This window comes from Magnolia sinica, chromosome 1, assembly GCF_029962835.1.
Source record: "Magnolia sinica isolate HGM2019 chromosome 1, MsV1, whole genome shotgun sequence".
Lineage (NCBI taxonomy): Eukaryota > Viridiplantae > Streptophyta > Magnoliopsida > Magnoliales > Magnoliaceae > Magnolia > Magnolia sinica.
Window position 1 is genome coordinate 18,068,388 of NC_080573.1, and position 127,777 is coordinate 18,196,164.

Consider the following 127,777-nt stretch of genomic DNA (forward strand, 5'->3'; position numbering starts at 1 on the left):
AGATGGTGGCCTCAACTTAGTGGTTTCAATTTCCAAGGTCGTAGCGAGCAACTTGTCCTTCTCCCGAATCACATCATCATTTAATTTAGAGGAGTAGTCCAAACATGTTTCACAAGAGTTAAAAGGGTCGATTGTAAGGGGCTCATCCTCCACCTTAAAATCAGACATGTCAGGTGAGGGGAGTGGCTCATTATGACCGACCACTTCGTGTACGTCTTGATCATTGACCTGGACCAAACTTGAGATTGATTCTAGGGGACTTTGGGCTGTATATTCATGATCGTCATCCCAATACTCATCATATTCTAGTTCAGTGCAGTGCACATTTGGGGTGAGTTCACTTTCCTCGCATTCTATTCCCAGATTGGGTTGAGGTTCACATAAACCAACATCTCCCTCATCATTGAAATCTAGTGTATCCTGTGAGTGAAGTATATCATCATCATTATATTCGAAAGACACCCATGTATCTCCACCATTCTTTTGAACAATCATTGAGATCGACTCATCGGGGAATTGAACCGTATGCTCATTAATGGAATCCAACTCCTCATTCCAAATTTCAGATTTCTTCAAAAGCGAGTGAGGATCATTTTCCTCGCATTGTATTTCTAGGTTGGATTGTAGTTGGGATGAGCGAGCTTCCTCTATCCTATCGAGGCGCGAATTGAGTGCTTCCATTGCTTTTCTAATACACTCCATGTTATGCTGAAATGAATTCTCTTGGATCGTTTCTGGTTGGTTCTCAAAGGTAGGGTATCCAAGAGAATAATCATTACAACATGTTCTTGGTTCATCTTCCCAGTTTTGATGGTTCCACTGGTTATAGTCATACTGATCATACATGGGAGAACATGATGGTTGATAATAATCCTCATTCCCATAATTATGATCGTATACATACCTATTAGCCGATGGAGCAAAACGCTCTAGTCGGTTTTCAATGTCGGTTCTCGATAGAGAAAAATCTTGATGTATATGTTGAATTCCAAAACCCTCAGGCATTTCTCAAAACTGCTTATCCATCTCAGCATAGACACGTACCCAAGCTTCCATAGTAGAACCCTAACTCTGAGTCTAATTCTAAGAAAAATAGAAAAAAAATCCTACAGAAGTATGGAAAGTAAGAGGAGGAGAAGTTAGAAAGAAGGTACCAAATGAGAAGTTCTTATGTTAAGATCCTGTAAAAGAAAACAATAGAAAGTTAGTTTCTAAAAAAGAAAGTTCCCTAAACTTAGAAGCTAAGTTAGTTTCTAAAAAGAAGACCTAGAATTAGAAAGTTTCTAAAATAGAAAATCGAAGCCTAAAAATAAAATAAATGAAAGATGAGTTAGTTTCTAAAATTAGAAAGAATTTCTAAAAAAGGCAATAATTAACCTAGTTTCTAAAAACAAAAGATGAAAGTTTTAAAAATAAACTAGTTCCTAAAAATAGAAAAATACTAGAAAATAGAAATTTTTCAAAACTCAAATCCTAATTCAAAAAATAGAAAAAGTAGAGGAATTAGAAAAGGATTACCAGTTTAGAAGTTATTTCAGGATCCTACAAAACAGGAAAATAGTTTAGTTTCTAAAAATAAAATAATAGTTTCTAAAAAATAAAATAAAATAAAAACCTTTAACCTAAAGTTAGTAAAATCCTAATCCTAACCTAATTCTAAAACTAATTAATTTCAGAAAAATGTAACCGTCAGTCCCCGGCAACGGCGCCAAAAACTTGTTCACACCCCAAGTGCAGGGTTGTGATGTAGTAATAAACTCGGTAAGACCGAGGTCGAATCCACAAGGACTGAAACCTGTACGTTATCTGAAAATAACCAGATCTAGAACTAGACTAAGATGCGATCTAAATCAAATAGAATTTAAGGAATAATTATGGAATAATTATCTAAAACTTAAGGAATTCGGAGGAAGAAAACTAGGGATTCAGAGGATCCACTTGTAGAGATCAGGGAGATCTTATGCCTGCTTCAAAAATCATGAAAATTAAACTGAACTTCTTCTGATATAATTTTAAAGAGATGAAAGGTATATGAATTAGAATAGATTCCATCACCAAACCATGCCCAGGAGACAAAGTCAACAACAGAATTAAATTAATTACCAACCAATCAGATGATTATGAAGGTTAGGAAGGGTACCGACATCCGACCATGCCCAGGAGACGATGGCGAACAACAGGGCTTCCTGACGTCATAATCAAAATAAGGAAAAAGAAATACTCAAAGCCATTGCAGACCCATTGTAATTTCAGTCACAACAGACCATTAAAGACTAAGAAAAACATTCCTTTAATAATCAACTAAAATCAACATCAGTTCAGTCTAAATAAAAGGCACAAGCAAAAAGGTCCCCCATCACACTGCAAGCTTCACCTCTTAGCCCTAGCTAAGAGGTTCAGCCGGACATGGATGGGCTGGATCTCTTAAAAACAAAATAAACAAATTAAAATAAAAATAAAAGGAAAAAGGAAAAAAAACAAAACTCTCTTCACGCGTCAAAGGATGTCTCCAAATTTCCCTCTAAAAAGCTCTCCTCCTCCTTTCACTTTTTCTTTCTTTTATAAGCTAAAAGGACGTGGGCCGGGAGAGAGCCGAAGCTCCTTACGCACGTTGCTGGAGTTGGAGCCGTCCTCTCTTCGCAGTTCGAATCGTAGCAGGAATGGATTTCTTACGGTGTTTTTCTGGTGGGGCCCATTCTCGGTTTCAGACAGGAGATCCACTCCGTTCACCAGATTCTCCTCGAAATTTCGACCGGAGATGGTCGGTTCTAGTCGTCCGTTGATGCGGCCCACTGAGATAATCAGGCTGCAACGGCAGTTAAACGGTCTTCTTGCGATCACTATAACAATCATGTGAATGTACATGGCCGCCAAATATCAGCATGACTTCGATTGATTTTGGAATTCCTACAATATGAACCGGTCGGATCTTCCTCTTGGCCAGCCATGGTGGCCCACCTGGGTCGACAGATCCAGCCGCAAAACAGAGCTTACGCAGCTCTGTTCGCGCTGGTGGGATGGTGAGGCCCATTATTGATGTCATCGGAGAAATCCACCACGTTCATTACGTTCTACTCGAAAAACCGGTTGGAAAAGACTAGTTTTGGACGTCCTCTGATGTGGTCCACTGGATTTCTTATTGCACCGCTCGTCCTACTTTTGAAAGGCAGGGAACCCATTCTCGCTGTCTTTTGCAATTCTGTCCTCTAGGCTATGATAAGAGGAAGCGTGGTCTTCTGATGGACGGTCTAGATCAGACCTTTGGAGCATGTTGGTGGCCCACAAGATCGGACCGCGATCTCTGTTTCATAACAGAAACAGAACTTCGTTTTTGAAGAGGAGACGTCCAGAGGACGGTTTGCCATGCAAGTCTTAGTGCAAAAAGTGTACTATGTACACTGTATAATGATTATGAAAAATCCACACCATCCATCTTGTTGTCCATTTCATTTGAGCCGTGGGGGCCGAAGTTAAAGAGTATCTGGACAGCGGGTGGGCCCCAAATCAGGGTTTTATGGACTGATCTGTTAGTTCAGCCACTTTCACGAGGATCCAATGGGTGAAATTTGACGTGTACGGTTAGTTTTTGGTCCTCGAGCTACGTATAAAGTTTCGAGCTAAACGGATGGTGGGAACCCTGTGATCTTGCATTCTGGACCAATTTTCGGGCCACTTGAGCTTCAGTTTCCCGATTTCCGCGGATCCCCGGCGTGTAGTTCCGTCGATCTTGGTTCCCTGAAGTCCGTCCCTTGCCTTTGTACATTCTGAACGTTAAATCCGTGCTTTTAGCATCCCGATCCAGTCTCAGCTCGCAATTCCACCTTGCAACACAAACATGATTAAAATGGGTCATTCAATGGTACCATGTTCATAAATCCAGGCAATAACTAGGTCTGATATGTAATATTTAACCCTCAACAATGCCCACGAGGGCGGATGTGGTTCTACTGTTCGATTATGATTCCGATAAGTTAATTACTGGAAGGAAGGATGGAACAATCAAAATGTGGGAAACAAAAACCATGACATTGAGCAACACTCTTTTTGCTTGCTGTGGTTCTATTAACGATCTTGCAATAACCCATGATAATCATTCTGTTATTGCAGCAAGCGGCTCGAACTTGTATTGGTTTGGTGTAGGCTCTGGTAGGATCCTTCATACACTAAAGGGACACACAGATAAGTTCTGCACCGTTTATGCTTCAAGGCAGTATGTGGTCAGTGCCGGTCAGGATTGAAGACTAAAAATCTGGGACATACAGGGTGGTTACTACAATTGCAATGCGCTTTGCAGTTGCAATGATGGAAGGATACTTTCGTCGGGTCATGCCAGCAGGAAGCTTTGTTTGTGGGGTTCAAAGACAGCATGGTGTATCCGTGAAATTGCCGCTCATCACAGCTCCATCACATCAATCTCTCAGTCTGGATGTGGACGCATTTTGTTGACGAGTGGAAGGGACAATGTAAACAAGTTATTCGACATTCGAACCTTTAAAGTCTGTGGCAAGTTTAGAGTGAAAGGACATAGCTTGGCATCAAATCAGAGTCGTTCATGCATGAGTCCAGATGACAATTATGTTGCAGTGGGGTACGCTGATGGGTCTATTTATGTCTGGTCGAGATTAAAAGGGGCGAGAGTGGGTACCTTAACGGGCCACACAGCTCCTGTTCTTTCATGTTCATGGAGTGGGCTGGGAATGCCCCTTGCTTCTACTGATGAGAATGGAACATCATGCATATGGACATGATGGTTTTCATTTTTCTTGATTTTCCACGTGGTAATAACTGTAATAAGACATTTATGTCTTATGTGTTTCCCATTATGCCCTTTGTCAGTGGCATTATTTTATTATATTATAACTTCAACACTATGTAGTAATCAGATGAAGGGAAGATCTGTTTTATTGAGTAATGTCTTCTTCCTCTTCTTTCTGATGCATGAATGGGGTTTCCTGTATTTACATTTTATACAATGGTGAACCCATAAAGGACTATAGTATGCTTGTGTTTTCAATTAATGCAGCTTGGGCTCATGGTTTTGAGATGGAATCATTGATATATGGGCCCCAACATGGATGGCTACTGTTGCATTTCCTTTCAGTTGAATGTGGACCATTGCTGTATTTTCTATCTTAACAGGTTATTTGCTGGCGACCAATTGAAGGGTTGGGATTTTCACACATAGGAGAATTTTGGTGCATGGGCAGTCCACTGTGGCCCATCGTATTAATGTTTGGATCACTGAAACATGGCCCCCGCTTGTACGACCCGAAAACCTGGAGCATACTGTAGATATTCTCAGATCGAGTTTGTATCAAATTTCCATTTTTCCGTGAATCTACTTTATTAGCAGTTATTCCAATGGTCAAGCATATAGAGACATTGATGCGCTATGAACTCGAATACTGGGATCTGTCACAATGGCATTCACGCCATACATCATCCGAGAGAATTATCAATGCTGCTGATTTGGCTCTATATTCAATATGAAATGTTGGACTCAAAGCGTCGACGCCATGATTTCAGTTTGAAATGACGACTTCCAGAAAATGGTTTGGATTCTGAAAGAATTTTTCACATTCCATCAACGGATTTTAGGAGCATGTACAACATTTTTTCAACTGTTAGTAGGATCTACAGAGGTGCGGGTATGCATACTACCCTGAAGCTTTAAGTTTGTACAAGTTGAGCATAGATCTTGGTGATCCAACTGTTCATCCGATGGTTCCCCATCATGGATAGGGATTTGCCAAAAATATCCCTGATAGGAAGATCCTAACCTTCCATTCTTTTGGCCTTTTCCCATTGAATGTGGGAGACTATGATGGAAGCAATTCAAGTAAGAGGAATCATCAACTTTCTTTCTTGTCATCTAATCGATTTCCATTTCTAATCGAAGAACCTGGATAAAGCTTACCCATAAAAATGCAGGTTCTTAATCTTGGTTGAGAAGACCTCATAACGTCGAGTAATTGGTGTGGTAAGAGAAGACGTCGGCGTCTATTTTTGGAGAAGATTCATACAAGAACAGATCATGACAATAGGACTATGATCATTGCGCAAAATATAAAACCCAACTAACATATCAAAGCTGCAGCATCCATAGATATACAAGCTTGAATGAAAAGAAGCCCTTTAGAAGCTCTTATTTTTTATATCAATCTAACTAAAAAGCTGTGTTTGCTTATCCTTCTTTTAAACACAATTGCCTCCCAATGGAACTGAAAAGGCAGCAACTACTGCAAACATTAAAATTATGGCTGGGAAATTATAGGATCCCTCTCTTCGGCAAATGTACAGTTTGTTGAACTGCAAACTTCTGTACATGTGGGCAATGGTTCTGTGATCCAAACCATTAATCTGATAAGACATTCAGCTAGTGTGGAATGCCTTGAAAACCTTCCAGATTGGAAGATCATAACCTTTTGAAAACAATGACCCCACAAAAATAAAGCTAAGAGACATCCCGTGTTCGATGGATTAGATTTCGATGATCAAAGGAATGGAATTCGAAATGGGAGACTTTTCAGTTGTCCCCCATCCAAGGTGAAGCTAATCATATAAACAGTTTGGCTCATTGAAAATTGTCACCACATGTATGGAATCCTGCATGTCAGTAAACAGTACATTTGTTGATGATCAGGGCCCTATAATTCCTCATTGATTTAAATGGAAAGTGAAAAAAGAAAAATTAAAAAACAGCAGATGGACTAGACAACTGTATGCATTTGCTACCCTTATCTTGATTAATGGTGATTCATCCACCTTACACATGACATAAATGGACTATGGAAATCAATCCAGATTGTCCAAATCATGGGCCCTTTTAGGATGGAGCATAGCCAAAAGAAACCACACTGATTGGATTACCAGACCTTCTGATATTATCCATTGAATGCTGAAGCTGACCATTTACTTTTAACCGTCCAATTGACAGCCACCAATTTAGACAGATCTTTAGATCGGTGTGAACTCTGGCAATGTATGCTCTCTGAAGTGGATGAGTCACCACCAAGGAATGGTGGATACACTCTTGGTAATCTATATAACCCTTCTATCAGTGTAAGTTAAGTTACTGTCTCATTGTCTACAAGATTTTGAAGAAATCTCGGAATCGGCGGCACACTTACCTCTAATACTCCCTCCAGAATTTGAACTACCTGACCCATTGACGGTCGAGATGCCTCGTTCTCTTGAATACACCAACAAGCAACTCTGCAAGCTCTGTTGAGTTCTTCCATATCAGCATTACCCTCTAATCTGTGATCTAATAAGCAGAGGACATTACCTTCTTTGATCTTGCCTGCTGCCCAAACAGGGAAATAAGAAGCCCCAGAAATTCCAGAATGCTTGCTGTTTCTATTTCCCCATACAAGTTCGAAAATCATCATTCCGTAACTGTAAACATCAGCTTTTGCTGTTATAGCTACCCCATGAATCCATTCCGGTGCAAGATACCCTATGGTTCCTCTCATGGTCGTCAGTACTCGGCTGAAATCCCTGCCGACAAGCTTCGCCAAGCCGAAATCCGCCACTTTGGGACAAAACACAGCATCCAAAAGTATGTTCTCAGGCTTTATGTCGCAATGTATTATGCATTCTCTGCATTCCTCATGGAGATAAGCTAATCCTTTAGCAGTTCCAAGTGCAATTTGATACCGCGTCTTCCAGTCTAAGACATCGGAATCCTTCCTAAACAGATGAGAATCTAAAGACCCGTTTGGCATGAAATCATAAACCAGCAACCTTTTACTGCCTTCAGAGCAGAACCCATGAAGGCGAACCAGATTAATGTGTTGGATCATCCCAATCGTGCTCACTTCTGACCGGAACTGCTTCTCCCCTTGTCTAAGGCCTTCCAGTTTATTCACAGCTACAACAGAAGAATCAGGCAAAGTCCCTTTGAAAACAGAACCGAAGCTTCCTCCTCCTAACTTCTCTGCGAAATCATTGGTTGCGCTTCGTAAATCTGTATACCTGAATGCAACCAAAGAACCAGTAACTGCTGTTGATGCACGATTCAGTAATTTCCTTCGGCATCTCCTAATTATCACCAAAACAATGACAAAAAATGCTACCATCCCAATGCTACTGCCTACAATAACCCCAGCAGCCACTCTCTTACTAGTTCTATGAGATGCTGCAACACGGAGATAAAGATATCTTCCTTTAACATCAGTGTCGGATAGTTGCCGAAGATTCAACAGATCTCCATTCCATATAAAACACCCACTACTGTTGTAGGCATAAGCAGTACAAGAACAGTCATCGAAGCAAGCTAGTTCACATTCTTCAGCTCTCCCTGCTGTTGAGGATTGTGGATTTACAGGCAATCGCATGTTGGGTATTGGAAGAAACACATCGTTTTCTCCACCAATGGAGCTGTTATCACTGCACTGCAAATGGGTCTCCCTTACACACCCACCACTCCAGTCCTCCATTCCCCAATCTTTCGAAGAGCGTGGGCGAAAACCCTGCAAACATTGACAGGAGGGCAAGCTGTTTGCATTACACATACCGAAAGATCCGCAGGCACCATAAACCTTACATTGATCTTGCGGAAGGATCCAAAACGAAGTCCACTTCCCGTTGTCCTTAGACCATATTGATTGCTTCAACTGCCCTGACGTGCTCATCACTGTTCTTGCAACGATGGAAGCATTACTATAGAGGAAGGTGAAGTAGTTCTCGTTTCTGTTTGTGATGTAACTGAGGCTGATCCAGTCGTTAATTTGACGGTAGCCTTGTAATCGAACTGAAGGGAAGTTATTACCGTTCCATATACCACTACTCCAGTACCTATAAGAATCATTCTGCAGCATAAAATACTGATTGGTTCCATCTTGTTCTATCTGAAGAGAGAAGGCACCTGGAGCGGGATCTTCTGAATTACTCCAAGAAATAAGGCGCTGGCGTAGTCCAGTGATTTTGTTCAATCCAAATCGTTGACCAGGTAGCCATGTATCAGTTGGGTGATCAAAGCTCTGCCAAATCACAGAAGACGAATTGGACACTTCTCTCAGAACAAGATTTCCAGTGTCGAGAAGGACAGCAACAGTGGGATTTGAGATTTTAGAGGTCGAATTCGACGAGCAAGTTGGGATTTTGGTGCGGTTGATGAGGACTAGATTTCCATCTTGTTCTGATATTTTTAGCTGCGACGAAGCATCGGGCAGGGGTGTTTCTCTGTTGGCCACCCAAACGACGGTTTGTTGGGAGACTTTCTTGAACCAGATGCCTATGTAGTATTTTTTGGAGTGGCCTGGTGTGAAGAAACCCAGTTCAAATTTTCCACCTTTGGAGGTTATGGTGAAATTTCCTGAGAGAGGTTGGGTTAGAGAGATGGTATCAGCTGCCATGGAGAAATGGATCTTGAAAGTGAAGAAGAGAAAAACAGCAAGAAAGAACCATGGCCTGCTTGTGGTTTCCATCTTTTCATGAAGAGGAGAAAAGAACAGACAAGGAAGATATATGAGCAAGAAGAAGAGGAAGTCTTAATTGGATTTATGGATGATATTTCCCGAGCGGAGAAAATTAATTTTGGTGATTTTGATTTAAAAATGATTGTGGATGGTAACCGCTTTTGCCTCTTGGCTCAAGGGAGGAAAACGACAATTAATGAATTAAATAACGCGTTTTCAAACTGTTTGGGTATTTCCAACGAAATTTCGGAGAGAGACAAACGCCGCCTTCGAATTATGGTAGTTCATAGGAAGTGTTAAATCCGTAGACACGCATATCAAAAGGTGAGCTACGGCCTACGAGTGCCATCATTTTGGATCCATGCATCCCTTTATCCACTGGAAGAAATGGTCTTGATTCCTGCATTGATGCGATGCATATAACTACAACAGATATCGATCGTGAATTTGTGACGCTTTATGCAGGAGGAGCACGAAAAGCTGTCCATCCCCGTTTCTGAGTCTTGATGCCATTTATAAATTATTTAAAAATAAATAAATAAATAATAAGTCAATACAAGAAATTTCAGTCTCAATCTAAACACCCAGCATTTATGGTTGAGTGACTCCAAATTTCAAACTTAAGACTTTAATTTTCAAACTTGCCTAATCATTAGGTAACAATTACGGCCCAATCCTTGGGGCGCGGATTCGCTACTTACATGTTGAGCGGCCATACTTGCTACTAAAGTGACGTCACCAATCCCATCATGATGTATTTTATGTATCCACACAGTCCATCCATTTTGAGAGGCCATTTTGGGGCATGATCCAAGGAATGATTTAGATTTAAAGCTCGAGTGGACCCCACTGCTAAAAAAAAAAAAAAAGCAGAGAGAGTGACGTCCACCGTTAAAAACTTGCAAGGGTCACAAAAGTTTTAGATGAAGCTGATATTTGTGTCTTACCTTCTTTAATGTTGGTGTTAACTTATAAATAGATTGGATCTCAAATAAACATAACGGTGGACCTTACTAAGGTTTCAATGGTGGGCGTCACGCTTTCCAATTTTATTTTATTTTTTTCTCCGTGGTATGTGCTATCTGCCCCATTTTTTGAATCAAACCCTAAAATGATATCTTCAAACGGATGGACGGTGTGGATACATCACATACATCATGACTGGACAAGAAAACTTGGTGACGTCACTTCAGCAGTACGGAGTCTGCTTAACCTGCCCATAGCTAATCCGTGTTCCGGCTGCATCATGGTAAGGTAATGATGCAGGTAGCAGACGTTTGTTCTTCCACTGATTGAATTTCGACGGTCAATTTGAGAGCCTGTTTTAGGGATGCGGATTGCGTCCTATCTCCGCCGGGACGGTAATCCGTCCGGGCAAGGCTCTGTAGGGGCTCACCGTGACGTAAGTATTTTATCCAAGCTCGCTTTTCTCATATTATTTTAAGATTTTAAGGTATGAGCCCAATACTAAGAAAGGTATGGGGCTTAATTGGACCACAAAGTAGGGATTTAATGTCCACCATTAAAAACTTCTTGGGAGCTGGAGAAGTTTTGGATCAAGCTAATATTTGTGTTTTCACTTCATCCATGCCTACATTACCTTATTGATAGGTCGGATGATTAAAAAAACATCATGGTGGCCCTTAGAAAGGTTTCATCTGTGGGTGTCATTATCACTGTAGCTTGCTCTGGTGTGGTCCAGTGGAGCTGTTGACCTATTTCAATTTTACATAAATACTTTAAAATGATTTGAGAAAAGCGATGAAATGTGTGGATAAAACACTTACATCACGGTGGGCCCTTGATAGGTTGGATGGTAAAAAAAACATCGGTGGCCCTTAGAAAGCTTTCAACGGTAGTGCCATTATCACTGCAGCTTCCTTTGGTGTGGTCCACTAGAGTTATGTACATGTTTTATTTTTAAGATCATTACCTTAAAATGATCTGATAAAAGCGATGAATGGCGTGGATACCCTTTTTTCAATTTTTTTTAAAAGGAAGGTGTGCAATCAAGCATTGTGGGCCTACACGGGAAGAGAGAGAGAGAGAGAGAGAGAGAGAGAGAGAGAGAGATCTAACCAGTCCGACACGCGTAGTAGTCAAATTCATTTAAGAGCATGATCTAAAAAATAAGGCAGATCCAAATCACACCCTGATCCATAGCTCAAGTGGTAGACTGAGTGAAAGATACCTCATTTCAACACTAAGGTCTAGGTATAGATTCCGTAGTGAGGGTGGCTGTCTTGGTATAAATTCCCTAGTGGGGGTGGCTAACAGTGATGTGTGAACTGACAGTGGGGTGTACTAACAAGCTAACCAAAAAAAATAAAAAAGGCAGTTTCAAATCTTAAGTAGACTACGCAACAGAAAAACAGTAGTGATTAAACGCCCACCATAAAAACTTATTAGGGGACACTGTAGTGTTCCACCCCGTCCATCCATTTTAACAGTTAATTTTAGGTCGTGATCCCAAAAATGAAGCATATTCAAATCTCAAGTGGACTACACTATAGGAAATAGAGTGAATTGAGTGTCTGCTGTTGAAAAATTGTTAGGGGCCACAAAAGTTTTGGATCAAGCTGATATCTTTATTTTCCCTTCATTTAGGTCTTTGTGATCTTATGAACAAGTTGGATGACAAATAAAGATCATTGTGGGCTCTAGAAAGGTTTCAACGGTCGAAATCATTATTCCCACTGTTTCCTGTGGTAGGATCTACTTGAACTTTGGATATGCTTCAATTTTTGGCTCAACGCTTAAAATGAGCCGAAAAAATGGATAGACAAAGTGGATAAACTACATACATTCATAGTAGGCCCAACTGAGTTTACTCAGTACGCAATCTCATTTCCATATAAACACATACATTGAGGTGAGCCCCACAGACAGGGCCTCACCCACTAAGCTGCTACCCTGCCTCACTTAATCAGTCATTTGCACCAGTTGGACGCGCTGGGTGTTATATATGCACCACATGATTCCACCTCTGTTTAGCAAAAACAGAGTATTTTGGTTAAAGAAAAACCTGTTTATGGAATATCTGAGTTCTTTCTTTTCTCACTTAACTGGTTGAGATCTTTATTAAAGCTATTTAAAATTTCAGAGTTTAAGAGAAAACCGTGTTTTACTGATTTAATTAATTTAGAATATGAGGCCTCAGTTCACCATGAACAGAGAACTTCTCTGTTTGGTACCTAATATGTGCATAACGGGTCATGTTTGGTTTATCAAATCCATTGAGCTGATGGTCCCCATCATGGATGAACCATGCCCAAAAAACATCTTCATTTGGTCAACTCTAACCTTTCCCTAGTTAGCATGTAAATAAATGGTTAAGAAGAAATGTACTAACTGTCCATATTCAATGAAGAAAAAACATGATTGGATGCTTAGGACTTCCAATTTGGTAGATTTTTTTTGTCATGGTTCATCCATGATGGGGACATTAAATCAATGTATCGGACAAACAAACCGTTGGGCCCTACATGCACCCATTTGGTACCAAATAGGGAACTTTCAGCCTCTTACAGTACATGTGATGACTTCAAATTCTGAGAATAGTTATTATAAAGAAGATAAATAACTATTGCAGTGAGGTGAATATATTTTTACATGTAGATAAATCAATAATAGAAAATGATTACTGGTAAATGACTTGAAGAAGAATCAAACCTTTTCACTTTTGTTTTTCTAATCTGCAAAAATTTTGAGAAGTTAAACCATATAATAAAATTGATTGAAATAATCTCAAAATAAGGCTTTCAGTTTTATTTTCCATATCAATTAAACTGCAAAAGCTTTCCAACACACAAATGTACCAAAATTAAAAATTTAAAAAAAAAAAAAAAAAAAGAACAAAGAGAGCATAGCCAAAAGAAACCACACTTATTTAGATTACTAAACCATCTGGTACTATCGATTGAATGTGAAAGCTGACCATTTTCCTTTTAAGATAATTGGATTACTAAACCATCAGTATGATCTGGTAATCTAGTCCTGCTCACAGTGTAAGAGGTTATCGTCTCCTCATTGTCTACAAGATTTTGAAGAAATCTTGGAATCGGTGGCATGCTCACCTCTAAAACACCCTCCAGAATTTGAACAACCTGACCCATCGACGGTCGAGACTCCTCATTCTCTTGAATACACCAACAAGCAACTCTGCAAGCTCTGTTGAGTTCTTCCATGTCAGTAATACCCTCCAATCTGTGGTCTAATAAGCAGAGGACATCACCTTCTTTGATCTTGCCTGCTGCCCAAACAGGGAAATACCCAGCCTCAGAAATTTTAGATTGCATCGTGTTTCTATTGCCTGATACAAGTTCGAAAATCATCATTCCGTAGCTGTAAACATCAGCTTTTGCTGTAATAGCTACCCCGTGAAGCCATTCTGGTGCAAGATACCCTATGGTTCCTCTCATGCTTGTAAGTACTCGGCTGAAATCCCTGCCCACAAGCTTCGCCATGCCAAAATCCGCCACCTTGGGACAAAATGCAGCATCCAAAAGTATGTTTTCAGGCTTTATGTCGCAATGTATTATGCATTCTCTGCATTTTTCATGGAGATAAGCTAATCCTTTGGCAGTTCCAAGTGCAATTTGATACCGCGTCTTCCAGTCTAAGATGTCAGATTTCTTCCCAAACAGGAGAGAATCTAAAGACCCGTTCGGCATGAAATCATAAACCAGCAACCTTTTACTCCCTTCAGAGCAGAACCCATGAAGGCGAACCAGATTAACGTGTTGGATCATCCCAATCGTGCTCACTTCCGACCGGAACTGCTTCTCCCCTTGTCTTAGGCCTTCCAGTTTCTTCACAGCTACAACAGAAGAATCAGGCAAAGTCCCTTTGAAAACAGAGCCGAAGCTTCCTCCTCCTAACTTCTCTGCGAAATCATTGGTTGCGCTTCGTAAATCTGTATACCTGAATGCAACCAAAGAACCAGTAACTTCTGTTGATGCACGATTTGGTAATTTCCTTCGGCATCTCCAAATTATCACCAAAACAATGACAAAAAATGCTACCATCCCAATGCTACTGCCTACAATAACCCCAGCAGCCACTCCCTTACTAGTTCTACGAGATGCCGCAACACGGAGATAAAGATCTCTTCCTTTAACGTCAGTGTGGGATGGTTGTCGAAGATTCAACAGATCACCATTCCATATAAAACACCCACTACTGTTATAGGCATAAGAAGTACAAGAACAGTTATTGAAGCAAGCTAGTTCGCATTCTTCAGCTCGCCGGACTGCTAAGAATTGTGGATTTACAGGAAATAGAATGTTGAGCATCTTAAGAAAAATGTCTTTTTCTCCACCAATGGATCTGTTATCACTGCATTGCAAATTGGTCTCCCTTAAACACCCGCTGCTCCGGTCACCCAACTCCCAATCTTTCTTAGAGAGTGGGTGGAAACCTTGCAAACATGTACAGAAGGGTGAGCTGCTTCCATTACACACACCATAAGACCCACAAAGACCATAAACATCGCATTGATCTCCCGGAAATGAAGTAAACAAATTCCACTTCTCGGAGTCCTTAGACCATACCCATGACTGGAACTGCCCTGATATGCTCACCGCAGCTTTTACGATGATGGAAGCATCTTTATAGGAATAGGTGAAGTAGTTCTCATTTTTGTTTGTGACATAACTCATATTGATCAGGCCACTCAGGCCACTCCTCTGACCGATGTAGCTTGAAGTCATTTCAGGGATTAAGCTGAAGTAATAGCCGTTCCAGACGCCAGAACTCCAGTATCTATCAGAGTTGTTGTGCAGCATAAAATATTGATTGGTTCCATCTTCTTCTATCTGAAGAGAAAAGGCTCCGGGAGCGGGATCCTCCGAATTCCGCCATGAAATAAGGCGCTGGCGTAGTCCAGTGATCTTGTTCAATCCAATCCGGTTACCAGGCAGCCATGTATCAGTTGGGTAATCAAAGCTTTGCCAAATCACGGAGGAGGAATTCGACACTTCTCTCAGAACAAGATTTCCAGTGTCGAGAAGGACTGCAAAAGTGGGATTTGAGGTTTTAGAGGTTGAATTGCATGACCAAGTTGGGATTTTGGTGTGGTTGATGAGGACTAGATTTCCATCTTGTTCTGATATTTTTAGCTGCGACGAAGCATCAGGGAGGGGTGTTTCTCTGTTGGCTACCCAAACGACGGTTTGTTGGGAGACTTTCTTGAACCAGATGCCAATATAGTAGTTTTGGGAGAGGCCTGGTGTGAAGAAACCCAATTCAAAGTTGCCATCTTTGGAGGTTATGGTGAGGTTTCCAGATAGAGGTTGGGCTAGAGAGATGGTGTCAGCTGCCATGGAGACATGGGTCTTGAAAGTGAAGAAGAGGATAATAAGAAAAAAAGGAAGAAAGAAGAAAGGCCTGCTTGTGGTAACCATCGCTGCATGAAGGAAAAGCTCAGAGGCAAGGTATATGAACAAGAAGCAGAGATATTTTGCTTAGATTTAAATTCCGTTTTTCAGCTCCGAGGCGAGGAAAATTGACTTTTGTGATTTAATATCTTTCTGGCAGGCGTTATTTCGTTGTTACGTAACGAATTTCTGGTTTTTTGTCGGATGCGGATTGCGTGTTCTCGATGGCGCTGGGAGGTACCGGGATTGTGCCGCTACAAGAGATGAGTACCGTCCAGTACGTGCTCGACTTGCCGACTTTCAAACTGATGTGGATTACATGCTCATACTGTCCTACTGGACGTTGCTACGTGAGCTCGAACATGATCTACATATATCATCTATGCCTTCTATTTTATTTTTTAAGGTCATTCTACAGTAGAGCCCAAAAATGAGGCAGATCTAGATCTCAAGATGCCCACATGAAACAGTGTTTGATTGAATGCTCACCATTAAAAATTTCCTAAAGGCTGTGAAAGTTTTTAGATCAAGCTCGTATTTGTGTTTTCTCTTTATCTAGGCCTGTGTGACTTAATTAGCAGGTTGGATGGACCTAGGAAGTTTTTAATGATGGCACTCAATCACCACTATTTTCCTATGGTGTGGTCAAACTGATATTTGAATCTGCTTCAATTTTGGGCTCATATACAAAAATAATTATCCAAAATGGATTGATAGTGTGGATAAAACAAATACATCATGGTGAGGCCCACATAGCTCTGTCCTTTGCTGATTGACAGTGTCAAAATGCAATCCGCATCACATTCAAACATGCTTTATCAGGCCTCATTTCTGATAGTGCCACCAGGCCCAATCAAATCCCACCATGTCCTAATACGACTATATTAGGTGGTGGTGGGGTGGGGTGACCTGTCAAACTTTGAAATCTGATAATAAGTTAAATCCAACCCTGATCTCTATCCAAGGACATGAATCTTATTAATTGAAATCTGATAATAAGTAAAATTCAACCCTGATCTGGTATCCAAGGACATGAATTGTATGCTGTACGTTTATATTCAATAATCATACATATATTTTATAATGCTGATTAAATTATATATGACTTGTCAAAGAAAATATATCAAATCTATAAACTAATCCAAATAACCTTAATTAAGAGAAGAATAAAGAATCCATACCCCATTAATCGTAATTGAAAATAGAAATAAATATTCAAATCCAAGATCACCATCAATCTTTTACTTATAATCTATTAATGTTATAATAACTTTAAGAAAACTCCAAAAAGGGAAACATTCTTAAATATGAAATAAAAATTAATTACTAATATACTTCTAACCGAGGTTATCTTCACTTATGCACTCGGGAGGCGGATTCTAAGTGTACTGAGTAAACTCTGTGGGGTTCGCTGTGATTTTTTTATATTATCCAGTCCGTCCATCCACTTTACCAGATAATTTTATGGCCTTAGCTTAAAACCAAAGTGTATAAAAGGTTAAAATAGACCACACCACAGGAAACAATGAGAATTGAATTTGTATTGTTGAAAAATTCTTGGGGGCCACATAAGTTTTGGATCAAGATTATATTTGTATTTTCCCTTCATCCATGTTTTTGTTTATCATATGAAAATTTTATATGACAAATAAACATCACTGTGGGGCCTAACAAAAGTAATCCTAAACATAAAATTTTATATTTCCAAAAGGGTAACAGCAAAGCCTAATAAATAATTCTCATCAAAAGTTTTAAAAAGTCACCATAAACATTTTAAATAAAATGAATTTATTCAAAACATGATAGCTTTTTATGAAAAGATGGAAAAGTAAAGACCAAAAAAAATGAGATACTAATGCTAATGCGGATAGAATGAATTATGAATGAAAGTAGGATATGCAATGATTGACAATAATCAATACGGTTCAATCTTTTGAATGCTAAGGCCACTTTATATTAGTTGGTCAACACTACGGCCAAATATAATATCTAGCCTCACAGTGGTCTTTTGTAAGCCTGATATGCTCATCTACTTGGCCTCAAATAAGGGATCAATTCATAACTGGTTAAGCTACTATCCTATCTAGCTTCACCATGTATTTTGCAATCTCAATTATGCTCACCTATTTTGCCTTACAATAGGACTTTCAAAAGATACTAATCAGGCTTTAGAGACTTTCAATCTAAGGATCTAGATCATCACATCTATTTATACTTTTAGGGATTTTTAACTTAGAGGACTATTGCTCCACCTATTTTTCGATGTTCTAAATATAATTCCAATGATACATGATTCCAATAATATATTTAAAAGATATTCCCAAAATATCTCATGGTTGCTTTTTTCTAATTGAATTCATAATATATGCTATGTACATAAATCATCAAACTTAAAAGTTGTTTTTAAAAAAATCTAATAATCAACAATGGTCTGCACATAATCAAAGTTTCACACTAATATGTAATATAGCTTGTGAAATATAGAAAATTACATCTAAAACACTAAAATTCTCAGATTTTTTGAATATTTCTAATTTAACACGGAAAATTCTAAAAATAAACCTAAATCTTAATTTTCTTAAAATCACTTTATTAATAAAAAAAACAATTGTGCAATTAATAAAAATCATCTAAGAGTCCAATTAAAGGATTTTAATTAAAAGGAAAACATATAAAGCATTAATTAAAAAGAAATAATTAAAAAACATGCTAATTAAAGACAATGAATAAATAAAATAATCAAATAAATAAACAACTTAAAATAATAATAATAAATGGGTAAGAGTACTGATCACTTTAATAAAAATATTACTCTCTCTCTCTCTCTCTCTCTCTCTCTCTCTCTCTCATAATATATTTAAAAGATATTACCAAAATATCTCCAATTGCTATTTTCTCGTTGAATTCATAATATATGTGATGAACATAAATAATCAAATTAAAAAGTTTTAAAAAAATTCTAATCATCATAAACAATCCACACATGATCAACGTTTCTCGCTAATATGTAATATAGTTTATGAAATCTAGAAAATTACATTTTAAACCCTACAACTCTTAGAATTTTATAATAATTCTAATTTAAAATTGAAAATTCTAAAAATAAAGCTAAATCTTAATTTTCATAATATCACTTAATTTATTAAATTAAAAAAAATCAATTGTGCAATTAATAACAGTCGAAATTTAAAAGTCCAACTAAAGCATTTTAATTGAAAGGAAAACACATAAAGCATTAATTACAAAATGCATTAAAAAGAAATAATTAAAAACATGGCAATTAAATAAATAAATAAACAAAAAAATAAAAACATGGGTGAGAGTACTCACTTTAATAAAAACAAGGTTGAAAAGGGTTCTAAGGCCTCAATTTGAGATCGCCACTTGGTGGAATCTTATCAGTTGGATTAGGTGGCATGGATTGTAATTTGGGCAAAAAGGAAGACTCAACTAGTCTTTTCCTTTGCCACACGCTTATGGGTGAACCAGAGCAACCCCACATGCTATGCACCTTCTCCTACCAAAGTAGGAGAGCCGTTCATGTGGCGGATGACACCCTGGGCTCCGCCCACCATGTGGAAGCATGCCAAAATTTGCAGGGGTGACGTTGTCACCCCACTTAACCTCCCTGTGATATTTAGAGAGATTCTATGTGGCGGGCAACTCCCTAAGTACCACGAAGATCATGAATTGGCCCCAAATTTTGGGGGGGTGCTTTTGGGGTGGTATTTACTCGCTGATTGACTCGGATTTATTTTATTGTGGTCCTAACTATTAACGGATCCTGGTTTGGGCTTGAATTGGGCTTTGATTAGGAATGGACTTGGGCTTAGTTTTAGCCTGAATGAGTTGGCTGAGTTGACTAGGTTGACTAGGTTAATTGGATTTACTGGGCTTGAGTGAGTTTGACTGAGTTAATAGGGTAAACTAGGTTGGCCGAATTCGATTGGGTTGCTTGGATCAACTTATCGGCCCTATTTGAGGTGTCTACAATTTATCGCTATGGGTCCCACACGAAAGATGCCCAACTTATTTTTCACTGGCACTAGACTGGGTGGGTCCCACGCTCCATTGGACGACGCATTTCACGTCAATTTTTACCAGTTACCTTGTTACTTTCCATCGGATGCAATTTGGCTGGTAACCCCAACACCTGACAGCTAGCTGATGTACTCACTTAATGCATGTGTTTTTATCATCCATTCATTTTGCTAACTCGTTTTAGCATGAGCCCAAAAATAGACCAATCCAATGCTCAAGTGGACCACACCACAGAAACAGTGGGGATTGAACGGTTACCATTGAAAACTTTATGGAGACCACAAAATTAGGCCCCCAAGAAGTTTAGGATCAAGCTTTTCTTTGTGTCTTTCCTCCATCAAGGACTGTGTAACTCATGAACAGATTTACATGACCGATAAACATTACTATGGGCCTAAGGAAGGTTTCAACAGTGGACGTCATTATCAGCACTGTTTTTTATGGTATGGTGCACTTGAGCTTTAAATATGCCCCGATTTTGAGCTCATGCTTGAAAATGAACTAGAAAAATGAATAGACAGTGTGGATGAAACAAATACATCATGGTCTTTTAATGTGGTGAAGTTATATGGGCGTCACTCTCACGTATGTTTTATATCCACGTTATCTATCTTTTTGGTGAGACATTTTCAGGGCATGAGCCCATCAAAGGAGGCATATCCGAAGCTAGTTAACCACACTAGTGGGATTGAAGGCGTATAAGCTTTGTATTTTCATTTGATCCATATCTTTGTGACATTATTAACATGTTGGATGACAGCCTTAGGAAGGCTTCAGTGGTGGCATCATTGTTGTAACTGTTTTCTGTGGTGTGGTCCACTTGAGTTTTGGATCTGCTTCATTTTTTGGGTCATACCTTAAAATGATCTTGTAAAATGAGTGAACGGTATAGATATAACACGTACATCATGATAGCCACAACTTTGCTACGTCAACGAACGATGGAGGTCGGAGAAGTCCGCCCCCAACACGCAGTCCGCGTCAACCGTCACGTTTTTAGCTTATCCCGCATTTTCTCCCCCAAGATATTTTGCGCGCCTTATTTCCAGAAGACTTTCGTGTGCTGACTGCTGTAAGATTGATGAGCCTTGATGCCACATCTGCAAAATGATCACACGTACAACAAATTCTGCAGAATTTGTGAATCGGGCCCACCCTAAGCATTTAGTGGGCCAGATGATTAGTTTGGTCCACCCATCAATAGCGCCATACTTTATTGAAAAATTGTAACCAACGGCTCATATTTAACGTGAGTATGTGGCTTTATTTGATGCGCAGACTAGCCTTATGTTCAAGACATAGCATGTTGATGTGTCCTGCCAGATTAATGGCCCAGATTTTGTTTTCTTTTTTCATATTTTGGGCGAAGCCCCGTGTCTGTCTCATGCGAGCGAGTAGAGTTAACGTTCCAATAACTGAGGCCTGTTGAATTTCTACGTAAAACATTTCCTTTGACGTTCATGACAATGTGAACCTTCGGCCGAGGATATGTAAGATGTCCTCGCCCATGAGTACCCACCAACAGGACCCATCCTTTGGTGTTCAAGACCGTTGATTGGATGAGACGAAGTATGGATAGATCATGCCCGAAAATTCTCAGTTGATTGGATGAGACGAAGTATGGATAGATCATGCCCGAAAATTCTCAGGAAAATTCTCAGGCGCAGTCGGGTGCTACCCACCAGGACCGAGCTAGAGACCGACGGTACTATCAACATCAAGTGGGCCTCACATGAGTTCAATAGAAAAGGTGGGACCCACATGATAGATGATGGACATTAAAGGTGGGCCTGCATGATGAACGGCCTGTATTGAAGGTGCCCACTACATAATGAATGGTCCACATCAAGGTGGGCCCACATAATGCACGACTCACATCAAAGGTGGGCCCCACTGATGGATGACCTACATCAAATTGTGGCCTAACATGATGGACTATCCAAGTTAAGTGGGCCTCACTTGATTGATGGTCCACATCAAAGGTGGGATCCATATAATGGATAATGGACATCAAAGACGGGCCCACGTGATGGGTGATTGACATGAAAGGTGGGCCAACATGATGAACGATTTGCATTGAAGGGGGCCCTACATAATGAATGCTCAACATAAAGGTGGCCCATATAATTAATGGGAGTAGGGGCCACGCATGATGAATGACCTACATTGTGGCCCCTCGTTATGGATATTCAACGTTAAGTGTGCCACACCCAATGGACGGCCCACATCTAAGGTCTCGCATTATGGAGGACTCATATGTAAAGTGGCCCAACATAATGGATGATCCACATAGGTGCACCTCACATGATGGATGGTGGACATCAAAAGTGGGCCCCACATGATGGGCAACCCACTTCAAATGTGGGGCCTATACGGTGAACACATCAAATGTGGATTCCACACAGTGGGTAGTGGACATTGAGGAGGGCCACATGAAGTACAATTAGCATTAGTGGTGGTCGGCACATGATTGTTGACCTACATCATGGTGGTCCCCACATAATGGATGGTCCATGTTAAAGGTCAACCCCTAATGATGAATGATTGACATCCAAGACAAGCCTTGCATAATAGATGACCCAATTTGAAGGTTTGCATCACACAATGAATGATCCATATCAAAGGTAAGCTTCATATGACGGAGGATCCATATCACTTGTTTACATAATGCATTGCCTAAATGTCTTAAGACATGAAGGTTGTACCAATACATTTTTATTTTTTATTTTTGTCATTTAGGCTACGGTCAAGCTATAAGAAGATTCACCAAAACAACAATTGTATTGCTCTTATAACGAAGTTATTATAACTTTACAAATGACATTAATTGGCCTTAGAAAAAGATATTATTTGAATGTTTTATCAAGCATGTTTATTTTGTATAAGAGTGTTTTTTTTTTTTTTTTGGAAACTTAATTTTACCAAACCAGCTTATTTAAAACAATAGCTAGAATATAAAGAGCTTATTACAATAACTCTTATTTGAAAAGCTCTTATTAAATTAGAGTTGAGATGCCAAACGGGCCCTAAGTTAAATATATATACATCGTGCTACTGATTAAAGTCTAAGAACATTGGTTTTTTAAAGACAACCCCAACAATCACACCATTCATCTTCAATATGGATCCAATTGAACCATGGTCGTCAACATTTTGGCCAAATCACAAAATTCATCTTCAATATCTATCCAAACAGATTGTTAATCATCAACAGTGGCCTACTCATATCGTTCATCTTCAATATCAGGATAATCAGATCATTCATCTTTGTATTAGTCCATTCAAAGCTATGATCATCAATATTGCAGTATTCACAACATCCGGCTTCGTTATCTAGCCAATTAGACCGTTGATCATTAACATGAACCTAATCACATTATTCATCTTCAATACCAAATCAAAGTGATTAATGATATCTTTAATATCAAGCTAATAGATGGACTAGACAGGCTAAAACGGGTGTAAACAAATGTTAATGGACTAAAACAAAAGACATACAGATTTTAATAGACAAATAGATGTAGATAGACAAACACTAACAGCTCTAAATGGACTTAGATGGACACAAACAAATTAAAACAAAAACAGACTTAGACCTACCACTGAAGAAAGACTTGTGTGCACGAGATTCACACTGTCCATCATATGCATCGCCCAATGTCTGTCCCTGACCCTAAAAACCAAAGTGATGGAAGCTTAACCATTGAATCCAAAAATCATAATCATACAAAACTTATACAGCCACACCATAAAAAACAGTTGAGATAGAGTGTCCAACATTTGTTTTGTTTAGGACCTGTTGTGGTGTTTATTTGCTTTCCAATCCATTAATTTAATCAGCCTTGTTAGGATGAAAGAATTACCATAATTTTAAAACTCAGGGGAGCCATTCCACATGAATTTAGAAGCCTTAGCTGTTAATTTTTTGTAGTCCACAAGGGATGTGTACGTGCTAGAGGGGAGCGGATTAGGTGCGTCCAAGTCTTGCCCAACATGGTACGGCCATTACTGTGGGGCTCACATTTACGTATGTGATATATATCTGCCTCAACCATCTGTTTTGCCAGCTCCTTTTAGGTAACAAGACTAAAAATAAAGCACATAGAAATCTCAAGTGGACCATGCCATAGGAAACAGTGGTGATTTTAAACGCCCACCATTACAAAAAATTTAGGGCTATTTTAATGCTGATCGTAATGTTTATTTGCCATTCAACTTGTTCATAAGGTCATAAAGACTTCGGTGAAGGGAACAAAGAATAAATATAAGTTGATTTGAAAAATTTGTGGCCCACAAGAAGCTTTTAATAGTCAATCACCATTGTTCTCCACTGCATACATTTTCCAACCAAGAATTGGATCTTCTCTAGTTTTGGGCTCATACCCTAAAAGAAATTGTCAAAACAAATAGACAACATGGATAGTAATTCATACATCAAGATGGGATCCACTGTTAGGACCGCACCTAGGGGTGTACACAAACCAAGTTAGCTCGGTTAGCTCGTTCGACTCGGCTCGAAAAAGTTCAATTCGACTCAATTTGAAGTTGAGTTTGAGCTGAGTTGAGTTGATTTTTTTAAGCTCAAAATAATTTCGAACCGAATTCGAGCTTGCCCAAGCTCGACTCGACTCGAACTAGTTCGGTGACTTGGTTACTTTGATATTGATGTTGCTCACCAAGCGTTTGTTGGAATGACTAAACGAAGTGTTGGCTAGTGGCAAGGAATATGTGTGTGTGTGTGTGTGTGTGTGTGTGAAACAAATATCATTTTTTCTTGATTTTAATATTGTCTAAAGGTGTTTGATGAAAATACTTGTAAACATCTGCTACTATTTTACATACAATGAAAAATTGAAAGTGCACTGCATGTGTTTGTGAAAACGCCATAAAGGCTCGATTTTGGCTTGAACTCAACTTAAGTTGGCTCGAGTTGGCCAGTCAGGCTCAAAGACCGAGCCAAGCCGAGTTCAATATAGGGTTAGATAGTGGCCGAGCCGAGTCAAGCTGAGGCCAGCTTGACTCAGTTGGACCTGGTGTACACCCATAACCGCACCTTGTTGGGTGAGGCCGGGTGCACCTATAATCCGCTCACATGCTGGACGACGTGAACTTAATGCATGTTGCCAAGTCACATCCAATTTAAAATGAGAAATGTATAATTCTAATATCTCTCTATCATTACTGCAGCATGGATCCCTGTGGGGCCCAGTTTGGTGTATGTGCATTACAGCCACGGTGTCCATCTATTTCGAAAGCTCATTTTAGAGAATGATCAAAAAAAAAAAAAAAACTGAAGCAGATACAAATATCAGGAGTGCCAAAACAGGAAACAGTGATGATTGAATACCCACCATTAAAATCTTCTTGGGGCCACTAGAATGTTTATTTGTCATCCAACTTGTTGATAAGGTAATAAAAATCATCTTGATCCAAAACTTTTATGGCCCACTAGAAAATTTTAATGGTCAATCACCACTCTTTCCTGTTGTCCCAACTGAGATTTAGATCTGCATGAGCTTTCAGAATGGATGGACGTCGTGGATGTAAAGCACATACCTCAAGGTGGACCGCACAGTCTCGACCAACCACGGTCGATTCGGGATCCACGGAAGCCGTGCCTGCCAAATATGAGTTATTGGGAAGCGGATTGGCTGGTGTATTTAGTGTATTGATGTCAACAAATTTTGTAGGTCTCATTATTAGGTATGCTTTATATCCAAACCGTCCATCCATTTGGTGAGCTCGTCTTAAGGTTTGAGACGGAAAATAAGACAGATCTAATCATCAAGTGGACCACATTGCAAAAAGTAGAGGGGGATTGAACGTCTACCATTGAAACCATTTTAGGAGTCAAGTTTTGGATCAATATGAATAAAAAAAAATTTCCTACTCATCAAGGTCTTTGTGACCTTATAAACAGATTGGATGGAAAATAAACATTATGATGGGCCCTATGAATTTTTTAACGGTGAAAATCATTTTCTCTGCTGCTATTTGTGTTGGGGTCCAGTTGATATTTGGACATGATTCATTCTCTGGATAATGCTCTATAATGATAATGATCTCAAAAAATTGATGGTGTGGATATAATAAATACATCACTGTGGGGCACATGTAATTTTGATCTCCTTTGAATCGTTCGTACAACTCGAGCACGAGGAGCGTCAGCGCTCGTCTTCGCACGACACGTACCTACCCAGCTATATAGCTGATGTGTGGTACACCAGCCAATCCGCTTCCGAATTCTTGACCGGTTACCTCGCACTTTCGTACATCCTTCGGCGCTGGCCGTTCATTCAGTTCATTGCTTTCGCTCTCTCTCATTTTCAAGAAAGCCTTGCCCAATTACTCGCGTGCTTTCCTGCGTCCTTCGTTGTGGACCCTTCGTTCAGCTCGTCGCCTTCTCTCTCTCATTTTCTACCCTACGAAATTTTGCACGCTTGATTTTCCACGCACGACTACTCTGGTTATACGTGTGCCGGCTGGTGTGAGATTGGTGGGCCTTGATGCCACGTACAAAATCTGTAAAACTTGTGAAGTGGGCCCAGCGTAAACATTTAGTGCCTGTTTGGACAGTGGTGTTAAGTTTTATTAAATGGGATTGCATTACTAATACTATTTTGAAATTCGGAATGACATGTGTTGGAAGGAGTGTGAGATGATATTAAAATTAACTTTGTAGGCTTTGGAAAATGAGCTTGTGTTGGATGATGGATTTTTGCTTTGTCCAGGTTCATCCAAATGCAATTTGAAAGTAAATTCTAAGATTTACTTTTTAATATATACATTCTAAACATAGTGTTAGAAAACATGAGATACACCCTATCCAGGGATAATACATTACACATGCATTTATTATAACTTTTACAATTCCATCTACCTTAATCCTACCTAATACAGCTGGCCAAACAAGCCCTTATTGGCCAAAGATCATTTGGAACAAAACCATGGGCTCCATTATTTTCATTTAGAGGTTGTTTGGATGCATGGAATTTATAGCATTTTTCTTATGCATTCTCTCAATGGATCGATCCATTGGTTTATAGCACATTTGTGGATTATATTTTGCAATTTTAATCTCACGACTTTGAAGCCAGCAAGCAAAGGCTGCAGAAAAACCATTGCATGCTAGTGCATTTAATTTTTCAGGCGATAAAACATAGATTTTATAGATTTTTATCAATAGCATCGGCATACCTGTTGTTTGCAAATTTATAACATCACAACAAGACATGTAATTGGTGGACTATGAAATTATAATCAACAGCTTAAATTTCACAATTAATGCCGGTGACCTGGATGTATATGTAAGGCCCACATTTTCATGGATTTCCAAATAAACTAGAAATCCAACCGTATCTTCTGTTGGGACTAAGTGATATGATAGTTGGATTATCCTTACCATCCCTTCCAAAGGTCGGGTGGATTTTATATGGGACTAAATGCAATTCCATACCACCAAATGTAAGAATTAGGTGGGCCTTATTGATCAATGGTTTGGATTTTCCTAAAAGTTGGATGATGTGATCGGGTAAACTAGTGGGCCCTACTATATTATGATTTATCCATATATATCTAGAAATCCGCATAAGGGTAGAATGCTATAATTGTGATAAGTACACAGTTATTTAAGTGGAACTAGTATTCCAATTCGTGTGGAGCGTTGGAGAGAAGAGTTTTGATGGGTTTCAAACTCTTCAACGGCTGAAACCCAATCCCACACTCAAACGGCTACCCAGCGCTGGCTCCATTTCAGGAAGACTTTTCTGCTTCAAACGTGGAAATTGTTACATGAGTTGGAAGCAACCCAGCACTAGTATGTATAGACTAATATTACTTTACGAAGACCCTTCTGCCCACAACTATGGATGGCAATGGGCCGGACCCAAGGTAGGTCAGGCTAATCTCATGGTCCTGATATTAGTCCTCAAGATCTTCCAATATCGGAGCCGTTGGGCGGCTGGACCCACTGATGGAATATACAGATTAAAGATCGGATCATTGGCCCTGCTTGTCAAAATTGAAAACTTGCACGATGTGATTCAAAATCCAACCATGTATAGTCTTCTTGGCCCATTAATAATATTTTGTTTTGGTTTGACTTGCTTGATCTAAACGCCGTGTAAGAGAGGAGAAGAAATCCCTCGCCATCTCCCTACTAGATTTCTCTCCCTCACCCTTTTAAAGTGGAGGACATTTCACTAAACTGCATTCAATCCAACCATCGAAGAGGGGCCAACAAAAAAAAAGAAGATATGATCTTGTTCATTTTGATTCACGTATTATGCCTAACACCAGCCTCAGCATCTGATCCAAAGAATCCAATTTGCCAGCCGAGGTGTGGAAACGTTAGCATTCCCTACCCTTTTGGCCTTGACCATCCATCCTGTTACAAAGATGACTGGTTCAAGATCACTTGCAATGACTCGTTTAGCCCTCCGAAACCATTCTTAAGCAATATGATCGATGTTGAGGTTCTAGAAATACAGTCCATAGGCCAAGTGACTGTCACTGGTAAGATTGCTTGGGACTGTTACAATGGACATGACAACGGACCCCATCAAAGCCCCGGCTCGATCGACTTGACAGAAAGCCCATACACATTCTCGAACAGTCGCAACAAATTCACAGCCATTGGTTGTGACACACTTGCATACATTTGGGAACCCAAGGTTGGCATGTTCACAAGTGGGTGTGTCTCCCGTTGCGACTTCAATGCGAGCCGAATCGACGAGTCTTGCTCAGGGATCGGATGTTGCCAATCGTCGATATCGAAAGGGCTCAAGAAGTATGACGTGCAGCTTCGAAGCTATCATAACCACACGCGATTTTGGAATCATAGTAAGTGCAGCTACTCATTTCTGGTCGACCAAGATTGGTTCAAGTTCAACGTATCATATCTCCCCGATTTTGATTTTATTGACATGAACAAGCGTGTTCCGGTAGTCCTTGATTGGGCGATTGGGAACAATACATGCGAACAAGTTGAGAAATTGGATATGATGATATGCAGCAGAAATGGCTATTGCTATGATGCGCCGAATGGTCTTGGGTACAGGTGCAATTGCTCTCAAGGGTACGCTGGGAACCCTTATCTTAGGGATGGTTGCCAAGGTATATTCTCACATCAAAACTTCCATTTGTTTGAAGTAGTTGTAGATATGGATCATAAGTTTAAGTTAGCTTACAACCAGATGTGTGTGACTAGTATATATCTTCTTCCTCTTCTTCTTCGTCTTCTTCTTCTTCTTTTTATTCATTTTTCTTCTTACATTTAAAAAAACAAAAAATCTCGGATATCCTGCAACTGGATGAATGATCCTAATTACCCATCTTACGGTGTTACACTCCCAGCAGTTTAAAGACTTTAGCTTGATGCGTTCTATTAGTTCTTGGGCTGTTGGTGTACTGGTTAGGTTGAGTCATATGGGGTGCTATCTTAGGATGGATAAGGGCTCAGATCTTTTCTTTTCGGGATTTTGACAATAAAACTTTGATGATTATGATTTTCTTAAAATGGGCATTTAAAAAAAAAAAAAAAAAAGTATTTCATTTCATCAAGAGAAACTATACACTGAATATCTGGACATTTCGGGCACCCCACCAGAAAAACAGAGGGCCGCCTATCGTATCCTAGGCATTTACAAAGGACCTAACCCAGGCTTCCTAAATATTTTTTTATGGGTACCTAGGCCTGTTTTATCCAGACTAAAAGACCCTTAATATGGGTCGGGAGCTCAGCCGAGCACTTGAACGTGGAGGAATTAAACTAGTAACCTCCTTCCCAAGGTGAAATGAACAAAATGCCCTTTATTTGTTCTTTTAAGAAGGGGTGGAATCGAGCATTGTGGGGCCGATGTGCGGTGTGTATGACATCTAACCAGTTCAATAGGTGAAATAACCCGTGAATTTGAACTATTTGGGATGTCACACACTCTTTTATATGGTGGTGGGTCGCCTGACACTTGGATCAGCCTAATTTTTGGATATCAAATCATCATGGTCAGGTGCATCAGTTGGACGTGTTGGGTGTTGTATACATACCACTTCGGTCCACCACTGTTTAGCGCCAAAAAAGAAGAAGAAGAAGAAGAAGAAGAAGAAGTTTTTGGAAGATCAGAATTCTTGAGGATTTTTTGCAGTAAAGAAGGCTCTCTTTTGTCACGTAATTGGTTGAGAGATTTATTGAAGCCACTTAAATTTTCAGAGTTTAAGAAGACATTTTTTTGCTATTTTAACTAATTTAGAATACAAACGAGTTCCCAGTTTGCTACAAACAAGGAACTTCTCTGTTTGGTATCTAATATGTACATCGGGGGCCATGTTTGGTTTATCCAATCCATTGATCTGATGGTCCTCATCATGGAGGAATCACCCTCAGAAAATATCTTCATTTGATTAGGCCTTACCTTTTCCTTGCTGGCACAAAAATACATGGTAAAGAAGAAATGTACCATCAGATCAATGGATTGGATAAACCAAACATGATCCATGTTTGGTTTATCCAATCCATTGATCTGATGGTCCTGATCATCGGGGGCCATGTTTGGTTTATCCAATCGATTGATCTGATGGTCCTGATCATGGAGGTTTCCTGAAATCTTCCATTGCTCCAATGTCTGGGAGGTTTCATCCCAATTTTTCCTCTGCTGATACAATGCTAATGAAGTCTGCACAAGTAAGCTACTGGACATTAACACCGCTGCCCATCTGCAAATATTCACCCCTAGCTATCCCCTTTTTCACACTTTGCATAGACCACCTATATTGCTACTTATCATTGACTTCAACTTGAATTTTGAGCCATGAAAAGGGTGGGCCATAACATGAGGATCACCTGGAGAAAAAATTGGAACAAGCCACTCATCAGGTTAGCTACATTCAGATATTGAATCAGACCATCAGTTGGGCATCGATTTCTATGGTGTATCCTGCCTGATGAGGACAGTATCTTGGTTTTCGTCCCAGATGATCTTTATGATGCAGCCCAACATTTCAACGGCTTGGATGTAATTCATAAATTACCCATCAGCGATGTGTGTTAACCTACAACATTTTATACAATCATTTTTTTTCATGTCATCGCTTACACTAAAATACTTCTGTAACAGTACTAGAAGAAGTATGACTAAAAAAAAAAAATAACTTTCAGGAAGAAGGAAAAAGTCCAAAGTTACGAACATGAAATTCCATGATAATTACAATATTTTGATGAGATGTTCTGATCTAGCTATAATGGTTCATTAGACATTGATGAGTGTGCGGACTCAAGCTACAATCCTTGCAAGGGGATTTGCATTAATACACAAGGGAGTTATAACTGTTCATGCCCAACTGGCACCCATGGCGATGGTAGAAAGGATGGAGATGGTTGTGTTGCCTCTCTTCCGAACACCGGATCTTCTGCAGCAAACAACAAAGAATTTCCATTGATGAAGGTTGTCTTAGGTAATCCCTTCTTAATCACCAACATTATATGTTCCAAGGTGTTTGAATTATATCAAGATTTTTTATAAATGTTGCTTACACTTTGGAATTGAACCATTCAAATAATGGAAACCACTGTAAATGGCTTATGAACCGAATATCACATTAAAAGTATGATCGTAACTGGCTTATTGGTTGAAATCTAATGGATTGTATAACAAAGGTAGTAAATCATTGAAATTGAATAAAAGATGTCCATTAATCAAAGGCAAGGACATTTTGGGTCCTGCTATTTTGATCATTTGTATTGGACTTATATGCTGCGCAAACAGTAAAAGAGCTGCCTGCTGGATATTTGTGGTATAAAGCCCAACATTATCATTCTTCGATTTTGTTTAGATTCTTATCAGGGTGAGGCTATATTGTATTGGATAGGTTACGGGACCACCCAATATAGTATAATAATAATAATATATTTGAATTGGCTGTGTTATACCATGAAGAAGATGGGTTATGGTCTATTGGTCTTCCTCTCCCTTTTCTCTATTTATAATAATAAAATATTGTAAAATATCTAGTAGTCGGTATTAAATATTACCCAATACAGTATACCCTCACCCTAACAATTCTTTAATTTTATTAAGACTTCCTTAGAATCACTGAAACATTCTAAAGGAAATGCCTTTTTCATGAATACATAATTTCTGTTGCTTGTTTTGAAAACTTTCTTAAAATATAGATTAGCGACATTCCATATTTTCTGTGAAAATCTTCCTCCCCTTCCCCTCGCCAATAGCTAAGAAATGCTCTTTATGTTGAAGGAAAATCAATTTCTAGTCATCTGACAAAGGTCATCATCAGTCAATCCTAACCTCTAAATTCATGCAGGGCCATTGTTAGATGATCTTAACCATGTGCAGCCCATTGTTAGATTATATAAAACATGTGGGGCCCACTTTTAGTCGATTCTAATCATGCATATTTGCATGTGGGGGCCATCATTGGATGACCTTAACCATTGTGGGCTCACTGTTACTCATCTTAACTTTTTTTTGTATTTTTGCATGGGTCCATCATTAGATTATCTTAACCATCTGGGGATCATTGCTAGTCAATCCTAACCATGCATATTTCCACATGGGGCCCATTTTAGATGATATTAACCATGCAGGCCATCTCTAGTCAATCCTAACCATGTGTATATCCACAGGGAGCCCTTCATCAGATGATCTTAACCATTTGGTGCTTATCTTTAGTCGACCCCTAACCATGTATTTTCATGTGAGCCCGTAGTTAGTTGATCCTAACCATGTGGGGCACATTAATTGCTCTTGATACTTGGCAAACAACAAAAAGTCATTATTTTTCCATGGAAAATCTCTCTGCCAAACAAGAACAGTAGAAATAAAAGGGAGAGTATTTCACAAACAAAAATAGTGTTTCGAAACTCTGTTTCTCAGAATGATGTTTCCTCGCTATAACTTTTCTTTTCTATTTTTTTCCCCCTTCGAATCTGAAAAGGCCCAAAAGACCTTGTTCCACCCTTCAACTTCAGCCTTTTCAAAAAACTTGACATTTACGAATCTTGATTATACAGGTATTGGCCTTGGCCTCTTGTTTCTACTCATGAGTAGTTCTTGGATATACTGGGGACTCAAGAAAAGAAGGCTCATCAAACTCAAAGAGAAATTCTTTCAAAAAAATGGAGGTTTGTTGTTGCAACAACAAATTACTTCACTCGAAGGTGCCTCTGAAACAACAAAGATTTTTACAGCAGAAGAACTAGAAAAGGCAACCGACAACTACAATGAGACCCGAATTCTCGGCCGTGGAGGTTATGGCACCGTTTATAAAGGAATTCTACCGAATGGGAAAATTGTGGCCATAAAGAAGTCCAGAATAGTGGATGAGAGCCAGATCGAGCAGTTCATAAATGAGGTTGTTATTCTCTCCCAAATCAACCACAGGAATGTGGTAAAGCTCTTGGGGTGTTGCCTAGAAACCCAAGTTCCATTGCTCGTCTATGAATTCATATCTAATGATACATTATTCCACCATATCCATGATGATGACCGAGTATCATCGATTTCTTAGGTAGATCGTTTAAAAATTGCTAGTGAGACAGCAGGAGCGCTTGCGTATCTCCACTCTGCATCTTCGATACCTGTCATACATAGAGATGTCAAATCTGCTAACATACTATTAGATGATAATTACACAGCGAAAGTATCTGACTTCGGAGCTTCGAGGTCAGTTCTCTTCGATCAGACTCATGTAACTACACTGGTGCAGGGGACCTTAGGCTACTTGGATCCAGAATACTTTCATACAGGGCAATTAACAGAGAAGAGTGATGTATATAGCTTTGGGGTAGTTCTTGTAGAGCTCATAACTGGTGCCAAGCCAATTTCATCGACTAGGCCTGAAGAGAAAAGAAACTTAGCCACTCATTTCATTCTGTTGGCGAATGAGAACCATCTGTTTCAAGTCCTTGAGGCTCGAGTTGTAGATGAGGGAACAACTGAGCAACTCCAAGTAGTAATTGAGCTTGCCAAAAGATGCTTGAGACTTAAGGGAGAAGAAAGGCCCAAGATGAAGGAAGTGGCTGCAGAGCTAGATGGGTTAAGGAGGTTCTCAAACCGGCCATTGGCCCCACAAAACAAGTGCTTGCGAGATGAACTGTCCCGATGTCTGACTGAAGATTCTATTAGGGAATACAGTCTGGAGGAGAGCTCCATGTTATCATTGAACATCTCGCGATGATTATTTGAAGTGTACATCTTCTCTGAGAAAGGGGCAGAGGATGAGTGCACCCATAAGCCTGCCTTAGCTTTTTAGTCCTGCTGCCCCGCCATGTACTGATCCAGATGGTTCATCCATAAGGTCCCACCGTAGATGGGTTATGTGGAAAAGATTGGTCATCCATGATGTCATCGTCTGTACAAAGTTGAGTTAGAAAGGATGGTTGAAAATATCAGTTTTTAACTTGCCTTTTTATGGGCTTTCTAGATGAATTGACATCATATCTCATTGTATATATTTGCTTGCTTTATCAGCATTTTGCTTCTGTAATTTGTACTTAGTGAAATCATCTCGTTGGGCTTAGGCCAAAACAGATACTGTGAAAATCCAACACATGCTCTGCCATAGATTACATACAGTCTTCTTAGATTACTTGTTCATGTTTAACTTGGTAATGGATTGAGAAACTGAGACTGACTCTTTACTGAGATCCTCATACAATGGCCACATGCTCTCTTGTACTTTCAAATCAATGTGTGGCATTACTCAATCTGTTGAAGATATTGAGAAATGCTAATAGGCATCTCGACAGCTCACCCCAGATGCAGCAGTTTTTCCTTTGGGGATTGTAGTAGTTCTCTTTTCAAAATAAGCAGTTTTTCCTCTGGGAGTTGATTTTCTGGTGTCCATTTTCAATGAGTTATCTTACTAGTCTACCATTTCATCTCTGCAAGTTGATACAGATGAGTTCTAAAATCATTCCTCCGATGTACATGTGTATATTTCTTACATCAATATCAAAACACCAGTCAGCATGTGATGTATGTACGGATTGATGAGCCATCATGCTTGAAAGAATCAAATCACAGCCCACTTGGCCCCACCATGAATTGAACCAGCTCTTGTGCCCATAACTATTTGTTTTCTTCACCCTACTGAGGATTAACGTGGTGATGAGGTCAAATTTATTGATCTATGCCCAAGGATTCGATGGTTAAAAACAGATTATGATGCAGGGATGGACGTGATGAGGTCGATCACCGTCTTCCTCAAGGGGATAATTACTCCGAATCCACGGAACTTCTCTGGACTCCTCACAGAAATACCTTGAATCCATGAAGGAAAATAGGAAAATAGAAATAAATACAATCCTTTAAATAGTAAAATCAAACCTAGAAAGAAGTTTAAGAATCAAACTCCAACTCAAACTCCCTAAAAGATGTGACTTACTATTTATATATGATCATGATTTCTACTACATTGTTTTCAGCAAAAATAATAAGTGTCCAATTTGGCCTAACCACTTTATTCTCGTAATTTTTCTAAGCCATTTTTATGTTTGGCACAACTCCTAAAGCTCAAAGGATCCAAAGTTATGATCGAACTAAAACTTAATATAAATAGTAAAAATGAAATTAAAATGGACTTTCGATCATCTGACGGAATCTTGCAAATTCGGCATAGGCAAACCGGCATAGCAAGGTTGGTTGGGTGGCTAAAGTAGCTTCTCCTACCCAAAATCATATATTGGACGTCGAATAACTCATTCCGGTTTCTGCCTCGCCATGTACTGATCCAGATGGTCCATCCTTAAGGTCACACCATAGATGGGCCATGAGAAAAATATCACTCATCCATGGGGTCACTGAGTGTACAAAGTAGAGTTAGAAACAGCTGTCAGAAATATCAGTTTTTAACTTGCCTTTTTATAGGCCGTAAGAATCTCTGATCAGTGAGATTATTTCCATTTGGTCCATATGCAGTGGAACTTTCTACAGGAATAGACATAGTATCTCATTCTAGATATTTGCTTGCTTTAGCGAAGTTCTTCTTCTGTGATTTGTAATCGGTGAAATCATCTCTGGTTGGGCTAAGGCCAAAACAGATACTCTGAAAATCCAACACATGCTCTGCCATAGATTACAGACAGTCTTCTTAGCTTGCTTTTTTCATGTTTAACTTGGTAGTAGATTGAGAAACTGAGACTGGCTCTTTACCGAGATCCTCATACAATGCCCGCATGTTCGGCTAAAAAGGTACTCCACTTGTACTTCTGTGTGGCATTACTCAAATCTGTTGAAGACATTGAGAAATGCTAATAGGCATCTGGACAGCTGACCCACATGTAGCAGTTTTTTCATTGGGGATTGTAGCAGTTCTCTTTTCAAACTAAGCAGTTTTTCTTTTAGATTTTCTACCGTCCATTTTCAATGAATTATCTTACAAATCTATCACTTTATCTCTGCAAGCTGATACTGATGAGTTTTAAAGTCGTCTCTCTGATATACATGTGTATATCCTTATTTGAATTCATTGCTGTTGCTGTCATCAATATCAAAACACCAGTCAGCGTGCAATGTATGATGAGGGATCATGCTTGAAAGAATCAAAGCACGGCCCACTTGGGCCCACCATACATTGAACCCACTCTTTTGCCGGTAACTATTCATTTTCTCCACCCTAATGAGGATTGGACATGGTGATAAGATTGTTGGGGGACCACGGACACAGATAGAGATGAATCAAGTAGAGAATTCCAATAGCACAATCAAGCACAATCATGGCACAAAGGGACGCAAATCACTATGAAATCAAAAATTACAAGAGATAGAGATTACCCGATTCGAAGAAGCCTCGGATCTCCCCTCACAAGCCCTTGAATACCCTAAGAACGAAATGAAAAACCTAGAGATGTATGCCCTAATCCCAATTACACACATATTTATAGCCTTTAGGAGAATCACAATTGGAATCGGCAAGAAATCCTACAAAAAATCCCGCAGAAATCCCGCATTTATGCAATTTTGTGTATTTTCTACGCGATCATTCAATGGCACCTTCAATGGGACTTCGATGGCATCAACAGACCGTCGATGCCATCGAACTAATACCAAAACGTTCCAGTTAGAGGTGGGCATGTTGGACCTGATCTGATGGATCCGACCCGACTCTGTACCATTCCGAACAGAACCGATAGCCTAGATCGGCCCTAATCGAGTCTGTCCATCCAGATCCGATCATTTTTCGAGTCGGGTTCAGATAGTGGTGTATCCAGACAGAACCAATCCGAAAACCCAAACTGAAGGGGTCCGAAACAACCCGACCCGAGATGTAAATATCCCTCTATTTTGCATAATTCTCTTTCTCAATAAAGTTTTACCGTCCATGCATATTTGGCTTTTCGTTTGGCACCAAAAAACCTCGCTCAATGTACACACGAGCAAGAAGAAGGCAAGAAGAAGGCTAGCTAGATGTCTTGCGGTAGATCAAATCCCTATCTTTCTGCCGTTGGGTTTTAGAGTTTTATGGGATTTCTCCGTTACAGATATATATACATTGAGAAATGGTGTACGGTTGTGTTCAGAAGAAGGAGAAAGAGAGAGAGTCATAGCAGGCATTGAATGGTTGGCATACAGCTATTTACAGGCTGTTGTCTTGACAGTCAGACCAAGTTGACAGAGCGTACAAAGCGAATTGGCTGGTGTAACGTTAGCTAGTTCTGTGGGTCTGATCACGAGGTATGTGTTATATCCAAACTGTCCATCTATTTGGCAATATCGTATTAAGGCTTCAGACAAAAAATAAGACAGATCTAACTATTATGTGGACCACACTATGGAAAGCAGTGGGAGATTGAACGTCTACCATTGAAACCCTTTTTGGGTTCACAGAAGCTTTGGATCAATATGAAATTTGTTTTTCCTCTTCATTAAGGTCTTTGTGACCTTATGAACAGATTGGATGGAAAATAAACATTATGGTGGACCCTACAAATTGTTTAACGGTGAAAATCATTATCTCCGTTCCTATTTATGGTGTGGTTCAGATGATCTTTGGATATGATTCATTTTTTGGATGATGCTCTAAAATGATCTCTAAAAATAGATGAATGGTATAGATATAACAAATACATCACTGTGGGGCCATGTAACTTTGATCTCCTTTGAACCGTTCATACAACTTGGAGCTCGAGGAGCGTCAGTGCTCGTCTTCGCACGACACGTACCTAGAGCCGCGTGAGTGACAGTGTAAGTCTCCCAATGGACAAGGAGAAGCATGTGAACTCTCACATACAACTCCATCTTTTCTGCCAACGTGTCATATTTATAGAAAATCCGAGCCGTTCAAAAGATGGATCACAATATGAAGATTTTCTACTTAGAAATTTGGCTGATCCACTCATTATGTGTGGCACACATGAATGTTGAATCAGATAAGTAGGTTTCATTGATTTTAGTGGTGTGGCTTGTGTGATCAGTGGACTAGATTTATCCTTGCGATGGATGATCTTTGTATTATATTGTGCCCCACCTTCTTCACGGCTCAGATTTTCCATATTTGGACGCATTGGCGGGAAATGCTGGGATGTAGCGTGCTCGTATGTGATCAGTATGAGTTCATGTACAAACGACATGGCAACCCATGTCTCCAATGAGGAATGCAGGCTAGAGCAACTGTATAGCTGGTGTGAGCTATAGATAGTAGTACAAAGCTTCTTTAGGAAGCAGATTTTGTACTGAGTTATTTTCTCCCACTGAGTAAACTATGTGGGGCCCGTCTTGAATTTTTTATTAGTTTATCCACACCGTCCATCAGTTTTTTCATATCATTATAGGGATTGATGCTAAATTTTAAGTATATTTAATTATCAAGTAGATCGCACCATAAGAAATAGTGGGAATAATGAAATGGATGATCCAAACCTTACCCAATCCGATCCGACTCGGTTTTCCTGACCGAGTCGGACTCGAATCGGTTCAGGCCAGTAAGGATTCAGATCGGTTCGAGTCAGATGACCCAAACACGGTCCCGGATCGGATCGAGTTCAGGTCAGGCCTTGCAGATTTCGAAGCGAGTTGAGTTGGACCCAATCCGATCCAACTCGGTCCGATGCCCAACTCTAGTTCCAATGACTAAACATGAAAATCTCGGATTTTATCGATGCCATCGATCAGGCCTTCGATGGCATTGAGCAACCTTCAATGGCATCAAACAAGGCACTTAAAGTGTCTAGCAATCAAATCGATAAATTCCGAATTCTTCCGATGGCAGCAAAAGTCTGCTCGATGGCATCGAATTGTCATCGACAGACATTCTGATTTGCAGATTTAAGACATCAATCAACAGATATCACACTTATTGATCGTGGGCCAATGAATCGATGGTTAAAAATAGATTATTGAACCTATGTATTTGAAGTGTTAGGAGAAGGGTGGCACACAAACCGGACCATTTTCTTTACGAGGAATTGTACTCTAGCCTTATTGTTAGAAATCGAAAATGCTAACACGCCTCCCATGAGTTTGTGCTTCATCTTTAGACCGTAAACATGCAACATGTTTATGATGATCAGAAACATTTATCTGATGGGTGGGCCATAGCCCAAAAATGGCGATGATTTAACATATCCTTCATTACAACTATCGAATGTGGACCATGGAAGGACATCCATCTTCACATGAATGAATGGACATGTGTGGCAGTTTGATTACAATGATCTAATTTGGCTTATGGTTCATCTACTTAGTAGATGTAGGCCAAATGGAGGATGGAGATCATAGAAGAGATCGGTGCCCCAGGTTTTAATGGCCCTCTAATCAACTAACAACCAAAGCCATTCAACATACAATCAATCATACCAAGAACTGTTGGAAACTGTGAAAATACCCAGGGACGAATCAAGCAAAGTACACGCAACTGCACAACCAAGTCTAAACAAGAACAATTCGAATTTTACATGGAAAAATCCCTACGGGGAAAAAACCATATCACAAAGCGACGGGTAATGCACTATGAAAGCAAAACTTGCAAGATATAGTAGCTTACCGATTCGAACAAGCCTCAAATCTCTTATACCCTTGAACCCTTAGGAACGATTTAGAAATCCCTAATACCTCTCTCTCTCTCAAATATAGTGTTACAACCGGACTAGGAAATAACTTACGCCCTTACGCTATTTTGCGTACATCTTCGATGGGACCTTCAATGGCATCGACACCCTATTGAGGATCTGTCAATGGTATCGAACTTCCTTCAATGCCATTGAGTACCAACATCAAAACATTCGAGCAACCAACATGGATTTTTCGATTTTTCTCAATGGAATTGAGCATTTGTCGATAGTATCAAGATCTGTCGAAGGCATCAAGTGGTCTGTCGATGGCATCGATAGACCCTGTAACTTACAAATTTAAGACATCAACACCAAGAACTGCTTTATATATCCTTGCCAACATTCACCACAAACACATAAAAGCTCATTGTCTTTTCAACTTTCAGAGAATTATTCTTTCTAAAGTCTCACATGATTTGGGGAATTGCATAAACATCTACAAAACTCCATTTTCACATGGAGCAAGTTCCCGACTATGATAAAACCATAATGCTTCTCCAAATTGATGGCAATGGTGGCAAATCATTAGCACATCTTTCTCTTTATCTGATGCATAAGGGATCTTGAAAATATATTAAGATCTAACACTTGGTATTAAGGCCATACATGAAGGATTGATTGCCATTCAATTTGGAGAATTGCATAAATATCTAACAATTGGTATCAAATCCATACACAAGGACTCTAAGATTTAGGCCTTACACTGGAGCCAATGTTATACATGAGAACTTAGGATTTAGACCCTACACAAGAACTTATTCGAGTTTGGGTCACAAACTCTTACTCTTTATCTTACATAAGGAAAGAGAGTATACAGATTCTTACACTTAACAACTTAACTACCAGCTCGAGCTCATTTTTTAGCGCTGTCTCAAGTTGCTTGATCGATGCTCTCTTATGCTTAAATCAATTCTCATTTCCTCTCCTGATCATGATGTCAATGCTTTGTTAAGGCTCCAACTTCAAGATTAAACGCCTTGCATATAGTGCTCGTTCGAGATAACCAAGGCGATAGGAGGTTGGTTAAATCTCCTACAATTACTGAAAATTTATGTTTATTATGGGATTCACCTAGATGGGTCTTCTAAAGGATTTAGACAATTGTATGTATATGAAAGTTGAGTCTAATTTCCAAAAAATGGAGGCATTTAAACACATCTTCGAGGTACGTGGAAGTTGGAATCCTCATTAGAGTATTAATCTTAAGGGAGATGAATTAGAATTCATTGATTTAGAGGCCTGGGATAAGAAATATGATCATTGATTCACCTAAGTTTTTATTGCACTAAAAATATATCCCAATGCCTAAGAATAGAATGTCTTTTATAAGAAGTTTGAGTTTCAACGGTTAGAAAATGGATAAATAACGGCTCTATCGATACTATCAAATGCAATCGAGGTGACATTCAATGCCATTGAAAAACACTTAGATGCCATCGAGAAAATTAGATATATGATTTGTTTTTGCTGGACATATATGGGTTACCTATTTAATGTCATCAAGTGGTCTTCAATGCCATTGAATGAGACCTCGATGTCATCAAGAAAATTAGATGAAATGATCAATTATTGCTGGACATATCTAACTTTCTATTCGATACCATTGAGGGGGTCTTTCATGTCATCGAAGACCCCTTGAGGTCTGCTCAATGAAATTAAGTACCACTCGAAATTTGTTGTTTTGGGCATATGTTTTTACTGTAGTTTCGTATCTCTTTTAGCCTTACTTATCATGTTCTAATTGGGTTTGCAAGGCTAAGGGATGATCAACAAATTTTACCTATTATGTTAAGATCATCTAAAGGTTTAAGACTTATTTTGGGTCAAGGGTTAAGGTTACCAAAGCCTTTCGTTTACTTATTCTTTGCTCATTGATGTTCTTATTCTCTTATATTTTAAATTTTTATCTTCCGCTCAAATAACTACGCAACACAAGTATTTATGTGATTGACAAATAGAATATACAAATTAGTGTACAAACTTGTGTGAAATTCTACTAAGGTGTGAGTGTGTGGTGGGGTGTGTGCGTGTGTTTTTTTTTTTTTTAATTAAAAAAAATAATTTAAAAATACTGTACTAGCAATAACTTTACATAAATATAGATGAAGGGTAAAAACAAATATTAGCTTGATTCAAAACTTTTGTAGAAACAAACATTAGCTTCATCCAAAACTTTTGTACTTTATTAATGGTTAATTAACACGGTTTCCTTTGGTACGGTGAGAGTAGGATTGCTGTATTTTTGAGCTCATTCCCTGAATAATAAATTAAAAAAAAAAGACCTCACGGACAGCATTGACATAAAATGCGTATGGGCTCCATGGCTGCACGCCCTTTGGGTGAGGCCGGGGCCGCACTAGGGATGGGGATTTGTGCTACCCTGGCCCAAGCTCGGCACAGGCAGGGGATTTGAGGGGTCACTATAATGTATGGGGTTTATCTACACCGTCCATCTATTTTTCTCTAATATTTTAAAGCTTAGGACCAAAAATGAGACAAATCCAACCCTCAAGTGCGGCACACAGTGGTGATTAATTAAATAGGTACAGTTGAAAACCACTCGAGGCCACAAAAGTTTTGGATCAAGTTGATATTTGTGCTTTCCCTTCGTCCGAAGTCCACATGACCTAATCAACAGATTATATGGCAATTAACCATCAATGTGGGCCCTAGTAAGGTTTCAACAGTGTGTGCCATTATCACCGCAGCTTCCTGTGGTGTGGTCCACTTGACGCGGTTTCAAGGGGGCACGGTTTGGGTGTATCGTTGGATTCACCCAGGTAGGTTGATCTCTAACTGTGGGGTCCACTGTGATGTATGTGCCATACATCCACACTGTCTATCCATTTTGACAGCTCGTTTTAGCGCGTGATCGAAAAATCAATGCAGATCCAAATCTTAGGTGGACCATACCACAGCAAACAGTCATGATGGAATTCCCACCATTAAAAAATTCATGAGGGCCAAAGAAATGTTTATTTACCATCCAAACCTGTTGATAAGGTCATAAAGACCTGGATTAAGAGACCACATAAATATCACCTTCATCCAAAACTTTTGTCACCCACGACAAGTTTTTAATTGTAGATTACCACTGTTTCTTGCATTATGGTCCACCTGAGAGTTGAATCTGCTTCATTTTTGGAATCATACTCTAAAATGATTCTTCAAAACGGATGGACCGTGTGGATATAAGTAATATACATCAAGGTGGGCCCCACGGTCGGAGACCCCACCCACCTCGGTGGATCTCCTAACGGTTTCAACGCGGCGGTGAGCGCTGACTAGAAGTCTTGAAGTGTAGCCCACTCCACATGGTAGCACACGCAAGAAGAAGAAGGCTCGTTCGTCAATACATGTTTGGATTGCAACCTTTGCCATTTCCAATATCCTTCAGACTCCAGCTGATCGCAAAAGCCATCTTCCTTCTCTCTTTTGCTATCCCTCCATTCACGGTAAGCTTCTTTTCATCCCATTTTATTAGAAGGAACTCCTCACCAGACATTAGCTGCCTTTGGGCCCCACCTTTATGAGTATGTGGAAATCCAACCCGTTCACAAGGATTATCTTTCCATGAATAAGACGATGCCCCTAAATTCAAGCCCATCCTGTCATCAGATGTGCCACGCCAAAGAAAACAATGGACGACCAAAAATTTCACGTGTGGCCCACTTGATGATTGGGTGGGATTGATTACTTGGGTTTTCCATTTTTCTGTTGGGGCAATTGCCCCACACGCAGCTAGTTGCACGATTTCTGAGACATTCCCTCATCCAACTAGTTGTATTGCAAGCTTACGGTACAACTAATTGCTTTGTACACTTGCGACCATCCAAACATGGACTTGGACAGTTGATTCGTTTGAGTCCAATATTGGTAGGCTACTAAACAAGAATCGCAACAATCAGATGATCCTGCCCCTTTGAATGCTGAAATTTTGTTATAACCGTTCATTTTACAAGTCATATATTGAATGGCTAGCATCATCTGACCAAACTGTTTCTTTATAATCATACGAAATCCAAGGTGGGTCCTGTCTAGTAGATGCCCCAAGTTGATGATTGGAGCTAATTTCCTTTGCTTGATCTTGACCCTTAAATGTTGGGATCATTGATTGGCCTGATTCTTGCATCTTCAGCTGATGTTGGTTGATTTTGGACGGTCGCTTATGTCCAAAGTTACTACTTACTAGCTGTATTGTAAATCTACGTAGCTGTATATCGAAATCCAGTGATGCCCAATTCAGCAATTTCCTCAACATCTTTCAGTTTCTTGTGCTTTTGTAAATTTATTTCTATTTGGAATTATAAAGGAATTTTAGGTCCTACCCATCCTGTACAAATGGGCTGGTGATCCGAGATCTATACCATTGATATTATGGAACCTCCTATGAATGGGGAGATCAAATTGTGAAGAAAAAGGCTTCAAAAAGAGGCTCAGTAGAAATGCTGGCTGAAACTATTTCTTAAGTAACTTTCTTGTAAGGGGTCGTCTGGATGCCTGTAAATGGTTTAAGTTGTAAATGATTTATGATTAACACTTGTAAGTTGTAAATCATTGGCTTATCAAATTCTCTATCGAGCCGTGAAAAAGATTTAACAAAAGACAGAAACAAATCCACTATCTGTTTTATGTCTGGCAATACGTGGAGTAACTCCCGATATAGCAGTAAAAGCAAGACGTGTAGGTGGATCGACTCATTAAGTTCCCATCGAAATAGGATCTAAACAGCCTGTCTTGTTTGGCTTTAAGCTGTAAATGATTTAGAGGGAAATGATTGTCTGTGTTTGGATAGCCTATAAATTGTATAAGTCCTATAAATGGAGAGTCATCTTTCCATTTATAGTTGTTAGGGTGAAAATGGAGAGCCTGTAAATTGTTTAAGTCCTGTAAATGGAGAGCCATCTTTCCATTTATAGTTGTTAGGGTGAAAATGGAGAGCCTGTAAATGAAATCCGAACTTTTTGCCAGTAAATGAGATGGTGTAAATGCTGTAAATCATTCACAGCCTGTAAATGATTTACAGGCAAAAAAGGCCATTCAAACACAGTGTAAATGATTTAAACTTGACCCATTTACAGGCATTCAAACAACCCCTAAGAGATCATGGTTGTAACTTAGGATAGTTTTCACTCCTCAAAGGTGCTTAGATTAACAGTTGAAATGCCCGAGGAACCAACCATTGACAAGTATCAGATCAGTAGGATGAAAAGAGAATGTTTGTTGGAGATCAAAAAGAAGCAGTCGAGAAGAGTATTTTTTTCTCATACCTTACAACAGCTAAAGATGCTGTATAAATAGAGGGAATTTTTTTTGAATGGTTTTCAACTTTGATTTAATCTTTGAATTCAAATTTTGATTTGAAATTTAAACAAGAGAAACCAATACATGATGGGGGGAAAAAAAAAAAAAAACAGAAAATTGGTTTCATACATAGGGACAAACACACCTGCGGCACGAATGCGTGAAAAATTGCACGGGGCACACCTACCCCTGCTCCATAGTGCATAGCTTGTTAAAGGGGCACAAGGCCCTTCACAACAATCTCTTCTTATAAAGTGTCTAGAATGTTTGTCCCTTATCAATGTGGGACAAAGGAAAAACTCACAGTAAAGCTACACCATTTACACAATTTTTAAAGTTCCTATGGGAATTTTGAAACACAAACTCAACACAAATAAAGGAGGAAAAAACACAGATCATAATATCTTAGCATTTTTTCTCTTAACCATCTATGTCTAAGTGAAGATCATCCAATCTGGGAAAGTTTGGGGCATTTCCTATTCCATGGTGGGGCCCACCAGCTCAACGTTTGTATTCCTGAATCTTAGGACTCTTTTGTTTTCCTCCTCTTCCTTCAAATGCTTGTAGCACCAAGAAAGTAGCCATACAAATAGTCAAATTTTAACTTGGACCATTGATTGTTGAATTCTGATTTCTAACATTGAACCCAAATTTACTTAGCAAATTATGCATGATTTTTCAAGTTGTGACATGTTGTTGCCGTAATAGTGTAAACTTTTTGCCAGTACTATCAGCATTACTTTAGGCATCTATTTGATTGTTCTTTTTTCTTTTGTGCTTTGAGGCATCATTGCAGCTGTATATGTACCGTAGCGTAGGCGAGGTACACAAACTGTTTGACACAATGCCCGACTTAACTTGAGCGAAGGATTTTAACTAGCACTGGAGCTTTCTTTTTTCCATTCATCTTTTTTTTTCCCTCCCTTTCTAGGTCTTTGTTATCAGTCATGGGTGTATTTCAATTTGTGCAATGTTGCACATGTGTCATGCCATTGTCGGTGTAGTCCCCCTCTCAAGTCTCAACTATTGTGAGTGTAGCCTACTCACTTGTTGTGCAGTCTTCCACGTGTATCTTTGGATGGATTTTGCAAGTTAATGACGGTTTGGTGGCCCGATGGTTATCAAGTTTGGCTATAGCTTTCTATTTTGAAATGAGAATTCAACAAACCATGAAAGCCAATCTACAAACAAGTAGCAATTGAAGATCTTATATCCCACCTTATTATGTTTGCGGGGAAGCAGTGGCCTATACTGATCGTCATCATTTTCTTCGTAGGCCATAGCCAAACTCAAGGATCATCAAACCACCAAACTGCAATTCACATGCAAAATCTTCCCAAAGACACATGCAAGACCATACAACAGATGAGTGAACTACACTTACAACGTTAAGAGGGAGACTACACCTATAACATGTGAAGACACGTGCAACACTGCACAAACTGAACTATACCCATAATTGATAACAAAGGCATAAAAAGGAAGAAAAAATCAAAGGAAAAAGAAAGCTCAAGTGCCTGCAAAAATTCTCCATGTCAAGTTGGGTCGACCATTACTTTAAACAATTTGTGTGTGTTGTACACACCCAAACTACTTCACATTCACTTTCTACATATACACTAGCAATGATGCCTCAAGCACACAAGGTGAACAACAACACATTCAACCCACTACCATGTCTCAGCCACTCATCATTCTTGAAAACTTCATGCAAAAAATTCAGAATATTGTAAAATACCCCTCATTATGGCTAATGGTGGAAGAAGCTCATCTCAACCAAACACAAGACAACCTCAAATTTATCCAAAAACTATAATGCATCACACCTTACCATATATGATTGCCAAACTAGAGAAATAATTCAAAACAATCCCCAAAATATAGCTATTTATGCTTGTATGACAAAGCTATTCCACAATAAATTAACAGTCTGAATGTGCCCATTTCATGCAAATGGAACCCATGGTTCATTGTTCTATACTCTTGCCTTTATATGGCCATAGATAGGTCTTCGAGATGCTATGATCCTAAGTACAACCTTCGGCTATTTCTCTTGGACTTACCGTAACGCCCCGGATTTTGTAACCTGAGTTTAGTACTCATTTTTCTAAATCCCGAGTGTTAGCCTTTAAAGATAGCTCACATTCCACAATGATAAGTTTTTTTTTTTTAAATGAGCATAACAATGAAAGAAAAGGAAATAACACATAAAGGGAAAGTCCAAATATACATTCAAATACCTGAATTATACAAGTGGTTGCCCAAAGGGCTTATACAAACCAATGACTCAAGACACATAAATATAAATAGTACTAAAGAAAATATGAAGAATTCTAAAAAGTAATGAATCTAGAACTACAAGATCATGCAGCTCCTCATGCTCCACGTGAGTGTCAATCTGCAAATCATTTACATCCCTGCACCAACTGAATATGGTTTGATAGCGTCAATGGCTATACCAGTGAGGTTTACCCTCCAAGATTACCAAGGCATCACAATAGTTAAGAATAGTATTCAAATACAACTCAAGAGAATACAATATTTAGTCTGCACTACTTCATAGAATACAAAAAGGTACAATTTACATTTCACAGAGAGACACAATCTACACTTTACAAGTAGAATACAAGAACTAAAATACACATACTAAAATTCAAGGTATAACACAAGAAGATACAATCCACTTTTCACCAATATAATACTGTTGATGTATAAAAATTAATTAAAAAAGAAGAAGACAAATATACTCTTTGGACTTTGGTTACATGGCATGCAACAGGAGTTTTGACAGATGCATTGCGCGGCGTGCAACATCTGTTAGCGCGCAATAAGAGCTACCGCACAATGGGTCTTTAGGGATGTTCATTGCGTGAATTGAAAGGTTCACATGTGCGGAAGGTTATAAATACCCCATCATCTTCTTCATTTGATTCATTCGGAAAATTTCGGAGCAGCAGAGGAGATTTTGAGACTTAGGAAGAATTCAGGTATTCCAGAGTGGCTGTTGTGCGACGTGCAATGGGTACCCCACGCAATGGGTATCCCCGCACAACCAGAACTCCCGTGCAAAGGGCAAATTGAAGGACTCACTATCCGCGCAACAAGTCCATTGTGTGGACAATAAGTTTGAAGTAAAAGATGACTTGATTTAGATTGCAGAATAGGAGTATTTCAGAGGGGATGAAATTGATCAGGAAGAATATCATTCCAGCACAATGACATCTCCAGTCAAGAAGATCACACTATGATTTCAAATGTTGCCGAAATGAACATTAGTTTTTATCCCGATCGAAATGCAAGTCGTATCGCTTAGAGTAGCAGTCCATCAGTCGATAACAAATGATGAAAATGCAAGGATTAGGCTGACCGAGTTGGATATACTTGATGAAAAACGCCTAGCAGCTCAACAGCGATTAGAATTATATTAGGCAAGAATTTCAGCTGCCTTTGTTAAGAAGGTTAAACATCGGTCGTTCAAAAAGGGGGATATGGTGCTGATGCTAAAAAGACCTATAGTGGTCACCTGCAGGACTGGGGGCAAATTTGATCCAAATTGGGACGGTCCCTATGTGGTAACAGAAGTATATTCCAACGGAGCCTATCGAGTTGTAGATCAGGATGGAAGAGGCATCGATATACCTGTTAACGCTCGCTTCATCAAGATGTATTATCCCTGACGGTAGCCGCAGTTTTGATTTGGAAGATCATCGAGCATAATACTTTCCAATCAAATGGGGGCAAGACAAGCAAAATAATGAAATAGCCTAAAAAGGCAAATGCCATGTTTTCTTCTTCATGTATGAATGAATAAAAGGCAGACTCTCAAGTTCAAGCATGTCAATATTATCGCCAACCATTGCCAAAGCCAATATTATCGCCGATCATTGCCAAAATCAATATTATTGCCAATTATTGTCAAGCGCTGATGATCATTGTCAAATTGATATTATCGCCAAGTTGATATACTATTTTAAAACATAAGCATTATTAACAATGACAATATATCATTACCGACTTATCATCTACAACAGCGGCGATGGCAATTTATCATCTACAGTAGTGGAACGCTACACATATGGCTTATCACAATCGGTGATATATCAAATATTATAGGGGCAGCAGTGAGAAGCCAGTGGCCCTAAAAAGCCCGCAAAGGCCATCACATGCTTAGACCCATGCGGGCAGCGAATGAAGCTAGCAACAATGGCTAATCACGCATGAGACCAATGCCGTCTGTACAGCTTCCGACAATGTCACAGGGAAAGGTGAGAGAAAATGCCCTCTCGTGAATGGGTTCGACTTGACAAACGAAGAAAAAACGGGCCGTAGTGTGTGCTCTTTGGCTTGTCCATAGATAGCCCAAGTATGCATAAGACCCGCCGGATTCCTGGTTTGATTCCAGTAGAAACTCATGAGGACAGGGTTTCTAAAGAAAAATACCCCCTCATTGATGGACTGGCGGCCTTGGATTTGGTACCCTAAGGTAGCCTTGTGAGCCTCGTGAACTCTAAAGAGTTACTACGGCCAACCCTGTGCATAAATCCCTTCGAGTTCATTGCTCCGGTAGCTTCACTAGGCCCCTCTAATGGATTGCGGTTTGTGAACTCCTCAGCCGCGATAAGTCCAGCGAACTCATAAGAGTTATAGAGACCATTCGTGTAAGATCCGACTCCAATTACTTATGAGTCTAAAAAACTGTGTTGCTTCACTACTTAATAGCTTAAATTGCGTGTGAAATTAACCAAGAATTGAAAATTAGCTCCATCCACCAAAAAGAAGATCACATAGGTGATGCCATGCTAACAACCATGAATATAGCATCATTTTATCATATGTTGGAAATTGCATGCGTTATCAAAGCACATTTACAAAATTCTTGATAAGATGATCATTAAGAGAGAGAGAGAGAGAGAGAGAGAGAGAGAGAGAGAGCAAAAGCGAAAAGCATGTATTCATTCATATCATCCTGAAGAATTTTACAAATCAAAAGATTACATATGCTGACAAAGTAAAAATCTACAGATCTTTTGACATCCCTAATGCTGCCACATATCTTTGCAAATCTTCTTTCAATTGAGTTCTTGCCGCAGTACTCGCCAGTTCGGCCTCAAAGATGATCTTATCGTGATCAGGAGTGTTGGCTAACTCTTTTTCCAAAGAAGCAACGACTTCTTTATTCTTCAAAAGCTCAGCTCTTTCAAGATCAATTTCATTCATCAAAAAAGCAATATGATTACTGATGACCGTCATATTCTTGTCAGAAGCTTTCAATCTTTCCTGCAGAGATTGATGCTCGACGTCATTACCAGATCTGATAACATCAGTCCGAGAGACTTTCTCTTTAAAAGATGTCGACTCCCTTTGACACTCCAAAATCTCTGGGGGAATAACTATACTTCGAACTGACTCCAAGTTATTCACCGACTCAGAACTGCAACAAAGAATTATGAAGTGGAAGAACATTGATATGGGCCAGTCTTGCTAAATGATCTAGAACAGCTAGAGCACTGTCCAGATAAGGCCATTATGCAGGATTCTTGAAGGCATCGACAATGATAGAGATAGCATTCTTGAAAAAGGTAACATGAGATGAAGAGTTGGAAAAACATATACATAACGTGAGATGAAGAGAGCGAACGCGAGGAATAGGAATGAAGATCGCTGCCCAATAGAATCCAAGGTGATAGGAGATATAGGCGAAGCTAACAGGGGAAGAACGCGAGGTGCTACGGAAGTTAATGCTGACGAAGAAAACATGGAATCGGATGATCAGGGAGGCCATGGATGGAAGTAGGTCTCCTACTCGAAACGCACCTACACATCTTCAACATCTGCGGAAAAGAAAAGGAATTCTTACCCAAACTTATTCGTCAAGGGATATCCGGAAGGATGGCTCCCTATTAACGTTTCTAGGGTATTTGGGCGAGCAGGTGCGGTCATGGATGTAGTTATGCTGAGAGATAGGGAAAGCGGCTTCTATCGGGGTTTCGCTCTGGTCAGAATGAGCTCGGAAGTGGAGCTTGCCAGAGCAATCAAAATGCTTCATGGTGTTAAATACAGAGGAGTTCCGATGCTCGTCCAATGTGCGAGATTCGGACCGAAACACAGAGATCAGCATAGAAAGGTCGCCATCTCTAAGTCCCTCAAAGACCTTACCAGCCACAATCCTACTTCTCAGTCTATGCGTATGGAGGGTCACTCATTCAGAGACGCCGTTCTCCAACATAAGCCGTTCCCCATCAACCAACCCCACATTCAATCCAAATCCGATAGGGAAGACAGCGTCTCGCCCAGGCTAGCCAGAGAGGACCACAAGGAAGATCAGAAGGAATATACACTCTCTATCAGCCAGGATAGCTTTAAACGAGCCAGAGCGGAGCTATCAGGGACATTGGTGATCGTCACCAAAGAGTCTCGCTTTCGCAAGTAAAAGATTGGATCAAGGAGTGTATGGGTTTTCACCCTGGACACTACATCATCAAACCCATAGGTTTCAACGATTTGTGGGTCAAGATATGTCTGGGGATTAACCCGTATATGTTAACTATGGCGGGTCATTTGCATTTGGAAGGGCCGGTCGCTAAAGTAATGCCATGGGAAGATTATTCCATCTTTGGGATGGAAAACATGTGGGTTCTCATATGGGGCATCCCTCTGGAATGCTGGAATGATGATTTCTTCATCTCAGCAACGTCTTGCATTGGTTCTCTCCAGGAGCTGGACTCGAAGAGGAAGCTTAGGGAGGAATTGGGCGTTATCAAAGTTCGTGTGAGAAGGAAGAAGGGCTCCCTCCTCCCTCCCCATTTGACAGTTGAGGTAGACAACTGCCAAATCTTTCTCTCGGTGTAGAGAGAAATGCCTGATTCAGTTTACCCCAGGCGGGGAAACCTATGGAGGGCGAAAGAAGCTTCTTCTCCGGCTCATTTCCTAGCGTCCGAGATGCAGCGCGGTGATGGAGCACGAGCTCCATTCTCCAGCGGATCATCGGTTGTTGGCTCTATCAGCGCCCTTGGCCCCATCGTAGAAAGAGCCCCCATCCAGGATGCTGATGAGATAAGTGGCACAATCGCCGACGCAGCGCCATCGTGTCCTGACATCACTGAGCCGGAGAAACCACCATGTGGCAACTCCTCTGCTATGTCGCATCCTGAAGAGCGTGCCCTCATTCTGATGGAGAAGGATACGTGGGCAGCCCCCGAACAACCGCGTCATTCCTCGCATCGCCATCTACTGAATCGCCCGCGCTCTGATAGCCCGCGCTTTTCGTGATGTCGACGCGTGGCCAACCTTTATGAAGATGGAAACACCTCTCAACATGTGGCCTCTTCTTCGGGTAGCCCCAGATTAGCGTCTTCTGGGATCCGTGATACCGGATCCTGCGAGTCGGGTCCGGGTTCAAGTCGGGTCCAGAGTCACCACTCCTATCAAAGCCCGCCGCTTGCCTGTCCCATACCCGATTCCCAATCCCTCCCTCCTATTCCTAAAACCATCTTCCTTCCCGATAACCTTCTCGCTCACCCCCCAGCTATAACCCACGCCCTGCTTAACCCAAACACCCTTCAGATCCCGAGGACGCTCCCATCCTTCGCAATGGGCGATGACGTTTCTAGAGCCAATGATTCTGACAGCTGATACTCCGAATCTCAAACCCTATCATCCCTTCCTTCATCCCCACTAATCTCCATACCCCACTCTCGTGACTGGGCAGATTTGGGACCCATTACTCTGTTCCAAGAAAACCTGCCAGCTGATGTGATTGTCGCTGAACCGTCGCAGATGTGTGCGGACTACCCCACCAGCAACAGGAGGCTATAGATTCGAGTACAGGAGTAGAAACAAGCAGAGAAGAAGTTTTTCAATCTATCCAAAATAAGAAATGGATTAGAGATGTGGTGGGCCACGTCGGAAGATCGCTCGGGCTGACGTTTGGGGATAGACCAGAGGACTACATCGCCCTCTTCTAATGCATCAAAAGTAGAGGAACACCCCTCCCCTCTCATTGCACCCCAACGAAACACAGCCCCAGGTCCACCAGCAGTCGGGAACTTCAAACACTTCAGCCGAGCCCAGGACTTATGTTAGCCCACAAAGCACGGTAAGGAAGACAGGGTTCTCAAGGAAGTTTGGTGCCCCAATGAGAATTCTCTCATGGAATGTCAGGGGGTGGGCTCCAAGCAGAAGAGGTGCCTCATCAAAGACTCTATAGGAAGAAGGGATCTGGACGTTCTTTGTCTTCAAGAAACTAAGGTTCCCATGTTCACAGACAGCCTTCTGGCTACCTTGTGGAAAGCGAAGGACGCTAAGTGGGTTCCTCTCAACACCTCTGGAAGTTCCGACAACATTATCTTAGCATGGAAATCATCCAAATGGGATCTTCAGTCCTCCTCTATTGGATCCTTTTCGGTCTCAGTTATTTTAAAAGATAAGTTCTCTAGTTTTTGTTGTTTAGTTTCTATGGTTTACGGTCCTAATTCGACATTTGTTAGACCGGCTTTTTAGGATGAGCTGACTAGTACCAAACAATCCTTCTCAGGTCCGTGCTGCTTCATCAGAGATTTCAATGTAGTCAGGTTCACAGAGGATCACTCTCGGAAGAGAAGTGCCACTCCAGCCATGGAAGACTTCTCTGATTGGATTCAATCTCACGAGTTAGTCGATCTTCCTCTCTCTGGGGCTAGGTTCACCTGGTCCAATGGGCGCCTTCATCCTATCCAATCTAGACTAGATAGATTTCTTCTATCTGCAGATTGGTTGGAGGCCTTTCTATCAGCATCCCAACTGGCTCTCCTCAGAACTACTTCGGACCACTGTCCGATTTTGCTGAGGTTGGAAGATGAAAGCTGGGGTCCGAAACCATTCAGATTCAACTCATCCTAGATAAGTCTCAATGGCTTCAACCAACGGATAGCGGAATGGTGTGCCACTTTTCAGGTTGAAGGTTTTGCAGGCCATGAACTCCTATGCAAACTCAGGCTTTTAAATGAGAAACTGAAGGAATGGAAAGCAGACAAGTTGGGTAAGAGGGAAGCTGAAATGGCAGACTAACTCTCGGATCTCCAGCAAATTGATTTGGATGCTGAGGGCTCCCTAATGTCTGTCGAATCGCTGGGAAGACGCATTCAGATCATCCAAGACATCGCGTTCAGGGCGCTACAGGACGAAACATCATGGAAGCTGAAATCTAGAGTGAGATGGATCACTGAAGGAGACAAGAACACCAAATTCTTCCACAGCATCACCAACATGCGCGCCCACGCTAAAGCCATCTTCAGTATCACAGTCGACGGTGACCGTATAGAAGATAGACAGGAGATAGCTGACCGCACCATTCACCATTTCAGATCCCTCCTCTCTTCTGAAGGATGGATCAGACCATGCCTCGATTGCTTTCAATTTAACTCGTTAGATGCGATGGAAGCAAGTATCCTGGACGCCCCTTTCTCTGAGGAAGAAGTTAAACTGGTAGCGCATGCGCTGGGTAGGGACAAAGCTCCGGGACCTGATGGATTCCCTATGGTGTTTTTCCAAACCTTTTAGGACATCATCCGATCAAATGTCATGGAATTTATGCTTGAATTCCATAACAGAGGTAGGTTATCCAAAGGGTTAGGTGCGTCCTTTATAGCCCTAATCCCTAAGGTGGCAGACGCTAGTTCATTCTCTGATTTTAGACCTATCAATCAGATAGGGGGCCCCTACAAGATCTAAGCGAAGGTGCTTTCTTCTCATCTCTCTAAGGTTATGGCGAAACTCATATCTATGAACCAGAGCGCCTTCATCGGGGGTAGACAGATCATTGATTGCGCCCTCATAGCCAATGAAGTCCATTTGTGTCACAAATCTGGTGAAAAGGCTGTCCTGTGCACACTGGACATAGAAAAAACCTACGACCACATCGATTGGGGCTTTCTGCAATATATGCTGGTTTGCATGGGTTTTGGCGCAAGATGGAGAAAGTGGATCAGCGCGTGTTGGATCAGCCCACTTCTCAATCCTCCTCAACGGCACTCCTACTGGATTCTTCAGCAGCTCTAGAGGACTTCGACAGGGTGACCCCCTATCCCCCCTTTTATTTTTAGTGATCGTTGAGGCCATGGAATGCCAAATCGGTTACGTATCGGCCGTATCGGCCGATACGTAACGGTAACGGTGCGAACCGTTACCCGTTTCGGGGCCGAAACGGCCGATTCGATTTTTTGTACCCGTATCGGCCGATACGGGACCGATACGGGCGTAACGGGCCATTACGGGCCTGTAACGGGCCCGAAACGGTAACTTTTTTTTTAGCTCTGTTTTTGTCCTTTTTTTGAAATCTCTTGCTTCCAAACTGTTTCTAAGTCCTTCTACTACTAATTTCGACCAACCTTAGCTAGGTATTTGATAGAAAAACACATTATATTATAGATTTTTTTGAATTAAAGCTCGGTGGGCCATTTTTCAGAAATTCGTCAAAAATAGGTATTTATACTTTTTTTAATATATTTTGCTGTTTTAATCATGTCATATGATGTGTTAATCATAGTAGAACATGTTAATGTGCATTTTATAGATTTGGGGTTCCATTTAATAATTTTTTAATATTTTTTTCTATTTACGCATGAATTTTGGCCCCTTTTTTTAAAATTCGAAAAATCAGTTTTTAATGGTTGTTTTGCTGTTTTAATCATGCCATTTGATGTATTAATTATAGTAGAACATGTTAATGTGCATTTTACAGATTTGGGGTGCCATTTTATATTTTTTTAATATTTTTTTCTATTTACGCATTTATTTTGGCCCTTTTTTTGAAAATTCGAAAAACCATTTTTAAATGATTCTTTTGCTGTTTTAATGATGTCATATGATGTGTTAATCATAGTAGAACATGTTAATGTGCATTTTACAGATTTGGGGTTCCATTTTATATATTTTTTATATTTTTTTCTTTTTACGCATTTATTTTGGCCCTTTTTTTGAAAATTCAAAAAATCATTTTTTAATGATTCTTTTGCTGTTTTAATGATGCCATATGATGTGTTAATCATAGTAGAACATGTTAATATGCATTTTACAGATTTGGGGTTCCATTTTATATTTTTTTTATATTTTTTCCTATTTACGCATTTATTTCGGCCCTTTTTTTGAAAATTCGAAAAATCATTTTTTAACGATTCTTTTGCTGTTTTAATGATGCCATATGATGTGTTAATCATAGTAGAACATGTTAATGTGCATTTTACATATTTGGGGTGCTATTTTATATATATTTTTTATTTTTTTCTATTTACGCATTTTTTTCGGCCCTTTTTTTGAAAATTCGAAAAATCATTTTTTAATGATTCTTTTGCTGTTTTAATGATGCCATATGATGTGTTAATCATAGTAGAACATGTTAATGTGCATTTTACATATTTGGGGTGCCATTTTATATTTTTTTCTATTTACGCATGAATTTTGGCCCTCAAAAATAATTGCAAACACCTAAATGTAAGATATTTTCATATTACATTCATTCTAATATCTATCATTGATAGTAGATAGTTAGAAAATTAAATATATGAATTTTGTAGTCAAATTCAGGTTATCTGGTTCATAAATTCATTAGACAGTCCGATACAACTTCTCACTAAAGAGTGGACCGTTACACCACCATAAACATGTTCCAATTTATAAATGAATGCATATTTGGAATGCTTAGAATATTCCGGATTTAATCCATATTTTTTCATATTTTTTTGGCAAAAAAAAAATTTTGCGCCGTTACGGGCCGTTACGCCCCCGTATCACCGTTACGCCCCCGTATCCGTATCGGTTTTGGAGGTCACCGTTACGCCAACCGATACCGATACGGGACACCTTGGTTGAGGCCCTTTCCCAAATGTTGCTCAAACGCCAAAAGGAAGGAGTCCTTTGTGGCATTAAGATGTCGGGGGTGTCTCCTCCAATTTCCCACATCCAGTTTGCCGAGGACACTCTCATACTCTCCGCGGCTTCCCAAGAATACATCGACAACCTGCACACAACTCTTCGATGCTTTAAAGCAGTGTCAGGTTTGAGAATTAATATGGCCAAATCAAAACTCTATGGAGTCAACTTATCGGATGCCGAGACTGCCAGATATGCAGATTCCATTGGTTGTCATTTAGCTCTCTTCCTTCTTCCTTCGTGGGGCTTCCTCTCGCTATCGGCACTCCCCCGAAATCGATGTGGGACAAAGTCATTGACAAATTTCAGAAATTCCTCGCCAGATGGAAATGCAGATATCTCTCGATAGGGGGCTGCCTCACCCTCATCAAAGCAGCTTTGTCCAACCTGCCTATTTATTTTATGTCCCTCTTCAGATACCCCTCCTTGGTGCTGATGGCCATTGATAAGATGAGACGTGACTTTATGTGGTGCGAGAAGGACAATCAGAAGAAGTTTCACCTGCTCAATTGGCAGGAGGTCTGTAAACACTTCCAAGAGGGTGGCGCTGGCATAAAAATCCTGAAGATTGTGAATCAGGCCCTCCTGGCCAAGTGGGTCTGGATATTGGGAACTGAAGGAGGCACCCTCTGGAATTCCATTATTAAAGGTAAATATGGTCGTTCCCCAGGCGGGTGGTGGACTAAAGACTCGTTAGCACATAGGGCTTCCCCTTTATGGAAAGGTATTCTGCGATCTAAAAAGCATATTCTCAATAGCATCAGCTTCGAGCTTGGTAATGGCCAATCCATACGGTTCTGGGAAGACCTGTGGTTAGGGGAGGTTTCGTTGATGATCCGGTTTCCTAACATCTATTGGCTGAGCCCTCGAAAAAATATTCCCGTTGCTAGCTGCTTCTCTGTTACAAATGCCAACGTTGTTTGGGACGTGAAGTGCTACAGAAACCTTCACGAATGGGAGATTTCAAAGTACATGGACCTTCTTACCCTCATCTCCAATGTTGTGCCTGATCCATCCTCTCCTGACAAGCTCTTATGGGCCTAGGACAAAAGCAGTGTGTTTTTGGTCCGATCCTTCTAGTCCCAGCTCGCCCTCCCTCATATTTCACTGACCCCATCTGCTCCGTCTATTTGGAAGTATGCTGCACCTCCCAAATACATTTGCTTTGCCTGGCTTGTAGGGAAAAACAGAATTCTTACGGTAGACAATCTGAAGAAAAGGGGCATGCATATCGTCAACATTTGTCTTTGTTGTATGAAAGAAGAGGAAACAATGGACCACCTCCTTGTTCACTGCCCTTTTATTTCCCAGATTTGGGCTGAATTCTTCTCTCGCTTCAAAATCAACTAGTGTAATCCGATGTCTTCTTGTAACCTGCTCTCGGCTTGGCATGGGATTAAGATAGGTAAGCCCAGGACGCGCATTTGGAGGATGGATATTATCGCCATCTGGTGGTCAGTCTGGGAGGAAAGAAACGAGATGCTTTAACGACAAATCTGCTTCGGTCCAAGCTGTTTGGTCCAAAGCAAAATATCTGATCTTTGAATGGGTGGGCATTGTAAATGGGCTCAAGGGATTATGATTTGCTCTTTTTAGATTGCTAGATTTCTACCTCCTCAGCAGATTTCTTCTCCCTTTTGTTTCTTTTATCCTTTTTATTTTAATATATTCTAGTTATCCTTTTTAAAAAAATTTAAAGAAAAAAAAGAAAAAAAAGGAAAAAAAGAAAAAAGATAAGCATAATAGGCGATACTTTATCTAAAGAAATTTTGTCAGATATCGTAGCCACTAAGTTTGAATCTGCTGATCCACTTGAAGAAGGAACAACCATAGTTGAAAGAGAAAACAGGAATAATATAAGTTAAAGGAATAACAATGTTAATATATATAGGCTAGAAAATTAAAAAAAGGAAAGTATACCATCTCTAGGGGCAACTTGAGAAGTAGTTAGTATAGAAGACGCTTATATCCCTAAAGATACGGGAATGTTTGCAGCGACGATTACAACATTGAAAGAGTTCCCGGACCCCAGTACATGAATCCAAAGTTGTTGGAGTTGGTATGTCAACTGGGTCAGAAGGAAATTCTAGACTCCGAGCAACTGGTTGAATGGGGGAAGGACGTGTAATGGAAGCTTTCTCAACATGAACAGGAACATCGACAATTGCATCAGCAGCTAACGGAATCTGTGAAGCAATCTAATTTACTTCTATGCTCTAAGGTGAAAATAACGCTTCTGGATTTGCTTGGGCTTCTGGCAAAGCAATTTCAGCCTCTTGAAGAAGATACCTCCGCAATAAGAGGAAGTACGGAAGGATTTTGTTCAGTGACATTGACAATATTCGCAGGAGGAGGAGAGTAGAGAGCATCATAGGATATGAAAATATTTGCACCAGGAGAACAGCTGGAACCTCCATAATCAAGTTGTTCCTCTTTAAGAGGAATTACTTTAGGAGGAGAGGAAGTTCCCTGATTGTCCCGCTGCACTTCAGTAACCGGAATGTCACCTGCAATTTCACCCTCCTCACTGATATCTACTTCCGCATCTTCTTCTTGGAGGTTGTCCAATAAAACATTCCCCTTAGCAGTTAAGCTTGTAGAAGAAGATGTTTCACTAGTTGAAGTCTCTACAGAGTAATCTGATGAACTATCCTCTTCAGAAATTGTCTGTTTTCCCTTATAAACAGTCTTTACAGGAAGAAGATGGATGCCCTAAGAAGGAGGATTTTGCTGAGCTAAAACTTCTGGAGATGTAGCTCTTGAATGGGTCATTGGAGAATGATGATTTAATCCTCCAGTAGAAGAGACTATAGTTATGGCTTGAATTTCGGCAGGAGAGGTTGTGATTGTATTTGGGTCTTCAGTAGGAGAAATAGCATCGGTGCCCGGATCTTCTGGCCTGTGTGTGGGAGAATATGAAGGAACAGCAGGAACTCCATGATCACTAACAGGAGTGGATTGTCTTTCTGATTGATTTATAAGATCCAAAGGAGATCCAAAAGCTATCCATCCTTCTAATGTATCAACTAGTTTTATCTCCCGTCTTGGCTCTTCTATAGAAATCCTTCGGCAAAGCTGATCGGGAGTTGCTACGTGATCTCTTTCAACAAAATAACCGATTCCATGTGCCGGTCTGTAATTCCTCAGTCTAGGAGGAGGAATCCAGATGGGACGATCAACAGGATAGCAATTGCGTACCAAATAATACTGATGCACCCACCAGTGCATCCAAGTATATGAAGCTTGCACTTGATGATTAAAGCTTGGAAGAATGAAATGGGAATTGAAGTTTCTCGCTAGGAGTTGCTTCCATATCAAGGCCCAATTATATGGACCCACTCCATAGCTTCGCATCACACGAGTGACATCCTCTCCCGCCTGTGGCATGGTTTGATCATAGTCAAACTGTCTTGCAAAGCTACTTGGATAGTAGGGTTCCCGCCAGAATTCACTACCCTCTCGAAGAGGAAGACCGCAGGACCTTATACAAATTAGGAAAGTTCTTTCAACCGGTTCCAGGTCATTGTTGTCTATAACCTCTCTGTCTTCGGCTTGATGAGAAAGATAAAATGGGAAGAAGTCAATAGATTCCATGCTCTCGATTTTATCTGTAACCCATTTATAAGTCCTTTTCACCATTTTACGCTTCAGGTAATAATATAGAGGGCGTTCGGGGTTAACATAAGCCTTTTCAAGGTCATCATATGTCCAGGGAAAGTATATACCCAACCAGCTAGAAAAGTAGTGCCATGGGGTATATGAAGAAGAAACTCCTATCGCCGGGCTTGAGCAATGCGCCGCGACATTTCCAAATACCCTGTAAAGGGAGCAAAGAACAAGAGGAGCTAAAGAATATTTTTTGCCTTCCGCCATGGCTCCAGCAACAATAAATAGAGTAGGACGAACAACATCTTGCCCATTTTGAACTAGGCAACACTACTAAACTCAGCCAGTAAGCAAGAAATGCAGCAAGTTCAGTCTCAGGACTGAATGCAGTTGATAAGCCTCGTATCTTTTGACGGGCAGATTCTAAGTCTGGAGAATGACTACAAGAGAACCGAAAAAATAGAGAAGAAGATAAGTGATAAATATGTGAGTAAAGGAGAAAATAAAGTGAAAGAGGGTAGGAGAAGTATACCACAAGTATCTTGTAAAATGGACGAGCCACTGAAACGGAGAAACTTTGTGGATATCAGGAAATCTAGACATTTCCCGGAAAAGTTCAATGGTAGAAGCAGAAATAGAGGGATCTTGTCCAGGACTAAAGTAAGCAAATTCTGCATTTGTAGGGACGAATTCATTGAGGAAAGATCCTGTAACGGGTAAACCCGCCATGCGATGGAGATCCCATAGAGTGATGCTCACTTCACCAATTGGCAGATGGAAGGAGTTTGTTGTAGAAGACCACTATTTCAAGAAACCTTTATAAATCATGGTATCTTTCTAGAAGAAGTCCGAAGTGGCTTCTATGGCAATGTAGAGATTGATCTCGACAAGAATTCTCTTGTATTTTTGAAGAATCGCCCTGACCCATGAACTATAATATTGACGAGAAGAAAGCAGAGCACGCGTTTTGAAGTCATCATTACCCCATAAGGAATCTCTATAGCGAAAACGTTGCCAGACAGTCTCAAAATAATGAGTGGGATATAGGGTATGAGGATTGTAGCATGGTATGAGAAATAGCATGTATGATACTTGTCCCGTCTTCTATTCAAGTCCTTTCTTCGTAATATAGCCCTCTAGAATCTTCTGCTCCTTTATAACCCAGTTTGCGACATAGAGCAGTCTATTTTGTGTCATATGATCAGAAGGTTCGCTTTGGATCATAGAGAGGTGACGATGGAGATTCATCTGGATAACGGTTTCATCCTTATGAGGGTTTTTGAATTTGATCACATCCTCTTGAGACTTGACCATATCCCAAATGTTCTAATAACGTTTCTTGTTATGATCTTTTATCTTCTCCTAAAGAATTTCGTTCTTGCTTTTATGTCTCTTACTTTACAAAAAGGATGGAGGAGGAGAAGATTCGGCAGGTGCAGGATGAGAACTATTGGTGCGAAAGTTAGCGGTAGATTTCAACTAGTTCTCCCAATCGAATTCGTGGCCCTCTGTTGGCGGCCTCTCAAGTTCCCCCATCAGTACAACATTACGAATAGGGTCGGCGAGAAGTTGAATGCGTTTAGCAAAATTAATGATTGGCGGATCTAGTACTTGGAAGAAAGAAGAATAATCTTCAGTTGAACAAGTTTTCTTCTGGGGACAATCTTTTGAAGATGATGGAGGGTTTGAAGACTCAGCAATGTGTCCACTATGAGAAGGGTGCGGCCTCTTGGATCGAGCCATTGAAAATTCAAAAATCCGGTAGAGTGTGAATACTTAGAAAATTTTCAGAATGAACAAATCTGATTGCGCGGAGGGCTCATTGCGCACGGAGGCGGAAAGGGATGATAGCATAGAGATAAGAGGGCTGCGGATTGCGAATGATTGGAAAAGTGGCAAAGTCCCGCTTATATAGTGTCCGGACTCGGGTCTGTTGCGCGGACCTGATAGCACAATGGGCATGAGTTGCGCGCAAAAGAGGAATGAGGTGAAATTTTACGAATTGATCGTTCATTTCATTTTGAAGAAAGAAAAACAAAAATGAAGGATCAAGGGGGCATCTATCGAGGTATAAAAATTAATTAAAAAGAAGAAAGAAAAACAAAAATATACTTTCGTTGCGCGGCGCGCAACAGGAGTTTTGACAGATGCATTGCGCACGCACAACGTCTGTTAGCGCGCAATAAGAGCTACCACACAATGGGTCTTTAGGGATGTTCATTGCGTGGATTGAAAGGTTCGCACGTGCGGAAGGTTATAAATACCCCATCATCTTCTTCATTTGATTCATTCGGAAAATTTTGGAGCAGCAGAGGAGATTTTGAGACTTTGGAAGAATTCAGGTATTCCAGAGTGGTTGTTGTGTGGCGCGCAATGGGTAATCCTCACACAACTAGAACTCCCGCGCAAAGGGCAAATTGAAGGAGTCGCTGTCCGCGCAACAAGTCCATTGCACGAACAATAAGTTTGAAGTAAAAGACAACTTGATTCAGATTGCAAAATAGGAGTATTTCAGAGGGATAGAATTGATCAGGAAGAATATCATTTCAGCACAATGATATCTCCAGTCAAGAAGTTCACACTATGATTCGAAATGCTGCTGAAATGAACATTGGGATAATTTAGTGCTTGTATTTTCTTACTTTATATTGGAATCAAAGGATAAAAGGGATGTAAATGAATTCAAAATAAATAAAACATGATGATTATTCTTGTCATTCTTTCTTTGTCATTATTAAATAAGATAATTTCCCAAATCAAATACTTTTCGTTTTTGGTCGAAACAAATACAAACAACCACAATATTCAATCGTCAATTTAATCTTGATTAATGCATGAATGTATGAATGCAATCAGCCTGGGGATGCACATCTAGTTGAACAAATGAATGGACCTTTCAAACAGTTGGCCCATTTGTGCAAGAGAATGGATTTTTCAAACAGTCGACCTATTCAAAATGCATTAAGGTTCATTCGAACAATATATTGGTCTTTCAAACAGTCAACTAGGCACCCGATAATGCCCACATGCCATACATGCATGATCAACCCATCGTTTATTAGTCCAATTTACAATCAGTACATCATAGAAGCTCAAAAATCATTATGGGGGGGCCGTCACCCAGCATAGGCCGACAACTCATGCATAGTGTCTCAGACCACCATCCTCGACTCATGAGACTTAAGCTAACAGAATTCAAATACACTCAAAAAGTTACAAGTGGCGATTGTAATACAATAGATTTATGGTATTCTTTTTATATAAACCTCTACAACTAGTGGTCACTCATGATTCACACACAGACATTACCATTACAAGTCTAGTTATATTTCCAATAAAAAGAATCATCCCAACAAGCCACATTGGCACCAAGTCCATTCATGGACACAACAAAAGAATCCAATCCACAAGTGACAAAGGCACAATTAATCCATAAGATGGTAAGTCTATAACCATATAACATTTTATCCATTCACAAACGGTCACTAGTTCAAGGAACCTCAAAGAATACCATCAAATAATTTCCAAGTGTCAAAATAAACCACACAACAAATCCAATCTCCAAAATACATATAAACCATCACTTCATTTCACATACATCATCAATACCAATCACATGTAAATTTCTCTACTCACATTTAGGTTAGATTAACAAATTCTACAATCAAATACCTTAAAAGCTGTTGCAGCCTATACATATAAGAATACTCAATCTGATATCTAGAGTATGTAAAGCATTCGGAATAATCAATAAGTTTAAGGAAAGAATTACACAAACTAAAATTAACATTTATAATTAAATCTACTAAAAGATGATATATGTAAACTAGGTATAAGTACTAGATTAAGAAAATTAACAAATCAGAGAAACTAAATCTAACTATCACAATGGAGGAAAGCTTGAAGGGTGAATCATCACCTTCAAGTAGGATCTCTCCTTAAACAACTAAGAGAATGAAGATTTGCATAAAACCCTTAAACTCCTCAAATCTGAATAAACTCGGATCCAAACCCAACAATTTGATTATAATCCAATTGATTAGGGAAATCTTTACTTTGATGAGATACAATTTCTTCAACCCGAGTTGCTAGAAGAGGCAAATCCAAATTAGGAGAATGTGTTCCCCCCTACAATCAGACCATCGAGGATTTAGAATGACCCTGAACTAATCCTCCATTGAGTTTAGGCAAACATAAAAGCAAAGAGTTAACTCATCGAGTTGATGACTCAGCCCAATCGGTTCTAAATCAAAAGAACTAATGTTCCATTGGTCTGAAGGGGTGGATGATCACCCAATTCTACTACTATTGGATCAGTTACAACCTGAAACAGAAAGATCGCACTAAGTCAGTGACTCAGTTACCCAATTCCAAACTTAAGAGATGGGTCGACTCAACTCAGTCACCATTATCAACACAAAACAACAGTAGGACATGGAGAAAAACACATATTACTACTGTAGTCACACAATCTAGAACTCGTTTTCAAACTAACTAAAGCTTTCTGCAACCCAGACTCTAGCTAAGTTAACTTAGCCAAAGATCAAACAAACGCATCAAACACGACTAAACCACAAGTTTAAACAAGAGATATTGACTAACCTTTGGTGGAGAAAACCACACTGATCACCAGCTAAGGACAAAAGAGAAATCCGAGCTATCCAGCAACTACAAGCTATCCAGCAACTACACACCTCAACCAAGTAGACCCAGCAACGTTTGGTCAACACGAACCTGACTTGATGCGATGAAAACTCGAGCCACAACACCTGCTGTTGAGAGGCTGGATTGAATCAGCCCCAACTCAAGTTCTGGAAAAGCTTGATTCAATGGTTAGTCGAGCAGCAGCTTGAAGAACGTGACTCTAACTCGATTTGATTCGACTCGGTATCTATCAAACCTATTCCTCTCCTATGTGGTTTGAACACGCACGACCTGCAACAACCATATAAGCACAACTGGAATGATTCCAGACACAAAATCAGCCCGACACAGACCCAGCAAATCAACTCCATTCGACTCAGCAACAACCCGAGAAGTGAACCAGTGAATCACTTCCCAACCTTCTTCCCCCTCTTCTCCTTTCTTTCTTCTCTTCATCATCTTTTCTCTCCATCTTTCCTTATTCAGCAAATCCATGCCCAGAAGGGTTGTTGGCCCAAACCTAATTGAGTCGACTTGGTTCGAGTTGACACAGAGCAAAAATGTCTGGTTTTGGTGCTGCATTACTTGAAATCAGCTCCATGATCACATCCTAATCTGTGACAGATCATTAATGATTGGATGTTGATTGAATGGCCTTCTAAACGAACGTAAAAGATCCTCGATCGGGTCCCACTTGAGATCACGCGGAAGACGCCTTGGTTGCTAATGGCAAAACACCATCCGATGATTCTTTCTTCGATTTCTCTTATCAGGATGACTTAGATCTGTCTTGCGGAGCTTGTGGATACCAAAAAATCGAGCACTAAAGGTGTTTACTTGGTGGGTTCGGCAAGAAAGTGGCTTCGAGCAGTTCCTCCTTGCACAAATGCAAAGAAGACGGAAACCCTAACATTGTAATGGATTTATTTGCCTCAGCACATCCGTGTGAGTTCAAAGGACGGTTGAGATCTGACCTAATGGATGGTTGGGATTGGCAGAGAGTTCTCTCGAATTCGTCTAACTGTGTAAGAGAGCGGAATCTTTTTCCATTTTCAGGCGATCTGCGTGCTCTATAATGAAGGGCTGGGATTTGTCGAGGTGGAGGGTCAAGATTACGAGAATCCCCTTAATGCCGATTGCCAAGCATGACAAAGAAACGGATTTTCATTTTTGGAAACAACTCATGCACACCTCAACTTGTGCACATGATTGAGTGTACACACACATGAACCACCGGTTGAAAAACATAGGTTTTGATTGAAAATGCCCGCCCAACAAGATGGACGGTTCGGATCACTGAATTAACACTTATGGTAAAGGTGGGCCACACTTGATCGTTCGTCCACTTGAAATGGACGCTGGCGGAAAATGAAAGAAAGGAAGAGAAATCTCTCCTTTTTTTGGGAGAGCTCAGGTCAGCGCCCGGTTTGACCTGAATTTGGGTTCAGTGCGCTGTAAGTGCACTAACCCTGGTGCATGCACACAGCGAAAGCAGGGCCCACAATGATGCCCTATGAAATCCACTCCATCCATTCACTTTGTAGGTTTCCACTATGACCCTAGACCAAAAATGATTTCAATCCACAACTTAGGTGGGCCATACCAAGAAAATTTGCCGGTTAGATTGTATTATAGTCAATCATCCTAGCCATCGTGGGTCTGATTTGGGGTCCACTAGGGGTGATCGGGATGCTCCATGACACACAATGAATGGTTAAATGGCCAATCTCATGATTAAACAGGTTCATAGTCTAATTAATGGTTGATCTTAAAATCTAATGGTTGATTTTGAAATCCAATGGCTAGATTGTTAATTGATTAATGGTCTCCATGGTAACACCCCAAGTAGTAAAAAGTACGGAGTGTTACACGTACATTTTCCCAATATTCTTTTTATGTAGGCCATGCGTTGAAGGTTTAGGATTCTCCAACATCCGAGAATTTTCAGGTATTCCCCATCAACGATGTTGGTCATCAAATCAACGATATGCATGTTCAAAATTGGGATTGATTTGAACAGACTAGCAATCAGGACATACAAAGCATGTTAGGTGACACTGATCTAGTGAGTTATCACAATGATGTTAAACAACCTAAAACAGATAGTCTTAGCTCCCAACTATTCACTCAATAAATATGGATGGTTGATAATCTTTTGCGCAACTATTCTGTAAACATCCACTGCATGTGGCTGGTGCAATGACTCGGTTTCATTGTCTATGAATTTTAGACCATAACCCATCTATGAAGTAGCAAACTAGATCGACGGTTCCAATCATCATAGACATAGATATTATCCACATGTACGGTAGAGAGAAGAATAAGCTCACACTATTTTACAAAATTTATTTTGGGAAATAATCACATTGTGGTGGTATCTTGGCTCATTGTGACCGTTGGACACCCAATCACAAGATCCACACCATCCATTAGATGCAACATATGTGTCTTATTGTGAAACATCCAAACTGATCAGATGATCAAATCCATTCATTCAATAGCCTTCTTTTTTATAGCCATTCTTTTTCAAGCATTGCATGGGATGGTCGGGATGGCCTGATAAAAGTTATGGTTTAAAACCAAAAGCAACCACGATGGTTCTTATTGAATATCAAATTGTTGATAGGACCTATTTTTATACAAATGATCTTTATCATCCACATAGGCTATATTGATGGAATGTTAGTTAAAATGATTGGATGGGTGTGATTTCTTCATGCTAGCCCGTAAAATCTATGCTAGAACCAATATACCATCTGGGTCATACAGATCTTATAACTGGTGTCCAAGGATCTCAATTGAACTTCAGCACCATGATTAATTCTCATTGGTTTTTGAAGTTTAGGTATTCTTTAAAAGTAAGCCATTGCAATCAAGTTATTTATTGGCAACATTGCTTTAATTTATGTAGGTGGTGGTGGGTTCAAACCTGCACTTCAAAATTTTTTACTTGGAACTTTCCATTAAATAGAACTCACCTGAGTAAGGAGAGCTTGGCCAGTCTACCGACATGGTGCAATACCGGTGAGTTCTGGGAGAACTTGGCAAGTCTTGTAACTAAACCTGGCGAGGTCTTTGTTTTATGTTAGAGGTGGTGGGTTACAGACGTGGATTGCCTGCGCCCACCGACTGCAAGTTCATGCAGTTTGAAGCTAGGTCACCATGGTGTTTATGAAAAATCCACCTCCCATCCATCTTTTTGGCCAACCCATGTTCGGACATGAGCCCAAAAATGAGGTGGGTCCAAAACTCAAGTGGGCTACATGATAGGAAAAAGTGGGAGGGAAATGCCCACCCTTGAAACCTTCTCGAGGTCGACTGTGATGTTTATATGCCATCCCAACTGTTCATAAGGTCATTCCCACTGAGATGAACTGAAAACACAGAAATATTATGTTGATCCAACTGTTTCCTGTCATGTGGGCTGTTTGAGTTTTTTGATCTGCCTCATTTTTGAACTCACATCCTAACATAAGCTAGCAAAATAGATGGACGGGGGGATTTCTCACAAACATCACAACGGGCCCCACCTAGCTTCCGATGGTAGGAACTTCCTGTGGTCAGGTGTTGCAGGCAATCCGCATCTCTGAAACATCCACTTTACTTTTTTGTTAATCTAAAATTTTCACTCTATAAACTCCCCTGGGTAACACAAAACTCGGCCAGTCCATTGAGTTAGTGCAAATCTAGGGCAAAGTTTAGCAAAAACAGGTTGAGTGTCATAACAACTTGAGTCATGTAGGAATTCAGCATGTTTTCATGCTGATCCGAGTTGACTCTTTATAGACAATGCATTAGGCTAAGGAATATGATTGAAATAAAGCAGAATAATGCTTATTGTAGGAATTACTTTTGCAATTACTTTCTTGTAGAATTGTACCCACTTTTCTTGCAATTAGGTTATTTTAAGAATTTCTATTGTTTTTTCTTTTTCTTTATTCTTTCCCTCAAATGTTATAGTTTTGAATTCCATATCCATAAAGAAATGATACTATTTGGCAGGAAAATGGTGGATGCCGCTGTTGGTGTTCTCTTGGATAAATTGCTGATATTACTTATTAGTGAAGGCCGTCGATTCCTTGAACTTGATGACCAGTTTGAGGAAACAAAGAACGAGCTTCGCTACATGCAGAGCTATCTCAAGGAAGCTGACCGGGTGACGAGAAAAGATAGGAATGAGGTTCTCAAGATGGTAATGAGTGACTTAAGAGAGTTGGTATATGATGTTGAGGACATAATAGAAGATTTCCAGCTTCTATTCCTGAAAAAACACCAAGGGTGTGCACCCAATTTTACAAGTTGTTGCTCTCCTACCCTTCTGAAATCCCGTCGTCAAATGGGAAAGCGCTTGAGGAAAATAAATCAAGAGGTAAGGAAGGTGAAGGAGAGGATGATAGCCTACGTGGGTACTACTCCTCACCTTACAGGTAAAGAAGAAGGGGGTAATAGGCCATTGACCTACCCAATCCTAATAGATGAAGCGGAATTGGTAGGATTAGAAGATGACACGGCGAAGATTAGAAATTGGATCTTAGAAGCGAATGGGCTCCCAACTGTGATTGGAATAGTTGGAATGGCAGGAATCGGAAAAACCACACTCGCTCAAAAGATTTGTGATAGCGTGAATGTGCAAGAATCTTTTAAGCACTCGTTGATTGTTTCAGTTTCTCAAAGTTTCAAATTAGACGAACTGCTGCGGAAAATGTTAAATAAACTAAATGTAGAAGAGAAATCTTTGAGGGGAAAGGACGTTGATGAGCTATTGAAAAAGCTTAAGCAAGAGTTAGATGAGAAGTACCTGATAGTTTTGGATGACATTTGGGGTACAGATCAAGGGATGTGGTGGGCTAGTTTGAAGTCTGCTTTGCCCCGAGTGAGAGGTAGCTGTGTCATTGTTACAACAAGGAATGAAGAAGTGGCTAAATCAATGGGGGCTACCATCAGGCACATACATCATCCACGGATTCTTTCGGATGAAGATAGCTGGTTCTTATTCAGCAAAGTAGCTTTTGCAAAAAATGGAGGCAATTGCACAAATCCAGACTTGGAGGGCTTGGGAAAGGAGATCGTTGTGAGGTGTGGGGGGCTTCCTTTAACAATTAAGGTTGTGGGTGGAATGATGTTGGGGAAGGGCTATTCCATCCACGAATGGAGGCGAATATCGAAGCACCTAAAAGAGGAGTTGGCAAGCAGTATGAAAGATGAGCTGGTCATTTCGAGACTAGAGTTAAGCTATGAAGAGCTCCCGGGACACTTAAAACCTTGCTTGCTGTGCTTTGCCATGTATCCTGAAGATTCTGAAATACCATTTCTCAACATGGTATATCGGTGGATAGGTGAGGGTTTTGTTTGGGGAAGAAATGGAAAAACGGCGTTTGAGATAGGAGAAGAATGCTTTGCAGAACTATTTAATCGATGTTTGATAGCAGTGGGAAAAGACACGTTTGGAAGACGCTTCGGTTCATGTAGAATGCATGATATGGTGCGAGATATGGTTATAAAAATTGCAAGAGAAGAGAGCTTTGTGAGCCTGGATGGTAGAGTTGGGCCTGTGTTCAGTGTCCAGTCTCGCCGTCTGGGAATTTTGAGGAATACTGCAGTGGAGAGCATTGAAAACAGTTCCAAGTTGCGAACGTTAGTTGGGATGAACATAGCAAGCGAAAAGATTATTTTAAGTGTAAAAACAAAACTCTGCGAATTAAGGTGGTTGAGGGTGTTGTATCTTTCATTATCGACCACAAAAATTGATGAAGATCTCCTAGCCAAGGATTGGTTGAGTGGGATAGGATCGTTACAACACTTGGTTTATCTTTACATAGAGAAAACTGCCTTAAGAAAACTCCCTGATTCAATCGGAAATCTTCGTAATCTTCAGATTTTATCTTTATTCGACTGCCCCAATTTGGAAAGGCTGCCATCGTCAATCACAACATTGGAGAAGCTGACCACCTTCCATATAGTTAGCTGTGATTCTTTCGAATGCATGCCAGAAGGGCTTGGAAATCTTTCAAATCTTGAACAGCTATCATGGTTTAGGTCTAAAAATTCAAGACTTAAGAACGGTTACCAGATTCCGCAGTTGAAGAACTTGACAAAACTCAGAGAACTCCGCATGAAGATAAATTACGAGGAACAAACTGATGAAGGGGAATGGAATGTATTATCAATGCTCAACCAGCTGCAACTTCTATTAGTAGACTTTGTAGGCAATTCTCCAAGCCCTGGACTTGTGCGGAAGTTAGATCATCAACTCTCTCCTCTTAAATGCCTTAGAGAGTTGTGGCTTTGGAACTTTCCAGGAGAAAGGACGCCTGCTTGGCTCAATCCTACTTCCCTTCCCAATCTGCAGTTTCTTACCATTTACTGGGGAAAGATTAACTACCTGGGTCCTAAATTTTGGGACTGCTCGAGTAGGGTATGGAAAGTGGAGGTCTTGGTGCTAGGAGATTTGTACGACTTGGAGGAGGAGTGGCCGAGGATGCAAAGGGCAATGCCATCTTTACGACTCTTGAAAGTTTACCGCTGTCCGAAGCTTAAGTCATTCCCATTCGACGTTTCAGTTGAGGGGAGGTGGAGAATATGGAGGAAAGAAGAAGAAGAAGAACGCGAGCCCATGGTAAATCAAGTCTAACAACCAGTTTCTTCCTTTTGTGTGTATTTGAAATGTAATGATTTTTATTGAAAAGCACCGAGATGGCGCAAAGATAGAACCTAAATAAAAAGGAAAAGTTATAATCCTCAAGGCCTATTATACAAAAGGCCCATTCTACAAGAGAGATTTTTGCCCTACTAAAGACTACTGTGGAATTGCATGTGTTCCTGAAGCATTTTCAATTTATTTCCCGCAAATCAGCCAAAAAGCTAGCTAATAAAACCAGTCTCCAAATTATCCTTTTTGTCAATCTTATTAATTGTTTCGTAGAAATGTTTATGCCAACCATGCCATGAGACATGAAGAGGCGATCCTCAAACATACGTGCGCGTCATGTCACAAATTTGTGCAAGATCCTGGCTGACCCATCTGGTGGGTACCGTCGTTAACATGCCGTGGCAGGTGGGTTTGAACATAGACCATGGGTCTTCTTTTTCCTGTCAGTCTTTTTTTTTTGTACATGTGTGACAGATTTGAGCAGTGGACTCACTCTTTTTGTGGGTCAGTGCCATCTCATGGTGTTCCCTACCTGATGAATAGCCTGGATCTCTTTCACACATGCACCATGCTGGCAAGTGTGCCACAAATTACCCCTTCTCATTGTGTGCCACTATCCTATATTTTATTCTCAAAGCTTGTAATAAAACGATTGATATTCCCTACTCATTGTCAGATGATCAGAGAAGCACTAATTCTAATGATTTCACCATGCTTAACTCTACCCATTTTAGGAGTGTCTTCATATGAGAAAAACTTTGATATGCAAACATTGAGATGTTATACATGTCACATGGAATCAAATCAAATTAAGCCATCAAAATTGTGGGTCAGTTTATGCGAGCTTCGACAAGAGCCCTTGGATAGTGGGAACGGCTGAGATACAGTCTGAAATTAGGAGGGAAAAAGAGAGACTCTCTCGCTCGTAGAGACTGGCGTGGAGACACGATGCTCCCATGAGGACACTCCCGCACGTGTCTGGAGTCTCGCACGCATGTCTCTCTTCTCTAGCCACCGCGGCCTCCCCTCTCGCCAGTTACCTCTCTCGCGATCTACCTCTTCTCGCCATCCATATCTCTTCTGGGAGCGGTAGTGCCAGTGCCATCAGCAGCGGGAGAGACAACGTGTTTGGGACTGTTAGCAACATCACCATTGACTTTGATTGCAAGGTATTCTCCCCACCCTCTTCTTCTCTTTCTAAAGGTCAATTTGAAATTGAAAATCTCTTAATATGGATTTTGTGAATTTTCACATTCCTAATTGGTGATTTTTTAAATTTCAATCCCTAATTGGCATCACCATCAGCTTTCGATTGCAAGTTATTCTCCTCGTCCTCTTCTTCACTTTCTAAAGGCCGATTCGAAATTGAAAATCTTTGAATATGGATTTCTAAAATTTCAAAATTCTAACTAGGGATTCCTGAAATTTCAATCCCTAATTGGATTAGGGATTTTCTAGGACTTTTAGAACATAACAATGAGCCGATAAACAAATCCCTTGGACATGAGTTCAAGAAATTCAGTTCAAAACAAATGTTAAAACATGAATAAATTGATCAACATAAGACCCTAGTACCCTACTCATCCACATGAAACCATATCCTAGCGTGCACCTTTGATGCATTCGAGACCATGTAGGAGCAATTAGAGGATGCATCCACACCACTTAAGCTGGACAATTGAAGATCTGACCAGAATGCAAATCAAACCCAACCAACAGTTCTAATTAAAAATTTGGCAAATCCCATACATATCACATATTTGTGCCATTCAACTGTCAAGATTTCTGATTTGGACCATTGTGGAATCTAAATTGGTCTTATTTTGGTCACGAACAATTCATCTATCTAGATTAGTGGCCTAATTGGACCTCAATATCCCCATATCCAATTGGATGGTTTTGACTGATAACATGTGCGATGCATCAACTTTGATATCTGATTTGATGGTCTATGGAGTTGTAGACACCCCACCCTAGGCTGATAAGCTGATATAGTTTGAACGGATGAATGGACAACCAAAGCCCAATCCTAAACCCTAACCTTAAAAGCCTAAACCCTAGGAACCCCAGTCCTAAATCCTAAACTCAGCCCATTCAACCTAGTCAGCCCAATCCTAAACCCTAGGAACCCAAAACCCTAAAGCCTTAAGTCAACTCACCCAGTCAGCCTACCCAACTCCACAACCCAGTCAACTCACCTAGTTAAGCCCAAAACCAAGCCCAATTGGAAAAATGGCCAAAACCTCAAAGCAACAACCCTTGCAGCAGATCCTCCACACGCTTGGAGGATGCTGCATGCCAAAGCAGGAGTCCAAGTGGGGACTAGCTGCAGCCAGGTTGTCGTCGGCCATGTGACACTCCCTCTTTGGGGCAACATCGCTCAAGCATGTGGAACTCTCCTTTTTTGAATTTTAAGTGTGCGGTTGAGGTACATTTACTTCGTTGCCCATCTCCTTACCTAAAATTACCCTTTTACTACCTCATTCAATTCATGAGATGATGCCATATGGCAATCCCCAATCCCAACCTTTCAACCATCTTTTGCCCCTTAGGATCACCAGGAATTATAAGAAAACCGGGTTGGAGGCTATAAATAGCCCCCTTCCCTTCTCATTTTACACACACCATCCATTTTCATCAAAGACACACCAAGCATCAGAGAGCCTTCTCATTTAAGAGATCTCACCCATCAGGAAGCCATCCTTTCACCAAGGAGAGTGAAAGTGAGGAAGAGAGAGCCCAGCCTTGGTCTAGCCTAGCCTAGCCAAGCTAGAGTCTAAGCCTCCTGAGCCACCTAAGTTCAAACCTGAGCCACTCAATCTAGCCTTGCGACACTACCGTTCAACCAACTGTTCAAGCTTAAGTCAATTCCATCAACTTAGTGCACTAGCATAGTGCAACATTCATTCCCTTCTCAACCCCCATGTTCCTTATATACATCAGCATCATAGTGCATTTCATCGTCTTAATGCATCTAACTAGCGGGTGTATCCTTTATGACTTGTCGATATAATCGGATCTTGCCCACCAGAAACCTTAGCCAATTAGCTGTCATTTTAGCATATACATTACATTCCATCGCTTTCTATCGTATCTGACTAGCGGGTGTACTCTTTGAGACCTGCCGATGCAACAGGTCCACCAGAAACCTTAGCCGGTTGCCCGACATTTTATCATAAGCATCAATATCAAGCATCACATACATACATACACCCCGCACTTAATCATTTCGAACGTATGCTTTACTACTTGCCGTTATAATTGGAACCTGCCCATCAGAAATTCGGATCAATCAAACACCTCTACCATTGCATCACATTACATTCACAACACGCGAGAACTACCCATTTTCTTCAGAAATTAGTTAAAACTTAGATCTTGTGAAGTAAAGATTGTACATCTATATGGGCAAAGTGGGCAAACATAAACTCACGAGTCATCTTAGGGTTAATGATCTTCGAGTCCACAATCTTAACCATTTCTACGGGCTCTAACCGACGGTAGAATCATAATAATTGGTTAGTGGTGACTCCGGTCAAATATAACACTTTTACCCCATCACAAAAGCCCTCGAGCAAGGCAACAAGTGGAAAGAGGAAAGTAGATCTCCTATACCCACGGGAAATCTGCTCCTCCAGCGTCCACAGCAGTCCACTAAATTTATCGGATGGTCCTTTATAAAAGTGTCTAAGATAGAGATGCCCCTTGACTTGGGTTATAAAAGTGTCTAAGATAGAGATGCCCCTTGACTTGGGTTGAATTAAATCAACTCCATATGCAGGGTTATTTGGACATTTCCCGCTTGCTCCAAAGATCTTTGGTTTGGGGATTTTCTGAAATTATTAACTCTTGATAAATAAATAAATAAATAATCTGAAATTGTTAATCTCTAATCAGATTGGGTATTTAAAATTTAAAAATAATAAAATAATAAAAAACTTGTTAGTCTCTAATTAGATTGAGTATTTTTTGAAATTCCTAATCCCTAATTGTAGGCTCCATTCATAAGAGGGTGCAAGCCAAAGATTGGCAAGTTTGGTATTGTCTTCGAAGAGAGCGCGACAAGTGTAACATGGGCTGACAAAATTAGGATAAAATCTTCGATTAGATTATTAATTCCTAATTAGTCAGATTATTAAGTAGACATCCCGAATCCTTAATTGGGAATAGTAATCTGGAAATTGTTAATTCTGTAATTGTCCTGTTATTGTTGACTTTGGACTGTTCAATTTATTTTTTAAAACCTGAAAGAGAACTGTTGATTTAGGTTACGAGCTATGTTCCTTTACTAACTTCTACACAATTTCACTATAAACTATGTCAAAATGTGTTAATTCTTTGTCAGCTGCTAATGGTGTGTGTGCAGATGCCTGCTGATCTGCTGCTTCCCATGGAGTGGCCAGCGGTGATGCAGGCTCAATCCAAAAATGACAATTCAAGTTTGGGTATCTTTCTGCAGCGTCAACTTCTTGAATCAGTTATGTTGTCTGCTCCTGGCTTTGTGTATGTGGAGATGCAGGGTTGGTTATGGTGGTGTTTGAATGTTGGGATGGATGAATTTGTTAGGTTCCATATTAAATGTAAGTCTGTGGCCAGCCTGATGAGCAGAATAGCCTTATTTTTGGATCAGATCATGTACTAAGTTGATCTGAGAAATTTCAGATCATGTAAGTGTGATCCTCTTTTCTCTTTAAACTGCTTTTCCCCCTTCTTCTGTTTTTTAGGTGTGGAGGAGCTACTTTCAGACACTGCAAGAGGTGGGTATTCGACTGTAAGAGGTTGATATGCATGAAAATCCATCAGATGATTGCAAGAGGTTTCGACTGCATGAGGTTGATATGCTCTATATCTAGGTGGTGTGCTAATTGCATGTATTGTTAATTCATTAGAATACAGTTACTCTTAACCGAATCGACTACTGGTTAGTGAATGAAACCAATTCTACTTGATGAAACTTTCGTTATGACCAGCTCTGTTGTCCCAACATCTCTTGAAATATTTAACTGGCAGTTTTTCTTAATTTTAACTGATGTATCAAAATTTCCTGTTTTAAGTAATTACTTTTTATTTTACATGAGTAGCATATACGTTATTTTGTCTTTACCAATAGAGTTCAGTTTGGCAACAAATTCAACTCTGCCTGCTAGTGGTTGCACTGGCTGGTCCTGATCCCCTGTAAAAGAGGAGGGTTGATGTCAAGTGAGCAGCTGGTGATTGAAGTTGCCACCAAGGAACCGTGAGAATTTGTGTCTAAACAGGATTTGTAAAGCCAATCTAATGGTTGGGATGGGGTTATGATGATACTGATGATGAGCGGAGTTCAGATTTTGGAAATTGAAGTGATTCTTTGGCGATAATGAAATACAATTTTGAAGGTTGTTCCATTACCACTCTCATTTCACTAAGTATTAATGTTCTTGCTCTATTAAGAGCTTTACTTTGAGTAGTATTTTGGCTCATTTCACTGAGTATTAATGTTTCAGTGGGTATGGTGGTTTTGTTTTTTAATCGACTTGGTGAACTTTCACCAATTCAACAGTCAACTTGATAATTTCATACGGCCTCCGGAATTTTTCTAGTTGTAACATCAGCAAATTTTCTCCCCTACTGGGGAGTAATTAATTCAAGCATATTGTAGGAATCTTTCCATTGTAGAGGTATTGGTTGGATGTTCTTGTAATGTTCTAAAATTATTCCTTTGATAAATAAGAACAGGTATTAGTGAAATGCATCATCTATTTTGCTGTCCATTGGTTTTGTCTATCTCATAATAAGCAGGTCTTAAATATGCTTTGCTGCTGGGTGGAAGAGATCCAAATTCTGAGGCATTCAAGTTTGCACCCGCCAAGGATTTTTTACTATTTATGGCTTGCAGAAGATGGCATGAAAATGCAGGTTTGGAAATAAAATAAACCACCTTTACTTCTATATGGTTGTAGATAGATTATTTTGACCGACTATTTCCCATTGTGTTTCATATTTGTGATCTTGTCTCATTAGGTTTCAGATGGGGAGAAGATTCTTGGCCTACGGTCTATGGTCAGAACATTCATTCCAGCTTAACCATTGTGAATCCACAGATCAATTAATGGCTTTTAATCTAACATGAAAAGTAGAAAATGGAATGTAGTTTAAAAAAGAAGCTCCATTAACTGAAATCTCAACATTTTTCCTCCCATGGAAAAAATAGTAATAATAAAAAAAAAAAAAAAAATTCAGCATGACACATTTCTGGGGCACCCAAAAACATGCATCTGGTGGGCTTCCCCACATAGATTACTTGGCTAAATTATCAGACCGCTCAACTCATCAGGTGGCATTCACATGTACAAAGGCGACAGGTCAAAGTTTTTGACGAGGGTATATATTAAATGTAAATCTGTGGCCAACCTGATCACCAGAAGCCTTATTTTTGGACCAGGCCATTAGCTCAGTTGACTAGAGAAATTTCAGATATAAAATCACCCAATCCATCATCAGAAAATTTAAAAGGTGCAGACTCCATCCAGGCTTTACAAAAACGAGTTTTTAATTGGTATAGCCGTGTAAGCTGACATAAAAGTGTTTTTTTTTTTTGTTTCGGGGGTGGGGGGGCGCGCTGGCGCTCAACTTCTACCTGGCCTAATTCCTTAACCTGCACCCCTCCACCCTGCATATTCTTTAGAGGCGGACCTTTTCCTACCTTTCTTCTCCTCTTTCTATAAATTCATGTTCATTTCTCATTTTATTTCCTTTTTTCTTGTTTCCTTTTTGGAATTTATGTTTTTATTTTTCTGCAACAAGGAGGCGGTGACCATGGTTCACTTATCCAGACTTTGGGCCCCAATATGAGCTTAAACTGGGTAAAAGAAAACCCTTGCAATGAGCCATTGGAAAGTATTATTTGTTAGTGATAGAAGACTTGATTTGGAAGTTTGGATTTGTACACGTCTTGTTTGGCTTTGAATATCTTTCTTTTGGATGTTCTAAATTCTAATATATATTTTGTTACTTTTGTCAGATCCCATTTTCAAGGAGCAGAATGGCTATATGGAGCTCTTTCCACTCATATGTGGCTGGGGATGATCCTGAAATCTAGAAATGGGATGTCTCGACCATCCCAGTTACAAAAGATGCTTCTGCTGAACTGTGGGATGACATTCATGAATGAGTTGCCCTAAATGACCTTCACCAAAGTCCCAAGTGATACCCTTGTTGCCGAATTCACTGAAAAATAAGATGCGGGCTTTCGACTACAAGACGTTGATATGCTCCATGTCTGGTGGTGAGCTAATTGTATGTCAATATGAAAATGCATGGACAGGTTGAAAGAAGACAATTTAAAAGTTTGAATTGATGTACACGTGTATTTATGTACAGTAATTGTGTGGATGCATGTGGATAGTCATGTTATGACACGGCAGCGATGACAATGACTGTGACCAACACAGATATATATATACTATACAAGAAGGATGAATGCAATTGCATATCAACATGTACTGAATTAGTTTCATTATATTTTTTTTCTAAATCAGACTTGATTTCAATTTTACTCATTTGGTGTTTCGTGCGCTCTCTCTTCATGCAGGCAGCTTGCATGCCACTTGGGAGTCCTCGCTTGCTATGTTTTCTGAAGCTTCAGTAGTAGCTGCCCCTTTGGGGTGATTCTATCCTTGTTGATAGATTGGGCTGATGTAGTGGTGCCTGCTGCAGATGTGTCTGTTAGCAGCGAGCTATGGATAGATGGGCTGTGAGATTTATGCATCCCTCTGTTGAATTGCTCCCTGGGTTGCTGTAGTTTGCTGATGGTTGATGGGGCTTCATGTTTCCTGTGGTTTGCATCTGCTGGTGCGCTGTGGTTTGCTGTTGCAGTGGGCTGGGTTGTTTAGTGATGGCTTTCCAAGCGCAGTTTGTAATGGTCCCGGGTTGTAACGGGCGATTCATTTTGTTGGGGTAGTTGTTGTTGTCCTCTTGTGCATGTGTTGTAATCAATGGACTTCTATAATAGCCGAGGAGTTTTTTTTTTTTCCCTTTTTCTTTTTTCCTTTTGGTTGGCGCCCACCCGAATGGATGTATAAATTTTCCCAATCAATAAAATTACAGGTTTTGATTTTCTTTATACATTTTTGTCTTTGTTAGTGGTATAAAAACAGAGATTCTGATGTTGTTGTGACTACTAATTTACATTTTCTTGCAAATCTCTCTTGTAATGTATGTATGTATGTACGATGTATTGTACATTTTATTTTAGTATTGGAAAATTTCCAAAATTCGGGTTTGTTGATCGAGACCACTGGTTTGTTGCATACCGCCACGGATGGATAATGCCAAAATGGTTTCCTTGATAGGATAATTGCATCCTTTCGATTTGTGGCCTACAAATAGATGGTTGAGTTGAGGAATTCCACAACAGTCCACATTTTGTGATATTTTGGGGGCAAGGTCCATTCACACTAGGACACTACACAACAGTGGCCTGTATTGTCGAATCATGGACCCCACTTGGAAAAATTGAGAGCCCAGATATACAGTGCAAAGTGCCAAGACACATATCCTATAGCTCTTTGATCAATAACTAATGAGCTTTCAATTCAACAAAAGATGGTTGGTGTCATTCAAATTGTAGCAATGTTGATTTTCCGGCTACAAAATTTGGATGGTAATTAGGAAAAGAAATGACATTTTTTTTTAATGGGGAAGACAGATGGTCAATTGTAAGTATTCATGAAGAGAGAGCAAAGCAGTATTGCAAGTAAAATTAAAATTAGAATATAGGTTTCACTTTATTAGGCTGCATTTTACTCATGGCATTTCCAAAAAAAAAAAAAAAAAGCAGTTCGTGATTTCAAAATTCCTACTCTTAGTAGAATATTCAAAGATAAATGGGGCTCTTTTGGGCTGTGTTGTAAAGAAGGATCTCTTTTTCTGTGATTTTTGGAGATTCATCTAAGAGTAGAAATGAATTGTTTTTATTGTGGCCAAACCAAATGCAACCTCAAAAAAAATTTCTAGGCACTCTTTGAACTTTCATAGATTTGAAGCATGATTGAGCAAAAATGGAATTTCTGATTCCAAAACGACGTGTGTAGCCAAACAAGCAGCCGGAATGGGAAGATTTTCAACGAATGGTGAACTGGAGGCTAGAGCAGGAGCAAGGTCAGAGGGATGCGACCAAAGACATGATTTGGGTGACCATCCTGAAAATTCTAGCCCAATACACCCAGCCAACCTGCAAACCATGGGACAACACTAGTCGCATCATTACAATCATGAATCCACTCCATGATCCCGCATCACAGCACAAAGCACCACTTCAGCAGCTGATAGTTTTAAACTCTTGATCATTCCTGGCTTCAAAGGAATATGTTACTCCACTAGTGGCCAAAATAAACATATTATACGAAGGAACCATATAATGATATACTCAAAGACACATGACTCATCTTCTCATACCATCTTTCCAAAAGAGGAGAATTAACTCATTATACGTTCTTTTTCCAGAAAGGTGAGAGTACACTTGAAACTTTGTTGATTACAATCAACCAGGTGGGCAACACAAAAGGAAACGGGCCTCACTAATAGCTCAGCCTAAACAAACAAAACTATACACTTGAAAAGAAAAAGACCTTCACTATGAGCACAGAATCCAAAATAGAAAACATTGCCACATCGAACACTACTAAATCTGCACAAGAATCCAAGTTAGAACTCTAGTACCTGCAATCATAACTCCACAAAGCTGACACAAGCTTACCCACACGATGAACTTGGGAAAAATAATTAATGATTATCTTAAGCATCACAGCTATGAGCCTGAGCAAAAAAATGCAGCAGCTGCCACCTTTACAGAAACCAGCTTTAAGCTTTTCCAATCTTTGCTTGTATGGAGAGGGAGTAGGATGTCGAGATCAAGGCTTTTTAGGGCAGAAAATAAAAGTTCCCAAAAAATCAGCAGCTAGCTTCATGGAATGGTAGATGCAGGACCACTCTGCAAGCTCCAACAGTTAGCACACCTACCCTTCATGTCCCCATACAAACATCAGCAACACTATCAAATTCCACCTCCAAAAAAACAAACCAACCATCACATATAGGTAACTCAGGGCCTCTTCGATTTGCCTTGAGCAACTGAATTGGATCTGCAGGGAGCTTCTTACTGTAGAATCATTGATGGCCAGCTCAAGACACAACAGCTACAACTACACCAACCTTGAGCCCACCAACTACAAGAAAGCAATAACAATCCCAGATGCTTCATATGGCCTGGCATCATCAGCTGGAAAGAAGAGATCACTGGAAACAGGCCTTCTTCCAATTGCCACCAAGAAGTATAGATGCAAGGAGTAGAGCGTAATGTAAAAACTCTAGCCATCGATTGGAAACATAGGGAGAACAACTAAACAAGAGTAAATGGTCAATTACAAGCACCGATAGATCTGTCTGGAGAGTATTTTTGGCTCAACAATCAGCCAAATGCACTTCAAAATTGCCGTGGAAATTGCTTTATACCAATCAATGAACGTACAGCCATACATCTTCTACAATCGAGATCTATTCACTCCATGAGCAACAGAACAACATTTTCAAGAAGACTAAGTTCCTTAAACAAGGAACGCCCACTTGATGTCAAAGCCATCCACATTACTGGTGTTGGGCCTACTGCCTGGACTGAGCACTACCATAACAACCTCCATATCCAACCTCGCCACTGGAGGGTCCTTTCCCCTAAGCAGCCCCAATCCTGTGAAGAGTCTCTCCAACCTGCATTCGGATTGAATAATATTGCATTTGTTTCATGGATGATGATAAAGTAGATCCAATAGGACAGGAATACAATAGAGTCATCTCTCTATAGTGTTGTTCCCTATTTTTTACCATTCCTGGAATAGCTATTTAGGAAGGGACATGTGTCATTGAACGAGAGATGTATATCACGTCTAAGATCTTTGTGGATATTTTGAGCACATGTTGCGTAATTACAGCTGGTGCTAATCAGGGTGTTACACGTCATCTATAGACGGAGCATGACTGAGAAGCTAAAGGAGGACATGGTCGAGAGAACAGCAGTGCTGAAGTGGTTACCGGGACGGGTGTCCAAGAAGAGTTTGAAAGGCCAGAGTGGTGCCGAAGCAATTGCTGTCATCGACTAAACGTGGGCCATTACTTACCAGGCTAGCAACCATCTGATCTAGGTGATATTGGGACAATCTGCAAACAACAGTGGTATCTTCATATCCAACAGTCCCTCATGATTTTAGGTGGGCCACACCTGGGAGTTTGAGGCTTTGAGCATGAACTGTAGGCTCCGGCTGAAAGGTTATGCAGTATCATTATAGGGGCTACAGTAGGTTCAATCATCCAAACTGGCCTCTGCATAAAAAGTCCCTAGATTGTAAAATTTTAAGCATCATTTGGTCTTTATTCTAATTTGAATGTGAACAGTTGCTGTAATTCTTCTCACACAATGAAGGGTTAGTGTTCTTCTAATACAGGCTTTTAGTGCATGGGCCACCAAACGAAGGCTCGTAATTCAACTGCTTGAATCACTGAGCAGTGTGGCCCACTTTCCTTCACTTGTGATATAAAACAAGGGATTTTTTTTTTATTTTTTTTCTGAATGATCATTTTATAACTCATACAAATGTCACCCATCCGATGGGTCGATCGGTTGGACCGGTCTAATCCCCCGGCCTGGGCTTCTCCCCTTGCAAGCTAATACATTTACCTCCTCAAGTCCCTAAGGGCGTGTTTGGACGGGCCCATCCCATGGGATTGTAAACAAGGCAAAACAATGAAGGCTTTGAGGAAAGTGATTCTCCTTTGCTTTTCTGTATTTGAGACAACTGTGAAGGGTTGAATTTATAGAATTCTACAACGACTATATAAGGTAAAATGATAAATACAAAATCTCCTATTTATACATTGTCTATCTATAGAATCGGCTATACAAGACAAGGCATGTGGCCTGTCTAACATCCCCCCTCAAACTAATGCGGGTCATCGACAAGTAATAGTTTGCTAACTAAAAATGAGTGATGTGCAGAAGTGAGGGACTTTGTGAGAATGTCGGCAATCTGATCATGGGAAGCGACATGTGGTAGCGAAATGAACCGAGACTGAAACTTCTCGCGGATGAAGTGACAGTCAACTTCAATATGCTTTGTCTGTTCATGAAAAACCGGATTAGAGGCAATCTGAATGGCACTCAGATTATCTACATAGAGTGGAGTAGGATCTTGTAGATGAACGCCCAAGTCAGAAAGAAGTCCACGTAACCAGATAATCTCACTACAAGCTGCTGACATTGCTCTATACTCGGCCTCCGTGCTTGATTTGGAAACAGTGACCTGCTTCTTACACTTTCAAGAGATGAGAGAAGTGCCAAGAAAAACACAGTAGCCAGTGGTAGATCTGCGGGTGAGAGTACAACTGGCCCAGTCAGCATCTGAATAAGCACGAAGATCCAGAGAGGCCATGGAGGAGAAGAACAGAGATCAATCCAGAGTTCCACGTATGTACCGTAAGATGCGCAATATTGCGGTCATATGAAGAGTTCGAGGAGCAGAAACAAATTGCCTGACAACTTGGACCGCATAGGCAATATTAGGACGAGTCATTGTTAAGTAAACCAGACTCCCAACCAAACGGCAATATAATGTGGGATCTGCAAGGAGTTCACCATCGTCACGGCCATATTGAACATTAAGTTCCAAGGGAGTCTGAACTGTCTTCTGATCCGTTAAGGAGGCCAAGGCGAGAAGATCCTTGGCATATTTATGCTGGCTGACCAAGATTCCACGTATAGAACACGAAAATTCAAGTCCAAGAAAGTATGTTAGATGACCTAGGTCCTTCATCTTGAAGGATGACTTCAGAAGGTCCTTTAATGTCGAGATGTCAGTATCATCGCTACCAATCAAAAGTAGGTCATCAACATAAACGAGAACAATGGCGATTCCATGCTCAGAGGTGCGTAAGAATAAGGATGGATCATGACCACTTTGAGTAAAGCCAGCTCCTATAACAACATCATGAAAACGTTGGAACCATGCCCGAGGGGCCTGTTTGAGACCGTATAGAGCTTTCTTCAGGCGACAGACTTTATCGGCTGGGATTAAAGAACTAGGAGGAGGTTTCAAATATACTGTTTCTTAGAGGTCTCCATGAAGAAAAGCATTTTTCACCTCCATCTGAGTGAGAGGCTAAGAGCGAACTGATGAAACTGCCAGAAGAGTGCGAACAGTTTTCATCTTGGCCACAGGAGCGAATGTCTCATCATAATTAATTCCGTGTTCCTGTTTGTATCCCTGAGCGACAAGCTGAGCTTTGTATCGATCCAATGATCCGTCAGACTTGAGCTTCATAAAATAAATCCATTTACTGCCAATTAATTGGTGCTCAGGAGGTCGAGTAACAATGTCCCACGTATGTTTATCATCCAATGCTGCAAGTTCTTCTGCCATAGCCTTCTTCCAACAATCATGACTGGCTGCCTGACGATATGAAGTAGGAATAGATACAGTATCCAGGGTAGTATTCATGGCAATCATAGAGTATCAAGTGATCAGGCTGTCGATGTTCACTAGTGGAACGACGTACCAAGATAAGATCTGGATCAGTTACAGGTACAATAGGGAGAGTAGTAGGTGATGGATCTATACGTGGTCGTCGTGAATAAACCTGCAATGGACAAGAAGGTGGACTCGATGCAACCGGAATGTCAAGAAAAATAGTAAGACCAGGAGAGTCTGGTGTGGGCGAAGGAGGACCAGATGAATGGAAGGCAATATGCTCAAGAAAAACAACATGTCGTGATACTCGTACACGACGAGAGACCGAGTCATAGCAATAAAAACCCTTCTGAGTTTCTCCAAATCCCAAATACATACATTTTACTGATTTTGGGGAAAGTTTGTTACGTTCACGTGATGCCAGATGAACATAACATACACAACCAAAAACATGAAATGTGAAATATGTAGGAAGAGAACTAGTGAGAACAAAGTAGGGAGATTTACTATTCAGAACTGTGGTTGGCAACTGAATAATCAAGTAGACTAAATGCATCATAGTTTCCGCCCAGAAGGAATGAGGAACACTCATAACTGTCATTAAGGTATTGGCAGTTTCAACAATATGGCGATTTTTGCGTTCAGCCACCCCATTCTGTTGTGGAGTATCAGAACAGGTGGTCTGATGAGTAATCCCATGACCCTAAAGATATGTATGAAAATTGGTGAAGAGATACTCTCCCCCTGAGTCAGAGTAGAGAGTTTGAATTTTTACTCGAAATTGAGTGTCTACCATGGAATGAAATATTTTGAATTTTTCAAACACCTGTGACTTAGAGTGCAAAAAGTAAATCTAGGTGTAATGGGTGAAATCATCAATGAATATAACATAATATCGTAGTCCAGAGAGAGACATAATTGGTGAAGGACCTCAGACATCCGTATGCACTAGTTCAAACATAGATGATGATTTTATAGCACTTAGAGGAAAAGGAATACACTTACTTTTTGAAAGGCAGCAGGAAGAACAAGAATAATCCAAATCACTTTTATTAAGATAAATATTCCCTAACATGCCAGAAGAAAAGAGCTGAATCAAACTATCAGAATGTGGATGACCCAGGCGAAAGTGCCAGAGTTTCCACATTTTATTTGCCGAACAAATATCCGAGGAAGAAGGAGAGAAGAAACAACGAGCTGGAGTAATGAATGGGTGAAAGTCCAGCACATACAAACATCCATGCCGCCTACCCTTCCCAAGTACCTTCCCCGTTGCGAGATCCTGCACAAAACAACAATTTGGAAGAAAGATGACCAAACAGTAATTGGATATAAGTTGACCAACAAAAATTAAATTTGAGAAGAGTTTAGGGACATGAAACACACTACGAAGGGTAAACTGGCGATGGTTAGAAGGAGAGAAAGTTAAGGAACCAACGGACTGTATGGGTAGTTTAGTGCCATCTGCAGTAGAAATAGCCTGATTGCCAGTGTAGGGACGAGTATTGTAGAGATGTGATACATCACCAGTCATATGATTTGAAGCACCGGAATCGAAGAACCATGGAGAAGATGAGGTGATACCTGACATACCGGCCGCAGAAAGGGCCTGCACGATCTGCCGGAGCTTCGCAGGAGTCAAAGGTGAGGAAAGACCTTCAACAGAACCAGTGGATGCAATATCACTAACAGAAGGCTCGGAAGAAGTAGTCGCAGAAGTAGCAGAAAGGGCACGACCATGGCCATGACCTCGACTACCACGTCCACGGCCGAATGATGATGCGTAGGCACGTGAACGATAGTCCTGAATACCATGACCAGTCTTTCGACAATACGCGCACCAATCTTTGCACTGAGCGACGACATGTCCTACTTTGTTACAGCCGCGACAAATCAAAGTAGTGGAACCACGGTTTGGTGCAGAGGTGGATACAGTAAGTGCCAGGTCAGATGGTCCCTGAGATGTCCCCTGAGAGAGGACCTGCAGTCATTGTTCCTTGGCTAATAAATCATTAATAACCGAATTCATTAAAGGAGTGGGCTACGATTCAGAAGAGCAGCCCTGCAATGCTCAAATTCTGGACGCAATTTCATAAGAAACTGTCTAACTTGCACACTCTCGCGCATTGTGTGAAATATTTTAAAGTCATTTGGGAATTCTGGATCCATCATAGCCATCTCTATCCAAATTGTAACCATTGTAGAGTAGAAAGTTTGAATACTTTTGTCACCCTGAGTAAGGTGAACCAGATCTTGTTCCAGGCGGTATAACCGAGCCGCATTACTCTATTGATATATTGTCTGGAGATGATCCCACATAGCCTTAGCAGTGCGATGTGGCGTCAGGCCCACAGCTATTGTTCGATCGACCGAATAAAAAATCCAGGTAATAATCCGTCCATTTTTCATTTCCCAATCAGCCATTTTGTCAGCATCAGTGGAAGCGGGGATAGTAATAGATCCATCAATTAATCTCCACAAACCACGACCCTTGAGAAAACTCTGAAAGTGGATGGCCCATAGATTGTAGTTGGTGCCATCGAAACTACATCGTGGGGCCTCTGTACGGGAGTCTTTTTCCCTAAGTTGGAAGTGAGATAAACCATGCCAAAGAAGAAGTTACCTTGCAGCAGGAGAGCCGGTTGTAGGGACAGAAACAGAATAGCAACAGCACCAGAGGCAGGGATTGTGCGCAGTACAGAGGCAGGAGCGTGCGCAAAGGGTGATCGGATGAGGCAAGGACTTGTGCAGTAGGTCGTGCGCAGTAGAGGGTGATCGGATGAGGCAGAGGATGTGATCAGATGGGTCAGCAAGGCATGATCCGACGTGACAGGACGCGCACGAACGTGATCGAACAGCAGGGCGTGATCGGACAACAGGGGTGTGATCGGACGGGCCTAGGAATAGTCAGACAGAGGTCGGACAGAGATTGAGGATGATCGGACGTGAAGCAGGGGCGTGCGCAGGGCCGGACGCAGCAATAGCAGGGCCGGACAGGGCTGTTGATGCAGCAGACAGTTGCCGGACGAGCTTCGTGAGGGCCGGATTTGACAGAGGAGGAGCTGGATCTGACAGGGGAGTACCGGATCTGACAGACGGTGGTGTCGGTGATGAAGAAGATGCCGGATTAGGATCGGTATTGCTTTGATACCATGTAAACAAGGCAAAACAATGAAGGCTTTGAGTAAAATGATTCTCCTTTGCTTTTCTGTATTTGAGACAACCCTGAAGGGTTGAATTTATAGAATTCTACAACGACTATATAAGGTAAAATGATAAATATAAAATCTCTTATTTATACATTGTCTATCTATAGAATCGGCTATACAAGGCAAGGCATGTGGCCTGTCTAACGGGGATTAGATTGTATTAGGGTGGATGGCAGGTAATGATGGTTGCATCAGTGGATTGCTGGCAATCCCATGAGATTGCTATATCCAGGGAATCTACCACCGAGTATGTTTGGCCCGTCTGGCCAATCCCGGGATTACGCATGGCCAATCCATTCCAATCCGTCCACCCAAACATGTCCCAGGCAAAATAGATGGGATTAGGAGGGATTGGGTGGATTTCAAGGTAATGATGGTGATGTCAGTGGATTGCTGGCAATCCCATGGGATTGCTCCAATCCAGGCAGAAGTTCAACGTGCCTGTTTGGCATGCCCGGCCAATCCTGGGATTGCTCCTTCCAATCCCTTCCAATACAATCTAATCCCATCCAGTCTGCCCGGCCAAACATGCCCTAATATTATGTGTCATTTTGCACCTCTTATCATGATACTAATTGCATACTAAGCTCCCATGGGGGTAATAGTGATAGACACATACACAACATGGATCATTAATGTAGCAGGCCACACTTCATATGAGCCATGGTATGAAAATAAGAGCAGTTGTGATTATCTGTAATTAATACACAATGACTATAGCTAAGGGAATAACATTGCACGCCATTTGATTTTTGAATTGCCAAATTACACATTATTAAAGGAAATGCCAAGGGTTTTAGAATAGAAGACGGAGAACATTTGGGTAATTTTTGTGAATCCATCTACTTGCTAATCGATGCTTGCCTTTCCCTTGGTATATATTCATGTATTACACACAGCATACAATGAACTCAGGTCAACCCGTCAAAATATATGGACCCTCGTTTGGATGGCTATTAAACAATTGACTTATGGGGCGATCGAAATGAAAATAGTTGATGGCTCAAATTCAATAAGCAAGTGCTTATAAAGCAGAAGTTGGGATAGTTAAATCAATCGGTATTTGAAGATATAAAGTTGGTTGACAAAATGGACAATTACATCCTGCTGATACTATATTGCTTAAGTGCCAACAATCACACTCAGCAAAAGTGTCAAACAACTCCCTTTTTGCAACCATCTTATCTCCCACATCTTGCATGCCACTTCCTCTTTCTCACTGCACTGCATGTACCATCTGTTACTAGTAAGTGTAAGGGCCTGTTTGGCAATCAACCAGGTTGGGTGAGTTAGAAAGCTTATCAAGTTTCTCAGCATTATCAATTTTTAATTTTAGTTTTTCTTTCAATTTGGAAGTTATCACTTAGGGCCCGTTTGGATACCACCAAATAAGTTACTTTTTCTACTTACAGGAGTAGGTAAGTAACTTATTTCAGATAAGTAAGTTTGGTTTACGATCAGTTATTAGTGACTTTTTTATTTAAAGTTTCTTCATTACTTCAGTTTAATAAATAGAAATCAAGATAAGCTAGTTATGGCATAAATAGCTTAACTTAAGTAAGATCCAAACGCCCCTTTAATAAGTTTGCATACCAAGGCTCAATCTAATCAAGTTCATAGAATCTATTGATTTTGCTATGAGCATGCAATTCCACTTGCGAAAACACAAGTGCCAAGAGAGCGTACTTATCGAGTAGGATTTCCCTATATCATGGAAACAGGCACATTTGTGATGATCCCACCATTTAGATACGATTGGGTGCCCATGGGTCAGCTTTGGGCCGAGTCAAGCTAGGACCTGCCCAACTTGACAACCCGAGGCTTGAGTCGGTCCAAGCTCGATGTGGCTTGACTTGCAAACCTAATTTGATGCGAAGAGCTCTTGGATGGTTGAGGTTTCACAACCCTGGATGGCTCCCCTTGCCCCTAGACTGATTGAGGAGGGGAGAAAGGGATTGTGAACTGCATTGATAGGTAAAGGCAGGCTATTAAGAACCCAATTGATATGCCAAAAGTTATAGAATTGATGGAATGTGTCAATCTAGGCCTTTTTAAACCACTAGTATCATAATTAGAGTTGTACATGAGCTAAATCGAGTCGAGCTTGGCCCAGCTTGAACTCTGCTCGGCTCAGTCGTCGAGCCTGACTGGCCAACTCGGCTCGGCTTGGCTCAGTCCATAGCTTGGGCCAATTCGAACCGAGCTTGAACTCAATCTTTCGAGCTGAATTCGAGTTTGAGTTTAAATTTTAAAATTTTATATATATATATATTATAAATATTTACAGAATATTTATATTAAGTGAACTCGATCCGAGTCGAATCAATTCAAAACGAGTCAAGTTTGAATCAAGTTTCGAGTTGAGTCGAGCTTGGACTCAACTCGAAATTTTTTCAAGCTAAAAAAATCAGCTCAACTTGCCTCAAACCCAATTCCGAGCCTAAGTCGAATCAAGTTTTACTGAGTCGAGTCAAGCGAGCTAACCGAGCTAACTCAGTTCGTATACAGCTCTAATCATAACATACCACCACTCTCCATATCCAACATTCATGGTAGTGATGGCATTCACTTCACTCTGGCCTCTTTTTACAGATAACCTTTTTCATAGGCTTGTCCTTTTCATTGTAACTACAGTTTGCTCGTTAGGATGTGATCTCTATGCAAATTGATGAGTTCCTATCTTATTTGTCAAAAGCTTCACGACTAATGAAACATATCAAGCAAGGCTATGTGAACTGGGTTTTATAGAGAGATATGAAGGAGGGTGGCCAGGTAGCAGATACGAGAACGGGCTGAGTTGAGCCCAAGCCAGGCCCAAAATTTTGTTGAGGTCTTAATGTAGACCCGAGAATGGCCCATGAATCTAGCTCATGGAGCCCGATCCAAATCTGGGTCTAGCCAGCTACCGTGGTCCAGTGTCACCCTTAAATGGTATGGCTCAAAATCATGCCTATATGAGTCACATGTGCGCATTGAATAGGACCGTCAATCAATTTCTCACAGCCATCGGTTTATTCGCGCACCGTGGTCCACCTGATATGAGCCCAACAAGATTATTTGAGACATAACGAGCGGGTCTCATCTGATGGGAAGCTACATATTTTACACGTGTGTGAGAACTGGATGCGGAATTGTCTTAGACCTTTCTATGCATTGGATATGGAGATCAAAGGAAGTTGCCCATAGGACCTTTCTATGCATTGGATATAGAGATCAAAGGGAGGTAGATGGCTTACCTATCTGTAACGAGTCTTCCGTACACTCTTTAAAGAATCTGCAATGAGACTACACTTCTATGGGTGGTGTTGGATTGGGGACCCAATCTATTCTTATAGTTGTAAGGGGTAGAAGAGTATGAAACCCATCAAAACTCTTCTCCCTGAAAGGCTCACACGAAATTGGATATTCCAGTTCCCTTATAATACTGTGTGCATATTGTTGGGGGAAAAAAAATATGACAAGTCCTTGAGTCGGCTTGAGGGTCAGAAGAGTTAGAGAAGCGATGGCTAGGACTCATCAGGCGCCGAGTCTGGATAAAGCCCAAAGTCCATAAAACGTTGAATAGAGAAACGTATCTCGGATCATGAGGCGTCTAGCCCGACCATAGCCTGAACATCCTGAGCCATAAAGTGAAACCTCTACGGGAGGAAGTGCACCTCAAGGTTCAATCTGAAGCCTCACAGAGGAAAGCCTAAACCGGCCTATGATCAGTCGGCCCTAGAGCCGCCCGAACTTTAGTCTGACCCATAAATTGAGTCGGCCAATAGAGTGGGCGGAGATTAGCTGTAAAACTTGTCTTGGCGCGACCGTGTTGAAGAAATAAGAACCGGTCGAGCTATACCGCTCCATATCTGGAAGTTACCTAGTAAAACTCTGGATCTCCATCCAAGATTTTCGAGAGATAAACTAAGATCCCCGAAAATCCAGGAATATCAAGGATTACGAATCCCAAGAGATTGAGATCTACTCTAATTGTGGAAGCCCTGCGGGGTACAACACCATTATAAATGAGAACACCTTCATGGTGAAAGGTATGCAAAAAACTCTCGCCTAAACCCTTTATCCTAAGACTCAGATTTTGACTTAAGCATCGGAGGGTCCCCTGGTAAAGCCAGGGTCACCTTTTTCCTTCTTCCTGTGTAGGTCCAAGGGCCCAAAAAGGGAGCGAGCCAAAAGCAACATCAACAGTTTGGCGTCATCTGTGAGAACCGATACGAAAAGTCATTTTCTCTAAGCACTGAGTAGTCTCCAATGGAGAGAACGAGGAGAACCGTCCAGAATGAACCCAGCGAGGTCCCTGTCACCGGACCACCGGTGACAGAGGATCCGCTTAGGACGAATGGAGCCTAAGGAGCCCAGAACCAACCAGATAATCGACAAGGCTCTGCAACCCGTCAAGCAACCTCCATTTCGACTAGGCACACTCAATGGAATCAAGGGAATGGACGATTGGATAGGAAAGTCCAGAAATTCAGGACTGGCATGAACTACATGAAGCAAATGCTATAACAGATTCATCGCCAACAGGTCTTGATGCCTCAGCAGGACGATGGTCGGGCGAATGCCCCACGATAATTCGTCGATTTTCAGCCCGTCGCTCCACGACCTGTTCCTCAGCAAAGTCAACACCAAGGTCCGGCTGAGCCTGCGCCCTCCCATATCTCCGAGACCGCCTCACTGCCTGCTATCGATCTACGACAGGAAATAGACCAGAGAAGGCGCAACAAGCCCCTGGTTGAGGGTACGACTGACAGCAACCTTGGAAGGTTGAGCTCCAGGACCTATAGAAGGAAATGTAGGGCCGAGATCGTAGATATGAAGCAAAGTCGTCATGCAGGCCAGGTAGTGCCTAAAGCAAAGGCGTCCCTGTTCACAGACAAGATCATGCAAGCTCGACTATCGGAACAATTCCACCTCCCTCAGATCACGCCCCTCAAATTACGCCCTTCACTGACAAAACTGATCCAACCGAGCACACCGAGTCCTTTCGGACTTATATGGAGTTGTACGATGCCGGACTTATATGGAATTGCAAGTCAGGCAGGGCCCGAAGCAAAGGCGTCCCCGTTCACAGATGAAATCTTGCAAGCTCGACTATCGGAACGATTTCGCCTCCCTCAGATAACGCCCTTCACCGGCAAAACCGATCCAACCAAGCACATTGAGTCCTTTCGGACTTATATGGAGTTGCACGTTGCCTCAGATGCCGTGATGTGCCGAGCTTTCTCTCTCACTTTGGCCGACGTAGCTTGGCTTTAGTTCAAACAATTGAAACCAAAGTCCATCAGCTCATTCACCGAGCTCATCGACGCTTGCCTCGCCAATTTCATCAAAGGGAAGAAAAAGTTGAAGTCATCCATGCATCTGAACAATATAATCCAAAAAGAGAGAGAGTTACTTAAGGATTATATCAAGCGCTTCAATTTCAAATCCCTCGAAGTCCGGAAGCATTCGGACGAGAAAACTCTTAATTTTATTATGCAAGGTGTTAGAGAAAGCCCGTTTCTTGCATCCCTAGACAAGAATCTGCCCACTACTTTGGCTGAATTTATGACTTGGTCTGAGAAATATGCAGATGCCGAAGAAACCCGAATCCTGTTTGAGGCTGCTCAAAATGCAAAAACCCTGGCCAAAGAGTCAGCTAAAAAAGAAGTTGACTCGGCCAGTGGTAAGAAGCAGAAGGATGATCGGTCCCGTGACGAACGTAGGTCGGGTAAGCGGCTTGATCACAAGTTTTTGACATACACTCCGCTCAATAAGCCGCAAGAGGAGGTCCTGATGGAGATCAAGGGTGAAGAATTCGTCAACTGGCCTGACAAACTCCGAAGTAATCCACACCGACGAAGTAAGAGTAGTACTGTCATTTCCATCGCGACCATGGACATAACGCAAGTGACTGCTATAATCTAAAGCAGGAAATATAGAGGCTTATCTGAGAGGGCCACCTCGGCGAACACGTTGACCTAGGAGCGAGAACCATGGAAGAACGCCTGAATGATAACCGACCCACTGAGGATTTTCGAACTATTATAGGTGGCCATTTGGGCAGAGGTGACTCAAATAACGCTCTCAAAAATCATGCGAGGAATGTTGGTCGACCTGAGTCTAAAATTATGGTTCTAGCTCAGCCCCCAAATGAGAGAAAGCTCGAGAATTATAATGTAGCATTCACCGAAGCAGATGCAAGGGGCATTCATCACCCACACGACGACGCTCTAGTCATCACTTTCACTATCGCCAATCATTCAGTCTTCAGGGTCCTCGTCGACACAGGCTCATCTACAGACGTACTGTTTGCGCAGGCGTTCGATAAGATGGGGGCCGAACGTTCGGCTCTAAGGCCCGTAAGGACTCCATTGATCAGATTCTCGGGCGCCGAGAGAGAAATTCAGCTCTCGCTCACTGCCGGGGATGTGCCAAATCAAGTTACTGTCATGGTAGACTTTCTGATAGTCGATCAGTCTTCGATCTATAATGCGATCCTCGGTCGACCTTCCCTCGGCCTCCTCCGAGCCATCATCTCAGCCTATCACCTTTTTATGAAGTTTCCGACTGAAAGTGGAGTTGGGATCGTAAAAGGATATCAGCACGGCGCTCAGCAATGCCACGCTACCGCCCTGCGAGCACCCACGAAAATTACGACGATCAAGACCCTGGATCCACTCGACGAGTCTCCCAGACACGACTAGCCCGTGGACGATCTCATCCAGATACCATTGAATGAGTCGGACGTCTCGAAGACCGTCCGGATTGGCTCATCCCTAGCAACGCTATTAAAGGAGAGTTGGTAGCCTTGCTCCGCTGATATGCTGATGTCTTTGCCTGGATTCATGAAGACATGCCTGGCATTGACCTTTCGGTCACGACTAACCGTCTTAATATCGACCCAACTTACAAGCTGATCTGTCAAAAATGACGTGCACTTGGCCCCGAGAGGTACGCCGTAATCGAGGAGGAGGTTAGAAAACTCCTCAGAGTCAATTTCATTGAAGAAATATAATACCCCGAGTGGGCGGCCAACGTTGTGTTGGTTAAGAAGGCTAATGGGAAGTGGCGAGTCTGTATAGATTATACCGACTTAAACAAACCATACCCTAAAGATAGTTTTCCCCTTCCTCAGATCGATCAGTTGATTGATAGTACTGTGGTGAATGAGTTACTTAGCTTTATGGACGTTTACTCTGGTTATAATCAAATTATAATGCGTCAGTCTGATAAATCAAAAACGTTTGTCACCGTAGGCACTGAAAATCGGCGCTTACGTAAATTTGTAATGGCGTTATGGTTTGGAAGGTGGGGATTAGCAGGCTTATTCGTATATGTTGGAGTCACCACTAGCCAATTGATTTCAAAATCTCGCAGTCGGCTAGAACCCACGGAATACGTAAGGTTAGAGAAATCCGAAGACTCTCTTACCTTAAATTGACTCCTAGTCTGCGATCCAGAATTCCGCATAAGGAACCTCGGTTACAAAGAGGGAAGGTATTAGGCACCCTCTCTGCCCGTACAAATGTACGGTCTCTACTTAGTGTGGTAAAACAATCTCAAGGGATGATGGATGCTGTGGTCGAGATAGGACTAGGTACACATGCGGATTTCTGATGTAACAAGATTCAAGATTTCGACAAGCCACAGAGCATACGTTCAACGGCGTGTCTAGAAGGCAGATGTGATGATGCTTATGTAAAAGGTAAAAAAGAGTGGACTAGATCACTAGGAATTTCTGATGTGACAGGATCTAGTATACGACAAGTCACAGAGCATACGTTCACTAGAGATCTAGAGGAGCAGGGGGTTTGAGAAGGGAATAGATGTCATGATGAATGCTCGCATAAAGTGAAAGGATCTTTGGCTTTAACTCGGGTAAGCTAAGACATGGGTTGCACCATGATCAACCCGGGCTAGACTTGGGGTTGAGAAGGTTAAGAGGAGGTTAAGAGATGGCTAGAAAAATCCGATTTTGGAGGCTTGGGAGCTCTCCCTCACCCTCACCCTTTTCCTTTCTCTTCCTCTCCCTCTCACTTAAGCTTGGAAATAACGAGTGGTTGTTGTGAAAATGTGAAGAGGAGAGAGCTATTTATAGCCTTCTCCAATGGTTGTATGGTAAATATGGGGTTTAAGAGGGGCAAAAGTTGATGTGTGAAGTTGTGAGTGGTTGAGGGAAGAGAAACGCCATCTGGCGCATTCCCATTGGCTCTTGGAATTGGAAAAATAGTAAATAAGGTCGGATAGGGGGTAATTCCTGAAGAAAGTTAACTTTCGGATGCTGGGACAGCTGTCCCCAGAAGATCACACGTGGGCTGCGAGCGGCAACACTCCAAGTACCGTCAGCGGTAGTCAAACTACGCCGGCGGTAGTTAGACTACCATCCAGTACGGGCTTGGGCAGGGCTCAGGCGTGTGGGTTTGTTTGGTGTTCTGGTTCGTCCGATAGTCCCCTTTTTCGACTTTTTGAGTTCAGATAGGTGGGTTTAGGCTCAGGTCGGGATTTAGGGTGTAGGTGGGGGCTGTATGTGGATTGAACAGTTTGGATTAGGGTTTCAGGTTGTGGATTGGGGGTTTGAGCTTTGGGTCAGGGTTTAGGGTGCTGATACGGTCATGGTTTTTGAACTGTCTTAGCCTCCTCAAGTTGTTAGCCTATGTGGGGTGTCTATAGTCACCGACAAAGGTCTTTATTGTTACTGAGTGATGCCGTTCGGATTGAAAAATGCTGGAGCAACCTATCAAAGGTTAGTCAACAAAATGTTCGCCCGACTGATAAGACGAACTATAGAGGTCTATATCGACGACATACTTATCAAGAGCGTTAAGGCAACCGACCATATAGCCGACCTAAAGGAAATGTTTCTTGTTCTCTAAAAATATAAGATAAAACTCAACCCGAGCAAATGCGGGTTTGGCGTAGGCTCGAGTAAATTCCTCAGATTCTTGGTCAGCTAATGGGGAATCGAAGCTAATCCGGAGAAAATCAAGGCTTTACTCGACATGGAATCCCCAAAGACAATCAAAGATATTCAACGGTTGACTGGAATGGTAGCGGCCCTAAATCGCTTCATGTCCCGAGCTACCGACAGATGTCTCCCCTTCTTTAAACAGTTGAAGGGCAGGAAAATTGTTGATCGGACAGAGGAATGCGAGATCGCCCTTCAGCAACTCAATGAGTATTTAGTATCCCCACTATTACTTTCTAAGCCCGAGTCAGGCAAGCCTCTGCTGATTTACATAGTAGTATCTGACACAGCCGTAAGCTCGGCCCTGATCTGAGAACATAAGGGTAGACAATTTTCAGTTTACTACAATAACAAGGCCCTTGTCCCGGCAGAGACAAGGTATCCGACCCTAGAAAAAGTGGCGTTGACACTAGTCATATCATCTCGACGCCTATGGCCATACTTTTAAGCTCACTCGATATTGTCATGACTAACCAGCCTCTCCGCCAAGTACTATAGAAACTGAAGGCTTCAAGACGACTCATAAAATAGGCAATCGAACTTAGTGAATTTGACATCCACTACAAGCCCAGGGTAGCAATTAAGGGACAAGTTGTGACAGACTTTATCGTCGAAGTCACAGGGCATACAAATATCTCTTCTACTGACCCAGGGGCATCGTCCGTTCAATCTCCTCCCACCCATCCCGTTTAGTCTCTCTACGTGGATGGCTCATCCAACTTTAAGGCAAGCGGGGTAGGGGTAGTTATGGAGACTCTTGATCAAACAGTTATACAGTATGCCTTGAGACTTGGATTTCAAGCCTCTAATACTACAACAGAATATAAAGCTTTGCTCCTAGGACTCTGACTAGCAGTTAGCCTAGGAGTCACTCACCTAAACGTGTACAGTGACTCTCAACTAGTCATCAATCAAATAGTCGATATATATCAGGCTAGGAAGGAGAGGTTAAAAGCCTATCTTACGAAAGTAAAAGATATGATTGCCGGATTCCACCAATGTTTTGTTACCCAGATCCTGAGGGCCGAGAACGCCAAAGCCGACCTCCTAGCGAAGCTCGCCTTAGCCGACGAAGACGATATCCCCAGATCCGCTCCAACTGAATTGTGGCCAAGTCAAGCGTCGAGGGAACCGATTCCTCGGCTCTGCTCCCCATAAATTTCGAGCCATCATGGGTCGATCCAATCGTTAGATATCTTGAAACCGGCGTACTTCCCGAAGATCACTCCGAGGCTCGACGACTGAAGAACTGCGCAGCCCGCTACACCATGCTGAACGAAGTGCTGTATAAGAAAGGGTACTACGCATCCTTCTGTTATGCCTCAGATCGAGTGAAGCTGACTACGCCCTGCATGAAATTCATGAAGGCATTTGTGGTAATCATTCGGGAGGCCGATCCCTATCTCACAAGATTATTCGGCAAGGTTATTACTGGCCGACCATTCAGCAGGATGCTCGGAAGTTCATTCAGAATTGTAATAAGTGCCAGAGGTTTGCTACTATCCCCCGACAGCCACCTGAAGAACTGACACCAATGGTCGGCCCTTGACCTTTTGCCCAATGGGGAATCGACATTATTGAACCATTCCCTTTAGGGAAGGGACAGACTAAGTTCGCTGTCGTCATCGTAGATTATTTCATCAAGTGGGCTAAAGCCGAGCCCTTAGCCAAGATAACCGAGCAGAAGATCATAAACTTCGTTTGGAAAAACATCATCTGTTGGTTTGAGATACCTCAGACTATTGTTTCCGACAACGGGAGACAGTTCAACAACAAGCAGTACCGGGGAATGTGTCAGAACCTCGAAATCAGGAACGTTTACTCGTCCCCGCATTATCCACAGGCGAACGGGCAGGTTGAAGCCATTAACAAGGCTATAAAGCAGTACCTTTGGACTAAGCTAGACCGAGCCAAAGGGGCATGGGCAGAAGAGCTTCCTAAAGTTCTTTAGGCCTACCGAACTACGGCTCGAACCGCAATAGGAGAAACTCCATTCTCTCTAGTGTATGGCTCGGAAGCAATTGTTCCTATGGAGATCGACCTACCTACCGCCCGAGTAAGTTCGTTCAACAAGCAAGACAACAAGGAGCTGCTGACCCTCAACCTCAACCTCCTGGACAAAATCAGAGAGTTGGCTCAACTTCAAACAGCTGCCTATCAACGATTGGTGTCCCGATCCTATAATGTCCGAGTTAAAGTTAGGCAATTCCGAGCGAGGGACTTAGTCATCCGAAGAACTTTTCAGAATACCAAGGAAAGTGGTGTGGGACGCTAGGGCCCAATTGGGAGGGCCCTTACGTAATCACACATACTATCCAGGCAGGTACCTACTGACTAGAAGACCTAACAGGGCAACTCCTACCTCATCCTTGGAATGCCGAGCATCTCAAGATATACTATCCTTAACTCGGTCAAAGAGCCATCTACACTCAGCTCGTTTTCTTTTGACACTTAGAAGAATTATGAAAAGAATGTAGAATGCGCAAATAAGTAGCAAAAAATATATATTCATTGATCAGTAAAGTGTTACATTGTCGTTTCACTATTTACAATTGTATCGTATTGACAAATCAATAAGTGCTCAACGCTTAGATTTCAATAAAGGACGACGCTCGCCGCTGTTGAAATGCTCGACCCTGAAGCTTGGTGTGCTTGAAGTGCTTGAAGCAGATGTGGGGAGCAAAAATGAATTTTACTCTGCCTCACTAACTTCAGGGCTCGGCCCGCCCGCCGCACCAGGAGCTAACCCAGAGGATGTTGATGGAGCTGCATCAGGAGCAGTAGCTGAGGCGTCATAAGTATATGCCTCGGAATCTACCCCAGCCACGCCACCGAACCTTGACTCACCCTCGTCGAAGCTGAACAGATTTAGATGAGAGAAAGATTCTTTCATCACCTTGACGCACTCTATGTAGCCCTCTCGATAAACAAGGACTCGCTCCTCCTCATAGGCTAAAGATGAAAGATACTGTTCCATCGCCTTAACCTTCGCAGCTGTGAGAATGGCCTTGGTCCCCGTCACGAGCTCTTGAAGCTTCTTATAAGCCGAGGCACGTTCCATGGCGGCCTACTCGAAGGCCAACTTGGCCTCTTCCAATCGCGAGGCCATGCAGTCCCTTTCCTTCATAATCGTCTCAAGAGCAGCCTTTGCCTTCTCAAGTTGGCCCTCCACAAAACGGCTAGAGACTCAGCAAACGATTGCTGAGCCTCTGCTTCTAACTGCCGAGCCTCAGCATCCGATAGCCGAGCTTCCGTATCCCCGGCTCGCCTAGTCATGACAGATATCTCGGCATGGGCCTTCAGCATGCAAGGGGCGAATTGCACAAGGAGAATTTTTTATTTTTTATTTTAAAGGGGAGTCTGAAGTAAAAACAACTGAGAGAAGTGGCGTTGTTACCTCGAGCAATAGCGTCCCGATCCTACCGAGTGTGTTTTTTACGGAAGAGGACTCAAAAGGGCCGAAGAACTCTCCCGCGAACATCTGCCGACTCGCCCACGGAAGGATCTCTTCAACCTTCTAGCAGAAGGCTATCCTCTCTTCCTCAGCTGCTTTCACCCTGTGCGGCTCCCTCTCCTCTGTCCTCGGACCAACGAGTGCCTCAGCCGGCTCTGGTTTGGGAGCCTCCGTTGCTACCGCCTCAATGGCTGCCACTTCCGTTGCCTCCGCCACCTTCGTACCTTCCTCGACCTCGATAACGGCCGGGGAGCAGGAGGGTGGTCCTCGCCGGGCCCTTCGAGACCATCTTATGCCTCTTCGAGGCCTAGGAGCCTGAGTGGGGTGGGGGTCGAACCTGATACGGGGGACAAAGAGTGGGCCAAACTTCAGACATGTCTGCATTCGAAAAACAAGCGTCAGTACAATCAGATGTACAATCTAAGTCTCTCACCGGTCACAGCGGAGTCTCCTTTTCAGACTTAAGGCTCGAAAATTCTGAATTCGAGTTAGAGAGCCCAAGTCAAGCTTCAGAGGATGCTTAGGTATCACTGAAAGAAAAAAAACACATCAGTAATCCAATGGAAATTCGACTGAGTAAGCGCAGTAAGCTCAACGTCAGCACTACCTGCTGCTCCGAAAGTCCGAGGACCGAAGGGGCGGATAGGCCTTGTTTTTGCCGACTCCCATCTATCGAGGGCCCAAAACCACCTATCCCTCCAATGCTTATTCGATGAAGGAGCGTCGGTTATTAAAAGTCCGCCAGTATTCTGCCAGGAGCAGAAAAAGAACCAGCTAGGATGCTGAGTGTGTGCCGCACTTGGTACAAGTGAAAAAATTCATTCACACTTAGCTCGGGCTGCTGCATCTTAGCCCAGAGCACCACGCAACCGAACAAGTCTCTCTACCCATTTAACACAACCTGTCCCGGGGCTATGCCTAGATTGCTCAGTAGGTCCCGAGCAATCTTCTGAAGCGGCAATCGGAGACAGCATTGCAGCGCGACGTGAAAAATCGCAACCGCCCCGGGAGAATGCTGGTCAGGTAGCTCTCCTAGCCGAGGAAGAGTCAAAATGACCGAGTTCAGAATATGATATCCAGACCGGATTTTAGACAACTCCTCTGCTGTCATCACAGAAGGCACGGGCCCTTTGACTCGTCCTTCGGCCTCAACTTCCTCCTTGCAGCTCTCCTTAGGATCAGAACGATCAGAGGAGCCTTCAACGGTCACATGCTCAAGAGGTAAGTTCGACACCTCCACTGACACCGCCGACCTCTCTACCAGAGGGCCCACTACCCTCTGTGAATGATGGAACAGGGCGTCTGCCTCTCCGGCAACCTCTGCCAATAGTGAAGGCAATTCCGAAGCCGCCCAAAAGCCGCTCGCTTCACCCTCACCGCTGTATTCTCCCTCCCTAGGGCTTACGGGGCATGACATTGTTGAAAAAAAAGAAAGGGAGGAAGAAGGAGCTCACCGAAAGGGATTCAGGAGTACCGGAAATAGCGACGCGAAGGATTACTACGCTAGAGTCTGCGAGAGGGAGCGAGGAGATGAAAGAAAAATCGGAAGAGGCGCGAAAATGGCGAAACTGTGCTTAGGGCGACCATTTTTTATAAAGTCGTCACGTGTCTCCAACATTAAATGAAGAGCCGAAGCGACGTTCCCTCGGGTGCCCCAGCCTTACACGTGGCGGCACCCCATGCGCTGTCATCAAGTACATCGCCATGTGTCCGATCCTCATACGTCTTGGTGCTGAAATGATGGCCGCTCCGCTCGTGTGGCCTCGATAAGCGAACCGATGCGTGGTCAAGCAAGACAATGTGTCTCGGAAGTTGTGCGAACCGCCCTGCAATTAATAAATGCTTCATCATGAACTTGGCTCAAATACAACCCAACTCAATTCCGAAATACTCCCCGACCGCCTTAAGGCGATGCAGGAGTAAGGGGGCTCACTGTTGGAGGAAAAAATACGACAAGTCCTTGAGTTGGCTTGAGGGTCATAATAGTCAGAGAAGCGATGGCTCGGACTCGTCGGGCGCCGAGTCTGAATAAAATATAAAGTCCATAAAACGCTGAATGGAGAAACGTAGCTCGGATTGTGAGGCACCTAGCCTGACCGTAGCTTAAATGTCCTAAGCCATAAAACGAAACCTCTAAGGGAGGAAGTGCACCGCAAGGTTCAATCCAAAGCCTTACAGAGGAAAGCCTAAACTGGCTTATGATCAATCGGCCCTAGAGCCGCCCGAACTTTAATCCGACCCATAAATTGAGTCGCCAATAGAGTGGGCGGAAATTAGCTGTAAAACTTGTCTCGGTATGACCTTGTTGAAGAGATAAGAGCCGGCCGAGCTATACCGCTTTATATCCGAAAGTTATCTAATAAAATTCTGGATCTCCATACAAGATTTTCGGGAGATAAACTAAGATCCTTGAAAATTCAAGAATATCAAGGATTACATATCGTAAGAGATTGAGATCTACTCTAATTGTGGAAACCCTGCGGGGTACGACACTATTATAAATAAGAACGCCTTCGTGGTGAAAGGTATGCAAAAAACTCTCGCCTTAAACCCTTTATCTTAAGACCTAGATTCTAACTTAAGCATTGAAGGGTCCCCTGGTAAAGTTGGGGTCACATTTTTCCTTCTTCCTCTGCAGGTCCAAGGGCCCAAAAAGGGGCGAGCCGAAAACAACATCAACACATATCATAGTAGCAGCACACCACCCCTTGTATGTATCCCTGGATGTATCACAACTTAGTGGGGCCCACTAGTACACCAGATTACATTATCCACCTTATAGGATAATATAGACCATTGGTCAATAACGCCCACTATATAGAGTTCTTACGGTATCCCACTTGGACCACAATAATAAATGTATTAATTTAAAAAAAAAACTGTTTTGAAATTATATTTTAATTAATCTTTGAGAAAATATACAAATGGTTAATCAATTATAAATACTGTGATAACTACCGCATTTACGTACCGAAAGTCTGGATGGAACAGCATATACATATTCGCACGCGTGAAAATGCTACCAATAGCAGGTGACCCATGTAGCAATTCTCAGATCGGCATATGCCGTTGGCCATGAGATGAGACTCAGGAGCGGATTGCCTGTGACCCCGGACACAGATATCTCAATGCCAGGGGCTGGGTGTGGTCCACAGGGATGTCCGTGACAAATCCACTCCGTCAATCTGTTTTGAAAGATCATGATAGCGAAGGATTCTTAAAAGCTGGGTAGATCCAAAACTCAGGTGGGCCACTCCAATAAAACAGTAAACCTTCTTGTAGTTATTACCCCTTGGAGTTATTACCACTCAGATAAACTTTAGGAACAAATATCATACCGATGTAAACCTTCTGTCACCTCCAGGCGTTCAATCAACACTGTTTCGTGTGGTATGGCCCACATGAGTTTTGGATTTGCCTGAATTTTAGAATGCTGTCCTATTTTGGTCTTTCAAAACAGATGGACGGATTGGATTTATCACGGACATCTATATGGGCCCACACTGCTACGGACACAGAGATATCTTTGTGCCCAGGCAATCCACTCTCATGAGACTCATGACTTGCAGGAGCGGTAAGAATAGAGTGAGAGTTTGCCACCGTTTAAATTGTGGTGTCTAGGCCCACGTACCTGTCCAATACAAACCCATCAATCCAGACTGCCCATTTTGGCAATCGATTATAAAACATATCGTGGAATACTGATTGATTAACCCTAACCATCCAAGTGATAGTTTAAACAAAATAGCCCCGGCTACAAAATCAACGAGTGATATAAATGTCTAATACCGTTCGATGGGTATAAAACTTTTGACTACTAAGCCGTCCAGAACGTATCCCAATTTTTGGACGGTTAAAATTATTGATAAAGTCGCCATGTGTACTGTAAATCGGATACCATAACGCAACTTGGTGGTAAACTATCACATCATTTCAGTTTCCATCCCTTCAAAGATCGGACGCGTTTGTGTGGCCCTATCATGATATATGTGTTGTATCTACACCGTCCATCCTTTTGGTGAGATCATTTTAAGGCATAATTATGAAACAGATCCAAAGCTCAAGAGTGGACCCATTACTGACAACAGTGGGGACAGTGACGCCACCCTTAAGACGCGCGGTTTGGTTGCTACCTGACCGGGACCTAGTTAGAGACGAACGGTCCTTTGAGGGACTCTGTGGGGCATACCGTGATGTATATGTTTTATCCACGCCGTCCAAAGTATTTTACATATCATTTTAGGTATGAACGTATATAAAGTAGGCAGATTGAAGTTCAATTGGACCACACTACGGGAAGCAGTGGGAATTGAAAACCTACCGTTGAAAACTTTTCGGGTTCACAGAAGTTTTGGATCAAGCTGATATTTACTTTTATTACTTCGTAAAGGTCTGTGTGACCTTATGAATAGGTTGGATGGCAAATAAACATCACGGTGGGCCTTATGATGTTTTCAACGGTAAGAATCCAATCCCGTCTTCGTCCTGTGGTGTGGTCCAATTGAACCTTTTATTTGTCTCCTTTTGTTATCGATGCACTGAAATGATCTTTCGAAATAGATGGACGGCGTGGATAAATCATATATATATATATATATACACACACACACGGTAGAACCCACAGAGCCCCTAACATGACCGTCGGTCTATAGATATATCACGGTAGAACCCACAGAGCCCCTAACATGACCGCCGGTCTATAGATATATCACGGTAGAACCCATAGAGCCCCTAACATGACCTTCGGTCTATGGATGGTCCCGTGCAGTAGTGCCTAATCCATGCCTACCGTTGAAACCTTCCAAAGGCCCACCGTGATGTTTATTTGAGATCCCACCTGTTGATAAGTTCACGCAGACCTAGACGAAGGGAAAACACAAATACCAGCCTGATCGAAAATTTCTGTGAGCTCCAAGAAGTTTTTAATGGTAGACGTTCAATCCCTAATTTTTTTATGGTGGGGCCCACTTGAGATTTTTATCTGACTCATTATTTCTTTCATGCCCTAAAATAATCTCTCCAAATGGATGGACGGTGTGGATACAACAATGACATCACGGTGGAGACCACAAAACTTGGTGACGTCACTTCAGTAGCCAAATAGCTACTGAAGCCGTCAGTAGCTAATCGGCGTCCAGCTCGTTCCTTGGCAGAAAAGAAAAGCAGCGGAAACGAAAAACCCCTTCTTCGCTCTTCCCCAGTTCTCTCTCCAATCTCTCTCCCTCTCTCTCTCTCACATTTCCCAATAATACCCCTGATCTTTTCCCCAATTTCCCAAAGATGTCCCGACGGTACGACAGCCGCACCACCATCTTCTCCCCAGAAGGCCGCCTCTACCAGGTGGAATACGCCATGGAAGCGATCGGCAACGCCGGTACGGCCATCGGCATTCTATCGACGGACGGCGTCGTCCTGATCGGCGAGAAGAAGGTGACCTCCAAGCTCCTCCAAACATCCCGCTCCACCGAGAAGATGTACAAGATCGACTCCCACGTCGCCTGCGCCGTTGCCGGAATCATGTCCGACGCCAACATCCTCATCAACACTGCCCGCGTCATGGCCCAGCGCTACTTCTTCGCATACCAGCACCCGATCCCCGTCGAGCAGCTCGTCCAGTCCCTCTGCGACACCAAGCAGGGCTACACCCAGTTCGGCGGTCTCCGCCCCTTCGGTGTCTCATTCCTCTTCGCCGGCTACGACTCTAACTACGGTTTCCAGCTCTACATGAGCGACCCCAGCGGGAATTATGGAGGGTGGAAGGCCGCTGCCATCGGGGCCAACAACCAGGCAGCCCAATCGATGCTGAAGCAAGACTATAAGGATGAGATCACGAGGGAGGAGGCGGTCGGCCTCGCGCTCAAGGTGCTCAGCAAGACCATGGACAGCACCAGCCTGACGTCAGATAAGCTTGAGCTCGCTGAGGTCTTTCTCGCGCCCGATGGGGAGGTGAAGTACCAGGTCTGCTCAGCCGATGCACTTGGGAAGCTGCTCGTGAAGGCCGGGGTCACACAGCCTGCTGCCGCCGCTGAGAGCTAGAGCTCTTGATCTCGTGTTTTACAGGTTTCCCTCTCTAGATTCTAAAGTCTCGGGACATGTTTGGTAGTTTTCTTTGCTTTCTTTTTCAAATTGTGCTGTTGAATGTCGTTGATTCGAGCTTGAAAGCAATTGTGCCATGAAGCATTCTGCTTATTCTATGGAGACGTTTAATTGAAGTTGTTTGCTTACTCTTTTTTACATGAAACTTTTGTTCTTACATTTAGAAATAGATCATATAATTTAGAGATTATGCAATATTCATGGCGGATGGTAAATGCAGTTTGCTTGGTTTTTCAGTTTATATAAATGGGGTCCATGATCTAATCTCCATTTATTTGATGATGTACACTGTGAATGGCCTATGCACCAGAAATCTCCTAGATGGGTAAGTTTCGACTCTTCGATTGTTGGGCAGCAAATGAACAGTTAAGAAAGAAAATATAGCAACAGTCCACATTCAACCCATAGATGACCAAGGATTCAATGGCTAGGATCGTCCAATCTGTCATTGTTGTTGCTTTATTTAGAAAATGTCTGATGCATGCCCTGATGCCAAGATTTTGACCATGGCAATTAACTTGGTTGTATTTTTTTCTGTCACATTTTCTTAAATGGCACAGGAATTGTTGTGTTTTTTTCGCTTTCTATTGAATCGTCCTTGCATGGTTTGTTTTTTTTTATTTTTAAAATCTGAAAGAGAGAGAATAGTCAGACACTATTACTCTTCAAAAAGAAGAAGAAGAAGAAGAAGAAGAAGAATAGTTAGATACTAATGTATGTGGTGAGTGAAATAGCTCAGCTTGTTACAATGGTACCTTTGGCCAATTCCTTGACTGTGAAATATCAGATAAATGTTTTCATTTACCAGAGAAGTTTTGATGGTATGTGGATTGAGTCATCAATGAATTGACAACATTTGGGTTTTTGCATGGTCTATTTGCTGTAGACAAGTTGATTCTTGAAAACTTTCCACTGAAACTGGATAAGTTTAGGAATTGTAATCTCTTCTTTAGGATCACCGAAGGACTGACCATAACCAAGGTGTTCCATAACTGTAATGGTGGCTGTGACGGCCACTGCTGTTACCTTTATGATACAAAGCATAACGGCCGTTATGACCTCCCCCCTTTTTTTATAAAAAAGAAAAGTTTCTGGATCGTTACAAGCTGTTACAGGGCCATTATGGCTCTCTTTTTTTTCTATAACAGCCGTTTCGGCCCCATAGTGCATAACGGTTGTGTCGTTACGACCGTTACCATTACATAACAACCATCACATAACTGGTTTTGAATACCATGACCATAACCTTTAGGTCAGGTCACCACTAACCTTTAGGGCCTGTTTGTTTTGCTGATTTTCATGGTAATATAACATAAGTGCTCCATCATTAGTATTTCACAACGTTTGTTTAAATAGGTATTACAACACATAATTCGAAGATCAAATGTAGATGTAATAAGAGACAAGTAAAAAGGAATTTGTAATCACTTCTACTCAACAACTGGTTAGTGGCCAATCATAAGCTGTTAAAACTGGTACACACCTAATCCCACCACACGAAAGGTCAGGGATTGATTGGCATGTCATTTCAGACACTTTACAAACAGGTGGTAACTGCAATTGGGATAAATGAAGTTTTGAGCTTTAGGGCTTACGCAAGTGTCAAAAAAAAAAAAGGCTTTATGGTTTACATGGGATGAAACTCATTCGATTCATGGTTGCCTTCTATTGGTTTTCCAAAATTATAGGCAGAACTTTCAAAGCACTGGTGATTTGCAGGCATGTCAGATCAGACACCTTCTATGCCTTTTTCAAAGGCCTGTTGCCATCTCTTGACTTGTTGATCCATACTTAGTAGAGCGGAAGGTGTCCTTAGTTGTAACTTATTTTTGGTGGCCGCCCATTTAGATTTCATGAGGAGAGAGATGCATTGGCATACTCTGAGGGCTCAAATTATTTGCTTGTTTGTTTTTCCTGTGGTGAGAGTATGGCCATTGCTTTGATTGCCTTTCCTATCATAACAACAATGGAATCTGATGTTCTCAAATGTGCAGTTGGGAGCCAATCACACGAATTAAATATTTTCTTTCAGCACCACATTATTTAGCTGGACAACTGGATGCTTGAGTAGCTTGCCTAGGCTGTAGGAGATTTCTTTAGGATTGTCTGCTTACCCATCTCGTCAGTTTTCTTTTTGGGAGTCAGTTCAGACTAAATTTTGATTCAGCATTGCTTTGACATCTGTAGTTCATCAGATTAGGTGTACTTTCCCTGTTGTTGTTGTGGTTTGGTGGTATATTTGGAGCCTTCCACTGGTTTCTTGCATGCTTCACATTAATCTTTCAACATTGAGGTCTGAAGCATGACAGGTTACTGTTTCTTGCAATTATTTTCCTTGAGTGATCTGTCTCTGACATTGGAGGTGTTTTATCCCACATGTGGCTGCCCTTAGTAATAGATGTATACAACATTTGCTTCTTTACAATACTTACAGAATCTTTTGCTGCAAATGCCAAAAGGTGGGCATGCGATCTTTAAATACACCTCTTTTGAGCCAAACTTGTTTTTCTTGGTATATGAAATTGTGGTTGCAGAGATTGAGTGCTGTATAGAAGAGGATGTTGAGATGGATGTGTGGATGACTAGGAATGATAGAATTAAGAATGAGGTAATCGAGTGCAGCCCAGGAGTCATCCCAATAGGAGAGAAAATGCCGGAGAGCAGATCGAGACGGTTCGGTCATGTGCAACAAAAGACCAGAGGCAGCTCCATTAAGGAGGGAAACATTGGTTGAGGTTGAAGGCTTGAAAAGAGAGCAAGTCTCAAAAAGGTTTCAATTGAGGTGGTGAGAAGGGCCACGAAGGCTTGTTCATGAAGGATTAGGGCCTTAGATAGGCTTGAGTAGTGAAACAGGATTTGTAAAGCTGACCCGGATAGCAAGGACAAAGGTTTTGATGATGATGCCGATGGAAATGGGGGTAAGAAATTGTGTAGTCTTGAATTATTGCTAGATACCCCCCAAAAAACCCCAACCCAAAAAAACCTTCACTTGTTGGGCAATGCTGAGTTCTCAAGGCCCCCATACCTTCAAATGAATGGAGCTATGGGTCTATAACGGTATAAAAACTAACACAACAAAAGAATGGAGTCATGGCTAACCTGACCAAAGCGGGTAATGGGTTTGAATAGAAAGCTCATTTATTCAAACACCCAAAACTTGGATAATGACTTAGCAAGTGCCCCTTTAAAAAGGGCAGGGATCACTAAATTGGGCAAAGGGCATTTTGTCAACATCCTGGCACATCTCCCCTTTTAACCTTTTATCTTTTCCAAGTTTCACTGGTAGTCTGTATCTCTGCTCAGCATGTCATGGTGCCATTGGAGGACACCAATTCCCCGAAACCCCAACCTTGGAGGATGTGAAGCTTTTACACGGATCAGCCAAGCAAAGGAGAGGAATGGTCATGGGGCATTGGTTTTGATTATAGCTTACATTATTTTGGGCTTCTTTTCATTGCCCTCTGTTCATTTCCAGCAAGTTTCATGACCTAGAGTCAGTGCCTGTAATTTCGAGTTAGTTGCATATTTTTGTATCCTTAAAAACAAATAAAATAAAATAAAATGTTGTTTATCACTAATGAGTATACATGCCTTCATTTCCCTTTCTAACCACCAAAAGTTCACTGGCCGGGGCAGCAAGATGGGATATAAAGGTTTGTTCACTTTCTGAGGATGGGCCCTTACATAGGAATGGTTGGGGAAATAGGATAAATATTAATCCAACCCAAATAGCTAAGACAAGGCTATGATGGTGATGATCTTTATAGAGAAAATGCTGTATTCTTCAGGTGACATGCCTAAGTTTGGTAGATGCATCAATGAATTATTAGATCAGTCTACATAATGGAGTTGAATGTCATTTCGTGGTAATTAACATGTCATTGTTACCAAATAGTGGCAAATCTTCTCACCGACTCACTGTTGTACCTTGTGTTTATACTTTTGCCAATAGGGATCTTTTACTAGCTTCTGAGGCCATGTTTGGTAGATGCCTAAAAATGAGTGGTTCTCATTTTAGTTAACAGTAATTATGTATTAGAGATTTAGATCTCTAACAATAATTACTTGTTAACGTTACTCATTATATATTAGAGATCATCTCTAATACATAATTGTCGTTAACTAAATTTAGACAAACTCATGTTTTTGCATCTACCAAACAGGGCTTTATGGTTCATGAGGAATAAGAGGGGCCAAGAGTAGTGATTATTTCACTTCATTTTCTTCTCGCCCAATTTTCTTTCCCCCAAGACCAAGATTTTGAAGATATTGATGACCCATATCAACTTTGTTCCAGCACATCATCATTATCTAAGCTTTATCCCAACTAAATGGGGCTGGCAAGATGAATCCTTTTCTGCCATTCCACTCTATCAAGGGTCATAACTTGAGTTAGACCATAACTCATCAAATCTTTTCTTGCTAACTCCTCCCACGTGCTTTTGGGCATTCCCCCCCTTTTTTTTGAGAGATAACGATAACTTTTATTAAAAAGAAAGGAAACCAAAGAGGGGATCAACCTGCTGAGATAGCGAGATGATTAACCTCCAAAACAAGATAGATTACAACCCTTTAAGTTAACAGTATTAGAAGCCCACTCAACTAAATACTGGTGCACTTTCTGGATTATTTATCCCACCGAGTTGGAAACACCACTGAAGCATCTCCCGTTCCTTTCTTCCCACACCGACCACCAAACAGCCAATAGAGACATTCTCCAAACCGTAGTTCTTTATTTGCCTATCTTAGACCCATGCCAGGCTTTGAGCAGACGATCGGTTGAATCAAGGAAGGACCGGAAGTTATCGAAGGAGTTTAGGATAGCTATCCACACCTTGGTTAATGAAGGGACAGTGAACGAACAGGTGGTCCATCGATTCTTCATCAGCCATGCAACAAAGACAGATATTTGTAATTATCATTCCCCTTTTCCTCAGGTTATCGACAATCAAAACTTTCTTCTTACCAACTAACTTGCCGAACACTATCTTTGGAGGGACTTTATATTTCCACACTTGATCTGTCATAGCTTCTTCTAGGCGTTCCCATTGCCCTTGTAGAGCCTTTAACTTGTACTCACTCACTCCAAACCGGCCCACTTATTGGTCTCCGTTACGCACCAAACCATCTGAGTGTGCTTTCCGTCATTTATTACTTATTATTGGTGCTACTCCTAAATTTCCTTAATTACATTCATTTCTAATTCTATCCCCTAATTTTATTTTTTTTTTAATTTTAAATTTTCATTTTTGGCAAAAGGTGGGAGCACACCACCTGAATTTATTCAATAAAACATATCATGTACAGACAGGAAGGAGGCTAAAAAAGAACAACACCAGGCCCCCACCTTTAAAAAAAAAAAAAAAAAAGGCCACAGCTTACAAAAAGACACCAAGAAAAAAAATCCTCCAAAAGGGGGCCCCTGCCAGCCGGCCATCCAAAAATTAAAGGAGAGGCACACGCATGTATGTTTTTTTTTTTCCTTTTAGCTAACACAGACTAATCAGTATCAGAGATCAAACTACAGTTTGCAAAACAGATGAAGAAGCTCCCAGCTCTGCACCCCTTTGGGTAAAGCTTAACAGCAATGCCAGAAAACCCCGCGCTTTCTGGCGACTCCTCCAACAAACCAGCTCGAAAGCTCAACACTGAAACCAAACAACACAACTCCTGCTGATTCTGATAGGGATTCGAGCTGCAATACAACAACCAGGCCGTAACTGCAATAACAAACCAGATCATTTGGATGCTAGAAACATTAACTCTCATGTGCCTCAGAAACAAACATTCCCAGCCCAACCATAGACTACAGGGACCATCTCTGGAAAAGGACTGTTGTTTTCCTCATGCACTCTGCGCCCAACGCTTCCAATTCCCGCTTTATCCAGAACTAGCTCACTCTTTACCCGCGCAGAGAGGTCTTCCCGTCTGTTAAAAACTCTGCCCTCCGAGGTACTGCTGCCTAGCTTTGCTAGACTGTCTGCGACTCTGTTAGCCTCACGAAAAACATGTGTGATTGAATATTCCATATCTAACACTTCTCTGTGGATCTCCCATTTACCAGGTTCCGATCCTCGGGATACTACAAGGAGGGTTTCAAATCATTAGTCCGATTCATAATGAGCATAACAAAAGCATAACCCACAAACAATAAGCACAAGAACACCACTACAAAATCCACTATGATCAAAAACTTTTTAGTACAATGCGACGAAAGGGGAAATACAATGTAACAAAAGAAGCAAAACTCCGTAAGCTCACCGCACGCTCCAACTACAAAGAAGACTATGGTCATGCGCGTCCTCGGCGTCACCGCACGCATCAATCGTGCATAAGCTATGGAAAGCTTAGAGGGTGATGTAAGTGTGTGCGCAATATAAACGTGCTCAAAATGCAAGGTCAGAGTAATGATAAATGAAGTTTTGAGCTTTATGGCTTACGCAAGTGTCAAAAAAAAAAAAAAAAAGGCTTTACGGTTTACATGGGATGAAACTCATTCAATTCACGGTTGCCTTCTATTGGTTTTCCAAAATTATAGGCAGAACTTTCAAAGCGCTGGTGATTTGCAGGCATGTCAGATCAGACACCTTCTATGCCTTTTTCAAAGGCCTGTTGCCATCTCTTGACTTGTTGATCCATAATTAGTGGAGCGGAAGGTGTCCTTGGTTGTAACTTAAATTTAGTGGCCGCCCATTTAGATTTCATACGGAGAGAGATGTATTGGCATACTCTGAGGGCTCAAATTATTTGCTTGTTTGTTTTTCCTGTGGTGAGAGTATGGCCATTGCTTTGATTGCCTTTCCTATCATAACGGCGATGGAATCTGATGTTCTCAAATGTGCAGTTGGGAGCCAATCACACGAATTAAATATTTTCTTTCAGCACCACATTATTTAGCTGGACAACTGGATGCTTGGGTAGCTTGCCTAGGCTGTAGGAGATTTCTTTAGGATTGTCTGCTTACCCATCTCGTCAGTTTTCTTTTCGGGAGTCAGTTCAGACTAAATTTTGATTCAGCATTGCTTTGACATCTGTAGTTCATCAGATTAGGTGTACTTTCCCTGTTGTTGTTGTGGTTTGGTGGTATATTTGGAGCCTTCCACTGGTTTCTTGCATGCTTCACATTAATCTTTCAACATTGAGGTCTGAAGCATGACAGGTTACTGTTTCTTGCAATTATTTTCCTTGAGTGATCTGTCTCTGACATTGGAGGTGTTTTATCCCACATGTGGCTGCCCTTAGTAATAGATGTATACAACATTTGCTTCTTTACAATACTTACAGAATCTTTTGCTGCAAATGCCAAAAGGTGGGTCTGCGATCTTTAAATACACCTCTTTTGGAGGTTACTGTTTTGCTTGGTATATGAAATTGTGGTTGCAGAGATTTGAGTGCTGTATAGAAGAGGATGTTGAGATGGATGTGTGGATGACTAGGAATGATAGAATTAAGAATGAGGTAATTGAATGCAGCCTAGGAGTCATCCCAATAGGAGAGAAAATGCCGGAGAGCAGATCGAGATGGTTCGGTCATGTGCAACAAAAGACCAGAGGCAGCCCCATTAAGGAGGGAAACATTGGTTGAGGTTGAAGGCTTGAAAAGAGAGCAAGTCTTAAAAAGGTTTCAATTGAGGTGGTGAGAAGGGCCACGAAGGCTTGTTCATGAAGGATTAGGGCCTTAGATAGGCTTGACTAGTGAAACAGGATTTGTAAAGCTGACCCGGATAGTAAGGACAAAGGCTTTGATGATGATGCTGATGGAAATGGGGGTAAGAAATTGTGTAGTCATGAATTATTGCTAGATACCATCTCTGTTCTTCTCTCTAGTTTTATCAAACCCCACCCCCCCAAAAAGAAAAAAATAAAATAAAAAATAACTTCACTTGTTGGGCAATGCTGAGTTCTCAAGGCCCCCATACCTTCAAATGAATGGAGCTATGGGTCTATAGCAGGTATAAAAACTAACACAACAAAAGAATGGAGTCATGGCTAACCTAACCAAAGCAGGTAATGGGTTTGAATAGAAAGCTCATTTATTCAAACACTCAAAACTTGGATAATGACTTAGCAAGTGTCCCTTTAGAAAGGGCAGGGATCACTAAATTGGGCAAGGGGCATTTTGTCAACATCCTGGCATGTCATCTCCCCTTTTAACCTTTTATCTTTTCCAAGTTTCACTGGTAGTCTGTATCTCTGCTCAGCATGTCATGGTGCCATTGGAGGACACCAATTCCCTGAAACCTCAACCTTGGAGGATGTGAAGCTTTTACATGGATCAGCCAAGCAAAGGAGAGGAATGGTCATGGGGCATTGGTTTTGATTATAGCTTACATTATTTTGGGCTTCTTTTCATTGCCCTCTGTTCATTTCCAGCAAGTTTCATGACCTAGAGTCAGTGCCTGTAAATTCGAGTTAGTTGCATATTTTTGTATCCTTCAAAACAAAATAAAAATAAAAATGCTGTTTATCACTAATGAGTATACAGGCCTTCATTTCCCTTTCTAACCACCAAAAGTTCACTGGCCGGGGCAGCAAGAAGGGATATAAAGGTTTGTTCACTTTCTGAGGATAGGCCCTTATATAGGAATGGTTGGGGAAATAGGATAAATATTAATCCAACCCAAATAGCTAAGACAAGGCTATGATGGCGATGATCTTTATAGAGAAAATGCTGTATTCTTGAGGTGACATGCCTAAGTTTGGTATATGCATGAACGAATTATTAGATCAGTCTACATAATGGAGTTGGATGTCATTTCGTGGTAATTAACATGTCATTTCTTGTTACCAAATAGTGGCAAATCTTGTCACCGACTCACTGTTGTACCTTGTGTTTATACTTTTGCCAATAGGGATCTTTTACTAGCTTCTGAGGCCATGTTTGGTAGATGCCTAAAAATGAGTGGTTCTCATTTTAGTTAACAGTAATTATGTATTAGAGATTTAGATCTCTAACAATCATTACTTGTTAACGTTACTCATTATATATTAGAGATCATCTCTAATACATAATTGTTGTTAACTAAATTTAGACAAACTCATTTTTTGCATCTGCCAAACAGGGCTTTATGGTTCACAAGGAATAAGAGGGGCCAAGAGTAGTGATAATTTCACTTCATTTTCTTCTCGCCCAATTTTATTTCCCCCAAAACCAAGAATTTGAAGATATTGATGACCCATAGCAACTTTGTTCCAGCACATCATCATTATCTAAGCCTTATCCCAACTAAATGGGGCTGGCAAGATGAATCCTTTTCTGCCATTCCACGCTATCAAGGGCCATAACTTGAGTTAGACCATAAGTCATCAAATCTTTTCTTGCTAACGCCTCCCACGTGCTTTTGGCGAGATAACGATAACTTTTATTAAAAAGAAAGGAAACCAAAGAGGGGATTAACCCGCCGAGATAGCAAGATGATTAACCTCCAAAACAAGACAGATTACAACCCTTTAAGTTAACAGTATTAGAAGCCCACTCAACTAAATACTGGTGCACTTTCTGGACTATGATCCCACCGAGTTGGAAACACCATTGAAGCATCTCCCGTTCCTTTCTTCCCACACCGACCACCAAACAGCCAATAGAGACATTCTCCAAACCGTAGTTCTTTGTTTGCCTATCTTAGACCCATGCCAGGCTTTGAGCAGACGATCGGTTGAATCAGGGAAGGACCGGGAGATATCGAAGGAGTTTAGGATAGCTATCCACACTTTGGTTAATGAAGGGACAGTGAACGAACAGGTGGTCCATCGATTCTTCATCAGCCATGTAACAAAGCCTGATATTTGTAATTATCATTCCCCTTTTCCTCAGGTTATCGACAGTCAAAACTTTCTTCTTACCAACTAACTTGCCGAACACTGCTATCTTTGGAAGGACTTTATATTTCCACACTTGATCTGTCATAGCTTCTTCCAAGCATTCCCATTGCCCTTTTAGAGCCTTTAACTTGTACTCACTCCAAACCGGCCCGCTTATTGGTCTCCGTTACGCACCAAACCATCTGTGTGTACTTTCCATCATTTATTACTTATTATTGGTGCTACTCCTAAATTTCCTTAATTACATTCATTTCTAATTCTATCCTCTAAATATTTTTTTTTGGGCAAAAGGTGGGAGCACACCACCTGAATTTATTCAATAAAAATATATCATGTACAGACAGGAAGGAGGCTAAAAAAGAACAACACCAGCCCCCCCACCTAAAATATTTATTTATTTATTTTTTTTTAAAAAACAAACCACAGCTTACAAAAAGATACCAAGAAAAAAAATCCTCCAAAAGGGGGCCCCTGCCAGCCGGCCATCCAAAAATTAAAGGAGACGCACACACATGTATGTTTTTTTTTTTTTTTTTCCTTTTAGCTAACACAGACTAATCAGTATCAGAGATCAAACTGCAGTTTGCAAAACAGAGGAAGAAGCTCCCAGCTCTACACCCCTTTGGGTAAAGCTTAAGAGCGATGCCAGAAAACCCCGCGCTTTCTGGCGACTCCTCCAACAAACCAGCTCCAAAGCTCAACACTGAAACCAAACAACACAACTCCTGCTGATTCTGATGAGGATTCCAGCTGCAATACAACAAACAGGCCTTAACTGCAATAACAAACCAGATCATTTGGATGCTAGAAACATTTAATTCTCATGTGCCTCAGAAACAAACATTCCCAGCCCAACCATAGACTACAGGGACCATCTCTGGAAAAGGACTGTTGTTTTCCTCATGCACTCTGCGCCTAACGCTTCCAATTCCCGCTTTATCCAGAACTAGCTCACTCTTTACCCGTGCAGGGAGGTCTTCCCGTCTGTTAAAAACTCTGCCCTCCGAGGTATTGCTGCCTAGCTTTGCTAGACTGTCTGCGACTCTGTTAGCCTCACGAAAAACATGTGTGATTGAATATTCCATATCTAACACTTCTCTGTGGATCTCCCCTATTATGTACCGGAATCTCCACACCGAGGAAGCACAATCTGACTGAAGGGAGTCGATTATCATTTGAGAGTCTGCTTCTATATTCACCTTCCGCACTCCGTGCTCTTTGCAGAGTTTTATTCCCTCCAACAATGCTTTTCCTTCTGCCATCGTGTTAGAGGCAATCCCGTAAGAATTGTGGAATGCAAAGATGAGATTGCCCTCTTGGTCCCTACGCACTCTCACTGCCTCCTGATATTCCTGGATTCCCACTCGACAAGCTGTCAGTATTCAGTTTTGCCCAGCCTGTCAAAGGGCGCTTCCATTTTGTTATAATTAACTTAGAATTACTTCCATCCTTCTGGCAAGCACCAGCCACTTGCATACACACTGATTCCTGAAAGGAGCTACTATCAGGCCCCGGTAAATGGACTGCAACCTCACGAATCCATTCATTTACCTTCCTGATGACTTCCCGAGTCACTATTTCCTTGCCCTAAAAAATTCTACCATTTCTACAGTCATAATTCCCATACTGTGATGCTCGGGATAATTCCTCTTAAACATTTAAACTTAGATTATTATGGGGCCAACCCATACCATTGCTGGAATCTCTGGGATATTGATTGGTTTTGATAGAATCTAACATCAAAGATGATGCCGAAATGGCACCATACTATAGATGCAAGCTTCCCCCTGCTAAAAAGAGGTGATCTATAGTCTCGACATCATCTCCCTCTAATATCTACTTCAGTACCGGCCGTGTTTCCCTCCACCTGCACTATAGTTGCAGGTGGCATGTGATAAGAATCTGAGCTGATGTTGCCCACGTCGAGCCCATTTGGGCCATAGAGTCTAGTTGATACTCCATCCTGGACAACATTCCTGCCTTCTGGATTAGTAGCATTAGCAGCTCCACACGTATCGCCAGCATCTCCCCTGCTATACATATGCATCATCTGCCCTGAGTGGCGCAGCTCCGATGAATTAATATTTAGACAGCAAACACACTTAGACGCCATGTGAATTCCATTTGTTTTTGGACTGCAGCATAAACCAGAAGCGCATTGTTCAGTACTTTCCATGCACAGATAGAAATCTTTGGGGGAAGGAACCTATTCCTAATATGCCTGGATTGAATTATATTCTAAGCTGTTTTTGTGGAAATTTTTTTTGTGGAAGATGCCATCCAAATCAGTCGATCTGCATGATTTGACAATGAGACGTCACTCCAACTGACTCAGTGCTTCATTGGGCAAGATACCTTCCAGGACTGACAGATTCCAGCCTTCACCTTCAGACCATAACTCAGCCACTTTCATATAGTTCAGGTGTCCTGGAATTTGAATTCCTTCATTGTCTTCTAGCCTCCCTAGTTCATACCAACTCTGGTTCCATACATTTACATTCCCTTCACCTATCAATCATCTAGAAAAACGTTGAACTATCGGCAGACAACGAACCACACTGCGCCATTCAGTGGCACTGAGAACCAACAGCTATTCCAACACTTTTCAAGGAGACCAACCCACTCTGAGGAGAAGCTAAATCTTGCTAACTCCTTAGAAATGAAGCTCCATTCCAGTCGATCATATGCCTTCTCCATATCGAGCTTGACAGCGATATTGCCTCCCCTGGCTTTTCGATCTATCTCACTAATTAGCTCACAAGCTCGAGAGATATTTTCTTAGATTTTCCTTGAACAAACACCCCCTGCTCATCCAATGCAAGCTTTGGGAGAATCTTTGCTGATCAGAGGGCAATGAGTTTGGTGAAAATCTTGTACATGCAGTTGCATAAGCTTAAGGGCCTGAAGTCTGTCATTCGCTCAGGATTAAGGGTTTTAGGAATCAGACATATAAGAGTGCTTCCCAGGCCTCGAGGGATCTCCTCTCAAAAGAAACTCACACACGGCTTTATAGACATCTTCTCCAATAATGCTCCAACATGAAGTGAAAAGACTACCCGAGAAGCCATCTGGGCCAGGTGTGCTGTCCTCAGGGATAGAGAAAACAACCTGTTTCAATTCCTTCCCGTCTGGCGGCCACAATAACTCCATGTTATCTTGCTCTGAGACCTTGAGCCTGGGGATGCATTCTAGCACCTTCTCCAAAACTACACTCCCTTCTTATGTGTGAAGAGTTCTAAAATAACCAACCACGTCCTCTTCTATCTCAGTTTGGGATTCCAACAATGAGCCAGACATAGATTTGATTTGGGTGATCTTCAAGCGGCTGTCTCTCTCAACAACTAAGTCGTGAAAAAAATCTGGTGTTCTGATCACCTTCCTTTAGCCATTTGTTCATAGACTTCTGTTTCCAAATAATGTCCTCTTGGTGAAGAGCCATGGCCAATTTGGATTTGGCCTCTTCTAACTTAGAACATCCTTGTACCGTTCCAAGAGCCAGTTCCTCATGTTCTGCCTTTAACACCTCATCTTCCACTTGCTTTACATTTTGGAAAACATTTCCGAATTCTTCCCTGTTCCATTATTTCAGCATGGTTTTTGGTCTCTTGATTTTAAGAAAGACCGCTGCCATAGGAGCTGCAACAACCTCCTGCTCCCAGCTAATCTTGATGGCTTCCAAGAATTTCTCTTGAGTGGTCCACTGATGCAACCAAATGGCCACACGTGCCAATGGATCAAGATTTGAAGAAAAGGCCTACATCTCATGAGAGCACGCTTCGCACTTGTGTACAAGAAAAGGACCACCTTCCTTTTTTAGCCATCATCACTTTTCATTTTTTCAAATTTCTAAATTAGGAAATCTGCTCCTTTTTTTTTTTGGATAACTGGAATTTTATTGAAAAGGAAAAAAGAAACAAAAGAGAGGTGTCTGCTGAGAAAGCAGACAACTAGCGACCTAGAAAAAGCAAATCAAAGTCCTTAAGACTGTTTACAATGCTCACCCATTCATAGATCAGATTTTTAACCCTGGACCAGACATGCTAGGCCGAAGCAGATTTGTCTTTGAAACATCTGTTGTTTTTTTCCTCCCATACTGACCACCACATAACTATAATCACCATTCTCCAAATGCGCGTGATGGACTTGCCTATCTTGATCCCATGCCAAGCCGAAAGCAAGTTGCAGGAAGACATCGGGATACACCAGCTTATGTTGAATCGAGAGAAGAATTCGGCCCTGATCTGCGAAATGAAAGGGCAGTGGAGAAGGAGGTGGTTCACTGATTCCTCCTTTCATGCAACATAGGCAAATATTGACGATATGCATACCCCTTTTCTTTAGATTGTCTGTCGTGAGAATTCTGTTTTTGCCTACTAACCAGGCAAAGCAGATGAATTTGGGCGGAACATCGTATTTCCAGATAAATGGAGCAGCTGGGGATGAGGGAGCACGCTGGAGGGAAAGTTGGGAGTAGAAAGATCTGATCGAAAAGACGCTGTTTTTTTCTCGAGACCATAGAAGCTTGTCGGGGGAGGAAGGGTCAGGCACGACCTTGGAGCTGAGGAGGAGGAGATCCTCGTACTCTGAGAACTCCCTTTCGTGAAGGTTTCTGAAGCACTTCACGTCCCAGATTATGTTGGTGTTGGAGAAAGAGAAGCAGCTAACGACGAGAATATTTTTCTGAGGGCTCAATCGATAAATATTTGGGAATCGGGACATCAGCGGCATCTCCCCTATCCACGAGTCTTCCCAGAATCAAATAGAATGGCCATTACTGAGCTAAAAAAAGATGTTGTTGAGGATTTCCTTTTTGGATCTCAGGATGCCTTTCCAAATGGGTGAGGCCCTGTGAGCTGACGAGTCTTTGGTCCACCAACCTCGTGGAGAGCAGCCGAATTTACCTTTAATAATGGAATTCCAGAGGGTACCTCCTTCAGTACCCAGTCTCCAGATTCACTTGCCAAGGAGGGCCTGGTTCATGAGATCTTCAGATTTTTAATGCTGGCGCCACCCTCATGGAAGTGTTTACAAACTTCTTGCCAATTGAGTAAGTGAAACTTCTTCTGGTTTTCTTTCCTGCACCACATAAAATCTCGTCTCAACTTATCAATAGCCATCAACACAGAAGGACATTTAAAGAGGGACATAAAATAAATGGGCAGGTTAGACGGGGCTGCCTTGATGAGTGTGAGCCGGCCCCCTATCGAGAGGTATTTGCATTTCCATTTGGCAAGGGATTTCCGAAATTTGACGATGACTTTGTCCCACATCGATTTCAAGGAGAGACCGATAGCGAGAGGGAGCCCCACGAAGGAGGGAAGGGAAGCTGAATGGCAGCCGATGGATTCTGCATACTTGGCAGTCTCTAAATCCGACAGATTGACGCCATTGAGTTTAGATTTAGACATATTTATTCTCAAACCTGAGACAGCCTCAAAGCATCGAAGCCTTGTGTGCGAATTATCAATGAATATTTTCTTAAATATAGAAAGCTTTGTTACTTACCTAAGTAACAAAGCTTTCTTTCATATATTTATTTTTAGTCAGGGAATAATCTTAAATATTTTCTTATCTAAGTATCTTCTTATTTTAAAAAGCTTTGTTACTTAGGTGCTTTCCTATTTCATAGATTCTTATTTTAGATATTTTCTTAAATATAGAAGGCTTTGTTACTTAGGTGCTTTCCTATTTTATAGATTTTTAGATTTCATATCTTTTATTACAGATTATAAGGTTAATTATAAATAGGACTTCTGTCCTATGGAATAACACAACTTGATCAATATTCTCTTTATGAAATTTTCTTCTTTTCTCTACGGTGGCTGTTGAAGGGAGGGAAAATGATCTCTAGTTCTGGACTAAAGGACTGTTGAGCTTGCTTACAGTCTTGCATTTGTGATCTCTAGCATCCGGCTAGAGGATTGTTGGATCTTTTCCACAATCTCTTTATTTATTTATTTTATTAATTTATGTGCTTTCCCTTTCGGGTTTGCATTATCTACATTCTCTGGAACCTGAAAGGTTTCCGAATGTTATCCACAGCTTCTTGAATTGAAACCAGAATGGGAGAGTGATCAGAAAATAGGTGCGTGAGATGAGTTACTTTAAAAGATGGGAAGTCATGGATCCACCCCATAGAGATCAATATACCCTGTCCAATCAGGCCCACATCCGGATACTTCCTTATCTGTTATTACATCATGTGAATCTGGACCCCACAAACTTCGCATCAATTAGAGCCGCTCCATCGACAGCTTGCCAAAATTCTTCCACTGCTTGAGTATCCGGATCCCTACCTCCCAGTCCCACCCTTTCTTCCGTCTGCATTACTACATTATAATCCCCACATACTGCCCACGGCCCTTGGAATTGGCTGCCTACCTGCCGAAGTTCCTCCCAAAGCTGGTTCCTACCACCACGAGACTGCCATGAGCATCACCTCCTTATCACAGCCTTCCACCCTTGCTTTAAACGAAACACATTAATGGGAAGCTCTAACATCACTTGGACAAAATCTTTTACAGAATCCAAATCTTTGTATCTGATGTGATGTTTTTCATCATTCCCTCGAGCCCCAATTTCCTTGCTATTTTTGGCAAATTTGCTATTGACACCATTGGGTCTTGGATCATCACAATGCATGACTTGTGTTCTTTAATTAATCTACAAAAGTACCTAACTGTCGGGGCATTACCAACTCCTCTCGCATTCCAGGATATTAAGCTAATCATCTGAGACCCATCCATCTTGCTCAGCCTCGCTTGCCCCTCCTGATACCCATCTTCCTCCACAACACCATACCATGTTATCTATTATTTACTGGCCTTTTCCTGATTCCCGCATTCCTACCTGCCCCATACTTAATGAGTGGAAAGATTCTGTCTCATCGGTTTCAGCCATTGCCTCCAGGTCTACCTACAGGACTGGGTTCTCTACAAAGAATCTCTTGTCCTCTAAATGGTGCTCCGCATTCAACATATCTTCCCTGGCCTGAACTGCGGTATCATAGACAATATCCTCTGCACTATTATCTTCCATTCTGACTACTATATTGGTCAGGCCTCCAGTCTGTCATCAATATCATGCAATTCAGGGGACGTAAACAGATCGTGAATGTCTACCATTCTGCAACTTCTTTAGCCTCTTCCTTCTGTGACATCCATTTTTTTGCACGTTTTCTTTTGTGGCCAGAAGCTGATCCTGTGTTCTTTGACATTAATTTTTGTCCCGCTCCCTTTGATGCATGAGCTGACTGAGTAGAGCCGGCCACAAATTGTGGCCCCGCTCCATTTCTCCGAAGGGATTCCATTTATTCCATTTCCTGATTTCTGCTGGTTGTCCAATGCTTACCTGGAGAAGCATTAGCACTCTTCTCACCCTACTAGGGTGAGAATGGAGGTCCCCTTTTCATCAACTGATCCAGTCACTGAGCTCGGCAGCTCACTCCTCCGGTTGATAACCCCTTTTGGGACTACGATCGGATCATCTTCATCCCCAGACCGGCATTGAAGAACCTCTACAAAAGACCTTCTGTCAGACATCCTTCTCAGAGCGTACAAGCTTTGCCGCTGTCTTCTCTTCCTCTATTAATGGCTCTCTCATTTCCTCATACCATTTTGGTTGCTTCTTCTCACCTTCGCTGGCTTCACCAGGATCTTCCTCCCATTGAAAAGTGTGCCATCCATCTGCACTTCCGCCTCTTTTGCCTGAAACGGATGAAGACATATCTACACCCTCCTCCCCCTACTTTTTTTCCAGAACTAGCTGATTTGGGTATATACACATCTTAGATTTGCCCAATTTTTTAGAAAGCCCTGCAGATTTCCTGCTGGGTTGATATGAATGGAAGATTTCCAACAAATATACTACATAGGTTCCCTCTCAACATAACTGGCTGACATTGAGCCCCATGGACTTATAGCATTCGAATGCATCGATGACACAATTAGCTATCAGCTTTAACACTGGGTGGGTCAAGTTGAGTGCAAGTCGGTGGTGTGAGCTGCATAGCTAGCAGTGCAAATTGTCGAAACCTACTCAGGCAGTAAGATGAATGATAGTTAGATGGAGGAGGAAACCTTTTCAGGTAAGTCTGGCAGAGTGATGGATGATTCCCAGGTGTACTTGTAGCTTGCATGTTTGGCACACAAATTCAATAGACTGTCCAAACTACGGTTCTTAGTTTAGATGCATCATGAACTGCAAATTACCCTTATTGATTATCTGACTATTGAATTGGTGGGCATTTATTGGATGTTCAAAAATGAAAAACATCCACAACTTCTGGATGAATTTATTGGTTTGAAGCAAATGCATTATAACACTTATTCTTTGTTAAAGGACTGTTGTTGCTTGCTGCTGCACCGATTTTCACGGTGTAGACTGAGGATGAAGAAATGAGGGGAGTGAAAGATAGCTGACAGCACAATGATCCAACTGCCAAAATGGATGGCCTAGATCATTTGTGATGCAGGGATAAGCATGATGAGGTCGATCACCGTCTTCCTCAAGGGGATAACTACTCCGAATCCATGAAGCTTCTCTGAACTCCTCATAGAGATACCTCGAATCTACGAGGAAAATATAAGAAAAAAAATTCTAAAAATTGATTGATAGATAATAAAAACGAATTTACAACCATTTATATAATGATATCAAACCTTGGAATAAGTTTCAGAATCAAACTGCAGCTCAAACTCTCTAAAATTCATGATTTACAATAAATAGTAAACTTACTACTTATAGATGGTCATGATTCCCACTAGACTTCATGGTTTTCGGCCAAAAATATTAAGTGTCCCATTTGGCTTAACCATGTTATTCTCTTAATTTTTATAAGCACTCTTCATGTTGGACACAGCTCCTAAAGCTCACAGGATGAAGAGTTATAATCAAACAAAAACTTATTATAAATAGTAAAAATGAAATTAAAAAGGATCGGTTATTGATTTGATGGAATCTTGCAAATTAGCATGGGCAACCCAGCATAGCAGGGTTGGGTGGCTAAAGTAGCTTCTCCTGCCCCAAAATCATATGAGGTATATCAAATAACTCATTCCGGTTTGGGAGCTACCCCGGTTTTAAGGTTCTGACCGTCCAGATCACTTCCTCCTCTGATCGGGCCTTCTTTGATCTATATTGGACATAAAAGTGTCCACGACCCACTCTACATCAATTTGTGACAAAAGACCACATGACGGGATTTGGGCTACATGAAGCAGTTTTTATTTGATTATCCTGGCCATATGAGAAATGGCCAATGCAATGGAGCTTAGATCACTTGGAACGAAAAAGGTCTATGGAGACGACAGCCCATCATGTAGGCCCCATGATATATTCCCCTTGCCTCTCATGGATCACACCTTTGATTGACCACAGATCTGTTCCATCTTGTTGCCATGGCGGATTTGATTGCGCCATGTGGGTTTGTCAAGATGAGCTCTATGAGTAGTTACTGGACCTAGCAGCTCTCAAATAGACATGAATTGCCTACTATGTAACTCAGTACGTGAATGCTGAGTAAACTGTGGGGCCCACTGTGATGTGTGTCATTATCCATACTGTCCATCCATTTTACCATCTCATTTTAAGGCATAAGCCCAAAATTGAAGCATATCTAATGTTCAGGTGGACCACTTCACAGAAAACAGTGTAGATCATGACATCCACCGTTGAACCCTTCCTAGGACCCATGGTGATGTTTGTTTGTCATCCAACCTGTTTATAAGGTCACACAAACATGGATGAAGGGAAAACAGGTCTGCAACGAAAGTTTTAGATCAAACTCCTGTGTAAAACGTTCATCCAGAGTTATATGCAATCTGCTTTACTTTCAAACATGCTTGGTGTGGGCCATCTCTAACAGTGCAAGCTGTTCAACCTACCACGTCAAGTCACCATAAACATCGTTGGTGGTAGACTCACCAAGAAATCGGCATTCTTTGTAACGTGCGCCTTGATTTAATGAACATGACCATCTGATCAATGGCTGAGAAAGCAGACGGTCCAAATCATTTATCTACAAGTTCTGTACGTACATGCAGTAACATCCATCTTGCGGTTCACACCTATGACTGTGGATCCAAGTGTGGAGCTGACATGGACATGGACTGTCGGCCCCACCTCGCGGCTACTCTAAGCCATCTTAGCAAGTGCTTCCGAAATGAATCTTATCCATCAAATTTGGAAGATTCTTGCGGCAAGGCCCCTCGATAGTGGGTGCTGTTGGATCAACGAACAATGGATCCAACGAACACAGACTGAAACTCCAGCATACTCCATATATCCTCTGGTCGAGGATATATAGTTCATTGTGCATCACACCTGATCAAAATATGTACAGGAAAATGGACCGTTGGAAATCTCAACAGCCATATTCTGCATAAACATACGTGGCCTGCCTAATGAGAGTCGTTGATTGCTTCCTGGGCTAGGGTACAAAGACAGTAGGTCCGAGCTACTGGTGCTTGTCTTATCACACGTTGGTGCACGTGCCAGTTAGCAGGTTTGGAAGTAGAGACGTGCAAGCAACACTCGCATGGAAAGTGCACGTACTAGCTCACACGCAGCACACGTGTCAATATGTCAGATGCTTCACACATCCAACGGTGCTTAAGGTGGCCCCTACCATGGAGACCCTGCATGCATCTAATCGGTAGACGCGGCAGGTTAAGAAAAATCGACAACGGTCCATATTTAATGACTAGTGGGTCCCACATGATGAGTAGACAGAACTGATTTTTAGC

The 127,777-nt window shown here is 41.4% G+C and overlaps 4 protein-coding genes and 1 pseudogene across 8 annotated transcripts; 3 read left to right on the top strand and 2 right to left on the bottom strand.

The window, feature by feature from the left end:
• Positions 1 to 6,672: 6,672 nt before the first annotated feature.
• On the bottom strand, positions 6,673 to 9,612 carry LOC131241657 (G-type lectin S-receptor-like serine/threonine-protein kinase At2g19130). The gene has a single exon (XM_058240308.1). The coding sequence runs from the start codon at positions 9,429 to 9,431 to the stop codon at positions 7,068 to 7,070; it is 2,364 nt and encodes a 787-aa protein (XP_058096291.1). The 5' UTR covers positions 9,432 to 9,612; the 3' UTR covers positions 6,673 to 7,067.
• A 3,676-nt stretch (positions 9,613 to 13,288) lies between these two features.
• Positions 13,289 to 16,256, bottom strand: LOC131241625 (G-type lectin S-receptor-like serine/threonine-protein kinase At2g19130). The gene has a single exon (XM_058240306.1). It carries the CDS (start codon positions 15,824 to 15,826, stop codon positions 13,370 to 13,372), a length of 2,457 nt encoding a protein of 818 aa, XP_058096289.1. The 5' UTR covers positions 15,827 to 16,256; the 3' UTR covers positions 13,289 to 13,369.
• An 11,779-nt stretch (positions 16,257 to 28,035) lies between these two features.
• On the top strand, positions 28,036 to 34,031 carry LOC131236253 (wall-associated receptor kinase 2-like; annotated as a pseudogene).
• Positions 34,032 to 43,234: 9,203 nt separating this feature from the next.
• Positions 43,235 to 79,573, top strand: LOC131241788 (disease resistance RPP13-like protein 4). Of its 5 annotated transcripts, XR_009169366.1 has the most exons (5): positions 43,235 to 43,357; positions 69,363 to 73,178; positions 76,376 to 77,904; positions 79,010 to 79,273; positions 79,369 to 79,573. XR_009169366.1 is itself a non-coding variant. In XM_058240310.1 (2 exons), exon 2 carries the CDS (start codon positions 69,367 to 69,369, stop codon positions 71,989 to 71,991), a length of 2,625 nt encoding a protein of 874 aa, XP_058096293.1. In that variant the 5' UTR covers positions 43,235 to 43,357; positions 69,363 to 69,366; the 3' UTR covers positions 71,992 to 75,421. The 5 variants fall into 5 exon arrangements, 1 of the variants encoding a protein (XP_058096293.1); XR_009169360.1 differs by having other exon boundaries at positions 79,010 to 79,573; XR_009169372.1 differs by having other exon boundaries at positions 77,788 to 77,904; positions 79,010 to 79,573.
• Positions 79,574 to 106,278: 26,705 nt separating this feature from the next.
• LOC131241825 (proteasome subunit alpha type-4) lies at positions 106,279 to 107,339 on the top strand. Its single transcript, XM_058240311.1, has one exon. The coding sequence runs from the start codon at positions 106,396 to 106,398 to the stop codon at positions 107,149 to 107,151; it is 756 nt and encodes a 251-aa protein (XP_058096294.1). The 5' UTR covers positions 106,279 to 106,395; the 3' UTR covers positions 107,152 to 107,339.
• The last annotated feature ends 20,438 nt before the right edge of the window (positions 107,340 to 127,777 follow it).

Bases quoted from the DNA above. Each gene is read 5' to 3' on its own strand.
- LOC131241657 (XM_058240308.1), bottom strand. From the start codon at position 9,431: ATGGAAACCACAAGCAGGCCATGGTTCTTTCTTGCTGTTTTTCTCTTC.
- LOC131241625 (XM_058240306.1), bottom strand. From the start codon at position 15,826: ATGGTTACCACAAGCAGGCCTTTCTTCTTTCTTCCTTTTTTTCTTATT.
- LOC131241788 (XM_058240310.1), top strand. From the start codon at position 69,367: ATGGTGGATGCCGCTGTTGGTGTTCTCTTGGATAAATTGCTGATATTA.
- LOC131241825 (XM_058240311.1), top strand. From the start codon at position 106,396: ATGTCCCGACGGTACGACAGCCGCACCACCATCTTCTCCCCAGAAGGC.